This window comes from Argiope bruennichi, chromosome 7 (assembly GCF_947563725.1).
Source record: "Argiope bruennichi chromosome 7, qqArgBrue1.1, whole genome shotgun sequence".
In the NCBI taxonomy this organism is placed as follows: domain Eukaryota; kingdom Metazoa; phylum Arthropoda; class Arachnida; order Araneae; family Araneidae; genus Argiope; species Argiope bruennichi.
In genome coordinates this window covers 47,161,910-47,291,388 of record NC_079157.1, presented here as the reverse complement: position 1 = coordinate 47,291,388, position 129,479 = coordinate 47,161,910, and the positions used below count along the sequence as shown (strand labels likewise).

General features: G+C 29.9%; 1 protein-coding gene across 1 annotated transcript; it reads right to left on the bottom strand.

The window, feature by feature from the left end:
• Positions 1–15,014: 15,014 nt before the first annotated feature.
• On the bottom strand, positions 15,015–125,997 carry LOC129975363 (sodium/potassium/calcium exchanger 4-like). Its single transcript, XM_056088426.1, has 16 exons — positions 125,931–125,997; positions 80,669–80,820; positions 53,248–53,332; positions 48,544–48,647; positions 46,698–46,772; positions 45,450–45,529; positions 43,344–43,456; positions 33,969–34,077; positions 27,716–27,812; positions 24,989–25,083; positions 20,896–20,948; positions 19,780–19,949; positions 18,237–18,351; positions 17,062–17,174; positions 16,755–16,820; positions 15,015–15,161 (listed from the first exon to the last, which is right to left on the bottom strand). The coding sequence occupies exons 2-16, from the start codon at positions 80,732–80,734 to the stop codon at positions 15,015–15,017; spliced, it is 1,488 nt and encodes a 495-aa protein (XP_055944401.1). The 5' UTR covers positions 80,735–80,820; positions 125,931–125,997.
• Positions 125,998–129,479: the final 3,482 nt, after the last annotated feature.

The following is a 129,479-nucleotide window of genomic DNA, read 5'->3' as shown; positions in this document are numbered from 1 at the left end:
ACATTTTTTAACAGTGCATTAAAATGAATTCTTTCTTTTTTTTTTTTCTTTTTTTTTTAATGAAAAAATGCAAAATAATGCAGTTTTAATAAATCGGCTGTAGTTTTTGGAAGATAATTTTTAGGAATAATTTTAAATGGTGTACCTTTGCAGTTTTATTGTATCTCAAATTAGAATTAAGTGAAATATACAAATTGATTTTTAATTTGTGATGGTTGTGAAATGATCAACTTCTCAGAATTTTTTTTGTACTTATCTTGCATTTGTTAAATACCTTTGTAATTCTTGTAAAAGAGTAAAATAACTAATTTTATATATAAGTGATTTTTAGTTCCTGTTTTTAAAATAGTTGCCCCCTTTATCATATGTTACTTTTTAATCACATATTATAGGTGAACTGTAACTTGGAATTATTTCTATAATTTCAGTTGCTATGTTTACAAGGTTAATGTGGAATGTGGTCTGCCCTAATTATGAATTAATACACTATTTAAATTACAAAAAAAATATTTGATTTAAAATTACAAAAGAATATTAACTTCTTAAATTTATTATTTCTAACAAATCTAAATTTTGAGATTGAATGTTTTAAAATGTTAAAAAAATGGGTATTGACATTAATTTTACAATTATGTGTCTGTTATAATTTTATTATTCTTAAAAATTAAATCAATGAAAAAGAGCAAAAGTAAAAGCAATATTAAAACTGTGCATTTCGTAAGTATAAAACCTGTGAATATTAATGTGTAAAAGAGCTTGATATTCTATCTTTCATCCAACAGGATAAAAATTGTAATGATAGCATATTGGCATACACACTCTCGAGTTTCTGAAATTTGTTAACTTCTTCAAACTTTGTTTTCTTTTCAGAACAGAGTTCAAGTGAAATAAATTTAATTGAAATTCTTTCTTATTTAGATAATTTCAAACAAAAACTCCTCTATGCAATTTGGTTTTTTATTATAAACTAGCTGTCTTCGGTGACCAGCCGGTATGCTAATCTTAATGTGCATTAAAATTTTCAATTAAATATTTTATGTAACTTGTATTTTAATAGCTTCTTCATCAAAATATTTTAAGCTTCAAATTTTGATTGTCATATAATTCATTTATTCATGTATGAATCTAATCCAAAAATTTCAACTTTAAATTAAAGTGGAAATGATTAAACTGCATATAAAAGTATTTTTTACTGGAACCAAGCATTTTTTTAAAATATGAGTGAATTGTTCAGCATTTAAATCTTACATGCACTACAGAATAATTTTCATAATTTAAGTAATATCTCAAGAATTATTCAACAAGAATTTCTCAGATTCATTATAAAATTCCTTTTTTAGTTTTGCTTTCAAAAGGATTTAAATGAAATTATTAACAATATTTTGTTTTGGTCTATAAATATACTTCAAAAAATTATGAAACCTAAATTTTATGTAATCCTTTGTTCCAGAGGAATCATATTCTACAAAATGTTCTTGACATTTCAACTTTTTAATAAATTAATGAACATTACCATCTTCTACTATCAAATCTGATCGATTTTTGAAGTTTTGAATAAAATAGTTTAGAAATCAATCAGAATCATGTTTCCGACCTTTAAGTTACACATGTGCCAAATTTGATAGCTGTAGATCAAACAGTCTAACCTGTAGAGTGGCAAATTATACATTCAGCTTTATTATAAGTATAGATATATAAACATCAAACCATTCTCCTACACAGCATACATATGCATACTTCTGTTTCACAATGCACATGTTCAAAGTACCCATATAGTAAATATCTTCACCTATGTCTAAAAAGTTACAAATTAATTGGTTATCATAAATGTTAAACTGCGATAGCTGCAATACTCCTTTCTTTTCAGTTCAAAACAGATTTTTTTTTATCTTATGGTTCTTGAAGTTATATAGGTTCTATGCATCTTATCTTTAGTTCATGCATATATAGTCTAGATTTTATTTATCATTGCAATCATCTAAGAAACATGTGATCTAATCCAGATAGATGGTATTTGTTTCATAAAATCTACATGAATAAGCAGTCTTTGTATGCTGAGATTGCATTCATTGTGCAGTTACTATTTGTAATATAATTTTTTAATTTAATTGAAGCATTTGATTATTTACTAATGCATATTTTTTTCAGCAATCTTATTTTTTATTTTAAACTTAATCTTGAGTTTTGAATATTTTCTGATTTATTTGATACAGGTGTTTTTTTTTTTTTCTTTTGGTAATTTTAATGTAATAATTCATATTTTATCATAATTGCAACCTAGAGATGGAGATATTATTGTAAGTTCTATCAAAATTTTGTTGATGAATTTCAAAACTTTTTAGTATTAAAGGACTTAATTTATATTTTTAAGCCCATTAAAAAAAAAAACGGTTTTAAAGTTTTTATATGCATTAATAATTTTTTTGTGTTTCCAAAATAAGTAAATAAACTCTTTGTACTGTCTAGAGATAGCTAGAAAATGGCATACTCTTACTATGTGTCATACTCCAGATACTTTAAAATAATTTTCAAGATGAAAATAATAATAATATCGAATGGAATTATCATTTAGTTCGTCTAAACAATAAGGATGCTCACGATACATAATAGTGCTTTTTCTTCCATTTTGTTTTGACTCTTTTTTTTGCATAGACAAGTTATTTTTTTTTGCCGTAAAGTGAAAATTGATTTAAGTACGGTCGTGCCTAAATTGTACTGCTGAAATTTATTTATTTGAATGACCTTGAATAAAAGAAGCAATGTATGCTGAAGAAACGGGAATTATTGTATCTTCAGGTTTGAGATCTAACTGAATCCGAAAAACGAATTTTTTAAATTAAATCTGTCTGTCTGAACACTATAACTCAAAAATGTTTTGAGCTAAGAGGATGAAAATTTTGCTGTCACTTTACACCCAATTTGTAGATTTCTATTACAGTTCTAATAATATCCAATTTTGAAGAGATCTACCCGAGTAGAAGTAAATACGGTTATTAGAAAACCTAAAGAAATAGATAGATAAAACTTGGTATACAGATTAAACATCTAAAATACAAATGCATATTGAATAGGAACCAAATCTGTTAAGAGGTTGGCCGTCTATATTATCACATGAATGTAAATGCAATATCTCAAAGCCGCAATGTTGGTATGTAAGCTTGTGTAGAACAGTAGTTGTAGTTCTATATCAATCAGATTTCGGTTTAAATCTGCTGGGGAAAAAAAAAAAAAAAAAAAAAAAAAAACGCCCATATTTGTTTTTTCGTTACTTGTTTATTTACCACGTACCAGAAAGTAGTAGACAAAAAATAATCATGAAGGTCTTATACTTGTTTTAGAAACCACCGGAAGTAGTCTCCCTAAAATTTTCTCACATACTCTAATAAACTTGTCATGCCAGAGCATGCCTTACGTGGCATTGGCATACAAAAGGTACGAAATATTTACTTGGGTGAAAATTCCCTTTTTTATTGAATCTGTCGTGGCGAATTATTTTGCGATTTATCCCCGATATGCGTTAAAAGTATCCAAAAATCGAAATTTATATTTTAGACATGTTTTTCTCAAACGACTGAAATAAAAATTTGACACAAAACTGCACTTGTCACCAAATCTCATACCAAATTTGATATATTTAAGTCATTGCGTTTTTGAATGCACGTCTATATGTTTACAGGCAGTCAACCTGTTGCTGGATTTGCCTCAAAATTTGACACGTGTCTACTCTATAGATGTTAAATCTCTGCACTGAATGTCATCTGTCTAGCTTTCTTCGTTTTGTAAATTTCGTGTTAATTTATATTCGGGCAGACGGACATCCTCTGAACAGATTCTACTCAAAATTTGATAGAAATCTGCAAATTTGGTGCAAAGACATACTAAATTTCAACCGTCTAGCTCAAAGGGTTTTTTGGAGTTATCTTTGTCACAGACAGACGGACATTTTCTAAAAATTCGTTTTTTGAACTCAGGGAGGTTGAAAACGGGGAAATTTGTCAAAAACGATTTCGAATTTTTTGACAATTTCTGTCCATTTTCTGTGCTACATATATGATAAAATAAAAACACTGAATTCACATCAAAGATCGATATTTCATAACCACTGCTCGCCAATACCATGCAATTAAGTCACAAATACCAGTTTTCTTTACTACAATGTCGTGGGACCCTGAAAATTAAAAAAACTGAGCTCTCGTGATATTCAAGAGAACACCCATGGTCTACAATTTTTTATGGTGTGTGTGTATTGGGGAGTAGCATACCTTTATTAGAGAATATACGTGAAAGTTGTTAGAAGATTTTTTTTTTCGTTATGATTCAGTTATTTATTTAAAGATTATTTTACATTTAAAGACATTATACTTTCATTCAAACATTATGTTAAAATACAAGATTTTTTAAATATCTCCTCTATATTTACTATTATCAACGTGCTGATTACTGTGTTTAAATAAATCTTTCACACACATATATATAATGATAATTTAAAATCTAATTTAAACTTAATTTCCTAATTTTTAGCTCAATTCAGCAATATTTTCATTCTAAAATATTCACTTATTTCTTGATCCCATTCCACTTTTCCTATTTAATTAATGCAACAGAAAGCTCTGTAAAAGTGCTTTAGTCAGCGGTTCCCACGCAACGAGTGAAGGGATAAAAAATTCCTGACAAGCAAATTCTTCTAAAAGATGCCTATGATTCCCTTGCTTTTGCTTGACACGTGTAGGAAATCCCTATTAAAATCTCACAGTATATATTCACAGAGATAACACTTTCATTAGCTTTTCCACATTTCGTTTTGTGTTGTGCTCGTCGCTTCTGCTTGCATTCCTAAAGCATGCTTCTCTTGATAGAAAAAAAACGAAGTTAAAAATTCAAAGTGTCTTATATACAGTGGCTCAAAAAATTGAGAGTACACCTTACTTTTACTTGATAAATGTGACTTTCAATATAAATAACACATTACCGGGAAATGCAATTTTGTTTTTATTTTTACACATAACAAATGGCTTAATTTAGAGTCAAAGTAACGAAAAATCAACGAAAAATTTACAAATTGAAAAGTTTCAGAAACATTTTAAATAAACATACGCAGAATTTTGCCTCAAAAAATTGACAATACACCAATGCAATTTTTGAAATATCACGTATAGAAACAAAGTGTCACTATTAAATTGCATGTCTTTTGGCTCTTATCATGGCCTCTAAACGTCATGGTACTGATTCGATAAATTTTTGGTGGTATCTGAAGATATTTTACCCCATTCTTCTTGCACCAATTGTTTTAAATGGGTTTTGTTTTTAATTTTGTGTTTTTGAACCACTTTTTCGAGTATGGCCCACGAATATTCAATGGCATTGATGTCGAGATACTGTGGTGGTGTCTGTAACTGCTATTTACAATGAAAAAAACACCATAGTTTTAAGTACGTGTATTTTGTTTGGGGTCGTTGTCCTACTGGAAAATGAAATTTCCATCTAAACCCAAATTTTTAGCACTTTCCTTTAGATTGCTGTGAAGTATATCCAAGTAAACCATATCATTTATAATGTCATCTATAAAAATTAAATTTCCTACCCCGGATGAAGCCATGTAACCTCAAATCATGACGGTGTCACTATCATGTTTAACTGCAGGACGTATATTTTTTGGATCCAAAGCAGTATTAGGCTTTCTCCATAGAGTACAATGGCTGTCACTGCTAAAAATGTTGAGTTTTCTTTCATTACTAAATATAGCTTTCTTCCAAAGATTATTGGTCTTCAATTGATGAGTTTTTGCAAACTTCAAATGCTTTTTATGAATTTGCAAGCTGATGAACGATTTCTCTCTAACAATGCGACTTTTCTATCCAGCTTATCTAAAGGCTTTTAGCACAATTTCAGCACTTACACTTCTGCCTCTGATTTGAAAAATTTCTGCAACAAGTTGGATGAGCCATATGGTAGCAGCAATCTAAAGGAATGTGTTAAAAAATTGAGTTTAGATGGATATTCCATTTCCAGCAGGACAACGACCCCAAACAGAATACATGTAACGTCCAATTATGGTGTCTTTTTTATTGTAAACAACAGTTACAAACCACCACCACAGTACCCCGACATCAATGCCATTGAATATACTTGGGTCATATTCGAAAAAATGGTTCAAAAATACAAAATTAGAAACAAAACCCATTTAAAACAAGTGATGCAAGAAGAATGGGGTAAAATATTTTCAAATACCACCAAAAGTTGGTAGAATCGGTGCCATGACGTTTAGAGGCAATTATAAGAGCCAAAAGAAATGCTATTTAATAGTGGCACTTTATTTCTATGCGCGATATTGCAAAAATATTATTGGTGTATTCTCAATTTTTTGAGGCAAAATTCTGCGTATGTTTATTTAAAGTGCTTCTGAAACTTTTCAATTTAGAAATTTTTCGTCGATTTTTCTTTATTTTTACTCTAAATTAAACCATTTGTAATGTGTAAAAATAAAAACAAGTTTGCATTGCCCGGTAATGTGTTATTTATATTGAAAGTCGCATTTATAAAGTAAAAGCAGGGTGTACTCTCAATTTTTTGAGCCACTGTATATACCTTTGCGATGAAGTGAATTGCTATTTTAAAAGCCAACAATTGGAGGAATTTCCTCGATTTGTACCGAAATATTGAAGTGAGCGTTCATATAATATTGAATCAGCATCTTTTTAGAAATCATCACGCGAATATAATAAATGTTTGATCAACTGTGTTCGTTAAACAAGAAAAAGAATACTTATAAAAATAGCAACATTTATTTCACACTAAGTGATAACAAACTAAGCACAAATTGCAAAACAATTTACAACACTGTTTTATAGAATGTTAAAAGAATGATTAACGTGCATCTTAAAATAAATTATTCCAATTGAATTTAGTATCTTGATTTAAAAAGCTACACTTTGGTTAATTAAACTTTCTACTTAACTACTTCAGGTTTTTTGAATTGTGCATTAAAAACTTTTTGGGGAATAAGTAGTTGGAAATAACCTATTACAAACAGCGTGCTTTCAGGTTTGAAAACATCAAAACGTTTGTCGTTTAAAGTTGATGGGGAAAAAATTGTCCTGAAATTTTGTATTTATGATTTTTTTTTTTTTTCGTTAAAGTAATTAACGCGAGAAGAGAAACATTTTTAGAACTACAGATAAAGGCCAGTAGCGTCGATAAAAATAAAAAGAACCAGAACATGTCTCTTCACAGACGAATATTAATTCTTTTAATAGTTCTGTAACTAATTTTGCAGTTAACTTATAAATAATGTGAAATGCCTGACTGTTAAAATATTCATTTGTTTGGAATTCTTTATTTTTTCGTGTTATTTATTAAGCGCTTTTTTTTTTACAATATTGTTTTTGTTTTTTTAGTTCGTAATGCCGTAAGAATATTTTTCAGCTGTTCTGAATGGATATTATTTTAATTTTCTCTAAAATATTCATATTTTGCTGTCATTATTTAAAAAAAAACAACAAAGAATTCCATTTATACAATACAACGGACATTTAAGTTTGCAGACGATATCTTTTGGCTGATTTCCATATGCTACTGATTTCACAATAATGAATAATTTTCCACCAATAAATGTAATGAATAAAGTAATGAAATTGTATAATTTTAAAAGTATAAAGTTTGTATTATTTTAACTGTCTGTGCGTTTAATATACACATAAATGTGGCTACTAATTTTTTCAACTCATGAATGGAAATTAACATTTTTATTCTGACTTTTGAAAAAAAATTTCTACATCTTCAATTTTAAAACAAATATTTTCTTAATGATAAAATATGATGCATCACTACAATCTGAAATAAATTTAAAATAAATAGCATTTTTTTAAATATTTAAATAATGTTTGTCGTCTAATATATATATTTACAAATATTGCACATTTTAACATAATGTAGGTAATTTTTTATCGGTAAAATGTGCCCTATACTTTTATCTACAATTCCTAAACTTGATGAACACAAGAATATTTTTGCAAAATAATAATAAATAAATAAAAAGCCATGGCAAGTTGAATGAAATAAATATTTAAAATATATACAATAAAACAATTATTTTGACAATATCAACATTCAGTGTCTGCGTGAACACTTATATATCAAATGCAATCAACATTGAATTAAAACGAAATATATTAAATTCATTTTTAGCACCAGTACATATACATTCTAAATATTTAAAACAGTTATATTTGATTGAATTTTTTTAACTCTCAATATATCTTAACATTCAATATTCAACATCAAAGCATTTGTGTATGAAGTGCTTTGAAAGCTTTTTGTTACATAATTACATATTGATTTACATTCATATGTTGTAATTTCCATTTTATTAGATTTTATTTTGTTCTTTTAAATGTTAATAATATATAGCAAAATTGCTATTCAAATCAAAGTTGGGGATCATAAATGTTTCATCATAAAACTAAAAACATCTTCAATCAGTTCAGTCTACTGAAATATACAATTTATAAACTGTCAGAATATCATAAAGAATTTCTGTTTAGCTTTAAGTAAATTTTCTTGAATTTAGAGTTGCCAATAATTTATCTATTCGTTCCATAAATATTACAGAAAATAAGTTCGGTGTTGTACTAAAGAATGAAATTTGTTTAATCTTTAAATGATTCCTGTATTTGATTCAGTTGAATGCTTCAGATTTGATTTTCAGTGGCGTAATTATGGAAAACAGAGGAGGTACTGATGTTTCCGTTGCCACTTTTTTAAAGTGGAGAGGTGAGGTGCTATGAGAATCAAATATTCATGTGTCTATTTCACGTGTAAAGCCAAATATGACAAGAGGGATAAAAAAATAATAATAATGCTATGCATCGAGGATCAGTGCTACGCCAATGTTGGGTTTTTATAGTTTGACAATTCTATAATCGATGACAATTCAAGATGACATGCAATACATGGAATATGATTAAAGACCAGATATGCCATGAATTATATAAAACGTGTATCAACGCATTTTAAAACTAAATAACTAGCTCCATACAATTAATCAGCATTCGCTTTTCGGAAAGCATACAGATTTTTATTAATAACAATTTTGAAGAACGTAGGGACTTCTGAATGCGTTAAATTGTATCGTTGTTTTTATAACAAATTGTCGTATGTCAAAAGAGGCCCGGACTAAGCCCTTAGGCACTGCGAGTCTACTTTGCTCCCTTTTGCTGTCTCAACTAAAACTATATATATTTTTTATAAAATAACATGGTTATTTTATAAAAAAAATATACATAAGAATCTATAAATTGACTTTATAGATTCTTAAAATTTTAAGAATCTCTAAAGTCGAATCTATTTTTTAAGACCATATATATATATTATAGATTCTTAGATTAATTTTTTCCTGAAAGGTTTTAAAGTAGCAAATTTAGACATCAGCAATAATAAACAGACAAATAAGGACAGCTTACCATTTTTACATGAGTTGGCTTCAATATCTCTCATATTTATATATACAAAAAAAAAAAAAAAATTACAAGATAATTTTAAAAAAACCATTCTTTAACAAAATCTAAAAACTATTTATTACTAGACGGGCATTTTTTTTAATGATAAAATCATACGTTTTTTTAGAATTATAAAATAACATTAAATTAAACTTGTAAAAAAGTAATTAATTAGGAATGTTGCTATTTTGTTGTTCTAAAATTTAAACAATACTTATTTTAAATTTAAATGAATTTTAATGGATAATTCTTCTAAATTGAATTGAAATAAAAAGTAATTAATTATCTGGAAAATACCTAAAAAAGGTATCGAAGTTACTAGCCTTCTAAAACAGCGGGGGTTCTAGACAGTTGCTTACTTTGCCTGTTTGATAATCCAACCCATGACAAAACCGAAATGAGTAAAACATACGACATTTGATTTAAAAATGGAATTACATTTTGTGATAACGTAGTATATCACATACCATATAGAATCTTGGAGGCGATGTAGCCAACCTATCCAAGTGCCAAAGCAATAATCTATATTTTGGCTGAAAAAAGAATCTCTCAACTGATAAAAGAACGCCAAAATCGTATCAAAAAATATTTTTTTTGTCTTCGATTTTTGATTTCAAAAACTTGCACAATTTATTTGATAATAACTAAATTTTAATCTGACGGCAGGCAGGAAAAATATAAGGAAAGATACGAAAGGTATAAGTTTCACTCGAAAAGTTTAAAGGGCAAAATATTCAATAATCATTCACACAGTTTATCTATACTTGTGCAAAATATGAACATTTAACAGAAGTGCATTAACATAAAATTTAAATATCATTATGCTACATTTATGCAAAAAAAATTTCTAAAAGTACAAACTGTTTCTATCACAAGCATAAGAATTTATAACAAGAATCTGAAATCTTTTAAACATATCTGGGTTAAACTTGTGAATACGATACTGTCGCCAAACTCATAATTTGTCAAATAATAACTCGCCAGATTCGTTACTATGTTTAATGCGATATCTGTCGTTTGGCGAAAGTACTGTTAACTTGGCGACGGTGCAGTGTCGTATTCTCAAATCTAACCCACATCTATTACATGGGATGATTAGTCATTGTGACACCATACTATTCTCGCTTGAAAAGTTCTACATTTGGACTGCAGCTATAAGGATCATCTTTCGGTAACAAATAATTTTTCTTTTTTATGAAAATCCTGAAAAGTTGTTTTGTTTAGAAAAAGCTCGTCACAAATATTAAGAAGTTACGCTAGATAGCTAACTCTGCTTTTATAATATCTAATTTTACTTCTTTTTTCCATATATAATTGCACAAAAATAATTCTTCCTCATAATTTACTCTATCGCTAATATAAATATCTAATTCTTGTTTATTTAAATTACTCTTTCACTCTGTGTATGAATTAGAATGTGTTGTTTCAACTATTATTTTTCTTTCTTCCTACACAACTTTGAATTGAAAATAATTTTATGTATCACAAAGAAAGGGTCGTTCCTGGTATTCTCGTAGTGATATATATATATGCATTCTGTTAGTGCTGACGAAGTCGTATATTTTAATTTTTCAGATTGAAATACTGGAATTTCTTTTTTCAGCTGTAGTTACCAAATTAAAATTACGAAACAGTGATAAAAATTTTAAAAATTTCTGAAAAAAATCAAATGGATTATTTAATGGAAATTGATTGAGATTTTTAAAAATCTCTCAATTCCCATAATTTGTTTTTGTAAAAGACTAAGTATTGATTATGCATATAGTTTAAATATCCCTACAAAAAACATGATTGTAAAAAAAAAAAAAAGATATGATTAGGAAAATAATGTAAAAAATGTGGCAAAAGTAAAATAAAAAAATTAATGCGAAGTCAAATGAATTTTTTTATATATTGTTTAAAGCCATATTTGATAGTTATTCCTATCTTTCCAAATAAAATTTCTTATTTTAAGATTATCATATTGGCTTTAAAAGAGCCAATATAAGAATTCTTGCCCGTTAATCTAAGTTTAACATGAAAACGTAATTATACTATAACACTTTTTAACGGGCAAAAAAAAAAAAAAAAAAAAACTTTATTCAAGAACATTTTCTTATATTCCCAGAAGAATCTTCATTTTTTTTTGTCCGTTTGAATCTTATAATGCAAGAACCATCTCTGTTCATTCTGTGTCATTTCACTTTTAAGTTCTATGTTTTGAATGATGTCATAGTAATAAAATTTATTATGACGTAATTCTACAGTCTAACAATGCATTTTTTCCCGTCAAATCAAGTAAAAACAAACTTCTAAAAAGCATAAAATCATATAATGCATATAAAGTTTCTAATTAATATTTATAAAAAATTCACTTTTAACATGGCTTTAAGTTAACTATACAATTGTAATTTAAAATATATATTTATTAAATAATATTAATGAAACCATAATTAATAATGGAATAAATTTGTATCACATTTTTAATTAAAACTATATATTACTAAATTAAATTACTTTTTATTACCAATGCGTAATAATAAAGAAATTTTTTTATTTTCACTGGACTAGTCTCATATCCAGGAACAACCCAGTACATTAATTATATTTAAAATCTTAACAATCTTAATCTAATTACCTGTTTTAAAATACAATTAAATAAAAAGTATTTTTTTTTTAAATAGTGATAATTCATTCTTAAAAAATAGCTATATAGAACACTTTATGAATATTCTTTTATACAGAATTAAAATCAAGTACCTGTATTTTGGATTTATGGAAAGTATGGAATATCTGCTTGCTTATAAGCGAAGTAAATTATAATTTAGATCCTTTAAAAACAAAATGAAAATTTCATCAGGAATGATGTTCTTTCCGTTGCCTTAACGTTGAATTTCATTGTGAGAAATTAAGTTAATTTTTGGACAGATATTTCAATTTGAAATCAAAATTGGATTAAAAAATATGCAAATAATGTCTATAAAGATTATGCAGTCACTACTACTCACAATTCACTTTTACGAGGTAATTCAGCAACTTTGCCACTAGTACACAAGATAGGACTAAATTAACAGATAAGACGACACTGTTTATCACTCAAGGAATCGCGCATAGATCTGTTATAACTTGCTCAAATTATTTCAAGAACATCATAACAGATGGCGCTTCTCTCTAGTTTTTCTTCCCTTTAACAAAAATATTTTCCTGAAACCGATCTTCATTTCTTAATACATTATAACGAGTTCTGAAATTTTGTATAATTGTTGTTTTCTGAAGACAAAATAATATTGTAATTTTTCAGAACATAATTATAATTTAATCGTTTGATTTTAATTAAATTTAGATTCCATATGAAAAATTTTAATTATGTGTAGCAATATGCAACTATTTATTTTTTTATAATGATCTTACATTTGCCATAATAGTATTCAAAATGCAAAATGTTTTAACACTTAAATTCCATTTCGTTGAAAATTATTAGTTGGTACTTCTTCATATTGTCAATGAATACCAAATCGCTAACGGATATTGATATTAAATGTCTTTGTAATTCAAGAGAGTTCAAACTCTCTTGTAATTCAAGAAAGTGTACAAAGAGTTATCATATCCTGGATTTCGATATGACTGTTCTGGTTTCAAGCTTATGCTCATGTTAGTGTCCAGAGTTTTAAAATGTCGAATTTATGCCAGTGAATGAGGCTGGAAAGAAATTAGGTTCCAAAGGCGAAAATCTGTCTTTTTCGGAAAATTTGGCTTATTTCTGTCAGAAATAAAAAAAAAAAAATCAGTCACCAATTATGCAGATCCTTTTGTGGAGTAATCATATTGTTTAAAAATTAAGTGACATCCTCACAATTTTCTCGATGTTAGGATTCATTTGATTGACTGACAGAGAAAAAGTGACCGCACCATTTGCGAAAGAAATGCTGAACGTCAAAAACTTTTTTTGTTTTACACAATCTGGAATTTTAAGAAAAATAAATAATTTTTTAAAAATAATATTATCTCCAGCGAAGAGTATAAATAAAAAATGAGACTAAAAAAGAAAGATGAACTTGCTTATCCAGCCCAAAAAAGTGAAGAGAAAAAAATTAACGATTGGCAATTTTGCCATTTTCCTCTTTTTATCAATATACCTTTTATTTACCAATATTATTAATTTAAAAAAAAATGTATCTCCTTTGTATTTTTACATTGTTTAAATATTTGTTACAACTTAGCAGTTCTCCCGATGATGGATCCATCTGGGCAGGTGAGAGAGGAAGACTGAAGACAAGAGAGATTTATTATAATTACGTACTTCTTTAAACTTTGACTGAATGTTAGGAAAAAGAGTTGTTATTTGGTATTGTATTAGTATTTGCTATATTATATCTTGTAATCAGAATTTTGCTAAAAATTCCGCCACCAATTATGGAGATCCTCCTCTAGTAGCCATCTTGTATTTTGACTATTATGACAACTTGGCATCGATTGGCAATCTGAAAGTATACTAATCTTTATATATATATATATATATATATATATATATATATATATATATATATATATATATATATATATATATATATATATATATATATATATATATATTGATAAGCAGAACTATAATCAGTTTTTTTTAATTCATTTGGAAGAGGTTTTATGGATTTATTTAGTGGTTGCGATTTTTGTGAAAGCAACTACTGATAAAGCATGTTATAGATTTACAATTTACAATTACAGAACTAAGAAAAACGGTAAAGAATTTTAAAAAGAGACCGGCATCATCACCGATTATACTAATCGAAGACATTCTTAACTTTAAAGCTGGGTTTACACACGGCCAGTTATAAGACAGCCAGTAAGACACAGAATGCGCAGAAAGGGAAATTTATGTAACAATTTCATAAGATAGATTAAAGCATTCCATGCTCGGCTATAAATTGCCGTTTTGGCGTCCCTGAATTTTTCTTTTTCACAGTGAAAAAAATTTAAAATGATGGATATTTACATAAAGAAACATGGTAAAATAAAAAAAAAAAAACGCCACATAACTAAATCTGGAAAACTATAGAAAAAATGATAAATAAGATAGGAGAAAAAAACTTGCATAAAAAAAAACAAAAAATGTCGGAATTAATCTATGATATGTGTTCAAAAAATACCACCAAATTCTATAAACGCAGAATTTGGTGGTGTTAAGTAAGAAATAGTGCGCAGTAAGAAATAAATAAAATACAGCGGCATGTTGTCCAGCGGCAAGTACTTGCCATGGACCGAACAGCATTTTTCAGATTTCTTACGCATGTGCTGCTTACTGGCCGTCTTATAACTGGGCGAATGTAAACCCACCTTAAATATTTCTTCATTGTCATTATCAGGGCGTCGTCTTATCTGAAATCAGTCTTCCTATTGTTGAGCGTACAGCATTACTACATCTGATACGATCATTCCCACTTGTAGACAAATCCACAATATCTAACCACAAGGTAGAGAGACGAGAGGAGATAAGGGGGGGGGAGATGATATCCGAATTGGGAAGGAGGGTGGGCACGAAGCTCAGTCTTGGCACATGGGCGGATTCACATATCCGAGGAAGTTGAACTCCAGCAGGATGGAGATGACCAGAAAGAGGGCGTACACGCTCAGCAGGACTATCCCCAGACGGGGAGTCAGCTGCCATTGGCTCAGGGAGATACCTGCGATCTAAAAGAAGAGAAGAATCTAGATTGGTATTTAAAAATTATTATTAAAAATTTAAAAATATGAGTAAGAATGTCAAAATGTTCTAGGGTTAGTTGTACATAAATCTCAAAATTGGCATTATTGTATAGCCCATACTAGTTTCAATAGAAAGCTGTAATCTTGATAAGATAGTATGTCAAATGAGGTACTTGTATATTAACTTTATCAATACTGAAAGGTTCCAAATGCCCATTCAACAAAATTACGGCTAGTGTCTGTGACGACAGATTAATCAATGTAAAATTTCCTTTCCCTTAGTTTTAATATCCATGGTGAGAACTTTGTTCATTAGAGACACTCGCCCAGATGGAATTAAAGGAATTTTGTAAAGATGTCCGATCATATAATTTCTTAATGCCAACAGTTAAACAGGCTCCTTTCTTATAAACCAACCTTTTAAGATCACTGATTGTTATTGCTGATTTAAAAGAAGGAGGGAGAATGTTTTTCTTTTTTCGAGAGAAACTCGGTCGTTCCAATATTCACAGATACCTCAATTTGAATGAACTTAAAAATCAGATGGTTAACGCGTACTATTGGCGAATTTTTAGCTTAATCATGTGTCATTAATGTTCATCGTCAGTGAGTAAAAATACATTTTTGACGAATTTTTTTATCGGTTAATCGCTACGTTTTTTTAGGGATTTGTTCTATTTCGAATTATTTCATGAAGAAAATATGAAATATATGTGATTAGAAATTCGGACAAATTTCTAGATTTAAGTATTGTATATTCATTGAAAATGTTGCCGCATTGAAAAGAGGCAGTCGACTCTTCATGGCCTAATGGTCATAACACTAGTCTCTTAATCAAGATATCGTAAGTTCGAATCCCGCTAGAGACAATGCGATTCACAGTCTGTGTAAATATTTAATTCCTTGATTTTATGCTTTCCTTTGTTTCATGTTCCAGAAGATTCTGGACATTTCTTTAGTTTACCAGATAAGTGTTCTGGACTTTTCTTACTGTCTCCAGAAAAGTATTCTGGAACTTTCCCTGCTAGTATGAGAGCAGATGATCTGTTCAGTCACTGTATTTTGAGTTCAAAGTTGAGTTAATAAATTGGTTTAGCTCTACTTCTTGTGTGTGTCATTGAGTGCCACACTAAAGTACCTACGTGACAATATATTTCCTGAACTGGACGAATCATTTCATTTTACAACAGCATTATATTTTGGATTGGATAAATTTTGAAAACTTTTTGCTATAGATATAGTATTTAATTTTTTTAAAAAAAATCAATTTCCGTTATTCCAAAGATTTACAATTCTTAAATTTATTTTCCTATAGAGAAGTTTAGGTGAAAAAAATGCTAAAAATTCTCAAACTCTTATAAGATTAAACAGTTAACTTTTTGACGAGTAGACTCGTCTTGGAAAAAGTTCAACATTTTGCGTTATGATGAGTTTATTTGTCAGGAGTATTAAGTAATTCAGAATAATTAGAGTAATATAGAGTAAATTAGAGTTACATGCGCATTAGATAAGTATTATTTAAATGCGCATTTTCCGAAGAGGTCGAAACAGTTAACTTTTTAATAATATCAAACTTACCGTAATAATAATTGTCATGAAGAGAAGTATAACAGAATAAACCATTCCTCTGCTGTTGATAACAGCCTGAAAGCAAATATGAAATTTTAATATCGAATTCTAACGAATCAGTATGTTTCAGAACGAAAATCGTTCACACTATTTGGGACAAATCGCCCTTTCGACAAAACAATTCCTTTGGAAAGCCATCATTTCTCGTGGAATTGTGTTGGCGATAGGTCAACTTGATAAATCTGGTGTACAAATAATATCTACAAAATTTTAACTTTAAAATACACAGTTTATATACAGAAAATGTGGCACTTACGATAGATCCGGGTTCTATGAGAGCCGTTTGCATGAACCATGGGAAAGCCAATCCAATGAGAATATCGAAGATGTTGCTGCCTAAACTGTTGGACACTGCCATATCTCCTAGCCCTAAAATATTATTCAGTTTTAAAATGGCGGCATTAAAATATGATTAAAAAATACTGCATGGTCACCAAGTTTGTATATATATATATATATATATATATATATATATATATATATATATATATATATATATATATATATATATATATATATATATATATATATATATATATATATATATATATATATATATATATATATATATATTTCAAATGATAATTTGCCAGAATGGAACTAGATTTAAAATGATTATGGCTTGACAGTTGACGAAAGTTGTGAGAATTTGGAGGTAGACTTTATAGTGTTTTTGATTCTCACTTACATATTCAAATGGTAAAATTTATAATAAATGAGCAGAGAAGAAATTCCTAAGGATGAGATATAATTTTTAACAATATAAGATCTCAGATTTTTAAAAAAAAACCTGTACAGCTGAAGAAAATTATATCAAGATTATTAATTATTTTCATTTTTATATACTTCTTCTCTTAAGCTGACATACTTTCTATAAATTGCGTGATGTAAAAATAGTTATGCATAAAACCCAAAGGCTGATAGTACATAAATTAATACCGCTAAAGTTTTTAATATAAATAGAAATCTCCGAAGATACCTTACGTACTGCAATTTGCATATATATTGGATTACAATATTGGAGGTACTTATGAAATACAGAATGTTTTCTTGAAGTTTATGTAATTTTGCAAGTAAAATCAAGACAAAATTATTATCATGCTTTGTTTCGAATTAGAGGTTTGAATTTCTAGGAACTATTTGCATATATGCATTACCTAAAAGCTCACAGGTAAATCCATTTTTATTTTTCTGAGAAACTTTTTGAGTCTCAGAATTCTCAATCAGTTAAACCGAAATCCATAACAAGATAGTTGATTTTCGACTGCATATCTCTATTTTGATAGAAAAAATGTTATCGAATATACCAGATAGTCCTTAAATGCTGCATAAAATTCATCAATTTATTACAAAAACTCATATATTATACAGTGAAAACAGTGCAAATCTTGAAAACAGTATGTTTTATTCAGGACTTTTTTGCCTACCAACCTTGTCTCGCTACTATGAGGCTAGCAAACGCATCCGGCACGCTCGTTCCTGCTGCCAAGAAAGTGATTCCCATGATGCTGTCCGGAATGCCAAGGGTGTAGCCCACCAAAGTTACCTAAGAGAAAACAAGATATCAACAACGACCTGCAAAATTGAAGGATATCAAGATGGCTAACAAAATAGATCCTTAATTATGGACAATTTATTTCATATTGGATTCTAATCACAAGAAATCTATCGAACTTTGGCTGTGAAGGTCTATAGGATTAATATGGTTTTGTAAATTTCACTCTATGAAATCTTTATATGATACTTTTTGTACTGCGTTGTATGATGAAAAAAATGGAGTGCGTATTTTATAAATCTTCCTTTCCATAGACTGAATACAAAATTTAGAGCTGCTTCGGTTTTCAATTGCGATTCCTGCAAGTTATATTTTTGGTACGCTTCGAATGTGCTTTGTCACATGTGTTTCGTGTTTAATAACGCATCGTTATTCAATATTGAACTTATTGGACTTTTTGCAATCGAATTCAAAGGAGAATTTTCGGATTATTTTAGTAATAGTACATAAACATAGATTCTATTAATGCTTACTATTAAGACATCATTTTACGAGTGTCATTGAGAATACCTATGGCATTCACATCATAAAATACTAATTGGAAGCTTATAACTGAGCCATTGACTTTCCACTCGTAGATGATTCTAGTGCCATGAAGTACCCATTGAAAGCTTATAACTGAGCCATTGACTTCTCACTAGTAGATGAGGCTAGTACCATGAAGTGTCCATTGAAAGCTTGTAACTATGCCCTCAACTTCCCATTAGAAGATGATGCTAGTGCCATGAAATACCCATGGAAAGCTTATAACAGAGCCAGTGATTTCCCACTAGCACTATTAGTATCTATTAATCCATTGGAAGCTTAGAACTGAGCCAGTGATTTCCCATTAGTAGATGATGCTAGTATTATGAAGTACACATCGAAAGTTTATAACTGAGACATTGACTTCTCATTAGTAGATGAGGCTAGTACCATGAAATGTCCGTTGAAAGCTTGTAACTAAGCCCTCAACTTCCCATTAGAAGATGATGCTAGTGCCATGAAGAACCTATTGAAAGCTTATAACTGAGACATTGACTTCTCACTAGTAGATGAGGCTAGTACCATGAAGTGTCCATTGAAAGCTTGTAACTATGCCCTCAACTTCCCATTAGAAGATGATGCTAGTGCCATGAAATACCCATGGAAAGCTTATAACAGAGCCAGTGATTTCCCACTAGCACTATTAGTATCTATTAATCCATTGGAAGCTTAGAACTGAGCCAGTGATTTCCCATTAGTAGATGATGCTAGTATTATGAAGTACACATCGAAAGTTTATAACTGAGACATTGACTTCCCACTAGAACCATGAAGTACCCATTAGAAGAAGTTTATAATTGAGTTATTAGCTTTTAATTCACATATTCCTGATGGTCTTTTTTATTTATGGGAAATGAATACATTCAAGTGATCAATTAGTAATGCAAAACTCACCATCCACACCATGACGTAAGAGAAGATGGCCGTCCACACGATGGAGGTGAAGAAGGTGAGGAGGAAGAACTTCCTCCACCTGTCCTTTCGGCAATCGGGGATGGTATAGTGCAAAACCACCAGCAGAGGAGCTTGAATAATCCATTTTACCAGGCGACACAATCCTTCTTCTGCAAAAATCAAATTAAAATATTTCACAAGTAGTTGATTTTATTTATAAAAGCTACGCAGTTCCATATAGAAAAAAAATAAATAAAATAAACTAGTTAAAAGTAAAATTTTAACGCAGTATGTATTTATTTTCATGAAGCATTAGAAAGATTACATAACTATGCATTTATCACATTTTAAGAGTCAAAACTTTTGAAGATGTAAAATGTTTATCCTTTCTTTTATGGTCCAATTTCTTATCCATTTTTTATTATTCTAATTTAAAGGTAAACTGCTTATAAGCATATTTTATCTTTATTGTCAGCATACCTTTTTTTAATTAATACAAAGTTTATGGCTATAAATAATGTATTAGTGAATAGGATTATTTATCCAATTTTTGACCACATTACATGTTAAAATTCAATTTAAAAGAAATCAGCAGGGGTGATCTCCCTGAAACTTTTTTGCACACTGTTTAATAAATGCATAATCTCTCTTCTAACAATTTCGGGACTTAGTCAAGGCAAAGAACGTTGCTAATGCTCAGATTTTTATTTTCAAAGAGTTTTTTTTTAACGCTCTTTTGAGATCGTGCAGTTAAAAGTACAGACTTATCGATTATTAACTCTTTGATAGATTTGACTCAAAATTTGATACAAAAGTAAGTTATATAAAATATTTAATTGAAAATTTAGAAGTAATAAATCTTGCCAATCACCGCATGCGGTTAGTTTAGCTCTTTTCATTTTTGAATTATCATATTCACATATAGGCTTAATTTGAAAAAGTGGTTGTTTTACAATTAGGAAGGTTTAGAACATAAAGATTCTTCAAAAGCTCCAAGTGCAAATCTTTGACAACTACAATAATTATTTTGTATGTCACACGCATATATTATATATTAGAAATTTTTTATTAATATTTCAATACTGATTTTTATTTAAAGGGTTGAATTGAGCCTACCTCTTGTAGGTAAGTTTCTCCAGTTAGATTCTGCTGTAAGCCCCATACTTGTACTATAACAGAAAAAAAAACATATAATGATTACATTATATAAAGAATTCTTTTATTTGAAAAAATTTATACAAATATATCCTAATTTAACGGTATATCAAAGCATATACAACTGTTAAAGTAGAAATTTAGAAAGAAATTCGAGTTGGAGAAAAGAAAGAAAATCATCGTATCATCCGGTATTCAAAATTTTACTGAAATTAAATTTCGACCTATATTAATTATACTTCGTTTAAAAAAATCAAAGCAATTTCATTTGAAATATAACGCATGAAATAATTCATTTCATAACAGTAATCATATCTACAGTACATTAAATCAAAATATTTTCAAATTCATATATAATCAAAATATTTTCAAATTCATATATAATCAAAATATTTTCAAATTCATATATAATCAAAATATTTTCAAATTCATATATAATCAAAATATTTTCAAATTCATATATAATCAAAATATTTTCAAATTCATATATTTCATGTCAAAATATACTCCAAAACATACGACATCTGATAATTAAAATGTAAGAACAAAGCAAGATAAAATTTGAACTAACAACCATATGAATTTAATTATTTGACATTATCTTGAAACTAGCAGAACCTTCATGGCTTTAGTTATGATACAATGAATATCAGCGAAATCAAAAACACAATAACATAAAACAAATTTATGAAAACAAAAGAAAAAAATATTAGTGATTTTGCAAGGTTATTTTTCTTCATCACAATGATATCGTTTGGTAAATTACAGACGATATAAACTGTAATAAATAAAGAAAAACAGGAAATAAAGACACGCCAAAAGAGAAATTTTCTGCAAACGATGCTATTAAAATTTATATTACGCAAGAATAATTCCCATGATTGTTTATTTCGTTATTTTGTTTCTGTCCTAAACAGAAAAAGATTTTAGTAAAACTCCTTTGCGAAGAGCCGCATTGTTGCGACTAATCAACGGAATTTTTTTTTTTGTTGAATATATCAATGAAATATTTAATTAAAAATTGATGAATAAAGATGTTTTGATAGCTCTTCGAAAACCTCAATTAAAAAAAAATCAAATCTATAATGTCGAGTGCAGGAATTTTACTTTTTATTTTTAAATTTCTTCTGAAAATTTATTATCATTAAAAAAATTTCTCAAAATTGAGTAGATACTTCAGAGGTACAAAACAAATATTTTAGCGCTACAGTTATTAATTTTCTTAAATGGTGCAATTTTTAAAAACATCATAATAATTCGATGGACAAATACTCAGTCTAACACAACTTAAAGAATAAATATTAATCTTAAAGCAAAATTGTCTAAAACAACTTAAAATATTAAATAAAAATTTTCTAAATTAAATTTCAAAATTCGTATATCTAGGTTCATTGAATTCCCATTACGGCAGATTTTCATGACTTTAAATGCAACAGATTCGTTAGATACTGATATCGCTAAATAGTCTAACACTTTAAATTTTTAGAAAATGTAAAAAATATTTTTTTAAAAAATTATACCTTCCGAAGCTATGGCAAAAAGAAGATAAAAAATCGTTTCATTTTCATTTCATTCCTTTTAGAACGACATAGAAAGTTTTTAACAATGCAATTAATCGTTCCAAGTGTTAAGGAACAGGTGCACATACAAGCACACATACACATAGAGTGTCTCACAAAAGTGTTGGGACACTTGTGCTTTACAAAAGGAAACTGTAATAAAATAAATTAAAAAAACATGTACAAATTTTTTGTGGGTGTGCTTCATACTTAAATTTAGTAGCAATTATTACATAACATACATTTTATCAAAATATTAAAATATTAATTTAATAAAAATATAATTGTTTAGAATGGAGCAAAAAATAGCTCACATAAGTGATGGGACACCATTAGATATGCAACAAAAATCGTCTGAAATAAGCAATAAAAATATTTTTGGTGGTTTTATTTTTACTCAAAAGCAATTGGCAATAATTTATAAAATCGTCTGCAGTATTTCTCTCCAGTTTGTTTTGGAATTTTTGTGTTTCTTAGCTCTGTGCACCCATGACTGTTAAACGAAAAGAAACTTGGCCTGAAATTCGAAAATTAGTTATTAATTCGCATATTGAACGTGGAAAATCTATTAGAAAAACTGCTGAAACAGTTAACTTGAGTCATTCAACAGTTTTCAATATCATTAAACGATATAAAAAGAATCATATTATTCAGGATAAAAGAAGACCTGGCCGACCATCAAAACTATCCAATGGAATAAAGCGAATTATCATTCGAAATATCAAAAAAAATCCAAGAAAGAGTGATTCTAAAGTTGCTGCTGATTTACAAGCATTATATGGAATAATTGTTAATCCTGAGACTATTAGAAAGGTAATTCTATCTGCTGGATATCACTGTAGAGTAGCCAGGAAAAAAATTCTTTGTAAGTGAAAAGAATAGAAAACTCAGACTACCTTTCGCAAAATCCAACATAAATAAGAATTCTTATTACTGGAATAAAGTTATATTTGCTGATGATAGTAAATTTAATATATTTGGTTCTGACGGTAGAAGCTTGGTTTGGAGAAAACCCAGGGAAAAATTTCGCAAACAGAACTTGGTGCCAACAGTAAAACATGGTGAAGGAGGAGTTATGGTATGGGGGTGTATGTCGTCCGCTGGAGTCGGTAATCTTGTTTTTATTGACAGTATAATGGATCAATACAAGCATATTGACATTTTAAAGCAAAATTTGAAATCTTCAGCACGAAAATTGAACCTTCATAACGATTTTAAATTCTACCAGGACAATGACCCCAAGCACACTGCTTTGAACGTTAGACTCTGGCTGCTGTATAACTGTCTTGAAATAATAAAAATATCACCACAATCCCCAGACTTAAATCCCATAGAGAATATTTGGCAAGAATTGAGATCAAGAATTCACAAATACACCATTTCTTCAAAACAGCAATTAAAATCGGTGCTTCAAGAAGAATGCGGTAAAATCACTCCAGAAATCACAAAAAAAAATTAGTCGAATCCATCCCAAGAAGATTAAATCATGTTTTAAAAGTAAAAGGAAATCCAACAAAATATTAAAACCTTTTAAAAAGTAAAATTTTTGGATAAATATTTGATGGAAAAGTAAGTGTCCCATCACTTATGTGAGCCATTTTTTGCTCCATTCTAAACAATTGTAATTTTATTAAATTAATATTTTAATATTTTGACAAAATGTATGTTATGTAATAATTGTTACTAACTTTAAATATGAAACACACCCAAAAATTTTTTGTACATGTTTATTTATTTATTTTATTACAGTTTCCTTTTGTAAAGCACAAGTGTCCCATCACTTTTGTGAGACACTGTATATTATAGTAAATAAATTAATTTGCATGTTAAAGCAAATTAATTCAGATATTTCACATCATAAATTGTTGGGCATTGATCACCTCACAAAAAAGAAGCAAAAAAATAGCCGAAGATTGCACCGAACGTGAAAAAAATTTTCGTGTAAATACAACAAATTAATTTTCTTATTTAAAAGATAAAAGGAAAATTAAAAGAATTGATAACACAGCGGAAAAATCTATTTTTTTTTATACATTTAAAAAACGAATACCTATCCATTTACAAAAGGCATCTGAAACCATTCCTTATTATTCTTAATATTAAAAATGGGAGACTTCAAGGCTAATAAATTTATTTCGAATAAGTTTGAGATGATCTTTAATTGAGTGAGCAATTTCTCAAGAAAATTTTATTTTATTTTTCTGTTAGCAGAAGAAAAAAAAGTATATGTCAACAAAATTAAACAACTATAACAAATATTTTCTTACTTCATATTTTGCTAAAATGGAAATCGATATTTCAGTTTTTTGATAATACCCATCTATATTTGCTGGACATAAGTCAATAAGAGTAAAAAATGTGACTTCAAGCAATCGCTTAATACTTTTATTCATTTTCAGCATCAAAAAAAAAAAAAAAAAAAAGATTTTTTGGAAGTCTCAGAACTTTTTTTTCTACCTTGAACATTGGAATTCAATTTAAATCAGGCATCTTACCTAAAGGCTTTTGGCTTCGCCTTGTGGATGCTGTCTTGCGATTCTATTGAGACTTGGCCTTGCATCTTATTGGTTTCCTTTCTCATTCGACGTTGCTATGGAAACAAAAATTAATATTCTACTTCAAATGATTCCATTTCCTTTTTATTAAAATGAAATTATTCATAGCTGAGTGTTTCGTAAAGGTCGCATTAAAAATAAGTAATTACTCTTCGAATAGAAATTGAGTTTTATGAAATTCCTTCGTTACTTTTTTAATAGATTGGAATTGGCTCCTTTGATTAACATTTTATAGAAAATGAGTATCGTTTGGCATCATTAAAGATTCAGTAATTTGTTCTCAGAAATTATTTGGGAACGAAAAAGCTGATTTTTAATCGAAGGCTTCTTTTCAAGTTAACGATGCATTAAACATTCATGTCTTGTTTGAGAAAAATTCGAAAATGTATCTAGGGCAATTGTTTAATGTACCTTTACAGACTACCCATTAGAAGGTATTTTAATAATTTGAAATAACAAGGAAAAATGGAACTCCTTTCTTTTCTAATATTATCCAAAGTATTTTAATGCAAGAAATATTATTTGAATTTCTCTGTTTAGCGAAATTTTTAAGTTCCATGCAATTTAATAATAGAATCTAAGAAGATGATATCTTTTAGTTTATTTAATCATAAAATGGTAGTAAAAAATATGAACCAGGAAATGAATAATTTAAGAAAAATAAATGCACAAATGATGCTATCCATAAATAGCGCACATTTAATAAAAATACTTGTTCTTTGAACACACAGGAAAATAATGATAGAAATTACAATTACAACGGATATACATACTAAGGAAAAATAAGGATTTGGGTGATCATTTTATATTACATAAATTGGAATATTTTGTTTGCAACAATCATAAATATTTTCAATCATTCCATATTTATTATCTTACAGCAAAAGAATATATTTTTCAATGAATGTTTGAAATCTCTGGATTTCGGATAGGTTTAAAGACAGAAATCTGAAAGGCCCTTGGATTCAACGAATATTTTCGCTTTCATGATGGATGCATACATTGGCCGCGTATTTTACTGCAGGTCCATTTTGAGTTTATATGTGCTGCATATTTTGTATTTTTGTTTTTATGTTTTGCTTTGAAATTGATTCTAGACAGTAAAAGTTATTTAAGATGCAAATTCTGAAAAATTGAAAAAAAAAAAAAAAAATACTGCTCCTGATAGGATTGAGGATGTGTCTTATGAGCCTAGTTAGTTCTTATCTTTTTCGAGTATTAAAATTGCCTTCTGTCCTTTGAGGATTGGGCCCTCTGGTTACACTGTGCAAAGACACTTGTTGTTGGCCGGTCATGGGTGTTCCAGATATTTCTGTCCTTTGAGGAAGAAAGCATCGTTCATGAGAAAGAAGAATGGGCTAGCTGCCTCTAAAAAATTCCGTTTGTAAGGATGCAGGATCTTTTATCGAATCTCGTAAGCTCTCATAAATGGTATACCTTTTTGATAGATATGCTGAGATTAATCTCTTAGTTCACTGTCCAATATCGCATCATCATCTAGAGACGTCACTACACTCAAAGTCATCAACAATAAGGTAAGCAGATTGAATTCATTTCTCAAATAGAGTTTTAGAAACTAGTTTAGTTATATAATTGTAAAGTTTTGATGCAACACAAGAGCTATTTCGGACTTTTGAACCGCAAACAGTTCAAGAGAATTACATCTGAATTTGTAATCCTTTCCTTTTCTAAGCTTCTACATTAGACAAATGGCAAAAACGCTTAATTCCCAGCCTTAAATACAGCTCCCATCAGATCAGCATACTCGTCATCTTGTTAAAAGAATTGGATTTCGAATCTGGAGCTTTCGATCCGTGAAGCAAAGACTTCAATACTAGATCACCCACCGATGTCAAAGAAGCGAAGCTGTCCACAAGAAAGCTAGATCCAAACTGGGTCTAGGTAGGCTGCAAACCTGTAACACTAGAATGTGAAACGTTCATGGTCTGCAACAATATAAAAGTGATTTCTGAATTCACACGAATATATTAAGTATACTTTTAATGTCTGCCTCTGAGATGACAATCCGTAATACTCTCAACATAGTTTGCGACACCATGCTCCTTTGCAAGTTTTGTTCCTTTCGATGCCTACTACTCTGAGTTTGTCGGTCCAGTTCTAGAGAACCCTGCATGTATCGCCAAGCTATATATTCTTTCTTTATAAATTTAATTACTTTAGTGAATTATAATAACTCGAAACAGGCACACTCAACAGGAACATGCTCCATGTTATAACAATGAATAAATATAAAAGCTTTTATCATCGGGTCATACCAAAAGTGCTTTAACTCATGCAAAGCAGTTACATGATATAACTTTTGCTGTATAACACTGCAATCGGGATCTATTCTTATGAACTGGTGATTCAAGTTTGATCGTTTTCGCAGAAGACAACGCATTCACCATGATTTCATGACTAGCTTTGATAACAGAATTCCAAACAAGATAGGTGGGTAGAAGTTGGTACAGAAGGACACATTACGTGTCTTCTCGCTTATGTTGATATTAGTAGCAAAATTATTGTTGACATAAGAGATAAAGATACTTATCTCAGAAATATTAAGTTCTAGAAAAGCATGGTAGCAATACAATATATATATATATATTCTCTTGTTCTCGCAGTTACAGATAAATATTATAAATATAAAGGACAATCAAGACTTACCTCTATTATGATTCGGATGGCAGCAGCACGAAATCGAGTCTTTGGTCTGAATTGCCTCTTCATCAAAAATACTAGAGCTGCTTCATGGATCGACAAGCTATGAAGTAACAATATTTTAATGCGATAAAAATATGGTACTGCAACACTGAAAAATTCAACTAAATAATGAAACATGGCACATTACATTTCTTTTAAACTTCTGATTTAATAGAAATTGCAGTAAATCGGTAGAAAGATAACTTTTTGTTTTAAAATCGACGTAAACCTTTTGCACATATCCATTCCAATCTGGATGAAATTTGGCACAAAAAAAGATCATTGCTAAAATTTCAAAACTGGGAAATTAATTAAAATATTAATTAATTAAAAATTAAGCCAGTTTTATTTTTTTAAATTTTCTTTGTTATCTTTCAACTGCATTTTCTGAAAATATTATCTCACGACTTTAAAATTCAAAAATTTATGTTTTAAATGATGCTGATTTTATTATCGTAAATTGTTTTCTAATTTAAATAAATTTTTAAAACTTAATTTGATACACAATCTGTTATAATTAAGTTCAAATTAATTTCATTGCTCCATCAAACCATTCAATCACTTAAATATCAGTCAGAAATCATGGCAGTGAACGCGTTAATCATTACCAGATAAGTAATTACTAAAACTTGCCCATGGAAATTAATGTTCGTGTATTCCAAAACTATTATTTCACAAAAAATAATTTTTACATTATCTTAAAAGTCGAAAACTGCCTTTTCAGTGATATATGTTTCATTTACAAATAATTTCTTTGTTTGTATTTAATATTTCTTTTAAAATTTAATTTGATAACAAACTTCTAATAATGTTTTTAATATTATGATGGGATTCTAAAGCATTCATCAAAGTTTTCGATTTCGAAGCTTTTTCAAACGGTAAAATAAATCCTTTCTATGGACATCAAATCCAAAGTATTAGTTTGCCCCAAGTGAAAAGTGGACATTGAATGAAAATAATACCTATTTTGGAAATCAAAAGAAATTGTCACGGGTGTTGTAGCATAGGTCCCATCGCTTGGGTAGCAGGTCTATGTTGCCTTTGCTGTAGAAAGATGGTGGTTGATTCTTGAGGAAGTCCTGCACAGCTTTCTTAACTTCGTCGCCCGAATAGAACCGCGTCCCATGTAATGCTCTCTTAAGTAGCCCAAAGATGTGGAAGTCGCAGGGTGACAAGTTCAAACTGTACGACAGGTGTTCCAACGCATTCCAACGGAATTCTTTTAAGGTTGTTTGGGTTTCAAAGGAGACATGTGGGCTGGCATTGTTATGGAGAATGATCACTAGTGTGAGAAGGCCTAGCCGTTTGCTTTTGATTGCTTTCCGTAGCTTCGTTAGAGTACTGCAGTATTGTGTTGAACTGATACTGTTCCCTTGGAGCAGAAAATCAACCAAGAGTGGTCCACGGCATTCAATGAGTCAAAAACCGTAGTACCGCACCTTGTTCCGACCTGGACTCATCCACTTATTGAACGATTTTACTTTCGACCAGTTTCCTCTACCACGGACAGCTTTCAATATTGAACGTCGTATGCAGTGCACACCTTCTACCGTCCTTTATATCCCTGTTTGGTAGCGCTACTATAGCTGTTGTCATTCTGGCGCAAACGCATGTGTCCACTTTTCATTTGGGCAGCCTTTATAATTTGATAAACAACCTTTTAAAATATTTTTACGTTAAGATGAAATTCAAAATCATTCATCGAAGTAATCAATCGCATACTTTTTCAGGCTTTAAAATAAAGATACACAATTGCTATCTAAAGACATTAAATCCGAAGTAGAACCTTCAAATCCGCTTTTATTTCGTAGTTATGTACACTTTTCAAATTACAAGGGCAATGAATTGTAGTAGACTGACATTGTTAAATTCCTTCTTCAGATTCATTAAAAAAAAAAAAATGCTTTCCTTAGTATCAGTATGACAGCTAGAAAAGCCCATATTCAGGGCAAACAAACAGACTGGCAGATGATTCCTCGTATACAATAAAACGAAGTTAAAATAAGCTTGGATTTTAAATTAAATTTCAGAAATATTATTTCCGAGAGAGAGAGAGAGAGAGATTTGTTCGCAATAAATCTTATTTTAAGTTTATTTCATTTTTTACTAGCATATAAAGTGACGGTTATGTCGCTGCAAATGATAAACTAATAATTTTTTCCAGAAAAACTAGTTCTTCAGTAAGAATTTATAAGGAGAGACAGAAACTCTATCTTCCCCTGTACTCCAAAAACCTACTTAGCGTCTGATTCAAAGATACTTACTTTCCAAAGAGTAGGGATTAGAAGCCCCACGAAAGCTGAGTACGTTCCCTACGGACCTCCCCCTCCCCCATCCATTCTCTCTTCTTCCTCAGAATTACTTTCTCCTAAAACCCCGGAGGGAGTGAGACGTTAAGATAAAGACAGTTGAACATTACCTGTCTCCCATCCAACAATCGGTAGAATGTGAATCAGATTACTTCGAAAATAGTAAACTCGTCTGAAAGCTCAAGATTCCGAATCCGATACTTGCTAAATTAATCCCATCTTGGACTGAGCAGTGTTTTGTATACTTAAGGTAAAGTAGGTTTCAAGTTCAAAGCAGTGTTTACTTCACTTAGAACAGTTTGGAATTTTCTTTCACCTGCGATATTCAATGGAGAAATAAACAGTATCTCGCTAGAGCTATATCTCATATATATATAATCATACAGCTATTTGCTCTTATCCTGGCCCAATAGATAATTTCTAAACTAATAGAGATATAGTTCCAACTGAAAACAAAACCTTAAATCATAGAAAAAATTATAATTTATTTTGTTTGAATCAATATATGTATTTCTGAAAAACTTACCACTTTTCTAATTTTTTATGTTTTCTTCATCCCTATCAGTCATATTTAGTAAAATTCAAACATACAATACAAAATTCAATTTTCTGATTGAAACTGACCGTGTTATAGCTGTTTAACCTAAATACAAATAGCATATAAATTTATTTTAGAAAACAGTTTAGAAAAGAAATCGTTGCATAAATTTAATTTGCAAACGATTTTTAAAATCTCTTTTGGAAAAATTCATCTAAAATAATGATTTTAAGCGTTTCGTAAATCTATCAATTTTAGTTGCAGGAAAAAAGATTTTTTTTTTTATTTAAAATGTTACAGTGTCAAGAATATTTTATTAAATATTCTGGTTAGGACCAAGGAGCCGTCTAAAGATGAGATTTCTTATGATTTTGATAAATGCATTTATTGACTCTAATAAAATGGAATATAACTCTTCTATCATTTAGAAAAAATTTTTCATTTTGAAATACGAGCTTAACATTTGAGAATTCAATCATTGAGCCATGATAAGAATGGACACCTTGCATATATAACTGTGATAAATTGCCAGAATATAAACATCTTTAATACCTGCCTCTTATAACGACAAGTCTTTTTCCTATAATTTTGATTTTTCTGGCTGCTTTTAAAAATGAATCCATTTATTTAATATTTTTCCTCGTTGTTTGATAAGAAAGAAATATAAGAATTTAACGGAATCAGTTAACTACAAATTTATTGTACGAGTAAATTAAAAATTGCATCTGATAAGAAATAAAAACGTCAATGGAAATCCAACTGCGGAGTTAATGCTTAAAGAAAGATACTTTTTATCTTAATTTTAACAATTGAATGGCTTAATGAAACAATGGTATTAGTTTGAATTTCATTATAACACGGAAAGCTTTTTTACAAATCATGTATCAAATTAAAAAATATTTTTAAATTAAGGACAAAAAATCAATTCAAATCAAAAATCAATCACTCTAATTTAAATGGCAATTATTTGAGCTTTTAAATAATATGCATAGAATTTTTTATACATAACTTAAAAATATTTTTGTGGCAACATTTTTGTTGAAGGTAGTTGAAAAGCACCAAAAATATACTCAATTTTTGTTTGGTAATCAAATTTTGAAAATTCAACGAGAATTGTAGATTTGTCTAAATGATATGTAAACCAATATTAACCTTTGTTCATATAGAATTTCCCTAGATGACGTGACCACAATTATACGAATAAACTAATCTATGTATAATGGGATAAATTTTAACTTTATCGAGAAAATCACTATTATTATTATTTATTTAATTTATTTATTATTTTTTGCTTTCAAAAAAATAACTGAATTCTAACAAATTTGTCACCAAATTTTAACTATATATGAAGGAATTAAAAGTTGCTAAAAATGTACATGTTTACAAGAGAATAAAACTGCAATGGACATAAATTTAAAAAAAAAAATCGTTTCACATATAAAAATAATGGCTGCTGAATGAATACCCAGTTAATAAACCCGACTCTAATTACAAACTTGGATACCGTTTAGCGACTTTGACAACAAAAAGGGAGAATGCTGAATAGGATGATTCTCGAATGATTAGGACATTAGTTCGACGAATCATTAGGACTCGAGTTCTGTCGTTTGTTTACAAGAATTCAATTCCTCTCAAAGGACCTAAATTGCGGTGGGCACAGATAATAAGTAGTAATGAGTAGTAGACAGTTAAGTTGAACGCAAGTGAGTAGTTGAATGAAGTGTTTTTTTGGAGTTTTGATCTTCTGCGAGTTCTCTATGAGCACTTGTGCTGTTTCATTCATTATTGATTAGCCACTTGTGTGCTGCTATTTACTGTAAGTGCTATTTTGTGCAATCTTAGTCTGTATTTTGTTTTCCTGTGTTTCGTGTATTTGTGTGGAATAATGCTTCGTTATCCCTTATTCAGGCTGATATACCTTTTCACTGTACTCATCCGCGGGATATCAGTGCAATCCTCGCAATCTTTTTTTCACTTAATCATCTCTCTTTATTATATGTTTTTTACTACTCTCTCCTATGCTAAATTATATTTATGTTTTCGAATAGAATAAGGCGCCATTATTTATTTTTTATTAAGGTTGAACTTCCCACCATGACTGGCCCACATCGGAAGAAGTTTTTGATTTTTTTTTCGTAATAATATCGTTAGTAAATGTTTGATAAAAGCTTTTCGTTTTTAAATTTAATAGTTTCATGACGAGAATCGAATACATTTTTTTGCACGACCTAATTTTATAAATTTAAAGTAAGCGGCTACTACGGAATGAAATTTTCGAAAAAAAAAGTTCGAAAATAGTTAATAGTTGCATTTAAAGGATTGAAAAACATATAAGAAACTAAAATATGCCAGTTAAATGGCAGAAACTTTTTTAAACTGCAAAATATGGCTTTCTTTTGACTAAAAAAAGATATAAATCAATCTGATAGTTTTAGAGGTTTATCAAACGATTTGCTTAAAATTTTGTATATATCTTCGGAAATATATTATTTAGTTCCTGAATTAAAAAATATGAGATATTTCTGTCCAATTTATATTCTGTCCAATATTGGGGCTCGACTAATAAATAACGGGTATTTTTCAATTTCTTTTTCTTATCGTGAAGCCTAAAACAACTATAAAATATTTCTAAATGAATACATTACTTATTCTATAGTCCAGAAACTGTAGAACATATTGAGAAATTATTATACGAAATTTGAACAAAAAATGTGCTTTAGATTTGAATGTATGAAGAAGTTTTTCGTAAGAAAATTCTATGAAAGGTTAGAATTTGAGAAAATAGCATTTAAAAATGTAAAATAGCCTTAAAACGTATGCAAATATAAATATAAAAATAAGTATAACTTCCTAACAAATGGGCTTAAGAACAAAATTCTAACGGTTTTATAAAAAAAAACCTGTTCAAACTTTAAGAATGTTATATTTTTAAAAATATCATAATTTCGCAAAAAATCGCCTTTTCAAAAGTCACTTTCCTTAAGTCATTCTGAGCTTAAGCTCTAGTGTTCACATATATATGGAAATATAGTCTGACAAACTACTATTTTGACGAAGTTTCTCAAAAATGTTATACAGATATACACTTTCTGTGTTAAAATAAAATATTAAATTTATTCGGCCATTTTCTTTCTTTTTGCATCATCATAATAAGCAAAATTCAAAAAAAAAAAATTGCTTTTCGAACTTTGATTGAATTAAATAATTCAATAAAATGCAATAATTTATCAATACATAATCAGCTTACGAGGGAAAAAAAACATAAAGAAAGGCGTTAAATGTTTTACTACAGAAAATCACTCTTTGAGTCATACCAATCTAAAAAAGAAAAGTTTTATTTATTTCAGAGATAGATAGATATAAGACTTACAGTCTCGGCGAGAGTCTTATGCTTTCATCGGCAGGCATCATCTTCTTGATACTGAAGTGGGCCGTGACCGGCATTGATGCGCATTCGTCTATCTCATTATTAAATGGAACTGAAAAAGAGACGACTGTTAATGGCTTTGCAATGATAAACAGGACAATATTCTTTTTATAAGATGTTAAGAAATTTATAAAAGCTTTAAAATGAATAAATTATTTTTTAATCATATCAATTGTTGCTTATTTTAGGTGTGGGGGATGAATTTTTTGAAAAACTTTCGAAAATCGTTACATTTTGGAATAGTTGTATAAAAAAATTGAGAAAAGATGTACGAAAGCAGAATATACCAGTTAAATGTCAAAATTTCTTAAAAATTGAAAAGGGGCTTTTTTGGTTATTTTAATTATATTAACGTCCCCTTTTAAAGCAACACTATGACTATTTTGGGGCGGACCTCGTAATTTTGAACCATGGTCAGATGACGAGGACAACATCTGAGCTGGCAACCCCTCTCCAAACTTCCGCACCACATCAGTGGGAGGACATTTGGCCCCGACGGATTCAACTTACATCAGACCGGCTTACACAACCGTCCTTTTTTGGAATCGGGTCTCAAACCCAAAGCCCTCCGGTACCGAAGCCGAAACCTTACCACCAAACCAAAGCGGCCAGACCATTTTGGTTAAAAGAAGCATAAAGTGAAAATCTTCTAGTTTAGAGGTTTATCATATGATCTGCTTAAAATAACGCAGATAGTTTAAGAAATATATTATTTAGTTCCAGAACTAAAACAAGTTGTATTTCTATTCTTTCTGTAAATATTGGAATTCGACTGGTAAATAACACGAAATTTTTAATGTATTTCACGTTGTAAAGCAGTAAAACAAGTATAAAATATTTCTAAATGAATAGATTATTTATTCTCTAATCCAGGAACTACAGAACATATTGAGAAATTTTTATACCAAATTTGAATAAAAAATACGCTTTAGAATTTAATTTATGACGGATTTCGTAAGAACATCCTACAGTTTTCTATGATTGAGAAAACAGCGTTTAAAGATATAAAATAGCATCAAGGTGTATGTAAATGGAAATATAAAAATTAGTGTAACATCCCAAAAAGTAGACTTAGAAACAAAATTCCAATGGCTTTATAAAGAGACCTGTTCAAACATTAAGAATATTAAATTTTTTTAAAGAAATTCTTAATTTTGCAAAAAAAAAAAAAAAAAAAAAAAAAATAACGTAGTCTTAAAACTTCCGAGCTGTCAAAATCCTTTATACAAATATTATTACCGAAATATTAATTTGGTTAATTAATTTAGAAATCATAAAAAGTACCTGTTGGCTAATGAAATTAAACCCTGTTTATCCGAATTCTAAAGAAAAGAAATTTTCACCTTCTTTATTATTTCCTCTTCTGATATTATGACAGTTGGAATTGCGATAATGAAAGGAGGTTGAGAGAAGATAGTTAATGAGAGCTTTAAAAGAGAAGTTATATGTATAGGGTAAAAAGCAGTCGAAGTTAGGGGTTGGGAATCACTTTTAAGCTCATACAAGTAATTTCTAAGCAATATCAGCTATCGAAAAACTTTCATAATACAAGTTGTTTCTCATAAAAAAGTGATAATTCTAATTTGAATTATTTTTCTATTTTCAGTTGTGAAAGAATTATGAGTGAATGGAAACTTTGAAACCCGCCATTTTCCACTCTTATAAACTCAATTGAAACTTTTAGTTTTTCTAAAACGTATCTCTTGTCAGTTCATATACATCAACCAGCTGCAGAGGTCTGTCCAAAACTTTCTTCCTTATTCTGTAATAAACTTGTCATGCCAGAGAACGCTTTACATGGCATTGATGTATAGTAGTTACGAAATACTGTTCTTTGACGTGATTTTAGCATTTTTACTGAATCTAACCTATTATCCTTGGCGAGTTATTTGGCGATTAAACTTTGGCATGCGTTAATAGTATCCAAAAATAAAATTTATTGTTTAAACACGTTTTTCTCAATCTGATTGAAACCAATTTTTGACACAAAACTGCGCTTGTAATCACAAAATACAGTATCATTTTTGATATATTTAAATCATTACGTTTTTTAATTATCCCGTTTACATGTTTCTGAAAGTACAGACCGACAGACAGTCGAACCTTAGTTTAATTTAGCTCGAAATCTGACATGCGTCTACACTACAGTTGTTAAATATCTGCACCAAATTTTATCCATCTAGATCTCTTCGTTTTCTAATAATCGTGTTAACTTATAATAGAACAGCCGGGCAGACAGACTTCCTTTGAATGAACAAAGTTTGCTCACAATTTGATATATCTACAAATCTGATGTAAAGACCGCATACCAAAATTCATCCGTCTAGCTTAAAGTATTTCTGAATTATTTTGACATTTCTGAGATATTTTCCAAAAATGTGTTTTTCGCATTCAAAAAGATCTAAAACGTGGGGATTCGTCAAAATCTTCAGTTTGAATTTTTTGACGATAACTATACTTTTTCTATAATATGTATACAATAAAGTATACTATTCCAATAGTCGTATTCATAAAATAACTTGGGAAAGTGAGTGGTTTGAGATTCTAATGATCGTGATTGGAGAATATATGGAGAAATTCCTCTAAAATCATGTTATGAAAGTCTCGCTATATGTAGTATTCCTATTAGGAATGCACTTGCCGTACTTTTACTCGCTTTATGATTTTGCAAACTGCATCTGAAGTTATCAAATATTCCGGTATCAGAAATTCAAACCTTTTTATTAAGCTACCAATACACAGAAATTAATTATGCGTGTAATTAATTGAAATATCCAATTTGCTTGCTATAAAATTTTACCGAACGTTTCCAATTTCCCAATTACTCCTTCTGTCCCAGCATAAGAGTACGAGTAAAACTTAATGACAAAATATCGTCTTTATAAACTTAATTAACTGAAATATCGAGATTGTTTGTTATGAAATTTCCCCGTGCAATACCAGTTACTCTTCCTGTCCCAACATAAAAATATGAGTAAAAAAATAATGACAAAATTTCATCTTTACAGACTTAATTAATCGAAATATCTAGATTGTTTGTTATGAAATTTTCTCGAGTAATCTCAATTTCAAAGTTACTCTTCCCGCCCCAACATAAGAATATGAGTAAAAAAAAAAATAATGACAAAATTTCATCTTTACAAACTTAATTAATTGAAATATCCGGATTGCTTGATGTAAAATTTTCCCGAGCAATCCCAATTAATCTTCTCATCCAAACAAACGAGTAAATTTGTGAGTAAAAATATTATAAAATTCCCTATTTATAAGCACGAAAAAAAAATTAAATAAATACCCTTAAAGATATAATACTCTTGCTTAATTCAAAAAGTTCTTACTAATTCTGAGTTCTAAAAATGTCGCGATATTTCCATCAAGTTACGTTTACTTTCTTAATGATACACTTTGCTGAAGCGGTAAGTAGAAAATTACTCCGATGCATTAAGTAGAAAGGGGAGATAGTTTTGGTTGAAAGATAAGATTAACTAATGATGAGTAATTACAGCTCATCAATAAAATGTATTATCTTCATGAAACTTAATTAAGCGATCCGCTTAAATATTCGGGAGTCGATCTCTCTCTTCCATTTTCTTGTTTCATTCCATAAAAGGAGGTCACTCAGTGCGCGGTCGAAAATAATCTTATCAAAGTGATATGTTAATTGAAGACTTGAAGAAATCAATAAATAAACGTGTATATATATATATATATATATATATATATATATATATATATATATATATATATATATATATATATATATATATATATATATATATATATATATATATATATATATATATATATATATATTGAGAAGAGCAAATATAACATTTAAAAATAAACAAGAAAAGAAAAGATGTACCACTTAACGTTTCGATGTTAAACGTTTTCGATGTGGAAAAGATTGGAAAAAAATCATGCATAAATTAAATTTATCTAAATTTTAGTTAATAAATTTATTTAATGCATAAAATTAATTTTGATAAATTAAATCCATATTTTAGATTACATAATAAAAGAAGTAAGTAATACAATACTGAAGGTGAATTCATTATGCACTGACAGTAATTTTCAATTCTTATTCACTTCTTCATTAATCGTCAAATCCATATTTAAGACTATATAATAAAAGAATTAAGTAATACAATACTGAAGGTGAATTCATTATGCACTGACAGTAATTTTCAATTCTTATTCACTTCTTCATTAACTGTCATTTGTTTGACATTAATCGTCTTTGTTAATCTGTACTTTTTTAAACAATGCAGATAATCAGCTTTTAATAATGGAAGAAAATCCTCAGATTAAATATTTGATGAAAACGATTTGAATTTTATTACAATAATGGAATCCATTGTAGAAAAGTCCACAAAAAATATTTTTAGAAAATTGCCAAAGTTTTGAAAAAAATTGTTGGCAATTACATATGTATCATTAAAAAGAGATATATTTTTTTAATTTTAAAATAGTGCAAAAATTAATTTTGCGCAATAATATTTTGGGAGTTAACTCAGAAAAACGCCAAAAACTCGTTCAATTTTTAATTACAATTTTAAACCAGTGGGAGTGGTCCCCCTAAAACTTCCTCGTATATTTTCTAATAAAGGTGCTATCCTAGAAAATGCCTTGCATGTCATTGGCACAGGAAATATTAAACTCTTGGCGTGAATTTAGCATTTTTACTGAATCTATCGTGTTATCCTTGGCGAGTTATTTGGCGATAATCTCTGGCATGTGTTAATAGCATCCGAAAATCGAACTTGTTTTTTAGAAGAGTTTTTCCTAACCGATTGAAACAAACATTTGACACGAAACTGTACTTGTAATCACAAAATCCCACATAAAATTTGATATATTTGATACTTGGCGTTTTTTAATTATCACGTTTTCTTTTTCTGAAAGTACGGATCGACAAATAGTCAACTCGTTGTTGGACTTGGTTCATAATTTGATATGTGTCCGCTATAGATTTTAAACCTGTAAACTTTTAAATCTCTTATGCGCAACTTGATGTTACTTTCAACATAATAATAATACTTTCAACATGACGTTGAAAGTATTATTATTATGTGCCAAAGTGTAATGTTTATCAAAATGTGTTAAACATTACACTCTGTTATTATATAGACTTACACCTGTTCTGTTTGCTGAGTACATGAACATTCCTCATTGATTATATCTCTTGATATTATAACACCACTGAAAACATAACTATCTTGGTAGTCTATGATCTGATTTCAAGCGAAACTGTATCTTTTAATTTAGTTTTCTTCATAAACTGCACAGAGAGTAAGTGGTATCTTTGTTGCTTAGTTTTCGCCAATTGAAAAAAAATTACGAGATTAAACAATAAAAACGGTGTGAATTTCATTGTAACAACGAAGTACATTGTTGAAAATTTTGAAAAAAAAATATATTTAAAAAAAAAATTTCGAAATACAAAAAGAAATTGCTAAATGCGTGACTAAAAAATTTATATATCACTAAAAATACAATTTTATAAATAAAAAAGAGCTTAAAAATCCGTTTTGTGTTCATAATTTTCAAGAATCATTTCAAATAACCGTCAAAATCACAATAAGACTTAAATAAATTAAAATTCTAATTTAAATTTTATAAAAAATTGCCAGGAGGTCCACATTGCTCTTTTCAAAGTATATCTGTATTAAATTTGTAACTCTAAGTTAAATTATCTCTCCTGTACAGAACTAACAAAAACACAAATTTTACTTCGTTAATAATGGAGATTCTAATTCACACACAAATGTGAAATAAATAACTCAATGAGTTGTGAAAAGCAAAGCATTTATTAAAGCGTAATAAACTTCAAATTAGAATTTTTTCTATCGATTTATCGATTTAAATATTTATGTTATGTTCGAAAATGAGTTGATCGTAAGATTGATCACTAACTATTTTTCAGTCAGAATCAATGTGCATTTATAGTTAACTCTTTATTTCAGAAATAAATTAGCTATTATAATTCTCTTTCAGAGCTTTCTATAGTTCATTTCGGATGCATATTTATGAATCAACAGCCAGTTAAAACTCAACTTCTAAAAGTTAAAATAACATTTCAAAAATAATCAGTAAATAGGCAAAATTTATAGGTAATAATAAAACAAAAATGAGCTAATTTTGTTGTTGTTGTTTGTTTAAATAAGGCTTGCGAGACAGATGCGAAGCGGAAAATTAGCATTTAACGATTGGAAAATCTATGCAGAGTGTCAGTGATAGACTAAACAATGCACCGTAGAGATCGCTGGTAGACGTAAGATTTACTTCCCATTTTCAGAAATTTAATTAATAAGTCTAGACTAGAAAAGTTTTTCAGTCTAAGAGAGTATAATTATTGAGTAAATAAAGGCTCCACGACTGGTATTTCAGACATGCGTTTAAACATTTGTCATTTTTAATTTATTTACAATATTCTGTAATGCAGACTTTCAGTGCCAAACAAATGAAATTGATTTAATTAATTTTGGCGTTAGGAATATTATCCAAAATTTAACTGCGCAGACTAGACAATTATTTTAAAATTCTACTAGCCGCTTTAAGTGACTAGGTGGTTTGCTATGAATATTGAATTGTGTCTAATTTTAATTAAATCTTTAATGCATAACTTGATGTTCATGAATTTTTCAATAACGTATTTTTAAACAAAATTGTGACAGACATTAAAACATATTTATTTTAATATATTTACACATGTTCTGTTTATTGTGTGCATGAACTGTCCGAGTTGAATATATTCCCATGACGTCATAATGTCATGAAAACTTAAGTGTCTCTCTAATCTATTTCAAAATTGATGTCTGTTGAGGAAATGTGAAATTACTTATTGATTCGTCTTGCTAATTGTTTTATTGAATAACAGAATATTTCTTCCTTAGCTTTAAACGATGGAGAAAAATTATTTGATAAGGTATTAGATGAAACAAAGAAAACTTTTTATAAAATATTTTCAATGCGCGCATTTCATACATAAAGTGTATAAAGTTGGTACAACTTGGTGAATGGAAAACAACATAAACAAAATAAAATGACTCATACATTTGACGGTAAAGTGAAAAAAGAATAAAGGAAAAAAAAACATAAATAAATAAAGAATATGATATACATAAAAGAAAAAAAAATAAATAAAAAAAATTGAAAAAAAAAAGACTTTTTTATGAAACGATAACATAATAATGCAATCATGAAAATCGTCTGAATCTCATGACAAAAATTAAATATATTTTTGAAAATTATACAAAAGAAAACATTTATAAAATAATGTCAAATTCATAAAAAAGTTTCAAACAAAAACATATTTTATTAAATAGATATTTAATAAATTTTAAAATGGAGCAAAATCTGTTATGCGCAATAATATTTTCTGGAGCTATCAGGAAAAAAATTTCAAAATCTGGTTTGATTTTAAATTAATTAAAATTTTCATAATTACTGGATTCACTTCATACTAATATAATAACGGCGAATTAGTTGCATCAAAATAATTTTGGAATCCACAAGTGGTTTTGCTGCAAGAAAATTGATATGACATCACAGCAAAGTGGAAGATTGCTGGAAGATCTATGAAATGTGGATTTATCATGTGAAATGCTACCATCAATTTGAGTGAAAATACTCATAGTGCAGCAACACAACGAAATAACTGTATCATTATATTCTTTCATTTCATCTTCAGTGATTTTGAGCGATCATATAATTTTGTTTTAATCCATCACATGACAACCCAGCAAATTAGTATTTTTTTATTATGTACATTTTGAAAATTAATACAATCCAAATTTTTAAATTATTTTTGAGTTACATAAGAAATTTTTGACAGTAATCATTCTTGGAAGATCTTAAATACCATTAATTTTGTTTAAATAAAAAAAAATTCTTTTTTTTTTAGGATTTTTAGATTAACTCTCATCAAATACAGAAGAATATTCTTTGTAGTAATATTTACAATAATCCTGAAATTCTCGAAGGCATTTAATTCCGTTTATAATAATGATTTCTTTTCTTCACCTATTTTCCATTAATTTTATTTTTGATTTATGTGTTCATACTCAAAATATAGACAGTAATGTAATGCTTAAATAAATCTGTCCCGAGATTTTTATGATTTTCCAATTTTTATACCTTAATTTTTTGCGTATAATTCTCGGATTATCTGTTAAAAAAACACGAAAATCGTCATTGTAATTATCACTAATAATCTGCAACCGCAGATAATCCGCGAATTATACGGCGCTGCAGATTATACGCCGCCGCAGATAATACGCAGGAATTTGCGTAATCGTCTGAATTAGAAAACATCTATATTTAACTTTTCTGTCTGTGAATAACTTTCACTCACAAACTCGGCAAATCAGACAAATTAAACTTCATAAATGATCTATGAAATAAAAATTGTGGTCTTCAGTAAACGTTTTGATGGAATTCATGAATGAAGTTTGTCCGTTTATCCGTCCGTGTGCTCGTTAAATAATAATTTCAAGAAACAATGAACTAAAAGAATGAAATTTCCTCATGCTCTTATTATTCGAATTGGAGATTTGAAATTTTAGACCAATTCTGCCAAAGTAGAATGTCTGTTCATCCTAACGGACCAAAATAGCACAAAACCACAACATTGAGAAATGTTTTTCAATATGAAGTAAAATAACACCAAAATTGCTGGAAAATGATAACAAATTTGGTGTCTTGACATCAGAATTGCAGCTTTATGTCAGTTTTGGGATCGGAATTACAAATAGTAAGAGGTCAGGAACACTTACAGAATGCTTTCGTTATGTGACACATCAAAATACATAACACTATTTTATGGAACTTTAAGAGGGACTAAAGTTTTGCTTTAAAAAAAAAGACAACACTGACACAGCATAATCGCAAAGGAGCTATCATTTCTTTACCGAAGCATTCGGGGTAAACTGAATGACACACTAGAGGCAGGAACTATGGTTTGATCCTAATGGCCATGGTGTAATTCTTTCCATAGGATGCACGTCCCATTATCAATGTGGTGGTAGTTTGATCCCATACCATTACTATATCCTTCAGAGAAGCGAGAACCAACCCTCATATCGGAAGCTACTCATCCCCATATCTAGAGTGCTTTCTAATTGGGGACTAAATAGAAATAAATATTTTTAAATTTTTTAAAATTTTCTCAAATACTTTTACGAACCAACATCTATTTTTGGCAAGAAATCTATTACATAAATGTGCAAGTGTTGCCGTATCGTATCAGTTGGAGAAACAATCAAAATCGATTTTGATACACAGAAGAGAAGAATAGAAAAAGAAGCTCATCCATACCATATGAGCTGTAATTTTTCTTGTCTCCCTGGGCCAGGATTCCTATATTCTGTGTCGTGTCATCTTCTATGCCAAGTCTTCGGGAAATCCAAAAGTGGACGTCGCTGTTGAATCTAAGAAGAATAATGTTAGAAAATTAAAAACAAGTTTATTCACAACGCTTGTACGAATAACAGTGGCTATAAATTTCCATGTCTACAATGACAGGGAGAAAAAAAGATTGAACATGGCGCAGAAAAAGATGTTTAGTATATTTTTTTGGGTACGCACTGAGTTATGACTCTTTTTAGACAGCATTCTTGTGGTATTTCTTTTCTCAATTATGTGAAGCTTTTTCTATGCGGAATTTTGATGCTGCTGTAAATTTGTAATGTTTCTTCCAGCGCCGTACATCGCCTGGTAATAACGGTAATTTTAAAGATATATTTGACTGATACTGAATGAATAACGAATCAATACCCCTGACTTGACAACGAATTTGGCGACCATTTCGACCCTGAAGACAAATTTGGCAACTTTGGTAATAACATCAAAGATTCCAGAAACCAGAAATTCTTGCTGATATCCATGATGAAATGAAAAATGGATGGTAATACTTCTAGTAGCTTCTTTGCTATGTCACGGAAACTATAAAAAACCAGGGGGAGGGCAAAATTGTTGTTAATCAATAGTGCGTCGACTGTTGAATTCCGCTCAAGCAAGTAATCAGTTTAGAGCAGCAGACGATTTGAGATACATGAGTAGTTGAGCGAAGTCTCGCTCCCGTAAGTTCTTTCTGAGAGTTTTTCTGTGGTTACGGTTCTTTATTACGATTTGCAAGTTGTTCTATTTACGTGCTGCTGTTTGTTGCAAGTACTGCTCTTTTGTAAGCTTTGGCTCAGTGTTTTGTTACATGTTACATATGTACTATATGTAGAATGGAGTGTCAGTTTGTCACTGAGCCTGTTGGACACTTAATACCATATGTTTCAACAATCCACAAACAAATTTATGGCAATTTCCGTAGCAATACATTCACTATTACATAGAAAAAAAACTTTAAGCCAGTATTAACGATATATCCCATGGAAATGATAATAAAAGAAGTTTTTGTAGAAGATTGAGAAGACCACATTCAAAGGTATTTTATGTGGCTATGGAAAGAACATCAAATATTCGATCACGCTTCACCAAATGGCTTGATATGAACTACTGTATAGATGTGTCTTAAATGGATAAACATTGTGCAAATTTTAATGGAATTAATTCCTTGTCGTGGAACTTATATAATGCCGATAGTCGGAACTGTTATCGGTTAATTCTATACAGCGAGTTCTCTCTGAGCGATTTGGGTTGATACGATTGTTCATTATCGATTTACTGATTGTGTGCTGCTGCTGATTACAAGTTCTATTTTGTCAACATTTCGTCTGTGTTTCATTACGCCTATTAGTACAAGAGATTGTGCGACATTTTGAATGCTGGACAATGTTATGAAGATATCATAATAATGTTGCTGGGAATTTTGTGTTAATGGGGAGCTATGTTTCGTTCTTGTAAAATACAGTAATTCTTATTTGTCATTGAATCTGTTGAATCTTTTCACCATATTCGTCCACGGAATTTGATGAATTCGTCCACGGAATTCGATGAATATCATAGTCTTTCTTCTTTTTCTCACTAGGCTGCTTTGGTAAGAAAGGAACTCTATAATCTCTATTGAGCCTAAACACTGATTAATATTATTTAAAAATTTATAAATTTAAAAGAAGCATCGTAAATAATTAAATCAATGTCATTGGATTGTTATGCGAAAGCATTTAAAAGTGTGTTCGCTACGATATAAAAGGAGAAGAAAAAATTCTACCTTTGTGTTTACGTCCAAATAAAAATATAAAATAATAATTTAAATCTCTATGGATCTCTCTCTCTCTCTATGATGAAACAAACAGATTAGTTCGAATTCCCTCACAACAAATAAAAAGCAATGCTACAAAATTTATGAAAAATTAATTATGAAATATTTATTAAAATGAAAGCAAAATTGGGGACATAGGAACATTTACTATGTATTATTAAAGATCAAACTTTTTATCTAATTAGGAACATAAATAAAATAATACGTACTTCATTAATAAAATATATAATCCGTAAATCACCATCATGATCACAGACTCGTACCATGTAACCTCACTATCAAAAATGATCTGTAAAGAAAAGCAGAGGAATTAAAAAATAATAATTTTTTAGATATATTGGTGTTTGGATTAGGAAATATTATTAATCTTAATCAAATAAATAATAAACTTGTCAACATCTGAATCCATTATACTACTAAATGGCGATTATAAAAATTTTTGAATAATTTAAGGCTTTTATTTCAATTTGTGTTTGAAATTTTTTAAAATACCAATACAGTTTATGAACTAGGGAAAAAGGAAATTACTTCAAAAACAGATAAATAGCAAGATAAATAATTTTTTTCTAAAAGTGTAGCACCTCTTTTTCCCCTTGAGCAGAGAGCGCCCCCTTGTGACGTTTTGCAGAAGACAACCAGTTGAACGGCAGACCTGCACCCTGAGGTCGACTTTCCCCTCCATGCGCTAACGCCGAATGCTTTCGGCTGGAAACGGTGGAATCCCTCCACCATACTGTTCTTTAACCTAACTTTCTATGTGTGTCTGTAGTAATAAGTGTTTGTGAATTTTGCAGTGTAGCTGTGTTCGTAAAGATTAAAAATAGTGTATTTAAAACCGGGCATTTCTTTAGAAAACCACAACACACCACTATAAAAGTTATTTAATTAAGCAATTATCTAGATAGACAATCTGTTTAATCCATTTTGCATGTAACTCATTTAATCTTATTTAAGGTAAATCTTCCTCACGAATAAAAACTAATTTTCAGGAAATTAAAAAAAAGAATTCAAAATTATTATTATTTGTTTTAAATTGAGAAAGAAATGCGAAGAATTTGGAGAAATTATATTCATTTATTATGGCAAGAATATAAATAAGAATGATCTGTGTGTGTTAGAGCTCGTGGGTACAGGGAACAACATTCTTTTATTTCATGTCAAGTTTTAATATTCATTCAATTCACTTACGTATAATTAATTGTTCGTACGTTTCTGTCGTTAAAGGACGCAAGTATTTTATAAGTGCAATTTAAATAAAAAGGAATAATTACTAAATGGCTACAAATACCGAATTCTTCATATTCTGGGAAAGCTCATGAACAAATGCGGTGAAGACTTGGCACTTATCTTTAGTTTATTGGTTTTTATTTCTATTTTTAGATGTTACAATATTTTGACAATAAACTTAAATGAAGGTACGGAAAGTAAAAACTTATCGATAAGGTAAAGTCTCTTACTGCAATGAGGAGGATAACAGTTGCCGAGTAAAATATGGAATCCCGGAACAACGGCCACCATGTCAGCTCCACAATCTGCAAAAAAGAAAGATTTTCAAGTTATATTTCAATATATATTATTTCATATATTTTCGTTATTTTTTCAATGAAATGGTATATGAAGTCAGCGAACACGTTAGTATGGTAATTAAAAACTAAAAAGAACTAGATGTATAAAATTTGGTTCATTATTTTATAATCAGAGCTGTAGATCAATTTCAAATTTTGGATTCAATCTATCAACGATAGACCGTCTTTCTGTCTACATATTCACACTTATCTGAATGCTATAGGTCAAAAATGCAAAGATAAATAAATTTCGGTATGCGATCTTATAATCAAAATTGTTGAGTAATTTAAAATTATTTTAAATTCTACTTTCTATTTATTGAAAAGAAGCATATACTCAATGTTCTTATTTATCCAACAACTCAAAATACTTCCTATTCCTCCCCTCCCCCATACTCAAATATTAGTAGAGGGGTAGGACAAGAGGTAACGTTAGAGTTGTCCCCTTTTTGCATTTGCTAGTTTCCATTTCTGATGTTCATAAAAATCTAAAATAATGTGCAGTGTGTATATTTTGATCTTCCCCTATGTCTGCAATTTGCATGCGGGGGGTTGACGCTTTTTTTACGTGAAGAATATACGTGAGAAACTAGGAAAAATCCCTTTTGATGATTATTCTGCAGATTAAAAAAATTTTAAGAGCGATAAACGATTAAACATTGAGTCTCGCAATTTAGAGGGAAATAATAAGAGGATTCAAAATATCTGTAATATTTTCTCTGAACAAGATGGCGGAATAAAAAATAATCTTATTGTTATGGAAATACTTCCGTCGGGATTCTTTTTCAAGATTTGACTGTCGATCCAGAAATAAACAGTCCGTTAGTAACAGAAAACGACGTTTATTAAATACGAAGACATGAGTACACGGATAGCAAATATATACAGCCTAGAAGAAAACAGGAAACACACAGCAGCACTCTACACCAGACAGTAGCCCACAAGTAGTAATCGGTATTAATAACGACCACAGCACACAGAGCGGCCAGACAGAATTCAGCAGAAAGAGGGAATCTACGTAACTTCACTATACGACCTCTCCAAACGTCTCCGAATCTCCTCGCTTTAGCTGTATCCAATTGCCAACTCATTACTACATGGCTGGCTACTCCATATACGACTCGATGCTGCCTCTACAATAAACAACAGGACTCGGCACGCAGCTCACTTCAACAGTCGCTTGAGCTTCACACAAAGTCTATTCTTCTCTGGACTCCGCCGTTGCTTCAATATCCTCTCGATGACTCGATACTTGACTACGACTTACTACGATTGATTCCAGCTTGAGAATACCGGCCTTTTATAGTTTCCGGGAGGTGGGCAGAGAAGGTTCTGGATCAGTCAGGAATATTTCGGTTCCCAACGGCTCAGTTGCTAAAATTCTGGAAATTCCAGTAATATCTATTTTGTCGCCAAATGGTCGCCAAGCTCAGAAATTACTGAGGCGGCACCCGATCAGCACCCAACAGAGTTGATCGTAAAACGCTCTTTCTAGTGATTGAACTAAACGTGCTGGGAAGCAACTTTTCAGGTTTGTAACAGTATCTACTTACGGAAACACACTTTTATTTAATAAAAATAAATCAGTAAGTAATCTTTAATAAAACCTTCTTAACGCTCAAAAGTGTAAGAAAGTAACTTAGACGCCAATTTATTTAGTCAATTGAATTTTTAGAACGTGGCAACTATTTATAAAAACTAAGTTCCATAAAAAATAAAATAGTTGAAGGTTACTTACTCTGCCTGAAAAATAGCCGCAGATACCGATGACGAACAACACGTTAAAAACAGCAGAACCTACAATTGTGCCGGTCCCGACGTCCCCTTTTGCAACTAAAACACCTGAAATACAACACAAAAAAAGGGAGTAAGTCCATAAATTTATTTTATAGGATTCCTTTAAGTCTTTTTTAAACAACAGCAAAACTGAGTATGGTGTTCTGAAAAACGAATGATTATTATTAATGTGTCTGGAATATAACAGAAGAAAGTACTTCTTTATATGGAAAGAAATCTACTGCTTAAAAATTGAAGTCCCGTATTCTTTATTGTTGTTTAAATTTTGTCTCTTTTCTACCTGCTATTAGAAATGTCTACAAATAAAAATGAATGTGTGTATTTGGGAATTTATAAAGTTTTCTGGCACTCTACAAAGATAGAAAATAATCTAATTTGACAAAAACATAAATATGTGTGTGGCAAATTTATTGGATTATGAGCCTCGCAGCTAATGTGATGCGTGAGTAGCTAAGACGTACTCTTGGCCTTAGTTGGCTCTACTAAAAATAAGAGACGCTCCCTTGGCTTAAAATCGCTGACATCATGATCAGAGAGCTTGTCCATGGCAAGTGCCATTAGAAACAACAAAACTTTACTATAAGAATGCTCAAATTCAAATCTTGCATTGATTTTGAGATTAATTTTATTTTGCTAGATTAATCATTAATACCAAGTTAAGGAAAAGAGATCGATTTAAAATTAAACATAACTAATACCTTTGTCAATAAAGTCGTTAGTAAAGAATTAAATTTATCATTTCTAAGCAAATAGATGATGATTTCAATACTTAACACATCAATAACTTGTTTTTGAATTATAATTATCTGAAAAACTTAAAGTAAAAAGAAAACCTGGTAAATATTTTCTCGATCCCATGATTAATGAGAAATAACACCACTTTTCCAGATATTTCTTTTCTTCAAGTACATGGAACTGGTACTGAAGCTGAAAAATTTAATGAGATTTCTTCAATGAAATATTTACTGGAGGAGAAAATGACGAGTGAGCAGATACTTTATTTTGAAATTGACTGATGGATAGCGTGATGTGAAAGGGCTGAAACTCACGAAATTGAAAGATGGAAAAATTGAAAAATGAATTTTGAATGGTTTTCGTAAAATGTGGATTTTGGTTGCACGAAAAGGCTAAATCATTATCGTAACTCCTAACCAACTTTCTACATGTTTTATGTTATAAAGTTTGAATTTCTTTAGAATGGAAAACGTCTTTAGTTGTGAAATTATTAAAAATAACTATTCTTATACTAGAAAATTATTTACTCGGTTAAAAAAATAGTGTTAAACCATTAGCCACATTTGACAAGCTATGATGTACTGGGAATGGAGTTTAATTCAATTGTCTCTTAGGAATAATATAGTATTCATGATTTCTTTAACCATGCATGTCTAAGCTTCAAATTGTGATAAGAATTACATAAAAAAAATTTATTTAATAGAAAGATTAAGCTGAATTTTGGTATTTTTCCACATTAATTTATGAAAGTAGGTCGCGGTGGCCTGGTGGTAAGGTCTTAGCTCGTGAGCCATAGGGTTTCAAGTTCGAGACCTGATTCCACCGAAAAACCATCATGTAAGGGGGTCTGTTGTACGTTAAATGCGTCAGGGTCAAACGTCCTCTCGCTGGTGTGGAGAGGGTGGTGCCAGCTCATGTGTCGTCCTCGTCATCTGACCGCGGTCGAAAAGTACGAGGTCAGTCCCAAAATAGCCCTAGTGTTGCTTAAAACGGGACGTTAATATAACTAAACTAATTTACGAAAGTAATATTGAGCACAAACTTTTGACCACTTCAAAATTTAAAAAAATATATCTTTTAAATGGTACCAATTTAATAATCGTGTAAAAGTTTTCTGAATTAATTTTTTTTGCAAAATTTTCAACTATATATTGCGTTGTTGCCAAAAAATTGAAATCATACATTGTTTCATCAAATACTTAATCGCATTATTTTCTTCTATTATTGAAAGTTATAAAAGAAGGCTTCTGTTTAATATCTGTGTAGTTACAAGACGATATAGAAAGTGAAATTACTGTACGGCGAAAGTTAGAAGACAGTTGAATTGCATATTTAAGTTTTCAAAGCTCTGTAACGCGGTGTGTTCTATTTCCAAATTTAAATTTTTAAGATTTTTGAAGTCAAATATTGTTTTAATTGTATTTATGGCTAAAAAACGCCAAAACTCAACTAAAATTTTAAAGGATTAAAATTTCAAAAAATTAATTCCAAAGTGTATATTTTCACTCACTGAGATATAAATATGCCAAATTTGGCAGTTGTAAATCAAATAGTCTTAAATGTAGGGCGCCAACACACACATAGAAACAGACACACACGCATACATTCATCTTTATTATTGGTAGACATATAAAAAGAATCTAAGCACAAATTGATTGTCCCGTGGAAGTCTATGAACGAACATTGTTATTGATTAAATGTGCTTATATATATGCTTTACATCACTGGTTGAATTGTACCTGATTAACAACTCCTGACTATTAATCTTTTGGGTCAGTAAGTTACATCATGTAAAGTAACAATATTTTCATTTTATTAATCCATTTGTTATAAATATCTGCAAAGGTAAAACAGCGTAATCGGAATTTAATCCTACCTCAAACCAGCAATAACTTCAAATCTACTCGTTGCCATGAGAACAGGAAAATCGGACTCGGATGATTCAGAACGTTCCAAACGAGATTAAATGAATACTAAGCATTTTGGATAATTTATTGTAGCGCCGATGTTTTGCATTTAATCTTTGTTGGTCACGATCTAGTTACGAGTTGATTTAATTTATATAAATAAAACTGAAACTCTGATTTTTCTGTTGCCAATAGAAATACAAACTTCTTAAACGATTATCTTCAAATTATGCTCGCATATGTTCTGAAGCATAAATTTTCATTGAAAATTTGCTGATAATTAATTAATTAATAAATTTTTCATTAATTAAAAATTATGCTTCCCTTGCGCGTGCTCGGTACTAAGCCAGAAAGCAAAATTGTTAATAAGTTGAATTTAAAGAAGTTTAAAACATCGAAAAGAGAATTATTTAATTTAGACTTATTTATTCCAGTTTTTACGTTGAGAACATATGATTTCAAAATTATTTAACAATTATCTTAATAAATATTAAATTAAAAATTAAAAAGTATAAAATAATTAAATTTGAAAAAAAAACTCCTACGTTTTAGAATATTAACGAAAATTTACCTTAAGAAATTGTTTTTAATAAATTCCTTTTCTAAGATCTATTCCATACTTTTATTTATACTTACTTATTATTACTATTATTTATCAATATTTTATGTTATTGACTACAGTGTGAATTTTTCCGTACACTGTGGATTTACAGTGTTTTCATTAGCATTAAGCTCTATTCCATATTCTTATCTATATTTACTTTTACTTTTCAGTATTTTTTGTTATTGACTACAGCGTGGATATTTTCGTACACTGTGGATTTGCAGTATTTACATTAGCATTAAGCTCTATTCCATATTCTTATCTATATTTACTGTTACTTTTCAGTATTTTTTGTTATTGACTATAGTGTGGATTTTTTCGTACACTCTGGATTTACAGTGTTTTCATTAGCATTAAGCTTTATTCCATATTCTTATCTATATTTACTGTTACTTGTCAGTATTTTTTGTTATTGACTACAGTGTGGATATTTTCGTACACTGTGGATTTGCAGTATTTACATTAGCATTAAGCTCTATTCCATATTCTTATATATATTTACTGTTACTTGTCAGTATTTTTTGTTATTGACTACAGTGTGAATTTTTCCATACACTGTGGATACACAGTGTTTTCATTAGCACTGAGCTCTATTCCATACACTTATCTATATTTATTGCACTTATCAGTATTTTATGTTATTGACTACAGTGTGGATTTTTTCGTACACTATGGATTTACAGTGTTTTTTTAGCATTGAGCTCTATTCCATACTCTTATCTATATTTACTTTTACTTGTCAGTATTTTTTGTTATTGACTACATTGTGGATTTTTTCATACACTGTGGATTTACAGTGTTTTCATTAGCATTGAGCTCTATTCCATACTCTTATCTATATTTATTGTTACTTGTCAGTATTTTTTATTACTGACTACAGTGTGGAATTTTTCGTACAATGTGTATTTACAAGGTTTTCATTAGCACTGAGCTTTATTCCATACTCTTATCTATATTTATTTATTTATTAATTTTTTTTATGTTATTTATTACAGTGTTTTCATACTACTTAACTCTTTTTGGTAGTTAAAACTGTGAAAACTAAATAAATATAATAGCATTTTTGTTGAAAATTTTAAAAAATAATTAATTGACCATCACGAAGAAAAAGAAGCAGTTTCATCTAAGTACTGAATTTCTGATTTTTATAATCGAATTTATGTTTTTATGTGACAGAAAACTCTAATCCTATTTCCCTTTAATAAAATGAAATGCGTCCTAAAATTTAACTATTCCCAAAACAGTGTGAATTGTTGCAATTTGTCGCAATTCGATAAGTTATTTTATCTGTTTGGATTCCTTTCACATTTTTACAAAATTGACCAGCTTATATATGTTTAATGATTATACACGGTTGGTCAGTTTATACATAAATAGTTAAGAAATTGAAAATTCTTACCTAATATAGCTGTAAATAATTCGGGAGCTGAGCTTCCAGCAGCCATAAAGGTTGCTCCAGCAACATCTTCGCTCAAATTCAGTCTCTAAAAAAAGAAAAATGAAATCAGGCAAAGAAAATAATACATAGTTTCTTAAGATTAAGAAAGCAGGAAAAATTATAAGACCAAACAATTTCGTGTTTGATAAAGATTTATTTTTTCCCCATAAAATTATTTTCAGGGTTCTTGGTAGAAATATTAGTTTTACTTTGTATGGCATATTCTTCTAAGCTAGTCCTAGTTTTTAAAATAAACCTCTTAACCTATAAAATGCTTTTTCCTTGAAAAATTCCTATTTTTTATGGTCTAAAAATAAAGTCCAAACTTTGTAGATTCAAAAATAGTCTTTCAATAACACGTTTAGATTTAATAATTCCTATTTTATAGATTCTATAATAGTCTATGTTATAGATTTCATAATAGTCTATCAGTTTCAGTAACATAAAACAAATAAAAATGAAGTGGGAAATAGTGATATTTTAAATCGGAGTGAGTTATTTTATAATTACCAAAAAATTCTCTAAAATTGTAAAAATAATACATGGAATATTTATATTCACTCTCTACCTTCCAGGCCGTAGTTTGCTTATTATAGGCAATTCCGTTAAAAAAAACTTGTAAACAACATTTGTTTCTATTGTATTTAGATGAACTATTGAACAAATATTATTTTTTAATGCATTTTTTGTAAAATGAATATTTTGCTATTCATGGAAACCGTATTATCTCAAGAACAATTTAATAAAGCTAAGTATGGGTCAAAAGCTTTTGAGAGTGTATTATACCATAGATATTAAGATATTTTCATTTAATTATGCATTAAAATCATTTTCAATTCAAAATACAGAAAAGGTTTGACAAAAAATCATTAACGATAATTCAAATTTTCGTAAAATTTTTCATTCATTAAGATCTATTTAGCAATTTTGGTCAAAAATCATTAAAGACAACTTCAAATGTTCCTAAAATATTCACTTGAAAACAGAGAAATATTCTCTTAAGTGAATAAATGAATTAAGTGAAATCTCTTAAGTGAATTAATGAAAGTTCTCTCAAGAGAACTTTACAAAGCAATTTTGACAAAAAGAAAATCATTGATGACAGTTTAAAATAATCATTATATATATATATATATATATATATATATATATATATATATATATATATATATATATATATATATATATATAATGATATTTTAAACTTTTAATTTCAATTTAATTAATTTCTAAGATTTTATCTTAATTTAGCTCATAGTAACTTCATTCTAAAGATATTCTCTTATTTCGTGATCCAATTCCACTTTCTCTACTTAATTAATTTAAGATTAGCTTTATAAAACTGCTGAATCAGCTAAACGCCGATACTTTCACACGCTCGGGTGAAGGGGTAAAAAATGTCCAGTAAGCACATTCTTTCTTAAAAGATCCCTGTGTTTCCCTTACATGTGATTGACATGCGTCAGAAATTTATTAATATATTTGCACTGTGGAGAAATATTTTCCCTATCAAAATCTAAGGTTATATAAGGCGAGGGATAATTCATTTCGCACTTTTTTCCCCACTTCGGCTTTCGTCCTGCGCTGTGGCGGACGTCTTGTCCGCGTCTCTGATTGTAAATAATTATGCTTTCCCGATGGATTAAAAAGAATTTAAAAAGATAAAAAGTCTCTTCACTGTCTTCAAAACTGCATCCTGCTTCACATAAAATAATGCTTACATATTAAAGAGCCGACAGGATTCCGAAAAATGTTACATATATATATATATACACTATGAAATCTCTATTATATTCTATACAGTTTGAGAAGTATATATGAGAAAAAAAATGAAATATTTTCTTTCTTTTTTTAACTAAACTATTTTTCATAACATAGAAAATTTTGCTAAATTTCCATTAACTGCGTAACTTTTAAAAGAAAACAAAAGCAATTGCTATATTTTTTTTCTTCTAATTTTTTTCTAAGATTATTTCAGTTATTTGACACTATGAAGATTCTTTATATGCCTTTTTTTTCAAATTGTTACTGAACCTAATTGGGCTACTTAAGAAGGTATTAATTATCGCCAGTTGTCGCCAATCACTACGTTGTAATTCAATAAATGAATTGCTGTTTACAAATGCGTCGTGGATTTCTACAAGAACTATCCTTCTACAAGCTTCGGTTGTAATTTGTTATTTTTGTTTCCCATTTCATTGTTGGGTAAAGCGTCGTAATCCAGTATCAATAGCTTCTTACACTGAACGGATTATCCGTAACACTCCTCAGAATTTGGTAATTTATTCAAATCTTTATAATTTTATTTCTATTACAGTTGCATCTCTTTGTATGTATCGTGCACTAAACTTTAATGGTATAGTTTTTATAGAAATTGAGTAAATCGATTTAAAATTATTGCATCCCTAAATAAGAATTTGAACATTTTAATTAACATTCATAAAAATTTGAACGATATTTTTTTAACGTTATATGAATAAATGTAAGCTGTGATATTTTAGTTGGGAACTTCTAACAAGATACTAAAAGCCGAAATCTACTATCTACGATTTTCTATTCCTTAGAAAATAGTAGTAGTAAAGTTCCTTTATGTTTTTGGCATTATTCAAACTAAAAAATATGCGCGAATATGATATATATTGGAGAATATTTTCCGGTTTATAATGTCATATTTTTTTCCCGTACCGGATCTGCACCTTTTTTTTAGAAAGCATAAGGAGAAATCCTGTTTCTATTTAAGGTTCTTCCGGTTCATGTTTCTGGTAGAAACTTTTCTTGTCACCTCATCTTTGATATATCTTGTTTTTCTTCCACCGAGGCGTTTTGTCTTGGGATTGGAATTTTCATATGAAGCAAAGTATGAAAAAAATTTTACAACTGAGCTCAAGTTCTATTTGAAAAATACAAAGCAGTGCTCTTTTCTGTTCGATTTTAAGCATACCAACTTGAAATATAATGAGGTTTCTGTTCAGTTAGAATTTTAAATATTAAGTTAATAAAAGTTAGAATGTTAAATATTGAGTTAATAAAAGTTAGACATTAAATATAAAGTTAATAAAAGTTAAGCATTAAATATAAAGGTAATAAAAGTTAAACATTAAATATTAAGTTAATAAAAGTCAGAATGTTAAATATTAAGTTAATAAAAGTTAGAATGTTAAATATTAAGTTAATAAAAGTTAGACATTAAATATAAAGTTAAGAAAAGTTAAACTTTAAATATTAAGTTACTAAAAGTCAGAATGTTAAATATTAAGTAAATAAAAGATAGAATGTTAAATATTAAATTAAAAAAGTTAGAACGTTAAATATTAAATTAAAAAAGTTAGAACGTTAAATATTAAATTAAAAAAGTTAGAACGTTAAATATTAAGTTAATAAAAGTTAAATGTTAAATATTGCTACAAATGTATAATATTATTCACAAGCTGAATTAATTTCATAGTAAGGAAGAAAGATTTACAGATATTCTTAATAGGTGCCACCTTAACCTTGGCGACAAGCTTCACGACCATTTGCCGATAAAAAGTTGATTCTGAAAAATACAAGAATCATGGGGAAACCTATTTTAGCAATCGAGACCTGGAAATTCTTCCCGTAATGATGCTTATTTTCTACCAAATTGCATGCGGTATAAGTAAAAGTACAACAAAAGACAATTCACAATTAAAATATAGATTACACAGACAATATCGTTTTTAATAAAACTATGATGTCGTGAAACTCATGACTTACCTCAAGTATGCTCATATACCCAACTTACAGAACAGGCGTAAAGCTATTAAATTAATTTTTAATGTCTATCACTATTTGATGCTTAAAATTATTTTTAAAGGAGAATCATTGCATCAAATTATGCATAAAAATTTATTGGTATTAAATAAAATTAATATCAATGCCAGTTAAATGGTTGCCAAAGACGGCTAGTATTCAATAATACAAATTTAAAAATAGCCTTTCCGTTATGAATTATACTATTTCAATCGTTTTTACCTTAAATAAGCGCATTTATGCTTTTTTTTTATATATATATAATTCAGGTTTATAAAGGTAAAGTGAATGTATGCTTTTATTTTTTTTATTTTTAATTTATATTTTTTATTGTAATTTTTATTCGAATGAAGGAATCAATCTAATTTAGAAAGAAATAATATAATAATGAACAATATTATCTTGCTTATTCTATGTAGAAAAAGAACATCGAATCTTTAAAGCCAAACGACAAACTTTTTTTTGTTGTTGAAAACATTAAAAGATTCATGCTTTTTGTAATTCTCGAAACTTCGTAATTTTTTCCCTCAGAAATCAAATTAAGCGAAGCACTTCAACTGCAACCAATAATAATGAGTGGAATAATTAAGATTTTTATTTTTAAAGAAAATAATATAAATTCTCTTTGTTAACACTTCCATTCTTCCTAGACATTGAGAAAGTATTCAAAACTTGGCCTGAATAATTTAGCAAATTTTCTCAAGAAATGATTACATCTTCAAACTGACGCCAAGATTGCATTAAAAATGCAATCAGCTTACGACGTGGTGCTTTCTCAGAGGGGATGGTTAAACAGATGCAAAAGTCGACTGGATCAAATATTCATGGGCGCACGAATTGAAGATGCTTTTTCCCCTTTTTATGAAGTCTCTTCTTCATCCTATTTGATGGTGTGTCTTGACTAAAAATTGCTTTTTATGATGAATATGAGTATTTTTTCTCTTCACATTTTATACTTCTTCAAAGATGGCGTGGATTTATTTTGCACTGAAAGTTGAAATAATGTTGAGAAGAAATGCATTTCTAAAAGGACAAAATTTATTTTCGGAGTATAATCGCTGTTTTAAAATTAGAACATTGACTTGAAATCATCGGAAGTGGTCTTCCAAATACTTTCTCGCATATTCTCTAATATGCGCCATGCCAGAGAATGATTTAAAGTAGTTGCGAAACATTAACTTTTGGCGTGAATTTAGCATTACTATTGAAACTATCGTAACACCCTTGGCGAAGTATTTGGCGATTAATCTTTACCATGCCTCAATAGTATTCAAAATGGAATTAGTGTTTTAAATACGTTTTTCTCAACCGATTGAAACAAAAATTTGACACAAAACTGCACTTATAGTTACAAATTTCTATGCCAAATTTGGTACATTTAAGTCATTGCATTTATATGTTTCTGAAAGTACATACCGACAGACAGTCAACCCGTCGTTCGATTTTTCAGGTATCTGCACTATAAATGTTACTTTTGCATTCCAAATTTTGATCTATCTAGACCCCTTCGTTTGGTAGTTATCATGTTAATTTATATTCGAAGAGCTAAACAGACAGATTTCCTCTTAACATATTTTGCTGAAACTTTGACAGTTATATTGTCGGCATAAATATGTATACCAAATTTCAACTGCCTAGCTCAAAGCTTTTTTGAGTATCATTGTCCCAGATAGACGTACATTTTCCAAAAATGCGTTTTTCCAACTGAGGGAGATGTGAAAAGTGTAGATTTGTCAAAATCTTGAATTCGAATTTTTTAACGATTACTTTTTCAATACTACGTAAGCTCTTTTTTTACTAGTTCCTTTTTTTACTAATCCTAAATTACCAGCTATCAAATGTTGTTTTAATAGGGTTGCCAGCATTTTATTGTACGAATGGTGGCGAATTAAAATCTTGCGTTCATTTTGGGACACCCTTTATTTGAGATTTTCAAGGTTATTTGAGGTTTCAATACAAGGTTAACGATATTTCGTATTCGCTTTCAAAAACCTTTATATAAAAAGCTTTCAGAGAAGCTATATAGCTTTTAAAAAAACAAGATAAAAGTAGAAGATTTTTTTTTCACTAAATAAGAAATATATAATTAACTTTCGAGGAAAAAGATATTTTTATGCTATTCAAGAGAATTTTAACGACATTATTTTGTTATTGGATGATTCTTTCAAAATGCTGAAAATCCAATCCTTCTCTTCATGAATTTCCTTCTTTTTAAAGGATAGCAGCATTGAAGTTCCGGCGTTCTTTTAGAATTATAAATGTAGACGAATGGAATATAATTTAAGGAATATTTTCCGCTTTACAGCGTCATATTTTCAGGCCATCGGATCTGAACATTTTTAAGAAGTGGCGTCGGCGAAATCCTGTTTCCATAAAAGGATTTTCTGGATCGCATTTCCTGCAGGAGCATTTTTCTTTACCACTTGTTTGATGTATTCCTTTTTCTCTGCATGAGACAAAAATAGAGTGGGGAGTTGGAATCAAACATTATACTCAATATCAAAAATGAATCTCGTTACAGAGCTCAAGTTCTGGTGTAGGAAATTGGAAATATTCACGATTTTTTTCATGCTGTAATTCAAGTACGGCAATTTGAAAATACAGTCGTCTTGTTATTTGAACTAAAAGGAGGAACTAAATAATTTTATTTATTTATGTTTTATAAAGGATTTTGGAAATATGATCTAAAAGAAAAATTTCCTTAAATTTAACTTATGCATTCCTAACATATGGTATGTAATTTCTCATTTAATTTTACTCTCAGATGATTTTTATATGGAATAATAAGGAAAGTACAATAATATTTAAAACTGCATTGATATTCCAAACATACGGAATGTAATGTTTCATTTAATTTTACTCTCAGATGATTTTTATATGGAATAATAAGGAAAGTACAATAATATTTAAAACTGCATTAATATTCCAAACATACGGAATGTAATTTTTCATTTAATTTTACTTTCAGATGATTTTTATATGGAATAATAAGGAAAGTACAATAATATTTAAAACTGCATTAATATTCCAAACATACCGAATGTAATTTTTCATTTAATTTTACTTTCAGATGATTTTTATATGGAATAATAAAGAACGTACAATAATATTTAAAATTGCATTAATATTCCAAGTTTTAAAGTCCCTAAGTTGCAAATAAAAACTTTGAAGTTTATATCAATCTATCTGTCTATGAAAACAGTATCTCAAAATTGCAATTAGTACGAAAAAATGTGTCGTCTTTTCATAAAGGATTACAAATTTTCTTTAAACTATAATTTTCTATACAAAAAAAGTTTCCCTGTCTGTCAGTCAGGCCATGTGAAATATACGAATATGAAAGCTCAAAAACACGAAGAGTAGGAATATAGAAATTCATTATGTGTTTTTATTTAAAGAATCTTAGATATATGTGTAAAATTTGAACAAACCGTATATACGAGTTGATTTCATTTGATCTGTCTATGTATATGAGATCAAAAAGGAAATAAGGTAAATGGTTACATTTCAGCATAGGATCTTCTTACAGTGCTTGGATTAAATCTGTCAAAGCCTGTTTGTCTAGATTTTGAGAAGGACTCCTTGTTTGATTGTCTGATCGTATATATTTGAACACTGCTACTGAAACCATTATTTGCGCGATATATAGTTATATAAAGTATGTAGCTTTTTAACTTAACACTTAATTATACATTTGCCCTTTTTGCATAATAACGAAAAACCCAATATTCATTCAAACAATTCAGCATTTCTTATTTCTTTTTCGCTTTCTAGGGCCGTGGGAAGTATGCTTCCCACCAAATTTATCAATCTTCGTATGAATTTATGTAGGTTGGCATAAGTTCTGACAAATTTCTTCAGAAAGACAGAAACTTAGATGCTTTAGTTCTTTATTTTACACAAAATGATGTGTCTTGATTTGATACTTAATTATTAATTAACCAAATTAATTAATTAATCAAATGGAATTTATCTAATAAGCTAAGTGAATCTCTTTTCTAATTTCAAGCCTAAAAATATTTTAACATAATATGACTTGAAAAAATGGCCCTTTGTAGGGTTAAATCAATCTAATCTAATGTTTTGATTCAATTTCTATCAACTATCAATTAATGTTCTTTTCAGAATCCCGAGACTAGCCCTTTTTGGCGCATATACTTCGTTGAGTTGTGGTATGCATAAAGATAAGAAGTTATTTCGCCTCCGAAAACTCCACGAATATTTGAGTTTACTGAATTATTGCTGAATGGAAACTTCTCCTTTCATTTTTCCTCTCACCCCTTTTTTGACGAAATGAACTCGTCTTGACGCATGCGCAATAGCGAGGAAGATTTTGGAATCCGAGAATGGATAGTATCTGTCGTAATTAGGGTTGCGTATATTTGCTGTGACTCCAATTATTGCAACGTTTTAGAAAAATAATTTTATTTACATTTTAACTAAAGAAATTAAACATTTGATTTTTACTACGAGCTTCACCGAGTCAGTGCGGGCGAGAGCGTTCCAAAGATAAAAGAGAGAGAATAGCTTTTTTAGAAGCATATCCGGATGATGAGCGGCTCTGCAATTACACACAGCCTCGATGGAGAATGTAGTTTACAGATATCTGATATGATTTATATGATTCATGATAGCTATATATGATTTATATTTATATATGAATTATGATAGGCATTTACCACATATTTATGTGTTTAAACTCAAAAATTAAACAAGTTCAACAACTTTGGATAGCGGTAAATATCTCCGAACTGAATAATTAAAGGAAAATTTAAGGCGTAAATCAAATGGTACAACTTTTTTAACTCTGAGATTTGTTTGAAGAGTTGAAGTCATTCGTACCTGAACTGAATAATTTAGAAGATTTTCTCAAGGAAAGTTCTTCGCTACGACCCGACTCCAAGATGACATGAAAAATTTAAGTAGTTCTCTACACTCTGAAGCACATTGCAGAGAAAAATATTTCAGAGTTGATAGGTAAAAAGATGCAAAAGTCGAAGGAATGAAATATTCATTGAGACATGAATTACAGATGGTTTTGCTTTTTCATCTCTTATCTTTCATGTCGTGTTTTGACTGTGCAACTAGAAATGTTTTATTACAACTTTGAAATTTTTTTTGTCCTTACATTTTATGATCTTTCATTTATGAAGTAGATTTATTTCACATTGAAAAAAAGTGAAAAATAAAAAAAAAATAAGAAATGAGAAGAGTTTTTGAAAAGATAAAATTTGTTTGAGATGGATAAAAATAGAATTAAAATTTTTTTAATATCTAGAAATTTTAATTGAAATTTTGAATTTAAGGTTTTGAAATCGCAAAAGTTTTTTTTTTCTGAAATTTTGGTAAGTTTGTTTGTTTTATTCCTTGAGAAATTAAAAAAATAAAATATACTAATATGTGATCTGTAAACCGAAATCGCAAAACAATAGTAATTACATTATCAATTTTGGATGTAATAATTTAGCAGAAAATCTACGTTCATGTGATAAGAATAACTCTAAAGCACTAGCAGCTAAAGGATAACATTTAACATATACATTTTCCCTAAAAATTGTAGCCCTGAATTAACTTTTTAATTTTTTAAATTGCAAACTTTTTTCCGAATTTAAATCACAAGGTTAGCCATGCATTGGTCCTTAAATCTACAGATAATTAATCAACATATCTTTTTTATTAGATAAATTTCGTGCATGGTCTATCACTAAAATACTTGATCGGTCAATAAATATCTGTCTACCCAATAGGTAGAAAGGAAAATACCAAAATTCGCACTAATTTTTTTTGTCGTTCACGAAATATGTAACGAAAAATACTGTACTCGAATTGTTGTCGAATCTCCACGTTTTGGGAATTATATCTGTCTGTGTGTGTAAACAATGAATCAAAATTGCTTTAAGCTAGATGGATAAAATTTAGCATGTGGTCTCTAAATCAAAGTTGTAGAATTCTATAAAATTTTGGAACGAAGTACATTCCAAGAAATTCCGGCTGAACGAATACAGGTGATTATGATAATTACAAAATGCAAGAGCTAGATAAATAAAATTTGGTATACAGTTTTAGCATCTAAAATATGAACCCGTACCAAATTTTGAACTAAATCTGAAAAAAAAAAAAAAAACAGTTTGACCGTCTGTCGTTACGTACTTGCACATAAAGGCGAAAGGCCGGGATAGCCTGGTTGGTAGAGCGTCGGATTCGCGTCCCTTAGGTTGTGAGTTCGAACCCCGCCGGCCGAAGATTCCCCGCGTGCTTGGTGGCTGACGCGCGTTAAATCTGTCGTGGTCACAAAGTCCTCCACGTCGAGAGTAATACCACTGGGGGTACTGGATCAGGGGGGATCGTTCTCTGATTCAGGTCTAAATTACGATCTGTGTTTGAGTGAATGAAATGCGTGAATGAAGTCCGCCCCGTAAAAAGGGTTGTGACGTGTGTGTAGCTAATTCGTTCTCTTGGCCCTAGATGGCGCTACTTTAGAAACAAGAGGCGCTTCCCCCCAGGCTTAAATCCGCAGTCTTTGAACAGCGGGCTTGCCTATGGTAAGTGCCATAAGAAACAACAACAACAACATAAAGGCGATCATTCAAAAACGTAACAATTTTAGTAAATGAAATTGGGTTCACAGTATTATCCTCTAAAGTATAGATTTTTGTCACATTTTGAAATAATTACATTAAAGAATTGTCCATTTGTCGGTCTGTACTCTCCCATTTATGCAAGCACGACAATTTATAAACGCCACGACTTAAATAAATGAGATCTGATATAGGATATTGGAACTACAGTTGTAGTTTTATGTTAAATTTTGGATTCCATCAGCCAGAAAAAAATCGTTCAAAATGCATGTTCTGTTCTCGGGGGTCATTTATATTAGTTACATACCAAGGATTAATCGACAAAAAATCACCAATGATCGTATGGTAGATTTAATAAAAATGTCAGATTCATATAAAAGGTCTATATATTGTAAACTATTGATCGCAAAGAGATGAATGAAATTTGATATGTGGTCTTTACATCAAAGTTGTAGAAATATATCAAAATTTTAAACGAAATCCATTCTGAGGAAATCTATGCGTCTAGTTGCCCTACAGATGAACGCTGATAACATCAAAATACAAGGAGCCAGATAGATAAAATTTGATGCAGGGGCTCAACATCGAAATTTCATATTCATATCAAATTTGAACGAAATCCATCACATTTTAACTTCAATTGTTCGAAACAGTGGTGTCCCAAATACATATTCTTATTTCTATCTACCTAGTACACAACTCTCATACGCAGGATTTTGAAAATAAAAATCTGAGCACTCGTCGCAGATACGGCCTTGCTTTAAGTCCACAATTATTTTGCAGGGGGAAGGAAGGGGTGAATACACTTATTAGAGAGTATGCTTGAAAATATCAGGAGCTATCATATTCCTGCTAGTTTCACTGTACTTTGACATACAACATACGCTATATTTTGTTGTATGCGTTTTAGTAGAGAGAACATAATTCACTCTGGTTTCGATTGATATTACTCACACCCTGAATGTAAGGGAATAAAATATATTTGGAAAAATTCTTTTCTACTTTTCTCCATAAAAGTTTTCCGGCGTTGTATTTAGTTTTTTGTTCAGAAGTGGTGCCAACGTATCCTATTTCTGTATGAGAGTTTACCGGATAGTATTTCCGTCAGAAATATTTCTCGCCACATCACGTTTGATCTTTCCTTTTCTTTCTTTCTTTCTCTTTTTTTTTCTCGTGGGAAAACAGTAAACTGAGATCCTGAAATGTTTTAGAATAAAACATCGTTTTCAAAGACAAAAAGTTTCGATTCTGTATTTAATTGCGATTTTTAAAATGTAAAAAGATTACTTTATTTTTATGATTGTGATAAAAAACAAGTCATAAAATATTTGATGAAGTAATGGAAATGTGTGAATTTCGTTGTAACAATCTGCTGAAACAGAAATTTTTTAAAAAAATGTCGAAATTCTGAAAAAAAAGTTATACGACAGCTTAACTGGTATCATTAGAAAAATATTTTCTTTCAAATGATGTAACAAATGTGTTATTAATAATATTTTATGTAGTTATTATAGAAAAAATAATAATAATTTCAATAGTTACTATGGAAAAAAATTCCAAAATAGGATTAAATTTTAATTAAAATTCAAACTAAAATTTCGAATTGTTCCAAGCTATATATTCATATCCTACAAAATAAAATATATTTGTACTAAATTGGTTGTTTCTAAAACGAACGATGTTTAGACTGTAGCTCACCAACATTCATATATATGCAGGTATAACCTAGCATATTCTTTTACAGCATTTCTTATAACATCACCAATCTACAATACAGATATGTAAATGATATATATCCTCTTTCTAAATATTTTAAAAATACAATCTACTTTAATTGAAATAATGTTTTTGAATAATTATATTCAGCATGACTTTTTTTTATGTTTCCAAGCATGCAATATTCACTTGCTAATGATGTCTATTTAATATATTTATATAAACCATTTTAACATATTTCCAACTTAATAATCAATTAACTCATTAATTTAATTAAATTCTAGATATGGTGTTATCTGCCAGGAAATTTAGAAAAAAAAGTGATTTCAAGATTTTATTATACTGAGAACTAGTCACCTTTGGTGATCAGCTAGTTAGTCGGATATGTTGGTTATATTTAATTTCAGTTAAATCGTTTAGATAAAACTTTATATCCATGATTCTGTCTAACTGCCAAATATTAAAGTGGTTTATTTTAATAGTAGTAACCATTTTCTATTCATTGCATATATTAACTTCTCTAATGAAGATCTGTTCTATGCCATTTAGCGCAATTATGCAATTCATCGATCTTCTAAATTTAGCAATATATTTAGCATTTTATTTTTTTTATTCGTTCTGTAAACAATATAAATGTTGAAGAGAATCCTTCTTTAGCTTTCAACAGTAGAAGCAAATTATGCGATCAAATATTTGATGAAACAATGAAAACGATTTCGGTTTCATTTCCAACAATTAAAATATTGTTGTGAATTACACTTAAAAATATGTTAAAATGTCAATTAAATCGAGATTAAAGAATTTTACAGCAATTAAATTAACGTCATTGAAAAAAATATATATATATTGGACTTTAATACGGTGTGAAAATAATTTTTATGCAGATCGAAAATAAAATCTAGTTTAGTTTTTAATTAATTAAAATTATTGAAATTTCTAAAACATCGTTTTGAATTGCACATGCTCATTTGCCAAAATGTATTTTTCAGATGGGACCGTTTGACCACCTTGAGTTACCAAATTTGGCAGCTCTAGGTCAAACGGTCTAGCCTGTAGAGTATCAACACACACTCATACATATATTCATCTTTATTATAAGTAGGGAAGATAGTCATAATTTAAAGATAAAAAATAAGACATCTACTTTTTAAGTTTTTAATCGTCATAAATCTAAATTTATAAAAACTGTTTTTCTTCAATTTATATCTTTTTCATATTCTTAATATCTTGAAGATTATATTTATCAAGTTTATATCTTTTATTACAACTTAGGTCTTTATAGGTTTTTAAATTTTTAAAGAAGTTAGGAAAGTTTTGCAATAAACAATGTCAATCAATAGTTATCTGATAAAAAAAATATGAGTTATATATAAATAGATATGCATGGATATTAATAAATGTTTATAAAAATTCGATGTAATTCTGTACTGCCGATTTGGTTTGGTTTAGTTATATTAACGTCCCGTTTAAAGCAACACTAGGGCTATTTTGGGACGGACCTCGTCATTTTGAACCGCGGTCAGATGAAGAGGACGCCACCTGAGCTGGTACCCCCATCTCCACACCACACCAGCGGGAGGACGTTTGGTCATGACGTATTTAACGTGTAACAGACCCCCTTACACGACTGTTCTTCGGTGGAATCGAGTCTCGAACCTGAAACCCTCCGGTTCCGAAGGCGAGACCTTACCACCAGGCCACCGCGGCTAATTTCTGAACTGCCGAAAAAAAAATCAATATAATTTAGGATTACATTCGGATACATAGAGAAATAAACAACATTTCATTTAGCCAGTCAGCATGCATTAATGGTTAAATAGAAAAAAAAAACTTTGCCAATTACCAAACACTTAAGACATTTCTTAAGATATTAGTTTAAATTGTACAACTTTTTTCGTATTTAACACCGAAATTTTTAAAAAAGCCCAAATAACTCTCAAACGGAGTATTATATTATTAAAAGGCTTTTTCTTAAATAAAAAAAAAACACAATTTCTTTAAAACTGATATTTTGTTCTACGTAGTGGGGATCTAGTCAACACTTGCATTGAATAATTTACCAGGTTTTCCTCTTGAAAAATTCGCTTCTTCAAACCGTCTCCAAGATTGCATTAAAAATGTAATCAGCTTTCTATGTTTTGAAGTGCAATGCAAATAAAAAACTTCAAAGAAGGTATTTAAATAGATACGAATGTCGAGAGGATCCATTATTCATGGTGGCGCGAATTGAAGATGTTTTTTTTTAAGGTTTGTTTCTTTATCACAGTGTGCGCCGTGCTTTGACTGAGAACCCGTTTAGTTTTTATAATGAGTACGAACACTTTTTCCTCTTTTCATTTTATACCTTTTCACACATTGCATGGTTTTATTTCGTATCTAAAGTTGCAGAAAAAGGAAAAGAAACACCTATCTCAAGATATCAAGATTTTAATTTGTAAACAGAAATTTAAAACATGATATTAATTGGGGGTGGTGGTGAAATCAGAGGGTTTTCATGCAAATTCAACGAAATTGTATACAATATTGCTTCTCATCACGGTTAGTTCAATCACCAGAAAGACCGTTTTACGATCAGCCCTGTTGGTTGCTGATCGGTGCTGTCAGTAATTCCAGAGCTTGGCGAGAAACTTGGTGACGAGTTTGGCGACTTTGGCTACAAAATATATAATACTGGAAACTTCCAGAATTTTAGTGATAGTTAGCCAATAGGAACCTAGATATGCCTGATTGTTCCAGAACCTTCTCTGCCCGCCTCCATTAACTATAAAAAGCCAGCAGTCTCAAGCCGAAGTCAGTCGTGTATTGTCGTGGAAAGAGATGGCGGAATAGTTGGATCAGTCCAGCGAAGCACAAGCTTGGATTGAAGCTCAGGTGATTACTGAATTGAGCTGTGTGCCGAGTTCTAGTGTTTATTGTAGAAGCAGTATCGAGTAGTGTGAAGAGTAGCCAGTCGTGTAGTAGTGAGTTGGCAGTTGGATACAGCTAAAGTGAGGAGACAGTGGAGATTTGCAGATGTCTGGAGAGATAGAAGAGTGTGGCTACGAAGAGTCCCTAATCCTGATGTATTCTGTCTGATGTGCTGTGGTTGCTATTACTACCCATTACTATTTGTGGGCTACTGTTTGTTGCAGTGTGCTGCTGTGTATTGTGTGTGTACGTCTCGGCTGTATATTTGTTTCTTTGTATTCGTGTCGTCTTTGTCTTTGTATTAGTTACTGAGGCTTGTTTCTTCATCGACCAACAAATCAGCGAAAGAACTCTGGAATTTCCGAAATGATATACTTCTTACAGACCACCTTTGGTGACCAGTTGAACTTCATGAAAGCTGATTGAAGATATCAATAATAATTTGAAGCACTATAAAATGTTCATGTCTTTCCTTTTACTTTATGTACATATTAAGGCACTTTATATTAAATTATGCAAAGTAGATAGTCTGTAGTTAGTTTATAGTTAGAACTCAATTTTAAATCTTATTTTCATCAGCATAGTTCCAACTTACGACTATCTAATAATAATATTAATTAAACGTAAAAGAACATTTATCCTTTAAGGATTTAAAAAAATAAGAGGATTGAAATTTTTATTGTATTTATTAACAAATAATCGAATAAAAACATATAGATTAGAAAAATTCGAATCTCTTAATATTTTCTCATATTAAATAAGTATTCCCCAAATAAACTAAACATATCTATATTATAGTAGTCTTATCCAATGAAGAATCAGAGTACTAGAAATAAATTGCGTCAAATGATTTTATATAAAGACGTATATCACAATTCTTCAATTAGCCTTCTTCTTTTATTGCTCGAGACACTGATATTCCTTATCCAATAACCTAGATCATTCATTCATTTTGTTTGCACGCATCTTACCGCAAACGAATAAGAAAAATCATTCAGCAGTATTCATGGCAGCATTAACAAGACAACTGGAATAATTGAGATGCCACCCGACACAACAAATTACATCCAAACAATGTCGTTTTCATTTATCTTTTACCACTGCTCGTGACATATAATCGGTTAGGTATTTATTTGTTAATGAGTATCAAGGAATGTTCGGCATATTAAAGTATCCGACTAGATTGTAAAGATGCTTTTTCCAGAAAATATATGTAAGATAGAACTATAGATATAGTAGTTTCAATAATACACAATAAATAAAAATGAAATCAGAAAGAGTGGTATTTTTAACCGAAAATGAGTAATTTATTTTTACCGTAAACTTCTCCAAAGTAATATTTAATATGTTTATATAAACTTTCTACCTACTCTGCCGTAGTTTGCTTATTTTTGGCATTTCTGTTAAAAAAAGCTTGAAAATTACATGTGTTTCCAGCACATTTGGATGAACTAATTCACAAGTACAATTTATAAACGTATTTTCTGAAAAAAATGAATATTTCACTGTGATTGATTCAATATAAGGAAAACATGATATCTCAAAATCAATTCAATGAAATTTCCTGAAATTTGGTATGCATGAATCCAAAACTTTTGATGGTGTGATAGATCGTAGATTTTAAGATAGTTTCATTTAGACATCTTTTACAGACACTTTAAGTTCAAAACATAAACAAATTTTGACAAAAAAAAAATCAATAACGGCAACTTCAAATGCTCATAAAATTTTTATTTATTAAAATATTTTTTATATTGTGGTCTGTTACATTTTATGCCGTTTGAGCTATATATAGGTCAAATAAAAATTAAATATTTCCATTATTTTTTAACTTACTCTTTTTAACTTACTTACTCTTACTCTTACTTACTCTGTTTTTCCTAACATTGAAAATTTTTCTAAAGTTTAGTCAAAGATTTCTTTCAAAAACTAAAAGTGATGAGTGTATTTTTTTCTTCTAATAGTTTAATTTTTTTTTTAGCTATCTAGTACAATAGAAAATGTGTATGTGTCATTTTTTAAAAATTCGTCTCCGAACCTAGTCCAATACCTCAATGAATATTAATAATAAAGGAAAATGTGTTTTAATGTTGTACAAGATAGAGCATTTGACTTAATGCTACCAAATTTGGCCATGCATTAAATTACAATCAAATGGCTCATATCGTTTTTGAGTTATTGTGATCAGAGACATAATGTCAAAAATGTGTTTTATGGATCAAAGAGGTGGTGTGAAACATGGATATTCACCAAAGTTTAGAGTTCAAATTTTTTTAACGATTACTACATTTTTTATGCTTTGTAAAATAAAAAAAAATTATTAAAACAATATCGATTAATTTTGCAAAGAGTGTTATTTCTATGAACTCTTAAATTTCTAATTTAGGAATGAAGTGGTCAAGATTTCATTATATTAAGAACTAGTCGTCTTTGATGACACGTGGTTAGTCGCATATATTTAATCTATAAATTTGAAGTAGGGACCATGCACTAAATTTCATCCGTCTAGTTCATATTGTTTTTGAGTTAGTGTCGCCATAGATAGATAGACAAATACCAAATATCGCGTTTTACGGACTCAGGAAGTGGTGCGAAACACGGCGATTCATCAAATTTTTTAACGATTACTATATTTTTTTATGCTTCGTGAAATAAAAAATATAATTTTGTGAAGAGTGTTATTTCTATGAACTCTTAAATTTGTAATTTAGAAATGTAGTTATTTAATATATCTCTATCTAGAATATTTAATTCTAAAACATAATTGATTTAATGAATTTGATCCTAAGGAATTAAGGAATTCTAAAAAGGTAAATATAAAACATAAACCTTATAAATTTCATTAAAAGTTCTAAAAATAACAGAAGAAAATTTAATTATTCAGAAATTTAAATCTATATTCAAAAATAATTTCTATAAAAATAATTTGTTTTTTTAATTAAAACAGCTATTGAAAATTAACTTAGACAGTCTTACTTTGAAGATGCTTAAAACAAATTTTTCACAGATGTTCAATTTTATTTATTTATTTAACAAGATTGACGTCACGAGCTATTTTCTAATTCTTGCGTTTATATAATTAATACATTTCCTTCGTTCTTAATTAAGGAAATATTTCCAGGGAAAAGTCGAATGTTTAAAAAGTTAATTTTAATTGGAATTTCCGTTATAAAAGATATAGGGAAAAAAAGCGCTGTCAGAAACTTCTAATGAAATTAGTGTTTTTCTTGGGAAGATATATGGTTTCCCTTAATTTTATTTTTCTTTAAATACTTGACCTTATCAGTTTCAGTTAATTCCTCGTGGTTTGTTTTATTTTTATTTTATTTAAACTATTTTACATTCATTATATATTAATTTTTTATTTTATTACGAAAATCAACTAAAATGCTAAGAATTAAAACCCATTTTAAAGACGAAGAATCCAAGAATGACTGAGCTCTTCTGCTTTAGTTGTTTCTTTTTTTTATTAAAGCAATATTTGCACCTCTAAACCTTATTTAAACACCTTTAATCTTCGTTTACACTTTTAAAAAAGAGTGCTCTTTGTCGGGAAATAATTAAAATATGGTTCATGGTCTTTATATTTGAATTTAATTTTTACCTGTTTTTTTTAAATCCTCGTATAAGAAATTAAATACTTGTTTGCAAAATCTTTACTTTGAAACATTTCATTGCTCAGTTTAAATAGTGGAGATTAAAAATTAATTCACAGTGAAAAATATTTTTAACAGATTTATGTTTTCATTTTGGTGCAGTTTCTGTAAATATGTAAAGCTCAGAAGTTAGTTTGGCTATATTAATATCCCATTTTTAAATAACGCTTAGGTATTTCCAGGGTAGATTTCTAAATTTTGAATTACAGTTGAATGATGAATTGGTACCCCCTCCCTAAGCATCCGCACCACACCACACCAACAGAAGAGCATTTGGTCTCAACTGCTTTATAGTACACTAGGTCCATTGAATTACGGTTCTTCAGTGTATTTTGGTCTCGAGCCTAAAATTACAATCTGAAATCGAGACCTTACCACCAAGGCCCCCCACCACCACCACCACGATCTATATGTTTAAGAATATTTCATAAATATAATTTATCTTGAACAAGTGCTTACTTATTAGCATACGAAATATTTTACCAAATACTGCTCGTGTCGTTTATTACAGCATGATTACAGGTGACTTTTACTTTACTTTGAAAGATAAAAATAAATTACTTTTCCGAAAGTAATTGCTCGCTTGAGATGAATATATGCTATACGAAAGGATCATTCATTAAAGCTAACATCTGAGGGCTGTCTAAAAAATATCCGATCTTTGGCCAGGAAAAATATATTTTTACATAACGAAATTTGGACCTTAATCCCCTTCAAAGCATACCACTTGCTCTTTCACACACTTAGACCACAGATCCCTCCTCTGCGGCAAACACTCCTAGAAGGCTTCTTTTGAAATGGTGTTCATCTCCGTCGTCACGTTCTGCATTATCTCTTTTCTACTCATAGAAAAGGATCTTTTCAACGGCATCTTAAATTTCGAAAATAACCAGAAGTTGCAAGGAGCCATATCTGGAGAGAAGGGAAATTGGGAGACAAATGGAATTTCATGTTTTGTCAAAAAAGTCTGGATCGGGTGTGATGAATGAACCAAAGCATTGTCATGATGCAACTGCAATTTTTTTCGTCGTCCAGAGGTCTGGCCTTTTTCACCGAGCTGCAACTCTGAATGGGCTTAGAACTTGTTGATAGTAGTCTGTTGTCACTGTTTGTCATTCCGATGGGTGTTCGGGGTGCATTTATGATCAATCTCCATCAAAGTGTGGCCATTTTTGGAATTGGTTAAACCAGTTTTCCATTTGTGTTACCTCCATACCATCGCCTCCAAACACTTACGAATTATTCCGATTTGAAAATTGACAGAATTTTACCTGACAAAGGAAGGTTTTTGACAGAATTCGATGCAATATCTTTGCTTAACTCGTTCAGTCGTCTTGAGAGAAATCAAAAATCCGACGAACACTCATGACAGCACCTTACTCAGCAGCCAGCATTCACATACGAATACGGAGAAAAATTCAAGCATGCGTATTAAGTTTTCTTCCACTGTGCATAGTGGCGCCGCTCTAGCATCATTACCGTATGCAGGAAAATTCAAGGTCGACTACTTTTTAGACAACCCTCATATACATATCTTGTATATTATTAAGACTTATATTTTCCTAGGTTTATTTTTCTAATAATTTGATTAGTAAGGTTTCAAGATCGAAAGTTCTTGTGTTGAAGATCCTATTCCAACGATGATTACATCCTTTATATTAGTATGGTACACAGTAAACTTACCATTCTCAGAATTAAAATCTATAGTGTAGCTTTAGAGCAATTTAATACAAATTTCCAGAACTGTATCTTTCTTTGTCAGATTTTTACCTGACAAAGGAAGATAAACTGATCAAACCCAAAACTTCCAGAAGCGTAGAAGAAAATTAGGCATTTCCAGCAAACTAAAACCAATTTCCAAAGAATGAAGTCGTTTAGCCCAAACCATTCTCGCAATATCTTTTGCAGTATATGAAAGAAAGATGCTTAATTTCCACTTATTTTGCATATTCACTGATGTAATAAAGAAACAGTCCTTTAGAAAGCCGTGTAAAGACGGCCTCTTAAGCAATTTCGCTGAATACATTAAGGCAAATAAGGCTATAAAGGTGCATAAATGGTGGAAGTCAACAACTCATTGAAATACAAATGAGATAATTACCAGATATGATTTAGTTTTAATACATTCATAATGAAAGCGCACAATTTTTAGCGCTTTGCTGTGGGAATTGATTTGAACTATAAAGAAACAACTTTTTGGTAGACTAAGGTTATAAAGAAGTTCCGTTAAAGCTCAATTTACCCAAGGGAGTGACAGGAAAAGGGCAAGAAGAGTGCTGGTAAAGATAGCAGATAGAATTAAACATGAAAGAAGGGAATTTTCTAATTAACTATAGTTGATAATTATAGATAAAGCTGATTTGAAGCTGATTTTAAAGCTAATTTTAAACAGAAAAATAAATTGGTTTCGGAACAAATTTGCATTATAGTCAATTTTAACGTTTAATATCCTTTTAATATCGTCGTTTTTACTTCGTCGTTTATTGTGTATAAAGTAAAAACGACAAGCATGTAAATAGAAAATATTATAATCTTCAAAAATTCGATCTTTCACACATTTCGAACCTATTTAGTTGGGGAAAAACAAAAACAATAATTTATTTCGTCTGTATGTCTATCTACAAATTTGGCAATTTGAAAACGAAGGAATTAAAACGATATAATTTGGTATCTGTTTTTTAAATCAAACTGTAGATTTCTTTCTAAATTTAATTTAAATTCGCCAAAAAGAAGTAAATGAGTTTGAAGTCTATGAATATGACAGCTTGGAAACCTAAATAAGTAGCTAGATGAAATTTGGCGCATGATTTTACTATTCACTTAAACACATGAACCATAATTGTAGATTTGCTGATATTTTTGGACCAAATCTCACAAATGAATACCATCGATCTATTTGTGGACATGTGAGCATGATATTTATATATATAAAATGTGTGTGTGTGTAATGGTATTTTTAAAAATCTAATTTAAACTTAATTAATTTTCTAATTTTTTAGCTCAATTCAACACATATTAACTTCATTCTAAAATATTCTCTTATTTTCTGGTCCCATTTCACTTTTTCTATTTAATTAATGCAACAGAAAGCTCTGTAAAAATGCTTTTATCAGCGGTTCTCACGTTTCGAGTGAAGGGATAAAAAATTGCTGACCTAAACAAATTCTTTAAAAAAATCCCTATGATCCCCTTGTCTAATTCAACATCTGTAAATAAATCCCTATCAGAATATCATAGTGTATAAGTACTGGGAAAAATATTATCTCTCTCTTTCCCCTTTTTCGCTGTTTTCTGCTCTTGTGCCACTCTGTGAGTGAACGTGTTTTGTACGTGCTACTTGTACATAAATCATGCCTCCCGGGATGAAATAAATAAATATATCTTTTTATATAAACATTGAAAACTGATGTCTAAACTCTCCTCCCCCTTATTCAGTAAAATATCCGATGCGAACGTGAAAAAGGAGCTTGAATTATGGGTAGCAAATTCAACAATTTTAATCAGTAAAATTCCTCTTATGTATTTACTCTATATTTTGATGCGTTTCATATCAACTCGACTTGATTAATTAATTTGTTTACCAATCCTGATAATCATACATTATTTATTTCGTGGAAACTCTGAATATTAAACTAGTTTATGCAAAGTGCCATCCTCTGTAAACATTAATGAAAGACAGAGTATAGCTATTATTATGAATTGAAATGCCAGACAAAGAGAGATTTAAACTGCTGTAATCGGCAGCGATTTCGAAGCCTTACTCTTAGTCTACCGCCACCAAGTGAAGCTGTTTTAAAGTGCAATAAACTAAAGCAACCCTAAGCGCTAGTAGTTTATTTTAAGCCCTCATCTTGCCTTAATAGAGGCAGCATAATTCAAACTCTCCGTGAGTTCAAAATTGCTCCAAGAAAAGCAATTTTCGGGGAACCTCCGTGATAAAGCAATTAACAACATCTGACAAGGCAGTAAATCTGTAATGGTGCTATAAAAATCTAATGAAAAGCGTTTGGAACATTTTTAATTTCATTTTAATGCCGACGAGAAAGCAGGCGTTCGAGATTAATCGCTCTTCCAAAATGCCCTTAGGGTATACGGTTAAAGGAGATGCTGGACCCTTCAATTCTTTTATGTTTTTGACACTGAGCCTGTAGTTGCAGAGTATTGCTAGAGGAGCAATAAAATAATAATAATTTGTCATTAGAGTTAAGAGGTTATTTTCAATCATTTATTAATTTTCTTACATATATATGGTTATAAAATCATTTATGTTGTGAGGAAAATGTAGTAGCTTCTTGAATTTCTATGAGGAAATGAAAGGGCTTTGAAAAATGATAAGGATTACGGCGTTTGAATGATATGTCATTGAAGATACTTTTGAATATTGTCGTGTAGATGAGGTGAATGCAGTAAGTCCAATAGAAATGAACACACTCAAGATCAACTGAAGAGTTTAATACCAATCTAACCGATTGCGAAACTACTTATATACAGTTCAAGAACCTTCTAGAATTTGAAGGCCCGCAGAAAATTAGAAATTTACATAAATAACATATTAGAATAATTAACATAAATTTGCATAATTAATATAAGTTTGACATAAAGCAAATTGAAATTAAAAACCAATTTTTGACTGTTCGCCTCGCTTGTATTCGAATCCGCAGCCTTCCGCTCCGCTATGAGATGCGTCGTTCAGCCGACTGAGCCACCGGCGCTTGGTCGGAAGGAGCAATTTTCGCTACAATATGATTTGATTAAATCATGTTTCCTCTCTAAACTGGACCCAATAGTAGTTGTTGTGACTTATGGCAATTTATAAGCCAGCTGACAATTATTTGTCAGCGATTTAAGCCGAGTGAGCGTCTCTTGTTTTTTCAGTAGCGCCAACTAGGGGAAAGAGTATGACTTAGCTACTTCACGTATCACGTTCGCTTGCACAGAACCTCTTTACAGGGGGGGGGGGGCACATTGACACACCTGGCAGATAGAACACAGAAAAAGAACAACTATGTCCGAACCGGGCCTCGAACCCGGGAGATCAAGTTCACGGGGAAGACGCCCTACCCCTAGGCTAGGACGCCTACACCAAATAATTGTTTTAAATCATTAGAGACAAATATTTACTTAGAGTTTGAAAATTGCTTTATGTGATATTAAGAATTACATTTTTCGTCATTTAATCCTTTATTCACCGACGGTACTTCGGCGTATGGGTACTTCGAGTATGAGTTCGGCGTAAAAGTACCGTGTAAATCAACCTGCTATTTTTACAATATGACTATTTTTTCTAACGGTATTTGAAAGAACACTAAGAACGTATTTCCTATAGAAAGTAGTAAATGTCAACTAAAAATAAATTAATAATGAAAGCTTTTTATTATTTATTAGTTAAATTATTTTAATTAATTAAAAAACTTTCCTCTTCCTGGGTCTATTCTGTATCGAAACGTAACTAATAGTTAAAAAATAAATTTGAAAAATTGATGGTAAAATATTTTGGTAAATAAAGAACTAAGCTAATAAATATACTTCGGAAAAAATCACAAGGAATAAATTTTTTAAATATTCCCCGTCTCTATGCATCTTAAATTATTGGTATTCAAACATTTTAAACAATAATTACAAAAATCAGCAGGAACTGTCTCCTTTGACGCATACACTCTAAAATAGGTATTAATTCACTGCCTCATTCACTGCTTATTAATTTATTCCCTGCCAAAGTAAGGGTCCCGTCTAAAAGTCCTGAATACTCAGATTTTTATTTTCACAGCTAGCACTTAAGCGATTTGGGCTTCTTAGTAGAACGTGAAGCCCGCTCTTGTGATGTGTAATTTAGGAGATGGGGTACCAGCTCAGGTGTCATCCTCGTCATCCAACCGCGGCTCAAATTTACGAGGCCCTATTGTTGTTTTAAAACGGGACGTTAATATAATTGTATTAAACTAAACTAAGAACATGAAGAAAACTGAGTGTCATTTGACAAAACTACAATTTTAGCGACAATATCGCATACCAAATTTCATTTATCTAAATTGTTGCATCTTTAAGTTATCGCGTTTCCATGGCTGCGAAATACAGACAATCAATTGCTTGATGTATTTGATTTAAAATTTGACTATATTCTTCATTTTAGATTCCAAAACAAGTCGTATCCGTCTAGTTCTTGGCATTTTCTAGCTATAATGTTTCCTTGCACTCGAACTGACAGATAGGCAAAACCTTTTAGGAATCGTTTTCATTCAAAATTGGACTCAAACTTGATGTTAAAATAGTATGTTGAATTTCATTCCTCTTTCTCAAAGCATTTTTGATACTGTGTTCAAAAATACAGTATCCAAAAAAAAAAAAAAAGTATCCAGTTGAACAGACATAATTCCAACTAATGGGAATGGTTCTCCGAATCTTTCTCGCATACTCTCCATTTAAGGTTTTAATTTCTTTTCTGGCTTGAGATTGTTGTTGTTTTTAATGGTACTTGTCATAGATAAGCCCACTGACTTTAGAAGTCAATGATTTTAAGCCAAGGGTTCAAGGGTTAAGCCAAGGGTTGTTTATCCAGTAGCGCTATCTAGGACCAAGAATACGACTTAGCTACACACACGTCACAACCCTTTTTAAGGGGCGGACTTCATTCATGCATTTCATTCATTCATCCACAGACCATAATTTAGACCTGAATCAGAGAACGATCACCCCTGATCCAGTACCCCCAGTGGTATTATTCTCGTCATGGAGGACTTTGTGACCACGACAGATTTATACGCACTCCAGCCACCACACACACGGAGAGTCTTCGGCCCGGCGGGGTTTAAAACTCGCAACCGAAGGGACGAGAATCCGCATGAGATTACGAACTTTGAGTGAGCCCGCAAATACTTTCCATGGCATTAGAAAATAATTGTTACGAAATATAGATCTTTATCATGAATTTAGTAACTCTTCTGAATCTATTATGCGAATATGTATTTTGAAAGCCTTTTTGTCGATCGATTAAAATGTAAACTTGGCAAGGAACCTCAAATGTAGTCACATTTCATTGATTTAAATGAATAACTGCGTTTTGTGCATGCAGAAGTATAGAAAGCCAGACAGACAACCTTTTGACAAAATTTAATAGCAGTCAATCTTTTAGATTTTAGGCCCTAAGTAGATAATTTTATCTGCCTATTTGCTTTTTCGAGTTATTAAATTCACTTGCAGAAGCCAGAAACACTTCCTTTAAATTAAGTCGTTCAAAATTTGATAGAAGTTTACATATTTGGTCGTAAATCTATATACCAAATTTTATCCATCTAGCTCAGAGTGTTTTTGAGTTTTCGTGTTCACAAACAAGTAGATAGGCATAATACCTGAAATGTGTTTTTCGAACTCAGGGGGGGGGGGTCTAAAACATGGTGATTCGGTTAAAATCTCGAGTTCGAATTTTTTGGCACTTACAATACTTCCTGTATGTATTCGAAAAAGTAAAAATGGGTTTTCGTATTAAGCGAGATCTGAAACATAGAGATAGTGAAAACTCCACTTTTTGACGGTTACATTATTTTTCTCTTCATATACAAGAAAGTAATAACAATTTCATTTTTCTACGGATAAAAAAAATGGTTACGTTTTAAAGCTATGATAATTCAGTTTTGGCCAATTTTATAATGTTCCCAATGACCTTTCTCAAGATGATTACCAATTAACGAGAAGTACATTGAATTTCATTCTTCACTTAAAATAATGAAATTCAATGCTTTTAAATTCAGCAAGTTTTAGCAACTGAAGAAATATACTTCTTAAAATTAGAATCTCAATTCTAAGAATAAATTATTAGATATGATTGTTCGAACCCAGGGAATATATGAAGAAATAGACTTCATAATTTTATCCTGTACTTTTATTGACTCAAATATCATGGAACAAAATTCTTTATGTCACTTAATGTATTTAATTTAATTATATATTTCCTTCTGATTAGAAATAAGTTATGAGGCTAGGAATAGAGAAATGTGTTTAAATGCTCAATGATTCAGTCTCCAAAATTCAAGCTATCCGGGTTAAAGTTATCCTAAACTAACAGAAACTAGGCTATACTACTTCTAAGAGTTGCATTTACTGCAGGAACTTCTTCTTCAGTAATGGCGTAGTTATTTGAAATATTTCAAATCAGTAAAAAGAAATAAATGCCGTAGAATTGCATACAGATAAGATAAAATAAAATTTCATGAATGAAATGCATAAAAATGTCTTTTGTTAGAGCTATTATACCTTATTTTGCTCAATGTCTGATCAGAGTTGTTTTCATTGTTCAATAAACAATTAATAGTTCATAACTGAATGAGAAATAAAAAATTGAACCAAGAATATCCTTTATTTTTTTAAAAATTCTGACATCAAAATTCAGAAATAAAAATAGCATTCGCTAAGATCTTCAGATCAAATCAGAAATTTCTTTACAGTTCCCAGTATCACGCCAGGAAAAATTTGAAAATAAATCTGAAGGACAAAAAAAAACGGTTTAGTAACATGGATATTTATATAAACATATATATGATTATCATTCTGGAATTCCATCTACATACTTTGAGTGAAACTTGAAAAGGTGTCAGGAAACATCACTATACACATAGAAAAACATGTTCGGAAATGGGTAAGTGGAGCAGCATGTGATATTCCAATAATATTCAATAGGTTCTTTTCTACCCGATACATACGACTTTGAACAATATTTCATACCAAACGTAAAAAGAATGTGGAAATAAAAAATGGCCTTACTGAGCAACATTCCTCCAGCGAAGCAACAAAGTAGTCATCGCAAACGACTGCAACAGCGTAGAACATGTAGATGATCACGGCGATGTGGATGATCACAGCTCCATGAGCGCGTTGCTTGTGGGTGAAGAGATCCGGTGGAAACTCGTGGTATGCTGAAAGTCAAAGAGAGTGCAGATTAGATGAAGAAAGCTACATACATTCAATACAAAAACTACATTTACAGCTGTCTTAGAAAGTGCTGAAAACCTATTGATAAACAAGCTATCATTTATAATAAAAGCTATATTAAACTACTGATAAACAAACTATTAGACAAAACATACTGAAAAACAAACTGATAAACAAGATATTTAAAACAAATTCAAAATATTTAATGGATGCTTGTATTAATGTACTAAAGAAGAAAACTAGAATAATAACATATCTCTATTTTCTTTTATATTTACATAAGATAGAATGTAACCTCTGCAAACCATATAATCTTTATGGAGAGTGAAAATGGCAATATTATAATATATATATTCTTAGAGTAATAATGTTTATTATATAGAGAACAAAAGATGCTTCTGGAGAGTACATTCAAAGGAGATCTAACTTGAAAGGAATTAATTAGGAACATTTGCACATGTGTATGAGTTTGAAAAACTGGGAGATAACAAATTAATTTTTACGTAATTACGTAATTTAATTTTCGTATACGTATTATAGAGAAGTCAAAAAAATTCGAAATCGAGATTTAGATGAATCTCCAGGTATCCTCTTTGAGTTCGAAAAACATATTTTTGGAAAATTTCCGTCTGTCTGTCTGTGACAAAGATAACTCAATAATGCTTTGAGCTAGATGGATGAAATTTAGTACGGTCTTTACATCAAATTTGTAGATTTTTATTAGATTTTGAGCAAAATCCGTTGAGAAGAAATCTGTTTGTCGGGATATAAGTTAATACAATAACTAGAAAGCGGAGATAGCCATATAGATGGAATTCAATACACATATTTAACATGTATAGTGCAAACAACTACCAAATTTTTAGTCAAATTGAATGAGGGGTTGACCATTTGTTGATCTTTATTTTTAAAAGCATGTAAACACGATAATTCAAAAATGCAAACACTTAAATATATTTCATTTGGCATGGAATTTTGTGACTAGAAACGTAGTTCCTTATCAAATTTTTCTTTTGATCGGTTTGGAGAATGGCACCTAAAAGACAAATTCGATTTTCGAATGGTATTAACTGCATGCCAAGGATTAATCGCCAAAAAAAAAAAAAAAAAAAACTCACCAAGGATAAGATGATAGGTATTTTTTTTTCTTTATTCTATGAAATACAAAATGTGATATATTGAGACACTATATGTAGAAATCGATGGAAAAAGAGTTACTTGCAGATTTTGCCCTGATCTTTGAGGGCGTGTCACTGCTGCCACCCCCGTAACCTTCGCTTTAGGTTACGAAATTCAGACTTTTACAAGAAGAGCCAAAATGAAGGTCTCTATTATCAATCCTGTCCGCGTCACCAAAAGAATGTAGCGGTTGCAATATCATAAAATATCAGTTTTCTTTTGTTTAAGAATAATTTAAAAAACACTTTTCTTTTTAAACATTATTATTCTATTCTATGGAAAAGTTTAAAAAAAACTAATATGATGAAACCCTTTTATTTTGTCTAAATTGTTTTGAATTAATTAGCCAGCATCTTGCGCAATAACAAAAGCTTGATCAATTTCATTTAAGCATAGTTAATTTTCAGTTCACTGAACGCTTGTCGGGTTTTCCCTGAATGAATAATAAAATCTTTAAAGGAAAATCATAGTTAACTCGTTGCTTTTCTTCGGGCCACTCATTTTGTTAACTAGAATATCGTTGGCTACAATGTAAACAGCTTCCTTTTCAAGCTGCACTAATTTGCCTAGTAAAAATTGTACTGAAAGTGGTGGCATGACTGATTTGTTGAAGTTCTTTTTATTACCTGTCTTCAACTAATCGAATCAACATTGATTCCGATATTTTGCATAAGCCACTTTCGGCGACCAATTAAATCTTCGAGAGTATTGATTCTTATGTGAAACTTGATCAGCACACTATTTTTGAATTTCTGACTGCGAAAAATAAAGATAATAAATTACTAGTTGTCTTCAACGGTCAGCTATTCTCTCATTATCTATATGTTTAAAATAAATTTCAAAACAAGAAAATCAGTCTTCTAGCCACAGCTACTATACCAATTTCGTCAATCTATCAATTTTTATATGAAAGGTAACCATAATTGGCTTCTCCTCTCTACCCGCGAAGGTGTTTGGTCGACAGTAAAAACAGCAATTATGTTTGAACACTAAGGCCGATAACTGGCCATGGTACAACCCCTCCCGTAGAAGGCGTCTTATCATCTGTAGGGACTTATCATCTGCGCCAACAAAAGGGTAGCAAAATAATTAATTATCATGAAAATGTTGAAGTTATTTCTAATACTGGATCTTCTAATGCTTAAAAAATAAGCATTGCAGCAATGTTGTACAAAAGCACGACTTTGGCATCAGAAGATAGTTATTGTATATTGCTTCTTTTCGAATGTATCGAGACCTTAGTTTTGGTCTCAATTTAGCGACAAAGAAATTATCATGCATTTAGAATAAACTCAAAGTTGATCAAAATTGTTTAAAGAATTTTTATTTAATATTTTTAGTGGTAAAACTCAAATTTATTCTTTATAATGAATGCAGATTAGGAAATTTTAATATTCTGTTTTGTTTCGATATCAAATAAACCACGAGAGAATAAATTCAAAGCTAGTATTGTGTTGTTTCCTTGGAAAAACAACTCCTCTCTAAGAACACAGATTATAGAGGGCGCTTCACTTTTATTTGACGACAAATAAAAGTTGTGAGATTAAGTTTCTTCCAATTGATTGCAACAAAGTGAAAAGCATACAATTCGGAGGCAACAGTATCTCGCAAGTATTCATAATATCAACCGTAGACCTCCAGTCAACTCTTTTAAAATCTTCCGACTTATATATCGTAGTAGAGAAAGTTTCAGGGAGATTATTTCTTGTGGTTTGAAATAAGCGACCGCTTATTGCCTAAAGCTGATCCAGAGTGTACGCAAAAAAGAAATGGCAATTTGGATTGCAAAGCTTACATTTTATTGTTTTTGAAATTACTTTAATTTCTAATAAAGTTAGCCGAATAATAAAAAACATGCATAATAATTTCTATTATCCATACAATTGCATCTAATTTTAAAATATTTCAGATAAATAAAAAAAAATGGAGAATACTATATACATTGTATATAATATTCTCAAAACGTATTTAATTCTAATCTTTAAAAATCGTTATAACAATAAATAATAATTAAGAACATTTCAAAGCAAATTACTTGAGATTTGACATTACCTTTAAACACTAATATAGAAGCAGAAGTCGGTGTCAGTTCCAAATGAATTAGATAATTTATTTTTATCGCGAAAACAAATACCGGGTGTTTCAAAAATGACCGGTATATTTCAAAAATCAATAAAAATTAAACTGTCAGCGATAAAAATACACCGTTTGTTGCAATATACTTGGGAGAACAGTAAATTTTCAGGCAGACAAACTTGCGAAATTAATTACAATTTTCAACAACAGATGGCGCTGCAGTCTGGAAAAAATCTAAACTACAATATTTTCCAAATATCCACCATGCGCAGCAATAACATTGCGTAGTCTCAGAATGAAATGAGCAGAAACCCGTGTAAACGTCTCGGGCGGGATGGCTTCACATGCAGAACAGACGTATTGCTTCAGTTGTTCTATTGTTTCTGGATTGTGGCGGTTCACCTGATCTTTCAAGTGTCCCCACAGAAAGAAGTCGCAGCGGGTTCATGCACGACCTCCGTAATACAAGGCCTCACAACTCCCAACGCGTTCAGCCCGTGACGTCACGAGTTAGGATGAATTTTCAGGAAAATTCTAAAGGCAGCTGGTGTAAAAGAGTGCGGTTAGTCACGGTAGATGTTGGCGTAGCGAAGTGCTGGTATTGTGTTACTGGTTTTATTTAAAAGTTTTCTGATCTTTTTTTCATATTAATTTTAATTTATTGTAATAAAGATGCCTAGTGCGTGCTGTGTTCCTAATTGTAAAAGTAATTACACGAAAAATAGCCCCAATATTTCAGTACTTTCGTTTCCAAGAAATGAAAACACTAGAAGAGCATGGATCTCTGCAATAAAGCGGGACAATTTCGTGCCAACTAAATATAGTAAGGTAAGTTTCATTCTTTTTTGTACAATTTTTAGTTAATTAATTCTCTTGAACTGTGAAACATTTAAAATTATGTATAACTTCCATTTCTGTCATTTTGTTTTCTCTACATTTAGTTGCTTATGCTTCCAATTACTTTGGTATTGTTTGCTTGAGCTAAATAAAAAATTTCTTTGTTTTATTGTTACTTCTCATAGTCTTTTTTTAAATTTGTTCTTAATATTTAAAATGTTTTGTTTCTGTATCTTTTTAATTATACTTCATATATATTTTTTTAAAATTTGACCTAAGCCTAATATTTGTTTCATATATGTAGGTCTGTGCTAAACATTTTCCAGAAAATCAGTTTTTAACTGTTAGAGAAGCGTTTAATACCAGTACAGGAGAACTTATTCAAGTACCAATGGAGTATAAAAGGTAAGTTTTTTTTAGAAATATGTAATAATTATCACCAAAATCTTACAAAGTACTTAAGTGATTTACTGTTATTATACTCTTATAAAAAAAGTTTAAAATCATCTAATGAATAATAAAACTTAATTTTTTATTATATATATCATGACTATAGATTGTAGCAAATTAAATTTATATTTTGTTCTAAAATATTATGTAAAAAAGTTAGATATAGTTGTAAAACAATATGAATTGCATGCTCATATAGGTTTAGAAAATGGGGGTAAACTTTCTTTCCCGCAAGAACATATTTTAAATGCAGTGCTCTATAATTTTACAGTATTTAAAAAAATATGCGACGAATATGAGTCTGAATTCCTAAAACTTCACGATCAAAGAAAAATAGTTTCTTGCCTTACATATTCTATTCTAGAAGAAAATGAATTCTGTGATAGTGGAGCATGTGATGAAGGTCATCAGTTTAATTCCATTATCTGGAAAGTTTGGTGCTCCACAAATATATTTTTAAATAATTATGTTAAGAAAAAAAATGATAATTTAGCTAAAGCTTTAGTTCAGAAAAAAAAACCTAGCTGTAAAGAAAGCAGAAAAAAGAAAGGAAAAAAAAAAATTAAAAATTACTAACTTGAAAAAGAGGAGGGATGATAAAAATATTTAATATTAAATTTTCAAGCATAACAAGTAATATCAGTATAAATTGTTAATTGACTTTTATCACAATTGTTTCTTTTAATATTGTTATTAACTTTTATTTATAAATTTGTATTTTAACTTTATTTAATATTATAATTATTTTCATTTGTCTGTGTGAAATTTATAATAAAGTTAAGAAACAAAATGTATTTTGTTATTGTCTCTGAAAATAAAATGTTATGAATCAAATAGTGTGTGATTTTTTATTTGTGTTATCCTTTACTGTTACTTCAGATTAAGTATAAGTGCATTGAAATGTGAAATCAGATGTAATAAAAGCTAGTTTATTAAATTGTATGAATTACTAATATATTAAATGAAAACAATTCTTAATGTGAAAAAACAAGGTGTGAAAGTAATTCTTTTTTATCAACAGAATTAGTTGGTGTAAAATTTAAATCTGATATTAAATACATTAATGTTTTATTTGAAAGCTTTAAAATCATTAAGCTTTAAAAAGTCTTAATGATTAATTTAATTTCAAGCTTTAAAAAATATTTTCAAGGAAAAAATAAAACGATTTTTAACAGCTTTTAATAAAATAAAAAAAAACTATTAAAACAAGAAAACTAACAATACCTCAATGTATATATCTAATAAATTCACATCTTCGAAAGTTTGAATGTTATTAATTGGTCAATACGCTATAGAGGACTTTTAAGATTTTCTATCATGCCGTTTCTTTTATTCACACGGGAAAAAATAAATCTTGAATTTTATGCAAGATTCATGTCTTAATATTAGGAATAGTAAGTTATTTTTAAGTGAATTTAAAATATACCTACACATCAAGGAAGAAAGCAGGATTCTGCTCACGGCAGGCAATCATCCTAATTGTGTGACGTCACAAACTAGTTGTGAGGTCTTGTATTACGGAGGTCGTGGTTCATGTCTAGCGATTTCAAAATTTTTCAAACAGATCCTTTATTATATCGCTTTTTGGCTCTTTGGTTACATTAAACTTTCGTTGAAAACTTCGTCTTGCTGCAACAACCCTGTGTTCTACGCGGTGGAATTCCAACCCCAGAAAAATCCTTTGTTCTAAGGAATAAACCATTTTTTCACAGCAAACTTGCAATCTGTGAACAGCACACGCTTAAAGCAGAAAGATAACTTACAGAATGGCAAACTCAGACTGCATTTTCTTCTATATCTTTCAAATCGTCTGCAGCGCCATCTGTTGTTGTAAATTGTAACTAATTTCGAAAGTTTATCTGCCTGAAAATTTACTGTTGTCCGAAGCATATTGCAACAAACGGTATATTTCTATCGCTGCCCGTTTAGTTTTTATTGATTTTTGAAATATACCGGTCATTTTTGAAACACCTGGTATATTTCTAATGCATTAAGTATTTCAAAACTAATAGAGATTTAATATGTCTAGTTACCACTGGATTAGATTGACAATAATAACAAATGGTTTTCTCAAAATCCAGGAATCTTTGCATATAACTGAAATAAATGGCGTTCGCTAAATTGAACATAATGCAAAATTTTGTTTATTGCTTAAGGAAGGTATCAATAAATACATTCATTTATTTTCTAGCCGCCTTTGGCTCTGCGTGTTCACATCATAATCCAAAAAATAAAAGAGTGGTATTCAATATTCGGTCTGCAGAACACAATTAATAAATTGTGACAGATTTTGCTGTTACAATCAAATTTTATATCAAAGTTGTAGTAGTAAACTGTGTATATTTTGCTATCCAAATGTATGTAAATATAATAAATTGAAAAAGCAAACAGTAAATGAATTGTATCTGAGCTATGATTTTGTCAAGAATATTTCATATTCAATGTTTGATTAGGTCTCTCTGGGGATGATTCGGTGAATATGTGCACAGATTCATAAATTTATAATGAGTAATCTGTCAGAAAGATTGAAGTGAATCAGATAATAAAATCAAACGTTTGTCAGTCTGTCTATTACAACTTTTAACCAACAGAAGTCTCCCCAAACTTTCTCGCATACTTTCTAATAAAGATGTTTTCCCACTTATCTACGCTTCCATGACATTGGCGTAGAATCGTTACGAAGTATTAACGTTTGGCGTGAATTTAGCACTTTTTCCGAATCTATTATATCATCCTTGGCGAATGATTTGGCAATTAATCCCTGTATGTGGTCAAAAGTAACCAAAAATCGAATTTGATTCTCAGACACGTTCTTCCAAACCGATTGAAATAAAAATTCGACATATAACGACACTTAAGGTCACAAAATCGCCTACAAATTTGATATGTTTAAGTCGTTGCATTTTTGAGTTATCGCGGTTATATATTTCTGAAAGAATAGACCGACAGACGGCCAAACTCTTGTTGGATTTCCTCCAAATTTGGTAGGCATGCATACTAAAAATGGTAAATCTGTATACAGAATTTCATCTATCTAGTTCTCTTCGTTTTCTGGTAATCGTGATAGCTTAAATGCGAATAGCCAAACAGACAGATTTTCTCTGAAAGGATTTTGCTCAAAATTTGATAGAAATCTATAAATTGGGCTTTAAGTCTGTATACTAAATTTCATTCGTCTAGCTCAAAGTGTTTTTGAATTATCTTTGTCACAGAGAGACGAACATTTTCACAAAGTCTGTTTTTCGGACTTGGAGATGACTAAAACGTAGAGATTCGTCAAAATTTGGAGTTCTAAGTTTTTGACGATTACTATACTTTTTCTATACGAAAAGCGAAAATATAACAAGCTGCAAAAATGAAATTTATTAGGTCCAAATTTGCGACACCGAAATCATAGATTTGCTGCTTAGAGGTCTAAATAGGCTATATGATTCCTATTCCTATATATCGAATCATAACACAAAATTCCCTATATTGTATAATTATATGAAACATTTCATAATATGGACACACCCGATATTTTTTTATAATTTTTTCACTTCCAAAAAGAGGTATTAAAATTAAAGAAATTGGCTGTGTTCCATCTGGCAAATCTGTGTTTGGGAGTTAGTTCGAATTCGACAGTGAAGTTAATAGTATTTCTGATTGAACCGCACCGAAACTGAAATAATCCATTAGTACAATATTTATTCCGCCCTTAATGAAAAGGTTAAAAGCATTTCTTTTTACTTAATTGTATACATCATATAAAGAGAAATTATTGTGACTGTTAAAAAATTCGGTCTCCAGATTTTGATAAGTGTCCAAGTTTCCCGAGTCGGCAAAGCCCATTGTTTCCCCAGAGCCCATTTTTGAATTATATCTGTCTTTCTGTCCTTAAACGAAAGGGTGAAATTTAAATTAATATTCAGTAAATGGTGGCTACACAAAAAAGAAGCTGTCAAGTTTTTGAAAAAATCTGTCGAAATCAAGCATTTGCGTGCATCTGAGATTGTAGATGTAAACATGATAGCTAAAAATTTCAGAAACTATATGAATGAAATTTGTCATTTGATCTTATCATAAAAAATGTATTGTTTAACAAATTTTTTTTGTTCTCCATCAATAAGTAAGTATGTTTATTTTCAAGTACACGAATTATACCTTAAAAACACAACTAGCCATATATATATATATATATGTGAATTTTAATGTATGATTTTAATCCAAAATTACTGAAAAATTTTATTCTGTTAGAAAAAAAGGGTCAGTGGAAAGAAGTATTGTTGTAAACCAAACTTTTATTTCTCTTAGCTCAGATGGGTTGCGGTGGCCTAGTGATAAAGTGTCGACTTCGGAACTGGAAGATTTCAGGTTCGACACCTGATTCCACCAAGAATCGTCGCTTAAGAAGGGCTGGTGCAAGTCAAATCCGTCGGGGCTAACCGTCCTTACCTGGTTGGGTGCGGAAGTTTGAAGAAAGAGTACCAGCTTAAGTGGCGCTTTATCATCTAACTGCGGCTCAAAATTCCAAAGTTTATCTTCAAACAGCCGTAGTGCGGCTTTAAAACGGAACGTTAATTTAAGTGAACTGAACTCTTCGCTATTCGACGGAGATGGAAACAACAAAATAAGGCAAATCATCAGAGTTACAAGAAAGTCGATGCGAAAACATTACTTCGCTTATAAGGTTAAAATTAACCAAATAAATAACTTGCGCGGTTCGTATATAATGATTGCAGAAATGCGGCATCCCTAGTTTCTTTGAATAACTGAATTTAATTATTTATTTATTCCATTCAAAAACAATATCAAAATTCATTAAAAATCTAATTATTCGAAATTTTTTCAACCGAAAAGCAGAACGCAACAATAAAAAAGGATTATTCGGTAAAACTTCTCCTACAGACTGCATTTTCCTTATTTGAGTAGCCTTATCATTCCCCAAGTAATCTGAATTTCCTTTCTCTTAAATCTCTCTATTAGGACTGCGCAGTTACATAACTTCTTTTTTTCCCAGTATTGTATTTAACTGAAAAAGGCATCTTTTACGATCTAGCAACAGCAGAAGATAAACTATATTTTAAGCGGGTTTTTTTAAATGTAGAACGTTTTCTCGAAATTTTAAGATTAACATATTTAAAAGTAATAATAAAGGGAAATGAACAAATATTTAATGATAAATCAAAACCATTTTTTTTTAAATTACTGTTACAAAATTTGCATGAAATCTTTTTTTTTTTTTAATTCACAATTAATTTTTCAGCTGTTAACTTTTAAATATCAAAGATGCTGAAACATAGGCTTATGACAAAAGTTCTACAACCACAGTATTAAACTGCGCAATCCTGCTTAAGATCGCGAAGTTCTGAATTAGATAAAATCATTGGTAGGTTCAAAGAATACAACTGATGTAAAGAAACCTTATATTTATCCACACTGAATAAGATATAAGAATTTTGAATTAATATCAAATTCTTAAAGAGCAATAACACATTTATAGATAGATAAAATACTATGAATGTACACCTTATTTGAATTCTTAGTATGCAAAGAGAAAAAGTTGTAAAGAAAGAAAGTATCAATCAAAGAAAGTATCAATTTTGATTAGAGAATGTTTAATCCGAATTTTACAAATTCTTTACATTTTAGAGTTTCCGAATTCCCCTTTTTCCGTAATAAGAAACTTTTGTTTGGATATGAAAATTAAAAATTCGAATATACTATAATATCAACCTCTTACCAAATTTCATTCCATCAAGAGGAATGAAAATTGATATGATAGCTTAACTTCAAAATTGCGGATCTGTAAAATCAAAATTGTGAATCTGTAAAATCAAAATTCTGGATCTATGAAATGAAAATTGTGGATCTGTAAAATCAAAATTGTGGGTCTGTAAAATCAAAATTGTGGATCTGTAAAATCAAAATTGTGGGTCTGTAAAATCAAAATTGTGGATCAATGAAATCAAAATTGTGGATCTATAAAACCAAAATTGTGGATCTATAAAACCAAAATTGTGGATCTATAAAATCAAAATTGTGGATCTGTAAAATCAAAATTGTGGATCAATGAAATCAAAATTGTGGATCTATAAAACCAAAATTGTGGATCTATAAAACCACAATTGTGGATCTATAAAATCAAAATTGTGGATCTGTAAAATCAAAATTGTGGATCAATGAAATCAAAATTGTGGATCTGTAAAATCAAAATTGGGGATCTATAAAACCAAAATTGTGGATCTATAAAATCAAAATTGTGGATCTGTAAAATCAAAATTGTGGATCAATGAAACCAAAATTGTGGATCTATAAAATCAAAATTGTGGATCTGTAAAATCAAAATTGTGGATCAATGAAATCAAAATTGTGGATCTATAAAACAGAAATTGCGGATCTATAAAACAGAAATTGCGGATCTATAAAACCAAAATTGTGGATCTATAAAATCAAAATTGTGGATCTGTAAAATCAAAATTGTGGATCAATGAAATCAAAATTGTGGATCTGTAAAATCAAAATTATGAATATGTAAAAGCAAAATTGTGGATCTGTAAATTTTGAGTGAAATTCATTAAATAAAATCCCACTATCTGTCTGTCTATCTGCTTGTATCTTTCTTGATAGTAACAAGAATATTAAGCAAAAAGCTGTTGATATTGTCTTTTGAAATGAAACTTCATTTCATTTAAATATATATATAATAATATCCATCTTTTATAATATCCATAAAAGTATCATCTTTATTCCTACATCATATTTATTTATTTGGACTTTCAATGATTCTTTTAATGTTCAAGCACTATGACCAAAGTCTTTATAAACGAGAGAAATGGGCATAGCATAAATAATGTAGAAAGTAAATTTTAAGTTAAATTCTCCTTAAAACTGTTTAAAACTCAATAAGTGATTCTTTAATATTTTCTAATTTATCTTTAATACATCAAATGTATAATAATTGTTTATTTACTAGTTAGTAAAATATTCAAATTAAATGAACACAAATTAACATAAGCTTTGCAGAAATCATCAAGACGTTGTGTAGAATTTTGAATTAGAGCACCCCCCTCACCCTTTAATTTAGTACGTACCACCACACAAGAGCAATAAAACGCTTTATTTAACCTGTTTTAAATTTACCTATAAATAACATCTCATTAAATCCAAAACCATTCATTCCCAACAGTCTTAATTTGCCACAATTTGAATCTTCAATTCCCGAGGCTGCGAGTGACTAATTTATTATCTAGAGGTTAAATCCCTTTACATGAATATCTGCCTTTTTTTTCTACCCCCCCCCCCTCCCTCATTTCACGCATGGCGGGAGACCCTCTATGAATATCCTCTCGCATCTTAGCCGACTCTGCGAATTTTCTGCCACTCCCAGCAATGATAGAATCGATCCATCACTGGCAGGCAACGCTCGACATCGATTCAGACGACGCCGATTATCGTCATCGGAATCGCCTCTCATTCCCACAAATGTGCTGTGGGAGTTAGTGAACCATGTGAGATATTAATCCTCATTTAGTGTTATTTATGGAGACGGACGATAGAAGAAAACTTCATCTAGTGGATAGGTGTCAATGAATATGAATCGGTCTCTAGTGAAAAACTGCAGGCGACAAATCTCTTTTACACGTCATAGTTACAAATCAGGTGCATAATCGTGAGCAATAAATTAAGAATAAGAGCTTTAATTATTATGATATTATGGAACTACTATTAGAATTTATGTATAAAAAGAGGAAACTGACGCATAAACTGAAACTATGTCATAATTACGGATTGAAATTGTGAGCAATAAGTAAGACAAATTGCTGCATATTAGGTGCGTAAATCGTGAGTAACAAATTTGTTAACAGAATATGCAAAAGTTTCGATAAGATAAAGAAGGAGAGTGGACACTCGTGATGGCATTGCCAAGTAATAAGAAAAAAAAAATTCATACCTAAAGTATGTATAAAAATCGAAACTGACGTATAAATAGAAAAACTACCTCGTAGTTATGGATTACGAAATTGTGAGGAATTGGAAAAATTGCTTCGTATTAGGTGCATAAATCGTGAATAATAAATTTGTTAAAAGAATATGCAAAAGTTTCGATGAGATAAAGAAGGAGAGTAGAAATCGTGATGATATTACTAAGGAATAAGAATAAAAAAAAATCATACTTGAGGCATGTATAAAAAGCGAAAACTGACGTAAATACCAACACTACATCGTAGTTACGAATCAGCACAGAAATTGTGAGCAATTAGAAAATTAATCTTAATTGTTATGTATTAAACACATGAATTATGAAAAATAAATTCGTTAAAAGAATATATAACAGTGTCGATGAGATAAAGAAGGAGAGTAGAAATCGTGATGATATTACTAAGGAATAAGAATAAAAAAAATCATACTTGAGGCATGTATAAAATGCGAAAACTGACGTAAATACCAACACTACATCGTAGTTACGAATCAGCACAGAAATTGTGAGCAATTAGAAAATTAATCTTAATTGTTATGTATTAAACACATGAATTATGAAAAATAAATTCGTTAAAAGAATATATAACAGTGTCGATGAGATAAAGAAGGAGAGTAGAAATCGTGATGATATTACTAAGGAATAAGAATAAAAAAAATCATACTTGAGGCATGTATAAAAAGCGAAAACTGACGTAAATACCAACACTACATCGTAGTTACGAATCAGCACAGAAATTGTGAGCAATTAGAAAATTAATCTTAATTGTTATGTATTAAACACATGAATTATGAAAAATAAATTCGTTAAAAGAATATATAACAGTGTCGATGAGATAAAGAAGGAGAGTAGAAATTCGGGATGATATTGTCAAGCAATAAGAAAAAAAAATCACATCTGAGATGTGTATAAAATGCGATAACCGACATATAAATCCAAACTATGTCATAGTTCCGAATTAGGTACAGAAATTGTAAGCAATAAGTGAGAAACACAATTTTAATTGCTACGTATTAGGCGCTTAAATCGTAAACAATAAATTTGTTAAAAGAATTTGCAAAAGTTTCGATCAGTTATAGAGGGAGAGTGGAAACTCTTGATGATATTGCCAAGGAACAAGAAAAAAGGATTCATACGGATATATGTATAAAAATCGAAAAGTGACATACGAATCGAAATTAGGTACAGAAATTTTGGGCGATAAATTAGAAAAATAACTTTAATTGTTACATATCACATAAATCGGGAGTAATAAAAGTGTTAAAAGAATATATAAAAGTTTCAATGAGATAAAGAGAGAGAGTAGAAACTAGAGATAATATTGCCAGAGAATAAAAAAAAAAAATTTATACCTTAGCTTTCAACAAATTGAAGACAAATTAAATATTTTTCGAAGCAATGAAAACGGTTTACATTTTATCACAATAATGAAAAGTATTGCAGCAAATTGAATAAAATATAATTTTAAAATTTTATCAAAAATAAGCAAAAGTTGCTCAACAGTTAAATTGGTAGCATTACAAAGATTTTATTTTTATCCAAAGCTCCTATTATCAATATACACGATAATTATTTCGAGGTTTATCAATCAAAAAATTCGTAATTTTTAATCAATAAAATTTCTAATTACATTTTTTTTTAAATTTTGGTCGCCCTCTAAATTATATAACTGCCAAATGTAACAACCCTAGATTCAATAATCGGTAGGTTACTGAGTAGTCTGTATCATACGTACATATTTGTGTCTGTATTTATCATTATAAGATCTTAAGAGAGAACGTAATTTAACGAAAACGCGATTCTGTATGACGTCACCGATATTGTGCTATATTTTTATACATAATTAAAAAAATCAAAATATTTTATAAATTAAGGTTTTTATTTTAATTTATTATTTACAATTTCTGAATCTGATTTGGAATTCCGACGCTATCATGGCTCAAGTTTTTATCCTTAGATTTTAAACAGGTATTATTTTGTATATTTACAATTAGAATTCTTATACTGACTTACTGCTAACAATTTCTATGTTTGATTCATAATTATGATGAAGATTTTTGTTTATGTTTTATAATAGATTTTAAACAGGTGTTCTATTATATAATAATGATTAAAATTCTTATTCATTTTTTATTCTTAATTTCTGTGGATGATTCGGAATCATAACGAAGCTTTAACTCAAACTTTTAATACATAGGTTTTAAACAGATGCTCTGTAATATATTAATATTTAAGGGTCTTATTTTAATTTATTGTTTACAATTTCTGCGCCTGATTTGGAATTATGACTCAGATGACGATTTGGTTTTTATACAGATATTTTAAGCTGATATTCCATAATATATTTAAAAATACAGTACACTCCTAAGCATCCGATTTGAGATTATCTGGTCTCCGTACTATCCAGCCTAATTTTCTTTTGTCGTAATTAAATGAGGAAGACAAGGCTTGGTTGGCAACATTGCCAAGGCATTAGAGGCGAGGGTTTGCTACGATCCTCCCACGTGTCGATACAAGTTGGATACAAGTCGATACAGAATACAAGTTGCGGTAGGAAAAGAGCAGCGTTCTGCTCGTTGTTCATTGTTTCGTTAGTGTGTAACGATCCTCAGCTGTTGCCGCTGTCTTTGATTACAGCTGCACACAGTACGTATAATATTCGTAAATTTTTATTGGGGTATGCTTAATGTTGTTTTAAGTGCACCATAGTGAAAATTTCAAAATGGGTGATAACTGAAAAAAAGTTGTAGTGACTAGGGAGGAAAAATTACGCGCTCTACAGCGATTACACTCTGGCGCAACAACAAAAACCGGCAACTGCTTCTATGATTCACCGGGCAGCGTTCACATTCTACTTGGCTTGCGATAAATGGGGTGTTTAGTACTCAATAAGAAGTAAGAAAATACGTATTATAACAATGAGTTTTGGTATAAAAATTTTGTCTTCTGATATGGGTGGGCAAAGAAATTACCTAATAAAATTCTAGCCTCTCCGGGTATTTTTATCCGGCCTATCCTTCTGTCATATTAGGCCGGATTCTCAAAAGAGTACTGTACAGAATTTTATTTTATTTTATCGCCCAAAATTAATGGTCTGATTCATTTTTGTTATGCATACTTCAACTCAAATGTCATACATAAATTTTAAACAGTTATTTTAGCAATACATTAAGAGTTATGGTTTTTATTCAAAATTCTTCACATTTTCTTTTCTTGAATCATAATTATGACGAAGATTTAAGTTTATGTTCTTAAGCATTAATTTTGAAATTTTTTATAATAAATTAACAGATCTCTTGTTAATATAGTCGTTATTAAGTTATAATAAATAAACTAGGATAGTCCTCACATATTGTCCTATAAACGTTATCTTGTTTAAGCCTTATCATTATCATTTAAATAATATCCTTAAATTAAATATAAATTATTTTACTTCTTTATTAGCTACTAATCAACACATCAGTGTCTATTTTAATATGTTCTCGGATATAAAATCTATCCAAAGAAATTATAGTAATTAACTAAACATTCAGCTTTCAAAATTTATGAATTCGGATGGATAGAAGGTAAGACTTAAGATTAATATCTGGTTTTCTCGCCAAGCGTGACAAAATCGTGCCAACTATCCAAAAACCCACCAAAAGTCTGCCATTTTGAATGATTACAAAAAATGGTAACAAACGACTATTAGATTTGCAGTAAAATATTGACAGGATTACATTTATCGAAAAGTCAGCCCAAAATAATTCAACCTTGGTGAGGGGACATTAATCTTTTGTCTAGTCTAGAAAAAAAACATTCAGAAATATATTAACTTCAAAGTACTTCTTGGATAGAAATCCGACGATGATTAACAATGCCTCGTCAAATACAGCAACAAGGGAGTATCATTCAAACGAGCTTCAAAACATAATACGCTTTCTTGTTGTTGTTGTTTTCCTGAAGATTTCAGTAAAGCCAGTATCAAAAAATAATTAGTGAAGTATTTTTGGATCATTATTATCTCTGAGTTTTCACCCAAAGAAACTTCAGAATATTGTAGTTGAATATTGACTTGAAATATCTGAAGAAAAACTCAATTTATTTGTAAAATAAAAAAATATATATTTCTTAGTTAATTTTTTTATTGACTGATAAAATGACGCAATTTGTGTAAAACCTATTATCAAAGTCTACTATTTTAACTAAAAAAGTTCCTGCTTATTTAAGAAGCAATAGAAAAATAATTATATAATAATATTATAATACATAAAATCCTCCTATCATGTCACCTTTATATTCAAATGAAACTAGAATATTAATTCCACAAAACAATTTTAAATCTCATAACTTTAAAAAAATGCAGATTTTATTAAATGAATTTTAAAAACAAGTGAAAGCGATTTATTCCATAAATCATTAATATTTAAAAAATAATGTTAGATTTAATTAAACTTTTATTTGAATATAAACTTTCAAAACTGAATGAAAGAAATATTTAAATGGCTTATATTTCTCTTAGAATTTTAGGTCAATAAATATTTATGTTATTCATTAATTAAAAATATTACACAAATATATAACATAGTATATACTTGATTTTGATTGTTTTTTTGGTTCAAAATTTCAAATAAGAAAGAAATTATAACTTTACCTTCCTCTTGTCTAAGACTTCACTTTTTTATTCCTAATTCAATCTGATCATAATTATAATAAAACTAAATTTTAATAGATGAACTTTTTAGTCCGTGTTATGATAAATGATTAGTAAATGTCATTTGTTACCAAACCCGAAGGAATTAAAAAATTATGATTTCAAACAGCAATTGCCAAAAGAAATATTCTTTTATGAAATCTTTAAATTCTACATTAGATTTATTATCACTGCAAAAAAAAATCTTCTAAGCTATATATTACAATTTGCTGAGAAAGTTTTGGAACTATAGTTGGTTGCAAGCGATTTTCGAGGAAAAACATGGCAAACGTAGAAATATAAAAATTGCGATTCTTTTTAGTTCGTTCTGTGCACAAGAAAATAATGAATTTTCAAGCACTTTTTTTAAAAGAAAAAAAAATCGTCTGTGTTTTCTGACCATCTTTTCACAAATCAAGTATTTGTATTTTTCAAAGAAAAAAAAAATCGCCTGCTTTTTCTTTTAATGTCGTCCACAATAACTTTAGAAATAATAGAAGAATTAATAACATATAAGAAGATTTTTTATTTATATAAAGTAACCTTTTTTACGTAAGAAATATTAATAAATGCATATTTTCGATTACAAAAGATCGTTATTAATATCTTTTTAATATATTGAGGGTTATTTAATTTTATGGACCTTCCATATAGAAATGACAAAAAAAAATGAATTAATCGTTAGATAATAGAACCCATAAAATATAAAAGAACTTATAAAAAATTATCTATAACTTAGACAAAAGAGGTACAGATTACATAAATCTTCGGTCGTTCTATATCGCGTTAACTTTTATTATGATGAATTCTGAGCTCGAAGCTCAAGCTTTCAGATCTTCAATGAATTATGCATTTCGAAGACAAAGGATTTACTCTAAGAGGAGTGTAACATTTAACAGAATTAGTGGATCGTTACTGCTGGGATGGTGTGGGTAACTTAATTACCGGTGCTATGAGCACGGAAGTGTGAAGAATAAAAAGAAAAGGCCCTTCCGTAATTGTACAAAGACGTCTTTCTGCTTCAAAGAGTTTAACTAGAAAACTTTAATTAGGTTTTGCGGGCTAACAACGGAGCAAATTTTAATTATATCGTGTTAATAATTCAGATGAATTTTGGAAGACACATGCAATGAAACATGAACTTCCTTTAATAGTTACAAAATTCAACAAAATGTTTGTAATACATATTAGATATACAACAAAAAATAATTAAAAAATATTTATAAGACCAAAGGAACTGATTACTTTGGATACTAAGGCAGATAACGCTTTTTCCCCTAATAGTCTCTTAGTTCAATTCAGTACCGATGAGACATTTTGCGTAGAATACAATTTTAATTAAAATTAATCTATTAACATAGTTCTAAAAATGTTTAAATGTCACATCACCACAGAAACAAGAGTACAAAATTTCAGAAACCCAGCTTTTTAGGAAATTTGATTAAAGTGATGACAAACGATGATATTACAATCAATTACGATGAAGTATATAACGTAGTCGATTACAGTAGATTTTACAATGTGATTTACAACTGAGAAAGGCCATTATAAAAACTAAATTAAAATTGACGGAATCTTCTGGAAATATGATTGAAATTCTGTCATTTGTTTAAAATCCAATCATAAAAAAGAAGAAAAGTCAAGACATTTCTTTGAATTCAGATAACGTTAATAAGTTCAACTCAATTATCATGATATATTGAATACCTAAAACTATATTCTATTTTTTTACCAGTCACCGTGAGCGACCTTCTTGTTCGTCGAGAATATTGATAATGTTTACTTTAAATTTAAGACAAGTGACTACATTCGGGAGGAATTTTTTTTAAAAAAAACGTTTGAATATAGTTATATTTTTGAGTATTTGCATAAAAGAAGATTAAAAAAAACATTTATGAAAACTATATATGCCAATTTAGTGGCAAACATTTTTTAATTGAAAAAAAAGGACTTTTTTGTTTAATAAGAGGTATAAAGCAAAACTTTTATTAAATGGTTTATCAAATAATTTGCTTAACATTTTGCAAATAAACTAAGAAATACATTATTTAGTTCCTGATCTGAAAAATAAACTGTGTTTCTATTCATTCTTTAATTATTGGGGTTCGACTTAAAAATAACAAGAAATTTTGAATTTTTGTCACTTTGAATTTTGTTTTGAAGCAATATAACAACTATAAAATGTTCCTAAAGGGATAGATTATTTATTCTCTAATTCAGGAATTGCAGAACATGCTGAGAACATGTTGTATTAATGTATAAAATTTTAACAAAATATATGCATTATATTTTAATGTTTCTGGTAAGAAAATTCTATAAAAGATTGGAATTTATGACAACAACATTTAAAGATATTAAATAGCATTAAAACGTACATAAGTGCACATTTAAATAGCATATAACTTTCCAAAAAATAAAAGAAAGAAATCTAATGGTTTTAGTAATAAAAAAACCCGTTACAATATTAAGAATATTAATTTAAAAAATTTCACATTTCAGAAAAAATTGATTTTTTTTACGTAGGGGCCTACTTTATCTCTTCTTCATAAATTGATGTTCATTATCAATAAATTATTTTTAAGCAATTAATTGCGATATACGCAAGTGCAATAATATTTCAATAGCTCTTCACTTATTCTTTATACTGAATAAATGAGACTTCTTAATGGAGTTTAATTTCAGAATACCATAAAGCTTTTAAAATGGAATAATCTCTCTTCTAACTTTTGCAGCATTGAAACTTCATTTTCTTATTCTTCGCAGAAACTATACAAATATTAAATAGAATCCTTCTTCCTTAGCTTCTAAAAAAGAACGAAATTCGCGCGAGTAAATATTTGAAGGTAATATAAAAGCAATTTGAATTTCAGTGCAGCAATGAAATGCATTATTAAAAATTATGTAAAAAAAATATTTTTTCAAAACTGCTGAAATTCAGAAAAAATTAATGAACAATAATTAAATATACATTATTAAAAAGAATATGTTTTAAAACTTTAAAATGAAATAAAAATCAGTTATTTAAAAAAATTATATAATTATTACTTTTTCGTGTAAGTAATATAGCGAAAATATTGTGATCATCAATATATATATATGGTATACATCTATTAGTCAAATTTGTAGATTTCTATAAAAATTTTTGAGCAAAATCCGTTCAAAGGATGTCTGTTTGATCGGCTATTCAGATATAAGTTATTAAGGCACCCAGAAAACAAAGAAAGCTAAATAGAAAGCTGACGAAGAAAGTCAGATGGTGAAAATTCAGTACTCAGATTATCATCTATATTGTAGATATATAACTATATTTAGAACATCTATATTGTAGATATATAACTATATGTAGAACATCTATATTGTAGATACATAACTATATTTAGAACATCTATATTGTAGATATATAACTATATGTAGAATAACTATATGTAGAACATCTATATTGTAGATATATAACTATATTTAGAACATCTATATTGTAGATATATAACTATATGTAGAACATCTATATTGTAGATATATAACTATATGTAGAACATCTATATTGTAGATATATAACTATATGTAGAACATCTATATTGTAGATACATAACTATATGTAGAACATCTATATTGTAGATACATAACTATATTTAGAACATCTATATTGTAGATATATAACTATATGTAGAACATCTATATTGTAGATATATAACTATATGTAGAACATCTATATTGTAGATATATAACTATATGTAGAACATCTATATTGTAGATATATAACATTTTAATCCAAATCGAACAAAAAGTTAATCTGCACTTTCAGAAACATGTAAACACAATAAATGAAAGACTCAGTGACTTAATATGTCATAATTGATATGCGATTTTATACCAAGAAGTTTAGTTCTGTGGTAAGAATTTGGGATCGGATCAAAAACTCAAATTCAGTTTTCGAATATCATTAAGCGCATGCCACAGATTGATCGTCAAAAAACGCTTGCCAAGCATCACAATATATTTATTAAATTAAGCCGAAATTATTATTTCGTAACTGTTATATGTGAGTGCCATCTAAGGGGTTCTCTAAGATAGCACCTTCAACAGAGAGAATATGAGAAAGTTTTGGGAAGAAAAATCCTGCTGTTTTGTAAGAATTAAGCTGCTATAAAAGTCGGTTTAAAAATACTACTGCTATAAAAGTAGATATAAAAGTCGTTTTATTGTAATAGCTTAACAGATATGATGTTTATTGAATACTTGAATGTCTCTAACTCAGTCAAGTCCTATAACATTATAGTGCCAGGGTAATCTGTTTTAATATTCAAATTACCTTTTGCGGTAATGTAACTTCGCTTTCTGATTCTTCATGTAAACTGCTCAGATAATTAACAGGATCGTCATTCTTAGCTTTTAACAAATGCTGAAAGTCACGTGATTAAATATTTGATGAAGTGAAGAAAGCTATTGGAATTTCATTTCAACAATGGAATCTGTTGTAGTAAATCATGTGCAAAATATTTTTAGCCAATCGTCAAAATTCGCAAAAACATTGCATATTATTCAAATTGATGTGATTAAAAAGCCATTGTTTTTATATTATAAAATGGTATAAAAATCAATTTGATGTTATTTAGTTGGAATTTTAAATTTTCCCCTCAGTTTTAAATTTCGCTGCTTGTTTGACGTGACATGTGGAATGTATTCTGAAACAATTTCGAATCTTATTAAAAATTAAAACTTACCTGTCATACGATATGAATAAAACAAGTAATTAGTCTTATATTAAATTAAAATTCGATATTGTTTCAATCTAATTAATTTATTCTTTTGGAATGGCCTATTGAGCGATGAGTTCAAGAGGTTGTACATTTTTTAAAATGCAACAAATAGAAAAATTACTTATTATATATGTGTTCATCGCCAGGAATCAAAGAATTTCTATTAACTCATTTTGATTTTTCTGAGAAAAACAACTTCATAAAAACCAGCGTAAATGGTCTTCTCGAAGCTTCCTCGGTCTCTCTAAGAAATGTATTATTAATTTATTAATTGTGTATCAGTATTAGCAATTATTTTCACTATTTATCGCTAGAGTGGAGTTAATACACAAATCTCATAAAATCGAATATATAATTTGGATGCCTTTTTTCTGACTCATTAAAAAATAAAAATATTAAATCACACAGAACTGCAACATAATCATAAAATCATTTTCAGTTACTGCTTTATCATTTTTCAGTTATTGCTTTCACATGCTTGTAAAAGTACAGACCAACAAACGAAAAACTACCTTGACATATTTAGTTCTAAGTTTATTATTTATCTGCACTCAAATTGCAAAATTTATTTTCCATCTACATGCTTCTGTTATGTTATCTTTCTTAACGTATTGTGGCGGGTTGGTATGGGCGAGGATAGAACCTGGCACCTTGTGGTTCGCAGCCGAGTAACATGACCACGATACAAAAGCAATTGCTCGTGTGGCGTAGCTGTTAACAAGCTTATAAGCTTTCACCACAAACTCTCCCTCCAGTGAGTCGGAGGCGAGACGAATGATATGACTGTTGAGTGGTGATGTTTTATCTGTTGATTCTAATGTGCCTGTACCCATTTGAATAGCACCAAGCGTTATGGCGAGCGTATGTGGGTGAGTGGTTACTGCACTAAGTGAGTCTGACGACTTTGGGTTGCTGCGTCAAGTGAATCTGACGACTTTTTTTGGTTTTGATGTGGGTACATGGCGCCACAACAGCTGTACGTAAGTTGAAGGTTCATCATCATAGGTCCCCAATGTTGCGGATAGTTATGAATAAGGATAGAATCTGGGACCTTGTGGTTCGCAGCCCAGTAACATGACCACGATACAAAAGCAATTGCTTGCGTAGTGTAGCTGTTAACTGGCTTATAAGCTTTCACCACAGTATTAACTCATACTCCGACAACCAGACAGACAAACTTTCTTGGAATGAATTTCGTTCAAAATTTGATAAGCATCTACATTTTTTTTTTTTTTTTTTTTGGTACAGCACCTGAATCAAATTTTATCTATTTCAAAGTGATTTTGAATCATTGTGTTCACAGACATTATTCTAACTGGCGAAAATGGTCTCCTCGAAACTTTCTCACCACTTTCAAATGAAGGTCTTATATCCCCTTAGTGCCTTAAAATTCTGAACCCCGGGTAAAGCCGTGAATGCCTTGAGTGACACTGACTTACAATAGTTACGAAATACTGAACTTTGGAAGGAATCTAACATTATTGCTGAATCTACCAAGTAAATATGTATTTTTGAAGCATTTTTTTTCAATCGACTAAACCAAAATTTGACAAAAATACAATTGTAGTCATAAAATCACATAATGGTATTTCAGTTTTAAGTCAACGCGTTTAGAAGTTTTTGCGGTTACATGCATGGAAAAGAACAAATCGATAGTCGGTCAATATTTTATCAGATATGGTTCAAAATTTAATAAAAATCTATATTTTGGATTATAAATTGGTGTACCAAATATTATTTATTGAGCTTTATTTTAAAATTTATCGAGTTCATTTGAGCAGACAGACAGACGGACTTCTGAATGGATTTCGTTCTAAATTTAGGGAAAATCTGGCAATTTCGTCTAAAGTCCATATACCAAATTTCATTCGTCTAGCTTAAAACGTAAGTTAATGTGCCCAGAGATAGACGAATATAACGCAAAAAATGATGTGTTTTTTCGATGCCAGAGAGGTCTGCAAACTCTTCATCAAAATCTTATTTGGAAAATTTTGCCAAGTAAAATATTTACTCTTCGTACATTTTTACTGGGAGAAAATAAAAATAAAAATATTCTTAGGTAAGCATTTCAAATTTGTAGAATTTAAATTCCTACTAATTGGAAGGTATAGCCATTTGCTTCTTTCCAGTAACTCAGAAATTAAACATCTAGTTTCAACAAAGTAACTCTGCTGGCAACGTAAATACTTTCTCAACAGATTCCGAATTTTAGAAATAGAATGCAGGGCATGCACTTCCTTAACCCTTTTTCCCCTGGCTTTCGGTCTGCTCTTTCATCTCGAGTCGGCTTTGGGAATTGGGAACTTCCAGAGCAATCGCTGCTTCGCGAATTTTGGGGGGTAATTGAACAGTCTGCTCCAGTTCCAAGAGAGTAATTGTATTAAAATTCAAAGCTGCTTTCGGGGAAATAACGCTTTTCATAATACTGTTAGATGTAGAAGTGAAATCCCAACAAATTAAGATCGGATTCACTTTGTTAAAGTTTGGATGAAGATTGATGCAATTAAGTTCCTTTGATTTAACATTCTGATGAATTTTAACAAGAGTGGAAACTTTCAGTATCTTGATTTAGTGAAAGATTTTTATTTGGAATTGGAAATGCAAATTTCAAACATCTTTGTTTGACATGAAACGTACTGCTGATGCTTATCATTGAGAAAAAAAATGTCAACAGATTTACCATGCCGTTCTATTTAAGACGCCATGTAGCATAAATTATTTGTTGTGGAAACACTTATTGTCTATTTTGAAAGGTGAAAAAATATACCTCGAAGCAATTTTTCTCGGAATTTCAATTGGTTAAAAGTTGTTTGAAATTTTGATATTTCCAAAACAATTACATCGTAAATAATTTTTTTATGTCATCTTAAAGTTTAAAAAATTATATTTTTAATGATACCAATTTTTTTGAAGTATAGAGTCAATTTTTTGCGGTTTGTCGGTATCATGATACCCACAAATTTTCTAACACTAAAACTGTGTTATTTTAACTGTTTTACATAAATTTGGTGGGTACCTGCGGCTTTCCGTACGTTCTGTGTGTAAATGAGCTTTTCTAATGGAGACAGACCCTTAACATTATAGTAATGTTAAAAATGTAAATATGCGGTTCATCTAAATTCTAAATGTCGTGATATTGTAACTTTATTTAGTTATGTATCTTGTAAACTGCGCAGATAATAAACAAAATCGTCTTTCTATAGCTTTCAACAATGGAGGGAAATAACGCTATCAAATATTTGATAAAAAAATAAAAATGATTCAAATTTAAAATCAACAATGTAAGCTGTAATTGGAAATTAGGAAAAAAATATTTTAAAAAATGGCAATATTTAGCAGAACTCCTTACGATTATTAAATTGATATCATTAATGAAGATGTCATGTCCGCGATAGCACGGAAAGGGGGTGCAGTAGCTTCTGAGGGTAAAGACGCTTAAGCACTCGAGGGCAGAAGTCTGACTTCTAGCTCAAATGAAGATGACACTCACACTCACGCTTGCACAATCCCTTTTTTTTCTCGGGAGAGGGGGGTCTCTTTCACACACCTCACAGATAGAACACAGGGTAGAGAACAACCACCATGCCCGAACCAGGACTCGAATCCGAGACATTCAGATCACGGGGAAGACGCGCTACCCTTAGACCAAGTCGCCGGCAAAATTTTAATTATAAATTTAAAACTAGATGAGATTTTGGTATTTTTCCATTAAGATATAACGACACATTCGCTTGCACAACCCCTTTTCAGAGGAAGGCTCTTTCACACATCTCACAGATAGATCACAGATGAAGAACAACCATGCCCAAACCGGGATTCGAGCCTGGGACGCCCAGATCACTGGGAAGATGCGCTACTCCTATGCCAGGACGCCGGCTATTTATATCATTAAAAAGGCAATTTAAAATTCGAAACAATATAAAATTCATTTTCGTACGTTATTGCGGAAAATCGAAAAAATAATATTTAATTTTAATTAATTAAAATCCTATTTTAAATTTCAAAACAAAATCGCTCCGAAATGCGCATACCCCCCCCCTCCAAAGTATCTGCCGAATTTGATAGTTGTAGGTCAAACAATCTGAATTCATATTGTACCCTGTGTAAGGCCACAACGCGTTTAAATCTGGCACTGCGGTAATATTTTACAGGTTCTGTTAATTTGCATATAAAGCATTGTTGTAGCACCTCCTTTTCCCCTTGTGCAGAGAGCGCCCCCTTGTGGCGTTTTGCAGAAGACAACCAGTTGAACGGCAGACCTGCACCCTGAGGTCGATTTTTTTCCCTCATGCGCAATGCTTGCGCTAACACCGAATGCTTTCGACTGCAAACCGTGGAATCCCTCCACCATACTGCTTTTTAACCTAATTTTCTATGTGTGTCTATAGTAATAAGTGTTTGTGAATTTTGTAGTGTAGCTGTGTTTGTGAAGATTAAAAATAATGTATTTAAAACCGGGCAGTTCCTTAGAAAACCACAACACATCACTATAATGTTAACTTCCCCCTTTTTTTAATGAAGATCATTTAATCTATACTGAAGTCTAGAGTAAGGATAAGATGTAGTGATCTCTAGTTAGACATAATGCCGTTACAGATGCTTATGTAATATTAAATGCAAATTCTATTTGTTCATAGTCAGTTGAACTGAGTCTATACCATTAACAGGATCTGGGAATGTCTTAAATAGACATCTGTACTGGTACAGATTATCGTTTACCTGATTAGAATCATTCTATTCATTATCTATCTCGACTTCTGATGCTGATATTCCGTTTCAGGAATATTGTCAAAACCAGCCGCTGTGGTATATATTAGAAACCACAGGACCTGAACTGACAACCAGAAGCATGTCTGGAATGATGCTGACAAGTTTAGAAGCCTTCACTTCTAGGGTTTCAAAATGAAAGCATCTCGCCATTAAACAGGTCTTTCGCGTGGGCATTATATAAAGCACTAATTTAATCATGGCGCAGTATCTACTTCCTAAACCAATAGGGATAGGCGTATGTTTACAAGGGTCCGAAAGCATGTCAGATATTATATTTAATGTTGTTTTTATTAATTAAAATTTGTAAACATCTGAAAAAAACTAGAAAATCTCATTTTTATACAATTATCGGTACAATTATGTAGTATTTAATGAAATATAATAGACACATTCACCTTTCTTTCAAACAAAAACATTTCATCCCACTGAGCCCAGTTTCACCGAGATATGAAGATTATATCATTATTTTAAATGACTTCAATGGCAGTCTCGAGGAAGAATCGCCAGTGAACGCTTAAACTCGAATCTTCATTACTCGACCAGTTTTTGCCATAGAAATGCGGAACTTCTTCTAAAGTCTATGTGTCAAGATGTCTAACTGCTTAGAAATCAGCTGTTGAGCCATGATGAAGCAAATATCCCTGGATTTCCCTATATAGGGAAAATAATGAAAGTATTGTAAAAGAAAGCTTTTTGAAAGATATCTTTCTAAAGGAAATTGCAGGTAACATTAAATGGACAGAGTTTAAACCCAATAATTTAGCACCATTACTCCTTTACTTCTATGCATCATGTGGCTACTATCTGATTTATAACATACTTAGGTGCACATAATTTTCAAAAAAAATTAGACATTATATGGCATAAAAATAAAAGTAAAAAATTGCATATAGTAGGAATACAAATACAAAACAAGATTTTTTCATCTTTTCAACACACTTTTTCCATCGAACTTCAGTTGTATAATTTGCTGTCTTTTGTTTACTTAAATTTGAAGACATATTTCCAAATTATCGAGAAATTTTTAATTTGTTTATTTCAAGAAGTTTCAATAACACAACAAAAAAAGTTCTTTTATTTTATATTAAATTTTGAATCTTATTAAATACGCCTGTGTTTAGTTGTATCTTAGACATCATCAAGTCCGAACCAAAACGTTATTATTGAAAGAGTTATCACTTACTTTTCAAACTTGCAACTTTGCAAGGCAATTTTAATTAAATTAATTTGTTTAATAAAGCTTAAGTTTTCTTTCAAGTCAAGTTATGCTTTCTAAGATCACAATACTATAAATTTTACAATAATTATTTAAAAGCAGTTTTTATTAATTATAACTAAATTTTGTTAGTACAGTGAGACAAATACAAAGTCCCCAAGATTGAAAATTACTTCAATAATTAATAACTATTTGAAATCTAGCATTTGTAAAGAATGAATGATTCCTTTGATATTTTATAAACCCAAATCAGAATTAAAAAAATCTAAATTTTGATGTTTTTATAAATAAATGTTTAAATCGAGTAAGAAAATGAAATATATACCATCAACGGAATATATAATTGAATATATTAGCAATTTGCTTAATAATTTGAATTTTTTAAAGTTTTTAATATATTTTTGTTTTGGATTTATTGACGATTATTTTTAATTGAAATGCTGACTTCATAAAAATGTTTTATTTATTTATCGTTTTCACGCATTCTTTAAATCTTTATTACACAAGTCTGGACAATGCAATAAATCAAGAATTGCAAACGATTATTATTTTGTTGTCTAACATTTCCTTCATGTCTTGCAGAAATCATTTTTAACGCAAGACCGTTTTTGCTCGGTCAAATCTTCGCAGATAATAGATGAATTTTAAAAGATTCACATTTATCTTATCAAACATTTCAATTCTTCGATTTTTATTCAAAACTATTCTTTCCAAAATCCGCTTTAGATTTAAACGTATACAATCTTTTAGGATTTAGGATTACCAAAATGGAAACGTGTATTTCCCCAATTCATAAAAATATTCACGGAAATTGAGACACGGCAACATTTTTATTTTTGTCATAAATCTATCTACACTTTCTTACTGAGGCGCAAAGAGGTAAACGTGAGGCGCATGGAATCCTGGGACATCTTAACAAGATTACGAACCGCAAGGAAGATGGCGGCCTCTTTCTTTCTCTCTTTTTTATTCATTTCAAGAGCCTCTTGACGTTCGGTGTAAATTTCATCGAGTATCGTAAACAGGCTGAAGATTGATTTTACGTGAGATGGGGTTTTTCGATTGGTATGTAAGGGAGGGATGTCGTCTTCTTTGTTATTCCTTGATTTGCATTTTCTTTTCTTCAGAGGCAGATTATCAATGTGGGCTGTGTGGTTTTTATTTATGAAAAATTCCCCTCCGTTGTCAGATGGTTTGAGGGAAAATATGCTCTGTAATGCAAATGAAGGCTGTTTCGGAATATGTTGTGTCCCTGGTTATTGGGATGTTTTATTCAATGGTTTTCTTAGTTCTGAGATTTTCCTGAATAGATATAGCGGGGGTGTTGTTTGAATAGTGGCAACGGTAAGAATAACATGTGTGTTGGTTAACTATTTTCATGTCATAATAGTGACATGATGCCAGATGGGACGAGTTTAAAATTATTCATTTGACAATTTTCACTTATTCAAATTTTATTAAAATGCTTCTCGAAAAAAAAAAGTGTTTCCAAAAGGTTTATGAGATCACACAACTATGTGAGATCTCATTTCTTTAACGCAGGTATTTTCAAACTAAACACTGTGAATCACATTTTAGAAAATATACTTTATAGTGGCCTGCTTCATCTTTGAGTACTGGCAACAGAATTCATGCTTTCCGAGAATGGGTTTAGGGGACCAAAAGAAACTTTTGAGAAAAGAAAAAGTATTTAATATTAAATAAAATAATCGTTTACTCAAATGATAACGAACCGCTTCGAAATCATTGCATATGCAATTTGAATTGAATAAAGAAAAATAGATCCTGACTATATGGCCAGTTTTTGTGAGGGCTTGAAGATGTAACCTTAAGGGAAACTGCAAATTGAAGCAATAGGTGACGAGATAGCTGTATCATGAAAAAAGTCAGTTCTTTACATAGCGTTTTTTCTTTGAAAATTAGTTTATTTCTTCGTTTCTTATCATTCAACACGAGCCTCTCGTTTGCATATTGCGCTATTTTTTATTACGTTGCTATCACAGGGTTTGATGAAGATTATAAGCCTCCTTGAAATTCTAGCAAATTGTGGATAGAGATATATACGTTTGAGATCTTGCCGTAGACCACAAAAAAGGCCCTCATGATCCTCAGGTTTGGATACCCTGCCTTAAAGAGTAAATTTACTCATAGTATTTATATGAGGTTTTGATATCACTGAAAAATAATACAGCGGAAAAATCATCTACAATTAAGCATTTGGCGCAGTTTCAAAGGAAATTAGCAGATTTAAATAAAACGAGAATGAAAATTTAACTAAAAAAAGTATGAGAGAGTCATTCGATGCAAACTGGCTTACGATGCGAATTGCTTCATATAACTGTGTTTTATTAAGGAAATTTTTAAGATTTAATGAAAATCGAAACTATCTGAATGAACCTTAACTCTAGATTTAGCATATTAGTAGCTCTAACAGCATATTAGTAGTAGCCATGTTGGTTAAAAGTTATGTAGCTGGAGATTTTCGATTCAGCAGATTAGGCGGTTGCCTAAGCTAGCCCATCAACTTAGGAAACCGCAGTGGAAGCGGGCAGATCGATTGAAATTTTTATTAATCTAGTTGCCATAAAAGTAAATTTAAAAAATACAAATTCCATGAATCATAAAATATTAGGATAGTATTTATACTTTGCCAAGTTCTTACCACTTTCAATACATCCATTTATTGTCTTAGAAATACCAATAATCTGCCCAAAAGCAATTATGCACAAACGTGGAAACTGCGTAGCTATCAGTTATAATAAAAAAAAAATAAAAACATACATCATTAATATGCCTAAAATTTTTAAAAAAAATAGTTTAAAATAAATCACAAGCATGTTGATTAAGTTAGAAGCATAATGAAATATATTAAAGTGACACATTTATTAAAAGAGTGGCTTCTTAATGTGCATTGCCAATGACATCATAAAGTCTAGTAGGGTAGAGGAATATGAAACTAAGAAAGAAATTTATTCTAAAAACTGGTCTACTTTTAACCAGTATTATTTAAGGACTGTTCCACCTATGAGCTTTAGCAACGAATGTTTCTCTGTTATACGATAGTCTCTGGAAATTTCTTTTCAAGTAAAACTGTCCACTTCTGTACTTTCAAACTAAGCCAGACTTCTACAACATGTACTGCCTGAGTACACCGAGATAATTTTGATTTATTATTAACTTTTTAGACCATCTCTATGTGCACAAATACCTCCGAAACGTCTATGAATAAATTAGAATTCTTTAAAAGATCGTCTTTGGTAAAATCCAAACAATGAAAAATATGAGATGGAAATGCCTGGTCAGATTTGCACCAACGGTATTGTAGAAGAAAAGATTGTCGAAAGAGGTCTTCTTCCTGAATCTCGAACACTCCACTTATTTACAACCGTGATGGACAATGCAATATCTGATCTTGTAAAAGAATGATTTAGTGTAGTAGGGAAGGAACAACTTCAATTGCTCCAAAGACCTTACGTGCAGCCGACCATGCCGCAACCACTGAACAAAGCAATATCGATACTGCTCCAAAGATATAAAGGGAAGAAGTCAGACCTAGTTCTAGGTCCCTACTCATTTTAGCTGAGAAAAATGGCCTGGTCTTATGTGAAGACCATTTTGTATTCCTATAAAGTATAATAGAAGTTATCATGTACTTTGCTCATTACGCCCACGATACGTCAACCATCTAACTCTCCGACCCACCATGAAGGCACACGGATTTAAACCATAAAAACTGAATGACCGGACCGCCGCAACAGCAACATTGGCGGGAACTGTGGTTGAGTCCTAAGGGACGTCACCGGCCACGGTACAACCCTCCCCGAAGGAAGTACGTCCTGCCATCGATAGGAGGAGTCAGATCCCCCACCTATTAGTGTACCCTCCAGAGTGGTGAGATCCAACCACCACGCCGGAAGCATCTCATCCTCATTTCGAGGTGTCCCCCAGGGGGGGGGGGTTACGCCCATGATAAGGAAGCAGAGCTGGACTTTTCAGGGGCCAAGGACAAAATATGACCAACAACATCTTTATCACAAATCTCAGACTTATAAGCTTGGCTAAATATATTAAATGGAATTAGGACACCACCACGATTTGACGAACTTTTTCTGCAGTTGTGTTTAGAAATAGAAACAACAGCATTCTCTGTTGTGTACACCCCGTCGTCTATTGGATTCTGACTAATTGACTCAGAACCTCTCATGTTGTTTCATATCCATCCATACATTTAAATTAGCTCTGCTGGACCACATTCTTTACACACAGATATTAATTTAAAACAGGCCATATGAATGCTTGTAAATTCTATTGCAGATTTTTAGTTTTAACATTCACTGAAACCAATATATGATTTATCTGTAAAAACGAATCACAGCATTCTGGCTGAGGAAGATCCAGGGCCTCAGCGTCAGTAAACAACTGAAATCACAAATTAAAATGATAATTTAAAATTTTTTCTTGATTCAGAATTTATTTAACAATCATCAGTGAAGGCAGAGAGAGACGCAGACAAATGATTCGTGGTTCCTGAGGAGCACTGTTACCCACGATCGACTAAGACTTGGGACAGAATGCAATGGTTTGTACAGAAGTGGATAGTTTGAATAGAAATTTGAAGTGGTCAATAAAATCTTAAATCCACGATAGGTGCAAATTCTTTACGTGATGATAAGTCACACACGCAGTCCGTATGGTAAGAATTGTGACGACTCAGTTTCAACAGAACCAGTGAACATATATCCAGATTCCTAGATTAAAAATGTGTTGATACTTAAATGAGTCTTTAAATATTTATGTCTTATAAGTGTTAATTGCATGTAATAAATTTGAAAAGACATGAAAAAGTCTGGTACTAACTAGTATCTAAATTAGAAAAGAAGTGGTATATAAATTTAGAATCGTTTTAAAGCTCATTATTAGATTTTTTTTATATATTTTTTTCTGCATATACAACTTCATCTGATTATTTCTATTTTGGAGATAGTCTAAGATTTTAAACTCCGCCCATTAAAGACATATATTATACATATTTATATTAATCTAACATCAAAAGTGATCGTTTCAATATCATCTTGGAAGAAAATGCTTTTAATTTTCTATCCATTGTTTCGTTCCAAATAATAACAAATAAAGATCTTGAATAATGTAAATATTTTCAATCAAATTTGTATATCCAATAATTAAGTTTCATTAAGTTGTTTATTCAAAATCCATGCTTTTAATTTCTCCTTAAATATCGTGGGACTTTAATTAAGTCAATGTCAATATTTCTTTTTTCTGGAAACTAAAGAAAAAATATCGAGAAGCTATGAATAAGGGAAAGATTACATTTAATGCAAACAAAGTTTAAGCATCATATGTCATTTAACGAAGAACAATAAAAATAGTGATGTCATTATTATGAAGATGAAAGAACGTTGTTTATCAATTTGTAGCGTATTAATTTAATGAATTGTTTATCTAATCTCGGTTGTTTTCACTAAAATAGGTGAACGTCAATACATATGGCTTACAATCATATTTTATGTCATTGGAAGAATAACATCTGCTGCTTTTAGAGTGAATTTCGCCACTTGTATTTCTATTTATTACTGATGGAATTATTCTATTATATTTCATTAATTTTATAATTTAAAAGCAGAATTTAAAGAGAAAAATTTCGACTTTAGTTAGAATTATAAGCTTTTTTTATTGCCTTTTAACTGAGTGCTATTTTAACGAGGATTACACTCTTATTTTACAAAAAGATAATTAAAATTTTCTTTATATTTTCTATTCACAGGAGGCTAAATTGGATTATATATATGTAATGATATTTTAAAATCTATTTAAATCTTAATTAATTTCCTAATTTTTATATGAAATTAGCTCATATTAACTCCATTTTAAAGTGGTCTTTTATTTCCTGATCCATTTCCACTTTTTATTTAATTACTTTTAACACGCACTTTATAAAACTGTTTACTTCAGCATCTTCCTACGCTCCAAGAGAAGGAATCCTTAATGCTTACTGCATTCTTTTAAAGATACCTAAATTTCCCTTTCCTAAGACTACACGTGTGAAAGAAATCCCTGTCAAAATCTCATAGTAAAATCACCAAAAGGAAAAATTGTGGTCTCTTTTGCTCTTCTGTTCTCGTATAACGATGTAAACGGAATTCAGCTTATATCGCCTCTTCCTTGTTCAAAATATGCCTCTCATGATGATATAAATCAAGGTTTAAAAATTTCAAAAATGATGTTCCTTTATTAAACTCTACGCATTTATTAATGAATATCGTGTTTCGCTAAAAATTACACCTCAGTCTTATATTAACTTTTATTACAATGGATGCATTGTGAGATATTATTTCAAAAAATTAAAATTCTTTCCCGCGAAAAAAACGCAGCTTACACTTCTTATTGTGAATGATATTTCATTATTATGATACTTTGATTCCTTTTGTGATATTATTGTTTTAGAGCAAAGACAAACACTTGAATATCAGATCAGCGAACAGCGAAATTTTTGGCTGTTTTATTCAACAATCGATAGGCGATATCTTCAAACTCGGGAAGCAATGTTTTTCTTAATCATAATTCCCTGATATCATGGTTTCCTTTTCTTAGCACTGTCTCGTCCATCTGTTGAGTGAAGTCATCGCTATTTTCGAACTATCCGATGATCCGGGGTTTTTTTTCCCCCCATCTTTGCCGAAAGTATATTTCTGGCAACGATCCCATCTTGTACTTAATCACAGATGTGGATTTCCGAATAGTCAATTACCCAGAATCCGCAGAAGGTTGATTAAAAAATGTTATTAGACTAATTACCAAATCAATAAATTTACAAGAAAAACTCAACTCTATGAATTATAAATATTAGGATCAATGTGTGTTTAATTTGAATTATTAAAAAAATTAAAGTCTGCTGCCTCGTGCACACGATCTTATTCATTCGGAAACATATCAGACTCGGAAAAATATCTGATTTCCGTTTCGTTGGTTACATTTCACATATCAGAATGAAGAAAAACTTTAGTTCGTGCACGCAAGCTTATTCACATCAGACTCAGTAACACAAAAGACTTACGGTTCGCTGGTTAAAAATCTAATCAATTTCTTATTTATATTGTTTTGTAATATCAGTTATTCATTTACCATTTTATTACACTGGACAGGTTTTGTAAAATAGTAATTTTTAAAGTAATATTTATTTGTTCATCATTTTTACAGCGTTCCATAACTGTTAAATTCTTTTATTTGCTTATATAATTATTAGTTTTTAAGCAATTCAATTAATTAATTCATTATTTTTTTTCCTGATATACATATTAAATAAATAAAAGTAAGTATGCTTTCATAAAGTTATTATAATAAAGAACGGAAAGAACAGTTGAACGAAAGAATAAAGGACAAGTTGATTGAGTTACGAATACGTTCAAATATTAAAGGAAATTGACTTTATATTTACCGAGGAGCCTCATAATATGCAACATTTGGGGTCAAGAAAATACTTAAATTCACTTCTTGTTGAAATGTGTTATTTTATGTGCTCCCCTTTTCCGAAGAAAAAATTATTACTACATTAAAATTCATTGAATACTGAAAATTCCTTTTAGTCTTAGTTACATCTGTTATTTTGGTTTCTTAAAAAAATTGTATACTAAAAATTTTTATTAGACGTGGCAAGGTCTGTTATTTTATTTCCTTTATATTGAATACTGAAAATTCTTATTAGCCATAGTTCCATCTGCAGTTGTATTTTCTGTAAATCCATCGAATATTAAAAGTTTTTCTTAATCAATGGCACGTCTTTTATTTGTCGAATACACATTCATGTTGTACATAGATTGCTGAACTATTTTTCAGACAGAAAGTAGATCTCTATCTAAAGTGGTGCTGTCAGTGGTACTGCGCATGCTTGGTAAAATTCGACTGTCGGCTGCACTATTAAAAGCTCTTTAGTAGTTGTGAAACTCGAAAAATTCGATCATTCATTGCAGGCATACAAAATTTCAGGTTGAAGTATGCTTAAAAATGTAAAAAACAATTGCAATTAAATTTAAACTAAAATATGATAAAAACGCTTTGGAAACATACCGATTGATGAAAAAAACTTAAGATGAATTTTATTCTAGTCACTTATTTTCCCAAGAGACAAATTTTCTTTTGGATGGAAAAGACCTGTTGAAGCATAATAAGCATACCGATGTCCAATGCCCAATGATCGTGAAGGCTGAAAATATTGGAAGCGTGCCCCATTTTGCCATGAAAATTCGTTGTTCATCTCATGTAAATTATGTAAGAATCTTTAAAGGTCAACAAAAAATGATTCGAGCCATTCTGAATTAAGATATTTGGGCAAAATTGAAATATGTGCTAAATATATTCATAAATTTTAACTAATGGACCAAAAAAATCAGTGAAAAATGAAAATTGTACAGATGTAATTTGAGCAGCAGTAACTGTTTCGAAACTTTTTGACATTGATGTTACAAATGATGAAACACGATATTTTTAATATGATCCTAAAATGAAAGGACATAGTCGAAGTAAAAAAGTACTAAAACCAAACAAGAGAAAAATTCTATCCAAAATCAAAATAAATCCATGCATTCTCGATAACAAGAAAACTATTCGCAAAAATGTTTTTCAAAAGGGCATAAAATTCCTGATGAGCATTGTTTAAAAGCTTTGAAATATCTGACACCCAGAATTCGTCACATTGTCTAGAATATGGGATGAAAGCATAATGTGCATGTAGAATAATAATGACATCAGTCGCGATTCATTTATTTCTTGTAGAGTTTTAGACATTAACATTCATGTGTTGAATCATTCACATCATTCACCTGATTTAGCTCTCTGTGATTACTCTTGATTCAGAAGCTTAAATCGAAAATGAAAGGTTAATATATTGATGATGTTTTGATCATACAAAGAGCTCGAATCTTTTGGACTGAACTCCGATGTGTAGAGCTCCGACGTGTACTGACTGAACAAGAGGAAACATTCCAATAATAATAATAAAATAGCTGTAATAAGTGCATTGAATTCTGAAGAGTTTAATGTAAATAAAAAGACAAAAAAAATAATAATTTCCTCTTTATATCTATTTTACAAATTAGGTCTTTGATACAAGGAATGCTTGTAACTCATTCTACAGCAAATATTGTGTTTCTACAGCTGAGGATTTTAGATTAGAAAGAATTTCAGGAATAGGACTGATATTGCAAGCATCCTGTAAAATCGTGCTGGGTATAATTCTTGATCAGATCCTTCTTTTAGCTAAATACAATTGTTCATAAAATAAGAATTAATCTTAAACATTCCTTTCACATTTTAAGAACAAGAATTCATGTATATTCTTGATGGACAGTGGAAATAAATTATTTAAAATGTTTAATTTCTGTATAATAATATGATTTAATTAAGAGTAATTAAAATATTCCATTGTATATAAAATTAACATAATAATTTTTGAAATGATGTTTCTTTTGATTTCAAATATTCAATCTGTTGAAATAATTTGTGGTTATTTCTTTCAATTTATACAACGAATACACTGTCTTCTATTGATGCTATGTTTATTTTGAGTAAAAGATAATAATAAAAAAAATCAGCATGCTATAATTAACAGAATTATTTGATAATATGAGAAGCTGGATAATATAGTTCCTAAAAATCCATTTGTTTAGAATAGGCAATAAATAAGAATGAAATTCTAAATATTTTAATTTATTTCAATGCTGTCAATGAGAATTGGAAGCAGGATACTATCGTCTGATTTAGCATTTTTTTTTTTTTTTTTTGTAATTTTTTTATACTTTTATTATACTAGTGATATATTTATAAATGATTCATAAAGAATTAAAATTGTTTGGCTAAACATTTTAGTTAGAACTTTAATATATGCATAGAAATCAATACAAATTTCGATACAATACATAGAAATTAATATACGGAATTTAAACACAAATTTAAAATATACTTAAACTACATTGTCTCAGGGAAGATATTTTAACAAATCTTAAGTTCTGAAATAGCATAAACAAATTTTAGGAAATTCTTAGAAAATGAATAGTTTAATTCAAAAACTTATAGAAAATTCTCTGAATCTTTTTATGAGATTTTCTGCCATTTTTATATCTGTTTTTATTTACATAAGGAAAAGCCAGGGTAAAATATTATTTTTATTAATATTTTCAATAAAGCCCTTTTGAAAACTCGTAGGTTTTGAAGTATTTCTCAATGTTTTTATAATTTCCTTTTAAAGTTTATTACATTTTCCGGGATTGTGATTGTCACCGACTTTCTTGGAAATCTGCTATTCAAATACTTTTTCCCCTAAAAAAAAATTAAAAGGCGGATTCCGAGCGTAGCCATATGCATTCAAATGAAACAACAAATGGTTGAAAAATTCACATTCTAGAGAATTATAACACTAATTTTAAAATAAGATTATATATTCTTTAAATCTTTGAAATATATACAAAAGATTATACTTTTTGCATGTATTTTATTTTTCCATTCTACATATAAAAATTCTTCATTGAATAATAAATTTAATGAAGCATTCTATGTTCGAATGACGTCAATAGGCCATCTTAGAAAATTTTATTTGAAATTTTATAATCTAATTAAATTTACTTCGATATGAATAAGAAACTTGCGATTTAAGCGAATTCCCATAAGAAATATTTGAATATATAAAGCTCATTAAATTTTCAGATTTAATCGAAATTTCTCGGAAATACTTTTTTATATGATCTTTGGGAATTCAGACCATGTTCTTTTTACGTTTTTTTTATAAGATTCAGTTTATTCTTTTTCGTTCTATTATTCTATGGTAATATTGTAATTTGTATTTTGTCTTTCTCTACAAATATCTTTGTGAATAACAATGAAAATAATTTGATTCCTCGAAAATTAATCCTTGCGAAATTCTTTTTGTAATTCTGATATTAAATGCCAGAAATGTTAAATGAAAGAAAATAATTCCAAACGATTTTGATTAAAACTCAATTATTCATTTAGAAAAAGTGATTACCGGAATTCCTTTTCAGAATCGTTTGTTATAATCTCATAATAAATTAATGACTTCATTTCCATTAAAAGGCACTTCTTTTCGAGAAAATAAAATGGTATAATTTGATGATTTCTAACGGCTATTGTTTTCATTGTGTATTTGTGTAATGAAAAGCCTCTTTCAGAATACTGAAAAAAATCGGAATTTGAAAACAATTTGCTTTTTTCTTAACGCACCTTTCAATAAATAGATAAATGAAACTTAACTTCCAAATGAATTTTTTTTTCTGATGCTCATTTTTTGCTCAAAGAAAAAACGTATTTTTTCGTGAGATCAATTCATAGAACGTGAATTTGCTATAAAAATGTAATCATGCGTTTAACTAACTTATTTTGTTATTATTAAAAATAATCTGTCTTTAGCGACCAGCTTATTTTACGGAATTAATGGTTGCTAAAATTTTAAAAATATTTTATGTAGTTTTCTCTTAACGGTTTCTTGAATAACGAAATTTTAAACTTTAAACTTTGATAAACATGTACGACGTATTATACGATAAACTTCACAAAACTCTATTCTTTACAATCTATATCTCCCTAATCTTCCATCATCACACCTAAAACTTGATCTTTAATTCGAAATAGAATTGCTTGAATTTCAAATAATATAATTATTTTCTTGAGTTAATTATTTATTAATTGACACCCTTTAAACATTTCACATCATTGCTTACTTACGACTTTATACTTTAATTGTAAGGATAAATTAAATACTAAAAGTTCATTAAAAAGTAGTTTAAATGCGAAATCTACTCATTATAACAATGTCATAATTTTATACCTATAACATAAACAATGGGGAAAAATTCCAGATTGAAATATTTAAACAACAATGAAAAAGATATGAGTTTTTTTCATAACATTGAAATACTTTTTACAAAATAGGCTTAAATCTAATTTTAAAAAATTAATTAAGAATAAATAAAAGACTTCACAGCAATTAAAAGAGGCATAATTTTGAATATATTATTTTGAATTCTAAGATGATGTAAAAATTATTTTTGTATTTAGATAATATCATTGGAAAATTTCAGAATTTTGCTTAGTTTTTAATTAACAGAAATTATTATGAAAATTAAAAAAAAAAAATCACCCCGAATCCATACTCCAATGTATTCAGTACCAAGTTAAACAGCTCTAGGCCAAATGGTATGGTCTGTACAGTACCAATACACACATAGGCAGGCACACATTCATCTTTAATAATAGCAGATATTCATAACAACTAAAAATGTTTTCTGTAAATTATGAAAAATGTTCATTATTACTAAAACAATTATTACTAAAAATGTTTTCTAATGTTCATTATGAATCTTTATTGTTTAAAATTGTTAAAAATAAGTTCATTATTATTATCATAAGCTATTTATTATATAAAGTATTATCATTAAATTAATTTATAGCTATAAAAATAAAGCTTAATATTGTTAAAAATGTTTTCTGTATATTATGAACAATGTTCATTATTACTAAAAATGTTTTCTAATGTTCATTATGAACACTTTATTGTTTAAAATTTTTTTAAATAAGTTTATTATTATTATTATTATAAGTTAGTTATTATATAAAGTATTATTATTATATAAGTTTATAGCTATAAAAATAAATCTTAATATTGTTAAAAATGCTTTCTGTATATTATGAACAATATTCATTATTACTAAAACAATTATCACTAAAAATGTTTTCGAATGTTCATTATGAATACTTTATTGTTTAAAATTGTTAAAAATAAGCTTTTTATTATTATTAAAGTATCATTATTATATAAGTTTATAACCATAAAAATAAAGCTTATTATTGTTGAAAATGTTATGTGTATATTATGAACAATGATTATTATTATTAAAACAATTATTACTAAAAATGTTTTCAAATGTTCATTATGGACACTGTATTTTTACTGCAAACATGCATTCAAAGATGTCTCATTCTAATTCATAGGAGTATTTGGGATCTTACTGAAAGTGAAATTTTAAAAAAAAATTGTCATTTTAAGAATGTTTTCATAAATTATTTCATTAGAATGTTTACTTATTATCATGGAAATTGCTTCATATTTTTTTAAATATTTGAATGTTATTGAGTTTCCAAATAATGCTTTAAATTTAATATTTCGTGATTTTATAAATAATTAAATGTAAAAAAGAATCTTGCATTGAAAAAGGAAAAGTAGAAAATTTCACCGTTTATTCATTTTCCTTTCTCTTCGAAATATTACTAATAAAACTATTCTTCAATGTTTAGTTCAAAATTTGACAGAATTCTACAAATTCCGTCGTAATTCCATACATGAAATTTCAGCCGTAAAGCTTAAAGCTGCTTTAAGCTATCGTGTTCGCAGAAAAGTACACATAATACCAAAAATGTGTTTTTCGAACTGAGAGGGGAGTTAATTGAAACGTAAAGATTCGTCAAAATCTCGAATACAAATTTTTGACGATTGTATTACTCCCTCTATACATCGTATACGCGAAAATAAAAAGCAAAATTATTATCAACAAATTGTAAAATACATAAATATATCTAGACGAAACATATGTCAGATCATTTGTTTGGTGCATGGCATTAAAATAAATACGTTGCCTTTTCAGGAAAAATCATCTTTGATCAGACGGACATCTTTGACCCTTTTGAAATAAATTAAATATTCACACATTTAATCTCAGTAAAGGTGTTTATTTAATACTTCTTCAGCTTTTTTTGTGATTTTTATTTCCAATAATTTCATTTTTTTAATTATTGACAGACGATTTATTTCATAAATGATGTTGAACTGTTTATAAAAGAATGCCTTAGTTTTATAATTGACAGGAACATCTGGAATTAACCACCTGTTTTCCCCCCACGCTTCATGAAGTTTATCCATGAAAATTATTAAACAAGATGCGTGTTGTGTGAATTGAAATAAATTATAACGAGAAAAATGTTTTTAATTCTTCCTTGCTTGATTTATCTTTCTCATCAGATCATTTATGTCTATAGTAATAATAAATAAGGGATTTCTGGCGATTCTTTTAAACTAAATTATTGCTGTTATTTAAAAATAACCGTTATAAATTTTGAGAATTTCTTAAATCCAATCCGTCATTTCAAATATTTACTTCTTCTTTACAGTGAAGGATAATGTCAAATTTGTTTTCGAAATGTTAAAAATCTTTCCTTTAATTTAATGAGAAATTTTTAAAATAATGAGTAAGAATTTTAAAATTTATGTTAATAGAGTTTGAAATCGGCTATTTTTTTTCGCAGAGATATTTCTTAAAATATTCTTAATCCTTTAGCGCCGACTGTCACGTATACGTTCCAGCAAGAAATGCACTCCTTTTTCGGCTGACACGCAAGTGTGCCAGAGCGCTTTCTCGTTATCCCCCCCCCCTCCCGGCCGTTACACATTTGTGCCAGCGTCCTGGAACGTTTTAAAAACTATAACTTTTGGCACAAGATGGCATTGTATGTCCATATGGTTTCAGATACATGTAGATTTGACCTTCTACTCAAAATGAAAGCAGCATGACTCACATACACGTGGTTTTTGATTATATAAGGGGAAAGGAATGTTTCCGAATCGCATGCTTTATGACAGCTCTTGAAATTCGCACGAGGTATTTGTTTATAATAAGCAGGGGAGTTTTATTTTCGCTACAGCGTTGGATATTTCGGTTTGTAGTCTAGTATTTAGTGCATAATTAGATCTTGTAGATGTGAATTTTTTTTCTTTTTACTGTTAGAATGTCGAAACATCAAAAAAGTTTAACTGAACTTGAAATAGCAGAAATGATGCAAAATATTTCGAATATTGATTCTGAAACAGATTCGGATAGTAGTGATAGTGACACTATAATTTATTACAGAACATTATTAAGCAATGCGTTGATATTTCGGAAATTTTATGGATTTAGGCTTAAGAGCAATAGGCATTGAACAGACACCCACGAAAGAGACTGCCGGCCTCAGGATAAGAGCGAGTTTGTGCTTTCCGTCGAGAAAGGGTTAATGCATTTTTCAAGCATTTGATTTTATTTAGGACCCTAAACACCATGTATTGTAGACAATTAACGTAACGCAATTATAAGTGCATAAAGAATAACTTTTTTATATTTGCAAAAAATGGTGCGGCTGTGTCTCTCTACAGTGTATTCGCGCAGTGTAGTATACATACTTTTGAGTAGATGAAAGCATCTTTATCCTTTATTTAACTCTTTTCATCATACTCCCAACGCATGGACCGGAATTTTCAGTAACAATATTTTCTACTCTTAGATAGAGGCCTTTCTCTAGTTTTCGAAATATTCTTTTCTATAACCGCATCCCATTCTTAAAAAAGAAGACTCGGAAGACTTATACTAATGATATGAGAAATTATTGTCTAGACCGAATTCAAAGCAGTCTATCTTATTGTCTAGTTCCAATTTATTACACAGATGTTGATCAATTTAACTGGCTTGCTCAGAGTCTGGATCTCAATTTTATAAGACGCCTGTGGGTTTAAATGGAGCAATAAATTCGGTTTCAATACAATCTTTCACATCAATGACGTGACTTTCTAATTCTTTTATTATAATGGAGATAAATATCTCCTGAAATATTCCAAGAACTTTCGTCAAAGTATTGCAGCCGTTGTTTCAATAAATGGTAGTACATATTAATAATTGACATATCTGGAAGTTGAGAAAAGCGTAATAGTATCCGAATGCTTTTCATTGTATTTTAAGTCAAGTTATATAATGTTAGAATATTTTTGAAAATAATATTTATTAATATGACAGCATGTTCTTTTATTTATGATATATAATTTGCTGAAACCTGTAATATCAGTAAATCTATAAACTACCTATAAACAATCTCCATATTTATGAAATTAATCTGATTAATTTATAAACTTGGAGGAGTATTTAACCTCCTTCTAACTTTTTATATAATTTTAAAAAACTACTGGAAGATTCAAGTTTAAGGAAAATTTTTAAAAATCACCTGTAAATTAGCTTTCCTTCGAGAGGAATTAAAACTTAGTTCACTGCAGCATTGATATCTTTTTGAATCTTAATAGTGTTTGACTGAAAATTTCATAGAAGTTGCCTACATGTCTGGATTTGGAATTTTAAAAGAAAAAATATTTTACATTTCGAGCACGCGTATCTAAAATTTATTTACTAACAATACTCATATTTCCTCAAACATAAACTATATTATATCTTACTATCATTTTAATGAAATTTTCCAAATTTGATATAAAGTTTTAATTGTTATTTGTTATGTATTCTGAGAACTTCGTGTAATTTGGTTGAAAACTCTATAATTTGGAATACATACAAATACAAATACAATGGAATACAAACTATTTTTTTTTACAAAAATGAATGTTAAATGTATGAAATAGAACTCATTTAAATAATTAAAAAAACTCATAATTCAAAATATGGCATCGAAATTAGTTAATTTCAATTATTTCGAATCAGAATAGTTATAAGTAAGCTAAATGTTTGTTAAAAGAGAGTTACAAGTGTTTTCTACAGCAAATAAAACTATTATTGAAAATATCTGATCATTATCTGCTTTCTATTAATGGTACTGAACTAAAATTATTTTTTTAATTAGTTTATATTTGGTTTCCTACATAGACTCCTGATCGAATCTTCACAATAAAACGTGAGTCCAAATATATTTTTTTATGTGGTAAGTGTGTGGTTAACAGTGTAAAGACAGTTCACCTATATTTTCTGGAGATATTTGGAAAGTACGTAAATTGGACAGTGCCTTTATACTTTTGATCGCATATCGTAATATTTTATTTGAGTTACCTATTGCTTTCCTACAATATTAATATCATTATTGAAAAGAGAAATTTACAATTTCTCAATAGACGTCAGGGCAATAAACTCTGACCTTGGCGAAGAATTTGAGGGCTTTTCCGTCAAAATTGAAGGTTCTAGAAAGTAAAAGAATTAGAGAGTAATCCCTATTAGGTAACCGAGATCTATGGATTCTTCTACAGTGTTGTTTGCAATACATTGTTGATGAGTATATTTAAAATGCCGTTTGGAAAAGTTTGTAAAACAAACTACATAAATTCCTATTTCCGAATCAAAAAATAATCAGGAAATTACCTGGAGGAGTGCATTCTTCCTCTATCGGAGTAGCCGTAGGCTCGCTAACATTACTCTTTCCAGTAGAAGTTGGTACCAGCTTTGGTGGAATTTGATCCAATTTATGCCACACATTAGGACTGGTCGGATCCTTTCTGGGTCTGGCTGTTGTGGCCGGTACTGCCTGGTGATTGCCTATTTCTTCCTCACCTGGTGGAAGTTTGACGTGATGCGATTCCATTGAATTAGTTTTCTGACTGCCTCCATCTGCTGGCTTGCCGGTTTCCTCTGCAGGTGCTTTCAAGGTCGGCAGTTTCGGTTTTCGGTTGTGGCCACGTGGTCTTGTTGGTTCGATCTGGCTCGGTTTCGAATCCAAACCTTTGGATGGTCTTTCCCCTTCTTCTCCTTCTTCTTCCTTGGGGCTAATTGTTATTTCTTGGACAACGGTAGAGGATGTTGATGAAGGATGGCGTGGCTTTGGTGGACGTTTGGAGTGGAGACTGTCGAAGTATTCATCGAATTCGGGAGTTGAGTCTTCGGTGTCTTCATTGTCGTCGCTCGAAGTGGTAGGTCCTTTAAGACCAGCATCTTGTAAAAGACGCCTTCGTTTTAAGCTCGTTTCTAGCTCCTTTTGTTTAGAATTGTGCCCTGGGAAAAGAAAAATAAGGTCAGCTGTGAACATTTTGAAAGCATTTTAACACATTAATGTACTTCGAGATGGATTTCTTAGCTCTATGCAGCAGTCGGGTGAGATTTTAAATCATTTGGTTACCAAACAAATAGTCATGTACTATTATATATTTTACTGCTAAATAATATAACCTGAAACTAGAAGAAAGGTGTGCAATGTGATCAGACTTCAGGATTGGTCGTAGGAATCTCAAATTTCAACAAATTGGAAAAGAACCGGAAAATGAAACATATACTTTGTATGGTTACCGAAACCGTCCAGCGAATGAAAGATGATAATTCTGCAAGCTTAATAACGAATAACGACATTTTACTCCGCAAGAAAATCCAAAACACAATCAAAAAATACATCCGGAACTTACACAAAACCAGCACTGGAAGAAATCAACAACAAATATCCAACAGCAAATTGGTTTTTATATAACAGCAGCACATTAGCACTCAAAGAACCGCTAGAATTTCATTTCGTGATTATTACTCCAAAAATAGAATTAATGCTCGTGTGACCGTCCCCACTTATCTGGTCTCCGTAACAGAATTTCAAATATTCTAGAAGGATCTACAGATCGCGACTCCTTAATGGAAATACTGCTTTAATTCTTGTATTTTCTGTAATCTTCAATTTTGGATCACAAACCTGCAAATTATACATGTAGGTAATTCTGTAACCTTTTCAACGATGATATTAATGGAAAGCAATGTTACAGATTCATAACAGTATTGTCTCGGATTATACAATTAGGTAATTCCTATATTAAAAAGGTTTATTTAATCCTTTCTAGAGCCGTGGGAAGTATGCTTCCCACCAAATTTATCAATCTTCGTATGAATTTATGTAGGTTGATATAAGTTCTGACAAATTTTTTTAAAAAGACAGAAACTTAGATGCTTTAGTTCTTTATTTTACACAAAATGATGTGTCTTGATTTGATACTTAATTATTAATTAACCAAATTAATTAATTAATCAAATTAATTAATTAATCAAATTAATTAATCAAATTAAATTTATCTAATAAGATAAATGAATCCCTTTTCTTATTCTAATTTCAAGACTAAAAATATTTTAACATAATATGACTAGAAAAAACGGCCCTTTAAAGGGTTAAGTAAGTTTCTTAAACCATACAATTAAAATAATTAAGTAAAATAAAAGTAAATTCTCTAATCTTTGTTTTTTTACTGAGACAAACACAACAGTTAATCGGAATCGTTTCGAATATCGTGGATAGATTTAGGAAAATATAAGCACTACAAGCACTATTAATGGCTAATATCAATGAATCAGCTTGAAAGAAAATAGTGAAAGTGTTCTATGAGAAGGAATATAGGTTTTTTTTCTATTTATGCATCTAAAATCCATCATTACTTTGAAAAAACTTTATAATTTAACTTTTCCCTTATCTTTGATTTTTGAAATTTATTCTTTGGGATATTTTGCTTAGCAAACTTCTAATATTGTATAAATTTCTACATCTTAGATTAAAATTTAAAAATTTAGCAGCTTTAATGTTATTATCGGCTTTCATTTTTTTTCTCACTGTAAATGCTAAACAAATTACTTAAGTAGCTTAAAAATTTCCATTTTTATTTATATTTCATTTATTTGAGATTTTCTAAAATTTGAATAATAACTTTAAATTTATTCTTATGCAATCTCATGAAAACTTAATCTGGAAAATATAAATCAGTTATATATTTGTTATCAAATCATTTAAATTTGTTACTTCAATTTCATCACTAAGTTCACATATTTCGGAAGAAATTCGTTCCACTTCAATCATCATCCAATTAACTGTTTTTCAATTTTTTCTCACGTGAACAGCATATTCAAATACCAAAAATGTTTTATCTAATTGAAATCCATGAAATTTTTGGCAGAAAAATTAGTTCTCTGGCTAAAGTAAAATAGCTTTTAATCGTTTGATGGTCAGAACGCAACTGATTTAATTGAAAATTAATCATCTTATAACTTCAATTAACTTTAAATTTATTCTTATGCAATCTCATGAAAACTTAATCTGGAAAATAAAATCAGTCAAAAGTGGCGATTAAGGGCTATTTCGTTTCAAATGACAAATGTTGGTGTCAATTTGCGATAATAAAACGGAAAACCAAACGAGTAAAATATATGTTGTTGATTATATCCCAACGCTCAATCCTTTTTTTTTCTATCTTTATTTTTCTCGTTCAATTCTTTTTTAAGTGATTATAATTCTTTTTAAAGTTTAATTTAAGTACAGATGAAAAGAACTCCTAACTGCGAGAGCAAAATTTCATTTATCATTACGCGTTTCAAAATTTTTGAAAGAGGCCGAAAATCTTAAAAATACCAAAGAAAACATTTCTAGTATTTTGCTGTTTTATTCATCCATCATTGTTTATTTTTAGTGATCAATAAAGAAAAAAGGAAAGTTATTCGAGTTACTACTTTTTCAACTTCCAGAAACAACTGCTTAACCTTTCGTATATTGAAAACTACCCACCAATCACCCAGCTTCAGTCATTCATCATACAATCCGAAGAAAAACAATTCTCCATTTTTCCTCCGAGAATACACGTTTCGTTATTGTCTTCATAAAGGGAAGAAAGATGAACACGAAAAAGAACATTCTTTTCCACGAAGAATTATTGATTGGCCTAACGCCGATTGGCAACGAGTGGGTGAGATGAAGCAAAATATTCCATTCTTATACTGACAACTGATTTTGATTTACGTTCCTTTTGCCAGAACAAGAAAAGTTTTTGCGGAAAGATAATGAGCCCGGAACACGAACTTGATGAAGATTCTGAGAAAGAAAAAAAAGAACGTGAATAATTCGGTGGCAATTTTATGGTCTGTTTGTTCTTAATGGATCATGCTTCGCTCTGCATTTATTTT

Bases quoted from the DNA above. Each gene is read 5' to 3' on its own strand.
- LOC129975363 (XM_056088426.1), bottom strand. From the start codon at position 80,734: ATGTTCTACGCTGTTGCAGTCGTTTGCGATGACTACTTTGTTGCTTCG. The intron at 18,352-19,779 runs GTGAGTTTTGCA...GTTTTCTCTTAG, and splicing joins CTTACGTCATGGTGTGGATG to GTAACTTTGGTGGGCTACAC. The intron at 15,162-16,754 runs GTAAGTTTGATA...CTCTTCTTTTAG, and splicing joins TCATGACAATTATTATTACG to ATCGCAGGTATCTCCCTGAG.